Source organism: Carettochelys insculpta, chromosome 4 (genome assembly GCF_033958435.1).
Source record: "Carettochelys insculpta isolate YL-2023 chromosome 4, ASM3395843v1, whole genome shotgun sequence".
Classification (NCBI taxonomy): Eukaryota; Metazoa; Chordata; order Testudines; family Carettochelyidae; genus Carettochelys; species Carettochelys insculpta.
The window spans coordinates 42200396-42311446 of NC_134140.1; the positions used below are offsets into that span (position 1 = coordinate 42200396).

The following is a 111051-nucleotide window of genomic DNA, read 5'->3' on the forward strand; positions in this document are numbered from 1 at the left end:
AACATCGAATATCGAGCACCAAGTAAGCACCCTCCCTTCATATCATATCGGGAAGTAACACCACACCCAAAAGGCAACTGTTCCAAGAAAACCAGTAATTTTTACGGACACCTCTGATGTCACTTCTCAGCTATGGGGCTGCAATCAGAGCAGCAGCGCTCAGGAGGGTGGTGACTACAATTCAGTACTACGTAAAAACACCTCATGTGAGGGGGAACTTTCTGGTCAGTTGAGTATGTGACTTGGGAGAATCTAATACGTAGAATACTCAAAATGCAGCCATAGTCTGTGAGTACATACGCTGCCTTTAAAACAACAAGGTTGGTCAGGTTTCATATCCAGCCTGCAGGTAAAGGGTTACAGATTCTAGGAAGTATTAAATGCAAACTTTAAAGGATTTTATTTTCATCTACAGTCACGTGATACCTCCATACCCAATGACACTAACTACAGTGTCTCATTAAGAGGTCATGCAAACTCTCAAGCTAAACAAGGCATTCTTACATATTTAACATTCAAATGCAGAAACCAAGCTAAGCCATGGGAGATTGTAATCAGAAAAGAGCTGCACTTCCTGACCAACACAAAAGCTGCAGGTAGGAAACCTTCTTGTTCTTTTACAATTTAAATTTCCAGATATTAGCTGTACTTTCAAAAGAAATTATTTACTGGACATTTATTACACTGTGTTTTGTTTTAACTTTTAGAAATATCTTTCTAATACTTTTGTCCTCAAAATATTTGAGCTTGTTGAAGTTCCACCTGTTGCTGGCACGGCATTGTTTTTCAGACACAGACAGCACAGTAGAAAACCAAAGTAGATCAGACAGCTTTTTTAAAAGTTACATACGACCAATAAAAACATACCTAAAAAGACTGAAAAGTTAATTTTGTTATCTAGCCGATCACATTTGTACTTATTTGGGTATATTTTGCTATACTCATTATACTTGAAAAGAGAGGGTTTAGGGAATGTGACTTTATTTATGCCTCCTGTAAATTGTGTATTGTTTGAGTCACTTCAATGAAACTAGTATAGTGGATACGAATGGCCATTAAAATTACGTAATTCCAGTTTTTCCCCTTTTAGAAGCTGGTGCATCTCTCTGAAAACTTGTAAGATAAATAAGAGGCAGGTGTGAGACGGGGGAAAATGCAAAGATCTAAAGACAGAGCAAAATCAAGACATGGGAGAGTGCATGTAGTGATTATAATACTTCCGTTAAAACTTGATGAATCAGATAGCAAAGTTACAGTAAACCATGTTAACTTAACCTGGAATGGCAGGAGAGTGCTTTGACTTTGTCAGCATCGTGGAGGGTCATATTTTCACTTTTGCTGAAGATTTTTCTAGTGTACAACATTAGACAAAAACAGAGCTAGCTCTCTCTCCTTCTTGCTTGAAGATAATCTCTTCCCACCTCTGTTTTCCCTTAAACATTGTAGTTGTTTCAGATAACTCACCATTATGTTCCCTTCCCCGGAAGGCAGTACTGTACCCAATCTTGTTTGACAATGCTGGCTCTGTTTTCCATAATATCGTCTCTTTGGGGACTCCTCTTGCTTCAAAGAAATTAGTAGTGTTTCCTGAGTTACTCAGATTACAGTATCAAAACAAAAAGCTGTCAAGTAGCACTTTAAAGACTAGCAAAATAGTTTATTAGGTGAGCTTTCGTGGGACAGACCCACTTCTTCAGACCATAGCCAGACCAGAACAGACTCAATATTTAAGACACAGAGAACCAAAAACAGTAAGCAAGGAGGACAAAAAAGAAAAAGATAATCAAGGTGAGCAAATCAGAGAGTGCAGGGGTGGTGGGGAAGGTCAAGAATTAGATTGGGCCAAGTATGCAGACGAGCCCCTATAGTGACTCAGAAAGTTCCCATCACGAGTTGAACCATGTGTTAATGTGCCAAATTTGAATATAAAAGCCAGCTCGGCTGCTTCTCTTTCCAGAACGGTGCAATAATTCCTCTTCAGTAACACACTTACCTTTAGGTCATTGACAGATCTGGAGTGTTTTGATATCTGTTTTGTGCCCGTTGACCCTTTGTCTGAGGGAGTTAGAAGTCTGTCCAATATTGGCGCAAAACAGACATCAAAACACTCCAGATCCACAAACCAGTTAGTCAATATTTTAATGGAGTGGAGCATTCAGTCAATGACCTAAAGGTATGTGTGCTACTGAAGAGGAATTATTGCACCGTTCTGGAAAGAGAAGCAGCCGAGCTGGCTTTTATATTCAAATTTGGCACATTAACACATGGTTCAAATCGTGATGGGAACTTTCTGAGTCACTATAGGGGCTCGTCTGCATACTTGGCTTAATCTAATTCTTGATCTTCCCCCCCACCTCTCCACTCTCTGATTTGTCCTCCTTGCTTACTGTTTTTGGTTCTCTGTGTCTTAAATATTGAGTCTGTTCTGGTCTGGCTATGGTCTGAAGAAGTGGGTCTGTCCCACAAAAGCTCACCTAATAAACTATTTTGCTAGTCTTTAAAGTGCTACTTGACTGCTTTTTGTTTTGATAGCGTATAGACTAGCACAGCTTGGTTTCTGTTACTATTCAGATTACAGTAGTTCTGGTAGACAGGTACTGGGAGCAAAGGAGGGAGGGTTTTTTCCCCCTTTATCTTTGTGTATATGGCCCTTAAGTGTTCTCATCCCCTCAACTATCAGCTGACATGAGGAAAGAGAAGTAGAAGAGAATAATGTATGTAGCATCTATTGGTTGTATTCTATGGTCAAGCTTAAAAAGTGCTCTATAAACAAAGCTATTATCACCCACATTTAATAAATAGGGAAACTGAGCCCACAGGGAGGTTACCACTTACATTTGCAAACCGCGATACTGATTTCAGGAATTTCAGTTTATTTTGGAGGTGCCCTATCTGAGACATATGGGACCTGATTTTCAAAAGGGCTCAGGTCAAATCAAGCCCAGCATTTCTCAGCTGGACACCCAGAAACCTATAACCAGCCAAGACGGTGTCTACTTTTGAAATTCTGGCCAGGAATAATCAGTATAGGGCCATATAGTGAGTCAGTGGAAGAGAGAAGACTAGAATTCAGCCAGGTCTATTAAGGCTGTGGTGGGGCACAGTATTCTTAGTTTATGTACCTTCAGAGAAGGACAGTGGGATTTGCAGGATGTGGCCTTTGAAAACCCCCATACATATGATCTTGCTGTCCTCACCCAGGAAAAACATCCACTGACCAGCATGAGACTTCAGGTTCCCATTAAGGAGGCCCGACTACTTTAAAATTGGTTCAATGAAATACATAGTAATTAAATGCAGGTTAGACCTCTCTAGTCTGCATTTCCACCATTCAGCCAGATCTGTGGTCCAGCATACCATGGGTGGGTCCAAGCTGGAGCACTCATGGGGTAAAGCCAGGCCCCTTACTCAGCAACTCTGCCGCCACCCTCACATCACAAAGAGCTCACTTGTGGGTGTCAAGCTCAGGGAGGGAGGGGGACAAAGCATGGGAATGCTCAGGGAAAGAAGCAGGAGTGCAGCCTTGAGGCTGGTGGTCGGGGCTGTGAGTGCGGCCCAATAGCTTTGGGCCCCAGTGCACTCCTGTGGGGCTGCACTCCTAGTCACCCGCTGTGGAGCTCTGCAGCCATCTGCCTCTTTTTTCGAGTGCCATCTCCCACCCGCACTTCCCACTAAGTTAACGATGGCCCCTCTGCTGCTGCTGGAGCAGAGTACGGCAGCTGGCAGCAGCAGAGGAGCTGGTATTCACCTCCTCTAATCTGGCAAATTCCCTGGTTCAGAACTAGTCAGACCACAAAGATGCCAGGCCAGAGAGGTTCCACTTGCAGTGATGAGCAAAGAGAACCATTTTTTAGCTTTTTCAAAGTAGCCATTTTACGTAATAAAATCAATCTCAGTGTGACAACTGAGACCAGGACAAATTCTGTGACAGGATTTGATACTGTCTTAGACTTATTCTAAAAACACCTGTCCTAGCCAACAACCTTTCAGAGATTAGTGACAGAAAGCTTATGTTCCACTGAAAAGGAACTTTAACAACCGTTTACAGAGGGAATGCTCAGACCTACCATTCATATTCAAATTCGACACATTAATATGTGCTTTGAACTGGGACAGCAATTACCTGACCCATTGCAAGGACTCTTTTACATACTGTGATGTTTTATCTAACTCTTAGCTTCCCTCCAATATACCTGCTGCCCGCCGTCCCTCTGGTCTTCTGATTTGCCAACCTTGATAACAATTTTTCTGATTTGTCAACCTGTGCTTTATGTATTGAGTCTGTTCTGGTATGGCTATGATCTGAAGAAGTAGGTCTGTCCCACGAAAGCTCACCACCTAATAAATTATTTTGTTAGTCTTTAAAGTGCTACATGACAGGTTTTTTTCTTTCAGAGATTAATGTTTGTGAAGCAGAAAACTGTGTTTAAACGTCCCCACCAAAGTCTATTTGTTTTGTATTAGTTAGGGGTGGGTCTACAGGAAGTCAGAATTAAATCCTGACTAGCTTTGATAATAACATATGTGTTTTATTCAAACCTGCCTCTGAAAAACTAGGTGTATTAGCCTAACCCTAATGTTACTAAGAGGTGTTTGAAGTCATTGGCTTAGATTGCCAGTGGGTGTAAATAGGCACAGCTCTGTTGACTGCAGCATACCTGCACCTGTTTAAACTAGCTGAATATCTGCTCCACAGGAAGCAGGTCAGATTCAGCTGTGTGCCTCAGGTTGCACCTGAACAGGGCTGCCCTGTGAGACGGCAGGGGGCCAAATGGGACAACAGCCGTAAACCCAGTGATTCAAAAGGCCTGGGGCGCCTGGCCAGCACTACTGTGGCAGCAGTGGCAGCTGAAGTTTTGGGCGGCACCTGAGGGCTGGTGATGGTGGAGAGCTAGCCCCCAAGCCCTGCCCTTCCACCTGAGGTCCCACCCCTTCTGGGAGCATGAGGTCAGCCCCACCCCTGTTTCCCCTGATGCCCAGCAATTCTGTCAGCCCTTTTGCACCTGAAGCCTGGGTTCTGTCACTAACCTTGCTGCCCGGCATGAGATATTAATAAATAATAATAATGACGACAGTGACGACACGTAGAAGCCCTAGTCATCCATCAGCAGCTCACTGTGCTAGGTGTTGTCCACACCCAGCACCAAAAGACAGTAGGCCGTATTCTGCTCATAACCACACGGGTGTAAATGAAATACCACTCATTTTAGAATTTTAAATTTACACAACTATAATTAAGAATAAATCTGGCCCAAATATGTCACAAGAACAATACAGAAAATCCTTCAGGATACTTGGAAATATATTTCCATAGCTGTACTTAGCGCTGGGGGGAAAAATGAACCAAGAGCTACAATCATCCCATTTTTGAGCTTCCAATGGAAAAAGGAGCCCTGCATCCTTTAAGTGACAATGGCCGTGTCTACACTAGCCCCAAACTTCAAAATCGCCATTCAAATGGCCATTTCGAAGTTTATTAATGAAGCACTGAAATGCATATTCAGCGCTTCATTAGCATGCAGGTGGCCGCAGTGCTTCGAAATTGACACGCCTCACCGCCATGCGGCTCGTCCCGACAGGGCTCCTTTTCGAAAGGACTCCGCCTACTTCGAAGTCCCCTTATTCCTATCTGCTCATGGGAATAAGGGAACTTTGAAGTAGGCGGGGTCCTTTTGAAAAGGAGCCCCGTTGGGATGAGCCGCACGGCGGTGAGGCGCATCAATTTCGAAGCGCCGCAGCTGCCCGCATGCTAATGAAGCACTGAATATGCATTTCAGCGCTTCATTAGTAAACTTCGAAATGGCCATTTGGATGGCCATTTCGAAGTTTGGGACTAGTGTAGATGTAGCCAATGTCTATCATGACCTTTATGTCTCTATACATTGGCTGGGTCATAGAACACCTGTATTTAGCAGCTTAGTCATTAAGTCATTTAAATGTTTCATTATATAAAATGTTCTTAAAATGAGCTTTAGGAGTATGGTATTAAATACTTGCATTGGTTGTGAAGCATAGCTGTTCCATGATTTCAGTTTTGTAACGCCTGCAGATCTAGGCCAGGTCTACACTAGGCCTTAAAGTCAATCATAGATGTGCAATTCCTGCTATGGCAATTGCATAGCTGGAATAGACTTATCTAAGATTAATTTACCTCGCTGACCTCCCTTCCTCCTTGTGAGATTGAGGAATACGGGGGTTGACTGTTGACCCCTCATAGTTTGATTTTGTACAACCCTACTAAGCGCACAAAATCAAACCCCGGAAGATCAACCTTGACCAGGTCAATCTTATGGCTAGTAAAACTATATCACTAGAATGAAAGAAGCATGATCTTTCAATGAGAAAAAAACAGCCACAGAAATGTCCTTAGAAACCAGTACAAATTATAGAGCTGCACCTGGTTTCATCTTCAACAGCTCAGCTGTGCTTTGTAAGTAGTACGTAACAACAGTATTCAGAAGTTCCGTTATCGCTGTTTATGACACAGTCCCATTTCACGTCTGTCTTTGTCATTTCAGCCAGGTCTACACAAGGAGGTAAAATTGATTTTAGATATGCAAATCCAGCTACAAGAATAGTATAGTTGGGAGTCGACGTATCTAAAATCAATTTTTGCTGCCGCCCACACAGTAGGCGGTGTTTAATGGGAGAAACTGTCCAATCAACTTCCCTTACTCCTTGTGACAACCAAGAATACCATGGTGGGTTGATGGTGGTACCATGGCACTTTGATTTAGTGCATCCCCAGTATGCAGGGTAAATTGAACCCTGGAAGACCAACTCTGGGTCGATTTTCCCCTAAGCGTACAAATACCCTTCAGGTAAGCACAGAGCCAAAATAGCAGGGACTTCGGGGGCAAGCTTGTTAGATTGATGCAAATCAACTATTCCTTATGTTACATGGGCAGTAATCACCGTGACATTTGTTGGGAGACCAAGACAGCAGGACACAGACAATCCAGGAAGTTTTTGGAGAATGTTGGGATAACTTCCTGCTACAAGTGCTGAAGGAACCAACCAGGGGCCATACGTAGCTTGACCTGCTGCACACAAACAAGGAAGAACTAGTAGGAGAAATAGAAGTGGGTGGCAACCTGACCTGCAGCAATCATGAGATGGTGGATTTCAGGATTCTGACAAAAGGAAGAAAGACGAGCAGTAAAATACAGACCCTTGATTTCAGAAGAGCAGACTCCCACTTCCTCAGAGAATTGATGGGCAGGATCCCCTGGGAAGTTAATAGGAAAGGGAAGGAGTTCAGAAGAACTGGCAGTATTTTAAAGAAACCTTACTGAAGGCAACAAACAATCCTTATGCATAATAAGAAAAGCAAATATGGTAGACAGCCAGCTTGCCTTACACCAGGGAAATCCTTGATGAGCTTAAACTCAAAAAGGAAGCATAAAAGAATTGGAAACTTGGACAAATGACTAAGGAGGAGTATACATATATTGCTGAAGAACGCAGAGAATTAATCAGGAAGGTGAAAGCACAGTTGGAACTGCAGCTAGCGAAGAATGTGAAGGGTAACAAGCAGGGTTTCTACAGGCATGTTAACAATAAGAGGGTGATCAGGTAGGGTGCGGGGACATTACTGGATGAGGGAGTGTGATGTAGTGGGGGATACATGTGTATCTATGTGGCTCACAGAGGGTGTGGGGCTCCTGCTGACGATAACCAAGGCGACCAGGTGACACCTCTGGACTATGGACAAAGGAGGAAGTGGAGCCTGAAGAGTTTGAACTGGAAGTGGGAGTTGGAAAGAAGTTAGACTGGGCTGGGAGAGAGTGAGACAGAGGAGTGGGCAAGGCCCCGGCTCCAGGGGCCCCTTGGGGCCTCCTCTTCCCAACATGGATTGGACTGGCTGTCTCTGCCGGCTGTAGTGACTGTTCTGTAAGATGCTGTGTCCTGTCAGCTAATAAACCCGCTGTTCTCCTGATGAGTGAGAGTCACTCCTGCCTGAGGATGGGGTGCAGAGCTTGGGGTTGGGCTGTACTCCACCCTGAGGATGGAGCATCCAGCAGTAAGTGACGGGGGGCCAGGTGGAAGAAGCGGGGGCCAATGAAACCCAGGTGTGCTGACGGGCAGTGAGGTTCAGTTTCCCGAAGTGGAGGAGCCTGTGGCTGAACCTGAGCAGCTGCAGTTGTGGTCCTCGAGAGGGAGTGTCACACCTGAGGAGGGGTTACTCCTGGGAGTCCGTTGGAATCGGTCCCAGAAGCCAGAGGGGCAGAGGGTGTAAACCCTGGGAACGAGTGACCCACGAGGAGGCTGACACACTGAAGGAGTTCTTCCCAAGAGAGTGTGGTCGTGGTCCTTGAGAACAGGTGTCACACTGAAGAAGGGGTTCCTCTGGGAGTCTCTTGGAGTCAGTCTCAGAGGGTGGAGGGGCCACGGTCTAACCCCTGGGAACCTGTGACCTGCAAGGAGTCTGGCGCATTGAAGGGATTCTTCCAGGAATCGTGGGGTGCAGCAGGCATCGGCCTGTGAGTCTGCAACCATGCTCAGCAAATCTGCTGTGAAGTGACAGCACCTGGAAACTGAATTGAGATTAAAGGAGCTGGACAAGGCAGCATGAACGTACAATGGCAGAGCTGAGGGTAAAAGAAACTCCTGTAGGGGTGAGCCCAGATCGGGGTAGGGAACCTGGACTGCATGAAGCTCTGAACTGAATGGTCTGCCACAGCTCAAGGAGGGAAGAAGTGATTCCAACCCATCATCTACTAGTGGCCAAGACAGATCTGCGAAGAGTTTTCCAGGCCTGTGTGTCTGTGGAGAAAAGCAGCTTGTCCACTGGGAATGGCAAGTTGTCTGTGAGAGAAGCTGCTTCACCCGCTGGGCATGTGTTGAGACCAGCCGGGGGTCTGGGACAAAGGAGAGAGTGCCTCCAATTGTCTGTCTGTGTTGAACAGCAGCAGCATGCCTGGGAAGAGAGCAGAGCCTGCATTTGAAAAAGGTGCCAATAAGGAAACTAGTCCACTGTCTGAGGAGGATTCCCCTAGCTTGGGGTGGCTGGAGAGGGAACCACCAGGAAAGAGCGTTCCACGTGTGACTCTGAATCCAGCCATGGGAGCTGGAACAGAGGGAATGTCTCTGGGACCGGCAGTGGTATCCCTGATAAGGACACTGGTCCTTGGTGCAAGGAAGGATGCTTCTGCTTCCAGGGAAGTGAATCCTTTGTCTGAGCCTGTGGGGGCTCGAGACAGTGCCAAGATCCCAGAGCTAGATCTGAGTGCAGCTGAAGCCCAGATGGGAAGTGGGCCTACCTCTGTGTCTCTCAGGGAGGATGATGCTTTAACTCGGTCTGATCCACTTAGTATCATCAGAGAATCCCAGAGACCAGACGATTTTGGTACTTGTTCTTTGCCTGATGCTGAGGTGTTAATGGGAGGGAGTGAGAGGACTCTGACAGGAAGAGCAGATGGGCAATGGAGTTATGCTGCCTGAAGAAAATAATGAAGCTGGTAGCAGAAGGGAGGAGAGTGATCCTAACCTTTTGTCTAGTGGTACTAGCTGTCTGCCTGGAAGGGGTTTATGTGGGTATCTGCCTGATGGGCCAGAATTGATCCTGGGTGTAGGTGAAACCCAGAAGGAGTTGGTTGTGGCTCAAGGAAGCAGTGCCCCTGTGGAGCCAGAGAAAGGTGAGTTGTTGTGTGAGGAAGCTCTGGAGGAAGAGAATTTCCCTGAAACTTTTCCTGAGCAGTCTGTGGGGACTGGAGAAAATGGGAGTGAAGTGAAGGAGAGTGAACAGGGAAGGTGCTTGTCTGTAAGACCCAGAGCCAGCCCTTTGCCTGTGGAGAAGTTTGTTTCAGCTCCCGATGGCCAGGACCTACCTGAATGTGAAACCATTGGCTGTGCTCTGGAAGGGTCATAATCAGGCAGTGTAAAAGTTTCTCAGGAATCGGAAGTTCATCCAAGTAAAGTGAAAACTATTGGACTGTGAGCAGCTCTGTGATAACCAAATGAAGCAGCTGCACAGTTAATCTCTGTAGGGTGCAGGAAAGGGCCAGCAATTCCGCATCTCCAGATGCTGGAAACACTTATATTCTCATAATGGACTCCACTTCTGATTCCGTGGGGAGACAGAAGTTGGAGATAGGACAAAGGAGCTGTGGGCCAGTAAGGGATAAACAGGGATTCCTTCATGTGGATTCTGCATCTGGGACTCACAAAGCAACTTTCAGAAAGCAGAGAGACTAACACGGTTACCTCTCTGATACTTTTCAGAAAGCAGTGTGGTATGCAAATTCCCAGACTGGCTGGGAGGAGGAGGTCTTCCCAAGGATCACTAATGGCCTAGATACTGCTAGAAGGGAGGGCACACCCAGAGAGATCAGATTTCCACCCCACAGGGCTAGGGGAAGATTAGAACTTGGTTTTGCAAAGGAAAGACCTCAGCCATTTAGCCCCAAAATGCCAGATTGTCAAGGATGTTACACAAAGTTTGTGGTATACGAAAGAGTATTGCAAAGGTACAATTCCAAGGGTTTTGTGCTTGTTACTCATATTGACTGCTGTAACCAATGGCTGCTGTTACCAAAAGCGGTAGAATTGTACCATGTACTGAATATTTGGAAAGAGCCATGTAACATGATGACACTGATGTATAATCATGAATTGTATGTTGAAGGTGTTTACAATTCTGAAATGTCACCGTTGTTCCTGTAACTAGCCTTGCAACCTCTCACATGAGAAGGAACATTCCAAACCTATTGTGGGATATGGAAGGGGAAACTGAGGCACACAGCCATTTTGGTGGTATGACTAAATGCCAAGGGTGGAAAGCATTTGTACCTTCATTTACTGGACTGTAACTGAATTCCAAACATTTGCTGGAGCAGTTGTATGGACAGGTGGGCAGATGGGGCAGGGCCCAGACTAGAGAAGAATCATGTGATCTGCTGGTGCTGCAGCACCTGCATAGGCTCTGCTTGCCCAACTTGAGAACGTGGCTGATGGACCGGAGGCCAAAGCAGGGAGACCAACCAACCCAAGGGAACAAACGGGACTTGCTTGGCTGCATCACATGTAAGGGACCAATACCAAGCTCCTGATGTGGAGCCTCCCCCGGCAGGATTATGACATGGAGGTGGTACACATCAAGGGGAGCACCGAGCACACAGATGATGCTCAATCACACGGGTAAAGCCCCAAACTTCCTCAGGTCACCAGCTGAGTGACCCTGCTCAGTTCGGTCTGGAAGTGGGGAAAGATGTGATGTAGTGGAGGATACGGATGTAAGTGTGTGGCTCACAGAGGGTGTGGGGCTCCTGCTGAGGGTAACCAAGGCAACCAGTGACACCGCTGGACTGCAGACAAAGAAGGAGGTAGAGCCTGAGGGGTTTGAATTGGAACTGGGACTTGGAAAACAGTTAGTCTGGGCTGGGAGAGAGTGAGACAGAGGAGGGAGCAAGACGCTGGCTCCGGGGTCTCCTCGGGGCTCCTCTCCCCGACATGGATTGGACTGGCTGTCTCTGCCTGCTGTACTGACTCTTCTGTAAGATGCTGTGTCCTGTCCTGTGTCCTAAACTAATAATCCCACTGTCCTGCTGAGTAAGAGTCACTCCTGCCTGAGGACAGGGTGAAGAGCTTGGGGACCCCCATCACAGGGAGGTAAGCTAGTGACAGCTGATGTGTGAAAAGCTGAAGTACTCAAGCTTTTTTTGCCTCTGTCTTCATGGACGAGGTCATCCCCCAGACTACTGCAATAGGGAATGCAGTATGAGAAGGTGGTGGGCAGCCCTCACTGGGGAAAGAACAGGTTAAGAGCTATTTAGAAAAGCTAGACAAACACAAATCCATGGATCCAGATTTAATGCATCCCATGTCATTGCAGAGCCTTTGGCCATTATCTTTGAAAACTTGTGGAGATCAGTAACAGAGAGGAAGCCGTGCTAGGCTATACACTATCAAAACAAAAAGCAGTCAAGTAGCACTTTAAAGACTAGCAAAATGGTTTATTAGGTGAGCTTTCGTGGGACAGACCCACTTCTTCAGACCATAGCCAGACCAGAACAGACTCAATATTTAAGGCACAGAGAACCAAAAACAGTAAGCAAGGAGGACAAATCAGAAAACGAGTATCAAGGTGAGCAAATCAGAGAGTGGAGGGGTGGGCGGGAAGGTCAAGAATTAGACTGAGCCAAGTATGCAGACAAGCCCCTATAGTGACTCCGAAAGTTCCCATCACGATTTAAACCATGTGTTAATGTGCCAAATTTGAATATAAAAGCCAGCTCGGCTGTTTCCCTTTCCAGAATGGTGCAATAATTCCTTTTCAGTAACACGCATACCTTTAGGTCATTGACAGAATGCCCCATTCCATTAAAATGTTGACTAACTGGTTTGTGGATCTGGAGCGTTCTGATGTCTGTTTTGTGCCCACTGACCCTTTGTCTAAGGACTAACTCCTAATTCGGCACATTAACACATGGTTTAAATCGTGATGGGAACTTTCTGAGTCACTACAGGGGCTTGTCTGCATACTTGGCTCAATCTAATTCTTGACCTTCCCCCCCACCCCTCCACTCTCTGATTTGCTCACCTTGATTATCTTTTTCTTTTTTGTCCTCCTTGCTTACTGTTTTTGGTTCTCTGTGTCTTAAATATTGAGTCTGTTCTGGTCTGGCTATGGTCTGAAGAAGTGGGTCTATCCCACGAAAGCTCACCTAATAAACCATTTTGCTAGTCTTTAAAGTGCTACTTGACTGCTTTTTGTTTTGATTGTGGAGATCAGGAGAGGTCCCGGATGATTAGAAAAAGGCAAATATAGTGCCCATCTTTAAAAGAGGAAAGGACAATCCAGGGAACTACAGACCACACAGCCTTACCTCAGTCCCTGAAAAATCATGGAGGGGATCCTCAAGGAATCCATTCTGAAGGACTTGGAAGAAGTGAAAGTGATCAAGAGTAGTCAACATGGATTCACCAAGGGCAAGTCATGCCTGACCAATCTGATCAGCTTCTACAGTGAGGTAGCTAGTTCTATAGACATGGGGAAGTCAATGGATTGATATACGTTGACTTCAGCAAAGCTTTTGATACAGTCTACCACAATATTCTTGCCCATATGTTAAGGAAGCATGGATTGGATAATTGGACTGTAAGTTGAACAGAAAGCTGGCTTGACGGATGGGCCCAGAGGGTAGTGGTCAATAGCTCAATGTCTGGTTGGCGGTCAGTTTCAAATGGAGTGCCCCTCAAGGATCAGTCCTAGGGGTGGTACTGTTCAACATCTTTATTAATGGCATGGATGAGGGGATGGATTGCTCCCTCAGCAAATTTGCAGATGACACTAAACTAGAAGGACAGGTAGATATGTTGGAGGGTAGGGATAGGATCCAGAGTAGATCATTGGAGAATTGGGCCAAAAGTAATATGATAAAGTTCAACATGGACAAGTGCAGAGTTCTGCACTTGGAATGGAAGAATCCCAAGCATTGTTACAGGCTGGGGACCAACTGGCTAAGTAGCAGTGCATTAGAACAGGACCTGGGGATGAAAGTGGATGAGAGTCTGCATATGAGTCAACGGTGTGCCCTTGCAGCCAAGAAGGCTAATGGCATATTGGAGTGCATTAGGAGGAGCACTGCCAGCAGATCTAGAGAAGTTATTATTCACCTCTGTTCCGCACTGGAGAGGCCACTCTGAAGTATTGCATCCGGTTCTGGGCCCTCCCCGCCCCAGTATAGAAGGGATGTGGATGCACTGGAATGGGTCCAGCAGAGGGCAAAGAAAATGACTAGGGGGCTGGAGCACATGATGTATAAGAAGCTGAGGGATTTGGACTTATTTAGTTTGCAGAAGAGAACAGAGACAAGTAGTTTGATAGCAGCCTTCAACTTCCTGAAGTGGGGCTCTGAAGAGGATGGAGAGAGGCTGTTCTCAGTAGTGACAGATGGCAGAACAAAGTGCAATGGTCTTAAATTGCAGTGGGGGAGGCATAGGTTGGATATTAAGAAAAACTATTACACCAGGTGGGTGGTGAAGCACTGGAAAGAGTTAGAGAGGGGGTGGAATCTCCATCCCTAGAGGTTTCTAAGTCCCACTTGACAAAGTCCTGGCTGGGATGACTTAGTTAGGGTTGATCCTGCTTTAGGCAGGGGGCTGGACACAGTGACCTCCTGAGGTCCCTTTCAGCCCTAAGATTCTGTGATTTTATGATTCAATGAGGAATTCTGGGAAAGTAAGAATCTGGGGCCAAAATAGCAAGAAGAGTCATTTTTTCCAAATTCTGTTACAAAATCAATACTTCAAGAGCCGCAACCCATGTGAATACGAGACAGTCCTTAATAAAGAACACCAAATGGTACTTTTTGTCACCTGTTTTAAGAACAGCACGCACACAATGATCTGTACCAGTTAGCAAGTTTAAGTTACTTTCACCCCCCAGCCCCAAGCTTAACCCCTCTCTGCCTCAGACCTGCCCCCGCATCTCTAAGGTTAAACCCTCTGACCCCAAACCCAGGACTAACCTGCCTCAGCTGACAAGTTCCTCCAGCTGCGCATTCACGAGCACGCACTGCCAGTACTCCCCACCCATCTCCTTCTCAGCAGGGCTGCGCAGCTCCAGCAGCGGCCGACCTGGCCACCCCTCCCGCCCCCAGCTCTCCTGCTCACTTCTCCCAGCTGCAGCATGGGTGGCTCCCTGCCAAGCTGCTCTGAAATAATGCAGCTCAATTTAGTTGATTTAATAACCAGATATCTCCCGCAGCCCTGTCAGCCACTAAACCAATTAAACTGAGTTCCATTATTCCAGCGCAGCTGTGCCTGGAGCAACAAGTGACTCCTTAAAGAGCTGCCTGTGGCTCTGGAGCTGCAGGCTGCCGACCACAGCCAGGGTGAGGAAGGATCCAAAGGTCATGTTTCAAGGAGGAAGGCTTGCGCTTGGGGGAGCGAGGTGGCTCAAGACGCAGGGTGACATGACTTTATCAGAGGGGGTAGGAACAGAGCGTGTAAGGGGATGATTTCAACTCCTCCTTCATTCAGTGTGTTTGTACTGGATTTGCACTTCACAAGCGTCACTAGGAGCTTGGGGGGGGAGTGTCCATAATCCCACTGACTTCACCTGAACGACTCAGAAGCTTCGAAAGTAAGTGACTTGCCCAAAAGCGAGTGAGTGCTAAGCTGGACTGGGGCTGGAGCGTGCAGTAGCTTGCAGGGTACAGCCCTTATCCCCAGGCATGAAGGCAAAGACGGGCTCAGGGAGAAGGGTGGGATTTGAAGTGTTTGGGGCTGGTCTGGAGAACACAAAACAAACCAATTAAGACAGGAGGGGAAATCTACAGAGCACTTGTCACCTTGATGATGACTGTGGACTCTGAACCAATGTAGCAGCCAATGAGGTCCAAGGATGGGGACGATGAGTGCTACAGGCATGCTCCTAACAACATGAACTGAGAGGCAGTATAGTCCAATGGCTACCGCAGTAGATTAGCAGACAGACCACCAGGGTCTGCCACTCCCATGCTGCTTGACTATGGGCAAGTCATTCAGCCCTTTTCCCTCTCTCACGTCCTGGCCTATTTCAGTAGTAAGGTCTGCAGGGGAGGGACAGTCTCGTGGAAAACAATACCTCTGCCATGGTTCAGGTCTTTGGGTGCTGTGAGGCCACAAATAAAACTACGTACAGTTCAGACAACTGAAGCTACCAAAGGCATGTCAAAACAAACCAGCCATCACGTAGTACTTTAAAGACTAACAAAATAATGTATTAGGTGATGAGCTTTCGTGGGGCAGACCCACTTCTTCACATCTATCTTCAGGTCTGAAGAAGTGGGTCTGCCCCACGAAAGCTCATCACCTAATACGTTATTTTGTTAGTCTTTTAAGTGTTACATGACTGGCTTTTTGTTTTGTTAGGATACAGACTAACATGGCTGCCTCTCTGTTACTATTCGTAAAGGCATGTCAGTAGTCATATTATAAAACTCCCAGCTCACAATTTAGCTACGACACGAGAGATAACACATCAGTGTCTAAACCTCATCCATCCATCCGAGAGCCGTATACTGCCATTCATCACCAGAATATCTGAGAGCAATAGCAAAGTCCTCAGTGAACGAGACAGAGTTTCTGGCTTTTCTTCCTTTAGGAGGATAACATTTTGCAGGACGTGATGTTATTTTTTGTTCATTCTGTCACAGAGCTATAAAAGTGCCACAGGATTTTTAGTTAAAACCAACAGGCAGAATTTCACTCTAACTTTTCATCTCAATAAAGTCTTCTTGCACCAGAGTGCTATATATCCTGCAAATCCACATATATCCTCTTTATATCCTCAAGTGTGGATATCCAGGGACCATTTTCACAGATGCCAATACCAATTTTGTATCCAGGCTGGGCTCTCTATATAACACTAGATAGATGTACTAGTTCCATACCATATGACTCATGGGTGGAGTCTCACCTCCTGCATTAACAGCACGCAATCCAGCAATTCGTGAGTGTTCTCCCATCTAAACCATGGCACGGCCTAATGATGCTTCTCTCAGGGGAGCTTTGAAGAACACGGCCTACAAGTATGGCTTTAGGCAACCAGGCCAGTGCACAAAGAACAGTTGCTAATTATAGTGTTAGAGAAAGCAATACAGAGAAGTCAGAGGAGATAGGACTGACACATAGAGCATATTCCCTTGTTGAAAGACTCATGTCCAAGTGGGCATCAAGAGAGGTTTGGAGGCAGGCTTGAAAAGGGTGATTTGAGGTCATTTAGATGGCCGGGATGTTGCTATAAATATTAACAACACTTCTGGAGATTGAATCCAGCATGTTTTCACTTGGACCCATGAAAGAACTAGTATTTTGTTATGAGTTGATCATAATGTTTGGGCGAGACTGAATTAAATGCTTAACTAGAAAGCAAATAAAGAAAAGCAAAAATTTCTCTGAATGGATGACCTTTGTCTCCTCCGCTTTTTAATCCATCAATTTATGTAATTTTATATCCCTGATATTAGCCACAAGTGCATGCTGTGAAAGTGCCGATACTTTTTGCCCAGGCTACAAAGAAGATTTTATGTACAAAGTTCCATTGTAAATTGACACACAAAATTATTCTGTAAGTCTGCAAGGGAAAAAAAGAGCAAGGGAGCTTTTCATGTCTCACATTAAGTATCACTGTATGGCCACTTGAGAACCCTCCCGAATCATTTAAAAGAAAAGTATATTTTTATAAGGTTAACAGTGGGCCAAATTGTGTATGCTGCATGCACATAGGCCTGATTCATTTCTGTAGCAGACTATTCCTATTGGTCTCTTTGTATGTTACTCAACTTCTGCAGTGGAGAATCCAGCTCATCAAGGAAGAAAAAGCAGAGTTCTTGGCCTTTTCTCAATCACCTCCCTACTCACCAGGAGGAGGAGTTGGCATTTTATCCTACCTCACTGAAGCCAACAGCAGTTTTGCTACTGACTTCAGTGAGAGCAGGGTCAGACTTTTTTACAGCAAACAGACAGACAGAATGCGCTGCGTCCAGCCAGACTCCATATAGCTTGGGGAAGGTCCCAGGGCCATCACAAAAGCCACCCAACAAACAGCTGAAAGGAGAAACAGATTTAGAGCAGAGATCAATGCACTGTAGCAGCATGTGTTTGTCTTTGTGACTCGGTTCCACCCTAGCTCTGGGACACTGCGTGTCTCTACTCGCTATTACTTCTCTCCACACCTCCACCACTGCTATACTGCACTAGAGAAGACAGATATTACTTCCAAGGTGCGGCATCTGGATGCAAAGACACCTTGCTCCCGGTAGATTGTTGCTGATTTTCGCTGCTGGTGGGTTCCCTTGCGGGATCCCCAGTGCTTGCTCTGAAGTGGCTACACCAGCCATGTAAACAAACAGAGAGGGGTGTACTGAGCCTGACTGGCATGTGCAGTGTCACATTCCCACAACCACCAGGCACCTTCAGGCTGTTGGTACCTGGCCCCTCTGATGGCTGGTCTCCCTGACCCCAGACAATCCCATGATATTTGCTGCTCTTCTATGGCTGGCATCCACCCTAGGAGACATTTTGCAGCATTGATTTGTTGGTAGCTCCTTTGGGGATGCCTTGCTTCATGTGCTTGTTAGTGCCTGAGCTCGGCCGATTTCCTGCTCCCAGATTCAGGCTACCCACGCCCTCCCAGCCGCCACACTCAATTGCCCCCCGCACTACAGAAAGGTGGAGCAGACTAACTGTGATGCAGTCTCCTAGCACTGGCCTTGCACTCCGTGCAGCAGATGGCATGGCGACAGGGTCCAATGTCCACAGCTCTGCTGCCTACTGCACCTTTTAATGCTTCTTAGCAACTCAGCATTGCCAGGTACTTAGTGCAGTTTCTTTCAGCATATAAAATGTTATTGGCTCCTAACTCCTGAGCCTGATTGTGACTTTACTTGCACAATTCTAACTCCACCAACTTCAAAGGAGATACTCTCATGATATCCTCTTGTGAGAGCAGCATGCAGCCCTGTGGATTTCAGACTCCTAAAGTAAACTGACTGCACTGCGTCTTTGTAACTCAGTGAAAAATGAGATTCTTGTGTCTTTAAAACTGATGTAGGCTTTTTCATTGTCCTTTAAGCTTCTGTTTTTGGTTTGACTTCTTCAGGTTGGACATGGAAAGAACAATATTTACCTGCTGTGTAGCTCTATTCTTTGCATATTTGTTTTTGTATTATCTCCCCAATGTGAATTCAGCAGATGTGGCAGGGATTGATGTCAGCCCTTAGCTTCAGTTGTCACAATACGTGTTCCTCTCTGTTAACATTAGCCGTAAATAGGTTGTGTCTGTGTGGTTAAGGAACACTGAAATGCCAGCAAGAGATTCACACGCAAAGAGAAAATTATGGTAGGAGTTAAAATTACTAATCTCAAACAGGGTCTCTGTACGCACAACAAGCTACTGTCACGTACAATACAAGTTCCATTCTTAAAATCTTATGTAATTGAAAACATTTGGAAATATTTTCCATTTGGATGAATATAAACAGTTGGCTAGAGCATTGGTCTAGTTCAAAATGTTACATAGCAGGTACAATGCCATCAGTTTAGCAACGTGCTTAAATCAAACCCACATAGATTAGTGCTATACAGATCACAAGCAGCTTACTGATTCTCTGAAGCACAGACTCCTCGACCAAAACACAATTGTTTCACAAAATGTCTTTGAGTTTGATCCAGCTCCCATTGAAGATAATGAAATTGCTCCCATTGACTTCAACAACAACTGCAAAAAGTTCGACACTTTTTGATAATCAGGCCACTAATCTCAGGTTTGCAAGGAGGATTTAGAACCTAGCATTGATTATTAAATAAATTATAATTAACAAATAAGAGTAAAATATATACATTCCCACTTTTTTCCCAGTCTTGGCCTAAATTAATGTTCTCTACTTTTGGAGTCCTATACATACCTAGGTACTGCAAAGGACAGTTGCCCTGGGGCCCAGCTATTCAAAATGGCCCAGGGCTCCTAGCCACTGTAGCACCTGCAATGACTGAACTCCCAGGTCATTTAAATCACCACTGGCATGTCATACCCTCAGCCCTGCCCCATCTGGAAGCATGCAGCTGGTCCCCTCCCACCCTGCCCCAACACACAGCTTGCCCAGGGACCTGACAAGGACTCTGTCAACCCCACTTCCCCAGCTAATTAGATTACTGTTAACTGAGCCTTATTTATTGACATAAATGTTACAAAATATATGAACCTCCATTCAGTGACAAAAAATTCCACCCATTAGTGAATAGTATTTTTTTCTGAATAAGATTAGTTGTAAGCACAGGACAAAGTGTACAGTACAAGAAAGTCTCCAATGACAATGGCTGTCAGAGTCACCCTCTTAAGCTGCACTAAGTTACATACCAGGCTAAGGAGTGGCAATGCAACTTTAGAGTTTGAAAACTTAAACCTCCATGTATATGAAGCCCACCTCCCTAATCAGTTTCAGCAGTTTCTGAGAGGGAGGAAGACAAGTGCAAGAGAGCCGAGATGACCAAAAAGCCAAGTTCCAAACCAAGCAGAGCTTTGTAGATCTCCATTAACACTTCGAATTGTGCCCAGAAACAAAGTGGAGCCCTTCAGGGCTGGTTGAAAATTTTGCATCAAAACCTGGGTTTTCAACTAAACTAGAGGAAACGTGTGCTTTCCTAGGGAATACTTTTTCCATTAGAAACCTGAAATTTTTGACTGAAAAACAAGAACATTTTTTGTGCTTTTGGTTTTTCAACACAATTTGAAATTTTCCTCAGAAATCATTCAACTTCCCTTAGAAGTACATGGAGTAAAGGTGGAAGGGCCTGATCCAAATACCACTGAAGTCAATGGAAGGACAATCTCTGTTTTCAGTGAGCTTTGGATCTGGCTCCCCACACAGGAAATTCTGCTAATTAACGGGGCACCTTCATCCTGCACTCGTTTTATGTAGTCTTCATATGTAGAGCCCACTGTAGTAAATCTACCGTGAGAACACTCATACATAAGTCCCCACCAAACACCTTACCATGAAAATGCATAACATGCCAAGAAATCTGGCCTTGCCCTGTGAAATCTGGTCTTTTGCACTCACCCTAAACCACACAGATTTTGCCAGGGAGACCAGCACGTCTCAAAAGGGAGTTGCAGCAGAGGTTGTGGTATTACTACGCTTATTTCTGTGATACCTTCAGAGCTGGGCAATTGGAGAGCAGCAGCTGTTGACTGGGCACCCAGCAATGAAGCAGAAGTAAGAATGAAAACACCATACCATGACTCCCTTCTGCACTGCTGCAAATGGCAGCTCCGCCTTCAGAACAGGGCTCCTGGCCAACAGCCTCTGCGCTCCAGCTGCACAGCGCTGAAGGCAGTGCCACCACCAGAAGTAAGGGTGGCAGTATCACAACCCCTCACAATAATCTTGCTACCACCACCACCACCACCACCACGCCTTTGTGGGTCAGGACCCTGACAATTACAACACCCCTGAAATTTCATACTGTAGTAGCTGTAATAGGGAAAATTAGGATTTTTTAAATCCTATGACCATGAAACTGATGAAAATGGACCATGAATTTGGTAGGGCCATACTCCTACACTACTATGGTGAAGTCCAGATGAAGCAGGCATATGGAGGGTTGAAGGAGAAGTTTCTTGTCTACTCCTGCTACCAGAAAGAGTGGTAGGATTGTCTCAAGACCTTTAGATTGTGAACCCTTTAATAATGGAAAGACATATTGCCCTCAGTGCAGGGAGTAAGCAAACCTTCCACTGAAGTCAATGGCTAGTGCAAGGACAGCATGACAAAGCCCTTTAATAGGATAATGCTATTCTGGTAATTTATTTAATTAAATTATATCAATGTAAACTTTGTTTTGCATCTTCTTAATGTCAGCGAGACGTCACCTCAGGTTGCACTTGACCAGGATTCATCATGAAAGCAGAATGTCTGCTTTTGGGGGTTTACACTGGCATCACTATGACCCCAAAGGTAGACTGGTGGAAATTTATCTAATGGAAACAGGGCCTAAGAGTTTAATAATAATGCCTAGCACTTACACAGGATTTTTCCTTAGTGGATCTCAAAGTGATTTATATGGGAGTATCATTATTGCCCTTTTACAGATGGGAAAACCAAGGTGCAGTGAGGTAAAGTGACTGGCTTGTGTTCACCCTGCAGAGCACTCGTACAGCCAGGACTAGAACTCAGGGCTTCTGAATCCCAGGCCAGTGCTCTTCCCTCTAGGCCTCCCGGCCTTCACAGAACCACTTTTAAATTCCAGCTGATTTTTCATCATGAAAAAAAATAGACTTTGCCAATCAACAGCCCTTTCTTCTACACAGGTGGGATTTGCTATGCCAAAGAGCTACCTGAGGCCCAATTTTACAGCCAAAATATGTCTTACAAAGGAGAAGTTCTGCTAGAAATGCCCACGTAATACACTTAAAAACTCTGTACTCCGCGAAGGAAGGAAGCAACTTTTCCTCCCTGCCACCTCCCCTAGCTGGGGGAAGGGTAGTGCAGAGCCCTGAGTTTTTTCCCTGCCACTCCCACAGTAGCAGGGAGCAATGCCTGGGAGCAGCAGGGGACATGGAGCTACACATGCCCCCAAGAGCAGGGTGCAGCATCCCACAGCCATCCCCTTCCCACCCAGACCCTGCAGTGCCCTCCATGGCCTACCCCAAACTTTAATCTGGCACACCCTGTTTCCCAGAGGTGATGGGTTGAAGAGATTCAAGTGTAGTTCCCAGTGTGTAGCATCATGAGCTACTTCACTATATAAACAGTCCCGCATGTCAGACTTAACTGTGAAATTCTGGCTGGTAACTTTGGTGAATAGAGCCTATTCTTCTCTGGAAAATAAACGGTTGGCTCAGTTCCAAAGATTGAGTGTCTTAAAGGAACAAATGCTCTACTACAGCTTGTAAGCATTCTTGCAGTGTAAAACTAAAAAGGCTGTAAATATAATTAAGATAAGAAATCAAGCACATTACAGTTCAATGGCACAATGGAAATGTCACTGTGTTTCGCTGCCATCCCATAATTACAATACTGGAGCCACATGGGGATGGCTTTCAGTGCTATGATCAACACTATGAATTTGCCCTGGGCTTGAGAAATAATTGCTGTCACTGCAACAGAAAGACCCTTTATTCTTATTCGTAAGTCATTGTGACCAAGCGTTCTCTCAGCCCTCTCCTCACCAGGAGATGTCTTTCAGGGAGATTACTTTAAAAAAATCAATTGGGAAAATTCAGAGACTCTATAAAGCAATGCCAATTAAAGTACCCTATGCTCTTTGCAGTCATTCAAATGCTATATGAGAAAAAACCCAGATGGGTCAAATACACTAGTGGAGTGGTTGTAAAATGATGGCAAATGAAAGAATCTTCACGTAAGGTGTATACTATAGCACAATAGGATACACATCATCTCAGATTCTACAGAACTTGATCCCTTTCATCTATTAGCGAGTTTGGATTTTTAAAAGGACAAAACATAGGGAAACTGAGTGGGGATTTTTGAATACCTAACACATTCAAAAGCCAAGTCTTTTCTTATGAGACCTTGCTATCTGGCCACATAAAGATACTAACACAAAATTACTAGAAAGGCAAAATAACAGCAAGAAGAGATCTATATGTATCATATCAATTAACAATGATCTACGTTTTCATTTTGATGATTTGATCCTAATGAAATGCCCTCAGAGGTGAACATATGGGCTCAGGCCAATGAGAACATATGCAGTTCCTCACAGAGCTTGCAAAATACCCTCAGTATTGAGGATTTGCTCCAACTTCCACTGAAGTCCTTCTATTGATTAAAATACAAGTAGTATCAAATTCCAACAGCGCAGAACTCCAACGTGATAAAGCGAGGATCGGCCACTCTTGGCACATGAGCCAGTTTGGAGAGACACATGGCAGGGCTCCAGCCCTGCCCCTCCTCCCCCATGCAGCATGCAGGGGGGTGGGAACATGGGGCTGGGGTTAGAACCCTCATTGTGGCATGGAGCCGGCGCCCCTGCCACAGAGCCACTGTCCAAGCACGGGGTCAAGGCTTTCATGGAGTCCCTGCCGCAGGGCCAAAGTCCCAACCACAGGGCCCCCACCAGAGTTGACGAGCACACAATTAGTGGTCAATTTAGCATGTTTTCACTATACCTGCTAAACCAACCGCCAGGGAATTGATCCCCACAGCGCCAATCTACAAGTGTAGACAATGTCAACACTGCCACACTACTCCTTAAACAATAAACTGTACCCTCCTCACCATCCATTCCAAGCCTAATATTTCAGTAAAGGAAGGAATCTTACTGAGGAATCCAAACAGGAAATAATATCCTCTACTCTAACATTGTTCATGACCAAGTCCCAACACAGACTTGAACAAGTTTTGTGCTACTTAATCAGACTTCTTCTTTGTAATCCTAGAAAATGCCAACAAGGATAATAAAATGGAATACATATTTTTGTTAAAATAGGACACCTTCCATTCTGATTTCTAGTCCCCAGAAAGAGGATGGTTAGCTAGGGCTGTGGGGAGAGTCTGAGCTTGGATTTTGCTAAACTATGCTGGATTTGAGTGTTGTGTAAAATCAGAAGGCAGCTCATTTGCACCAAATATCTTCCCATTGTGTAAAGGTCTTTTTTGACTACTTCTCCCAGCCCAGACGGTTATCCATTTCCTTCTCAGGCCCACAGTCCACAGACCAGTGGTTCCCAACCTTTCCCAGACAGCAACCCATTTTGACAATTCAGAAAGACTTTGTGACCCAAGGCAATTCAAACTGGGGGAGGGAGGGGAGAAGGTTCTCCCTTTGGGTAAATTTATCTTGTACATCTTGATTCCCCACCCCCACCCCCAGGCTTAAACCCCTCACAGCCCCAAAACACCCCCCTACCTACACACACACGAGCACCACTGCTGCCCCTGCTGGTTCCTTGCAGGGCCACCACCCTCTCCACATGGCTCCACACAGCCCTCCTACTCCCTTACCCCACCTGCAGTGCAGGCAGTTCCCTGCCCTGCTGTGCTGAATGGGACTCAATTTAATTGGTTTAACAGCCAGATCACTCCTGCCATCCGTTAAACCAATTAAATTGAGTTCCATCTCAGCACAGCCGAGCAGGGCCTGGGAGCCAGAGGAGTGAGCAACAGCAGCTGCAAATGGCTCCTTAAAGAGACACATAAGGCTTGGAGTGGCCCAGATGGTGACCCTTAGAAAATATAATGGTGACCCATAGGTTGAGAATCCCTGCCATAGATGATACCCTGTGCACAGCCTTTTCTCAAACATTCTAGGCACCATTGGGGTGGGAGAAGAGAAGTCACCAAATTATGATGCTTTCTCCTTTAAGCCTGTCAAGCATAGTTCTTTTCTGGCTTGAGCAGGAAGTTAACAATACATGTGTAGGGTGGACAGAGGGAGGAGGGTTAATATTATGTCTCTTTGCAGGAACTATTAAGACCAGCATTAGCAAACTAGAGATGTAACTCTGTCTTCATACAAATTCTAGGCATTTCTAAACATATTCCAGGAACTTTTTCTTCTGTTTACATTCCAGCTACAAGATGTGATTGTTGTTTACAACCCATCCAAAAGATTTTCCAGGTTGTCGTTCATACAAATGTCTTCTTCATTATCTACCTAAGTGTCCTTTGAAATAACAAACTCATTTTTGACCTAGACCCTATTTACTCTTGGAAGAGCTAGGAATTTCTCCCCCCCGCCCCCCCCCCCCCCAAAAAAAAATCCTGTTAAGTCTCTTAAAGGCCACCTCAGGATTTTGGAGTCCATAGATTGTTAATTCTAGAAACCGCATGACACTTAGCTCAACTCACCCTATTGTTGGTGCTAAATTTGCAACAAACAAACTGGGTTTCACAGGACCAGCACCAGATATGAGACCCTCAAACTCACACAAGCTTATCTGAGAGCCTGATTTGCAGCACTTCTGAAGGTGGCAGTAAATAAGTATTTGTTAGCAAACCTTGCTGAACTTCTCTGAAGCAGGTTTACTGCAGATAATCCAGCTGTGGTATGCTCCCCCTGCTACAGGGCTGGTATTGTTATGTGCCATGAAGGAGCCTAGATTTATACGTTCTACCCTCCGCATGAAATAAAGTTAATCATACCGAGAATTCTTTGTTCAGTAAAACAGATCTTTCTGGCAAAGGCAATTCTTTGTTTTATCTCTCTCCGCACATGGTATTACTCCTTTCTTTGAGCGCACATGCAAAAGAGCATTTGGACAATTTAACAACTCACCTCTGCAGTTAAAACAAAACTCAAACCTAACTCACCAAGATTTCATAAGAGACCATTTTTATTTTAATTCACACAATCCATGTGAGCTTGTGAGATACACACACATCTTATAGAACTAGAAGGGACCTTGGGAGGTTATCAAGTCCAGTCCCCTGCCCTCTTGGCAGAACCAAGCACCATCCTTTTCCTTTTTTCTTTTTTTTAAAAAAACAAAACAAAACAAAACGACTATTACCCCAGATCTCTAAACAGCTGCCTCAAGGATTGATCTTGCAACCCTGGGTTTAGCAGGGCCACGATCAAACCACGGAGCTATCCATCCCCCTGGTGCCCTCTAGAACTTGTGCTTTGTTTGGATTGGGTCTTTCCGCATCCACACCTATGGGGAATACTCAAGGGGGAGGTGAAATGCATCTTATGCTGCCAACGGCAGCTTTTGTTGATGCCAAAAACTCCCACATAGTTTAGAAGGAAACAATGACACAAAAATCCTCTCCCAGCTGGCACAGGGAGCAAGAACCCAGAGTGGCTTGAGAAAAAGGTGTAGGGAATGAGCTTGTTGTAGAACTAACATCCCTCCCCTCCCTTGCCAACTTCCTGCAAATGCATATTTTGTTTGCTGCTCTTCACCCACGGAAGGCAAGGACAAAATATACCTGTGAGCATTCTATCATCTAGGTCTGCAGATCACAAATCACACCTGGGACATAGCACCACAATGCTTGAAAAAGCCCATTCAAGAAAGCTCCTTTGAAACCATCAGTTTTCTTCCAGAAAGCAACGCTCAATTGCTATTTCAAGAAAAAGTAACTCCTACAACCCAGGCAAAAACCAAGATTTCCATTCATGGGGCTTTTTCAAAGACCTGTGGACAAAGGTCTGTGCTAGGGTTTTCTTTGACCTGTGTTACGTGTCCCTTTTGTTTAGAATAAGGATTGAATGTCACAGAATGGAAGCGAAGAGTGTAATGGATTGCAATGAAGCCCTTTTGCGGGCATTCCTGAGAAATGCCTGAGACTGATGGCTTTTATGTAATTCACCGATTTATTTATCGGGGTACTTATTGTCTGAGGGCTCAGTGCCTTCCAGCCCCACCTCCCAAAAGGAAAAGAAGAAACTCACTTTTGGGGGCTGGGATTTGGGATTTTTTTCCCTTTGGACAGGGCTGGCTGTTCTCATTCAATTGGGTTTGTCAAGGGCACCACAATTATCTTTAAATTTACAGTTTTTCCTCACGGATTTGTAGTTGTTCTATATTAACATCTATAGGCCCCAACTGAGCTCAGGGACTCACTGGGCGCCATAGACATGACATATAGTAAGAAACATTCTGTTCCCCAGAAAGCTTATGGTCCAAACAGATGAGACAGGCAAAGGTGGGGGATTAGAATGGAGACAGAGTAATGAAGTGACTGGCAAGTGATCACAAAGGAATTCTGGGGCAGAGCAAGGAATTCAGTCCCAATCTCTTGCATCCCAGGCTAGTGCTTTACCCACAAAATCATCCTTCCTCCTCACCATCTTCACTTTGTCCAACCCACATAAGTAACTGCCTCAGTATTGTCTGTCTCCCACTCTGATCAGCTAGCCTTTTCCTATGTTCCTGCCCTTTTTCTGACCTACTCTTCCAAGTTCTACAAAACCTTCTCCTAACATGATTCACTGTGAGCACTGGTGAATCACCTAAGGTGATGGACAAATAAAAAACCCATGACCTTTCAGAATAGTTTGCAATTACTAACAGTACTTTGTGTTGATCTGTAAACAGAGCAGGTGCAGGGTTCTATATAAATGACTTTCATTCTCTTCTGCAGCAGTCTGTAACAAAAGCTGGGGTTTAAGGTAATTGCAAACCAGGCAGGAGTTACAAAGTAAATGATGATTTTGCTTTGCAAAAGTCATCTGCTGTTTGGACTGCACCTAACGGTCAATGAGCTAGTAGTTTGGTGAATCTGGTTCAGAAATATATAGAAGAGGTATAATGCATCTGATGCTTTCTCTGGCCTTTCAGTCAAAACCTCTGAATGTCACCTGGCTCCAGGCACTCATTCAACCCTGTTCAAAGTCTGTACTCCTCAGAGTGGCACAGTAATGGTACAAAACAAAAAAGCAGTCCTGTATCACTTTAAAGACTAACAAAATAATTTCTTAGGTGATGAGCTTTTGTGGAACAGACCCGCTTCTTCGGATCTGGAAATAGTGGGTCTGCCCCACGAAAGCTCATCAAAAGCTCACCTAATAAATTATTTTATTAGTCTTTAAAGTGCTACTTGGCTGCTTTTTTGTTTCAATAGTAAATTTTTGTTCCTCTTTAAAGTGTTACAAGACAGATTTTTTGTTTTGAAAAGCTACAAACTAACACGGCTACCTCTCTGTGAGTTATGAATAGCACATACATCCAGGATGTTGCAGAACCAGATAACAGTTTCAACAGATTCAAATGGTTTCAACATATATACAGAAGGAAGGCACACAAAGCAATGTATCGGGGGGTAGCCATGTTAGTCTGGATCTGTAACAGCAACGAAGGGTCCTGTGGCACCGTATAGACTAACAGAAAAGTTCTGAGCATGAGCTTTCGTGAGCACTTCACTTTCGTGAGACTCACTTCATCAGATGCTGGTTTTGGAAAGCAATGTAGTTAACAGCACTTTTAAGATCTGTCTGATAAAAAGAAGGAATATGTGGAGATCCAATAGTTAAGCCTGCCTCATAAAATGTCATTTATGGTTTTGGGAAGTTTTATTACAGAGGAATTATAGAAATATAAGCATAACACACACCCATTTCTCAACCTCACAGCTGGCTTTGTGTCTCACACGCTGGCAGGGATGCTCATTCACTGTGAGCACAAGGTTCATTCCCCTTTCTAATGCTTTCTGTATCATCAGACCCATTCCTCCCTCCCCACCTTCACGAGAGGACTCAAGGGTGTTGAGTAGAACCTGGCTGGCCATACTGTTAGGGGCACTTAAAAAAAGAGAGCTGGTCAGAAAATTTGTGACGAAACACGGTAAATAGTTGTCAGCTAATCAACACTGATGTTCCACAACACTGGATCTACTTTGATGAACTTCCCTTAGAAACCTGCCTATCTGCCACCCACTTGATGCACTGACAGGGAGCTGAGGCCTTAGAAGCCCAGATTTTTGGTCTTCTAGCTCTCTGGCACCCAGAGACCCTAGAGTCCCTGCTCCCATGCCCCTCAGCAGGCTACCAAGCAGGTTCTCTCTGATTTGGGGTACCCCAGGCTTCTAGGAGGCCCTGTTCTGTGACAGCCCACAATGCAAATTTCCACAGGTTCCCAGTGGAGAACAGTAACTCCACTTGACTGAGAATTTCAAAAACTTCAGCTTTCATTCCATACCAGCGCAAAACCAATTCTGAAATCACAAAATCCTCCACAAAACACAATTGCCATTCTCTGCTCAGCACTATGAGAACACAGCACCCTTTAAACATATATAGCTTATGTGTTTCTCTTTAGTTTGAGTATTATTGGAGAATTTCTACCCCGAGTCACTGGGTGCTGGAGTCAGGAAATCTAGAACTTCCTCAGATGAGGAAATGGGTTGTGCCCATGGAAGCTCACATCCAAATAAATTTGTTAGTCTCTAGGTGCCACAGGATTGCCTGTTATTTAGGATCAGCTAGACAAGACTCCTATGCCTGCAGAGTCTCAAAACCCCACCCCAGGCACCCCTACCACCATCATATCACTGAAGGATGAGGAGCTAATACTGGACTCCTCAACTGCAATCACCTAGGAGAATCCAGTCATTTGGGGTAAAATTCTTCCCATCTCACACAAGGCCCTGTAGATTATTGCAATACTGAACTGAAGCTGACCTGCAAAGAAAAAACAGTTCTTTTTTTAAAGTTTCATGTTCTATAAAGAGATTTCCATTTTCTGCATATTTTTTCTCTTGTTTGAGTTTTACTTGAGAAATTCAGCTTCTCTCTCACCACTGATAACTGAAGAACTAGTAAAAGGATGAAATCACAAGACTGAAGGTTTAGACACTGGAAGGAAGGGGCTTTTTTTTTTAAGCAGAGCATTTAAAACTATTTTATCACCCATTTAACTTCAATGACTAACATACATTTTAAAGAAGGGAAGCCTTTTATATAAATGCTGAACTCACCAGCTCCTTCAATGAAGATGTTAGCACTTATAATATACATCGTGGGAGACATCCTGGAGGCCCTTCAGGAATCCAGAGAAGAATCAAAACTTACATTCCCAGCATTGTCTACATGAGTGCTTCTGAAGCTCTCCCCCACCCACTTTTTTTTTTAAATAAAGTACCCCTTTTTTTAAAAAAAAATTATAAGTACTCCTAGACTTGTCTCATGTATCCCTAAGAGTACACATATGACTGGTTGAGAAACATAGTCCTAAAGTAATCTTACGTCTTGAAACGAGTGCCATTCAGTCTTACCAGATTAGGAGTCAGATTTGTTTTCCATACCACCAGATTACACCTCCCTTAAAAACTGCTTACAAACGCATGCAAAAATACCACAGAAGACTACTACTGAAAACTTGCTGACCTTCTACCATCTTATTATTGAATACATGAATTAGAAGAGAAATATTGTATGTACATTGCAGCGTTAGGCATCTGAAGCAATAGAAACAAGTAATTGTCGGAATGAACTTTTAGATTGTACTGACTTCACTAGTGTTTTTATGTCGCCTGTTGTAAAACTAGACATATCTCTAGATGAGTTGACGTACCCCTGGAAGATCTCGTGCACCCCAAGGGTACACGTACTCCTGGTTGAGAAGCACTGAACTACACGAGCTCATTGCACCCATTTAGCTTAGCTACACTAAACCTGAAAAGGAAAAAACAAATTGCTCCCTTCGCTTCACGGTTTTTGAAAAAAGCCCTAAAACTAAATTAGTCACTCAAAACTGAATTGTACTGATTTAACTTAAGTGACTTAACTGCAGTGGTTAAACTTCTGCATTCAGACCAGTCCACAGGTTCCAGGGTATGCCTGCCCCCATAGAATCATAGAATGCTAGGACTGGAAGGGAACTTGAGAAGTCATTGAGTCCAGCCCCCTGCCCCAATGGCAGGACCAAGTACTGTCTAGACCATCCCTGACAGACATTTATCTAACCTGTTCTTAAATATCTCCAGCGATGGAGATTCCACAACCTCCCCAGGCAATTTAGTCCACTGTTTGACCACCCTGACAGTTAAGAATTTTTTCCTAATGTCCAACCTAAACCTCCCTTGCTGCAGTTTAAGCCCATTTCTTCTTGTTCTGTCCTCAGAGGCCAAGAACAACAAGTTTTCTGCCTCCTCCTTATGACACCCTTTTTAGATACTTGAAAACCGCTATCATGTCCCCTCTTAATCTTCTTTTTTCCAAGCTAAACAACCCCAATTCTTTCAGCCTTTCTTCATAGGTCATGTACTCTAGACGTTTGATTATTCTTGTTGCTCTTTTCTGGACCCTTTCCAATTTCTCCACATCTTTCTTGATATGCGGTGCCCAGATCCGGACACAATAGTCCAACTGAGGCCTAACCAGCGCAGAGTAGAGCGGAAGAATGACTTCCCGTGTCTTGTTCACAACACACCTGTTAATGCATCCTAGAATCACGCTCGCTTTTTTTGCAATAGCATCACACTGTTGACTCATATTTAACTTATAACCCCTAGATCCCTTTCTGCCATACTCCTTCCTAGACAGTCTCTCCCCATTCTGTATGTGTGAAACTGATTGTTCCTTCCTAAGTGGAGCACTTTGCATTTGTCTTTATTAAACTTCATCCTGTTTACTTCACACCATTTCTTCAATCTGTCCAGATCATTTTGAATTTTGACCCTATCCTCCAAAGCAGTTTCACCCCTCCGAGCTTGGTATCATTTGCAAACTTAACAAGTGTACTGTCTATGCCAATATATAAATTGTTGATGAAGATATTGAACCGACCTGGTCCCAGTACAGACCCCTGCAGAACCCCACTTGTTATACCTTTCCAGAAGGATTGAGAACAATTAATAACTACTCTCTGAGTACGGTTATCGAGCCAGTTTTGCACCCACCTCATAGTAGCCCCATCTATGTTGTATTTGCCTAGTTTATTGATAAGAATATCTGTCCCCATTGAACCTAGTTTAGAAATCAATGGAGCTCTGTGATGGTGCAGGAATCTGCTCACAGACAACACTTGCAGCTCTAGAACATTTGTTCTTCTCCTCCCTGTGTTAACAACGGGTATGTCAGTGGCTCTGCTGTTTTTGGGGAGCTTGTCTCCAAAGCTGTGAATGGAAAGATCCACCCTTCCCCTGACTCTGTGGCCTGATCTACACACATTTGCACCAGCTTAACTAAAGATGTCATGTTGCGCTGATTTAGTTAAGCTGGTGCTACTTTGTGCATGAATATTCCTCATTGGTTTATAGGTGGCTTACAACTGATTTATGATGGCTCTGGTTTTTGGACTGAATGACTTTTTGTACGCAGACAAGCCCTCAGACTCAAATGGATACTTAATCACCTTCAGTCTCACAGGATTAAGCAAATACAATCAAAGACAAGGATGCAGGGAAAAGTCATTATCTGCCTGATTTTGAGTATGAGACTGGTTTAAATTTCTCAACAGCTCATCACATGATAATCTTACCTAAATATCTGTCATCAATGTATTTTCAGACAGTTTTTAGACAAATTACATAAGGGAAACAGATGCTGCCAACACAGTGGCCAGTACTGATTTCAATTTCCAGACAAAATCTGTTTTAAAGGCATAACCAGTTGCACTGAGTATGGAATGTGGTGCAGCTGAGTGAGTTTACAGATGCCCAGCTAGGCTTTGGGTTTGTTTAACATGCCACTAAGCAGTCAGCACAAAGGCAATGAAGGAAAGAAAAAGGAATGGATGTGTGGTCTCTGCTTTCTACAATAAGAGCCAACATATACAAAGTACATAAACAGACACAGCAGAATTCACTTCCAGCTGCACCAATGTTTACTCTGTAAAAAGTAAGGCCCTGTCCATGCAAGCCAAAAAAGTGCTTTTTTTGGTGAGTTTAACTTGAAGGAACACACGCACCTCTGCGGACACTGTTTAATCCCTTTAACAGGGTTTTAGTTATTCGGGCGGGAGCCGAGACAGCGCACAAGAGCTGTCCCATCTACAGGATGAACCAAGGCCACTGCCCCAGATCCTGCAATTTTGGGGGCTCTGTGGCAGCTGCCCCAGCTGTGCTACTGTGGCTCCCCCCGCTCCCCCCCCAACTCACACCACACCGTGCCAGCAGCAGCTTTCTTTGCTCTGCTGCACCATGCCCTCCACTTCCTTCCACACACAGACAAGTGGGCCTCAGCTAGCCAGGAGGGCACAGCACGGTGGAGTGGAGCAAGCTTCCATCTGTTGGGCCCACGTGATGAGTGAGGGGTTGGGAGCAGCCCTGCTGCTGCTGCTCCCTGCCCCAGGTAATCCTCAGCCCGATTGGTTGAGGAGAAAGTAAGGAAGTAGGTGGGGAAGGGGCGGGGCCTGCAGTTTGGGGGGAAGGAGTCCCAGGCCCCGCCCTCGAGATGGCCCTGCATCCCACTTTACAATTCAAGTGATCTTAAAGATGTAAAACTGTAACTACATAGCCATGTCTACACGTGCATGCTACTTCGAAGTAGCGGCACTAACTTCGAAATAGCGCCCGTCATGGCTACACGCGCTGGGCGCTATTTCAAAGTTAACTTCGACGTTAGGTGGCGAGACGTCGAAGTCGCTAACCCCATGAGGGGATAGGAATAGCACCCTACTTTGACGTTCAACGTCGAAGTAGGGACCGTGTAGTCGTTGCGAGTCCCGCAACTTCGAAATAGCGGGGTCCGCCATGGCGACCATTAGCTGAGGGGTTGAGAGACGCTCTCTCTCGAGCCCCTGCGGGGCTCTATGGTCACCGTGGGCAGCAGCCCTTAGCCCAGGGCTTCTGGCTGCTGCTGCGGCAGCTGGGGATCCATGCTGCAGGCACAGGGTCTGCAACCAGTTGTCAGCTCTGTGTATTTTGTGTTGTTTAGTGCAACTGTGTCTGGGAGGGGCCCTTTAAGGGAGCGGCTTGCTGTTGAGTCTGCCCTGTGACCCTGTCTGCAGCTGTGCCTGGCACCCTTATTTCGATGTGTGCTACTTTGGCATGTAGACGTTCCCTCGCAGCGCCTATTTCGATGTGGTGCCACGCAACGTCGAAGTTGAACATCGACGTTGCCAGCCCTGGAGGACGTGTAGACGTTACTCATCGAAATAGCCTATTTCGATGTAGGCTTCACGTGTAGACGTAGCCCATGGGTGTTAGGGATGAGGGAACTAGGAAAGAAAGATTCAGTCAAGTTACACCATTTCAATTGAACTAACGTGCTTGGGGGAAAAGCCCCATTCTGCTTGTGCATACAGTAAAACCCCGAGTTATGCAGTTATCCCGTGTATCTCAAATTTTTATGCAAGTCAGGGTGGGGAGCCAGGAACCAGGCTACTATTTGATTCCCAGCTCCCCAGTGCTTGCAGGACCCAGAAACTGACCAGCCCTCTAGGGCTGGTCAGTTTCCTGGATGTTTCTCCCTGCCTTCCCCCAGCTGCATGGCTGTCAGCCGGACAGCAGCCTCGCTGGGGTGAAAGCAGGGAGAAGGGGCTCTTAGCCCGCCTAGCTGCCCAACAGCCGCAGAGCAGCTTCAGGTTGTGCTTAACTCACGTTAAAGTGAGTTATGCGCAACCTGAAGCCACATATTTTGAGGGTTTACTGTACAGGGCCTGTGCTACTATGAGAGAGGTGGTGTTTATTGTCACTGTTCATTTTTAGTTCCCGTTTTATCATCACTCAACAATCTGTAGATGCTGCATCTCCATAAGTTTTGGTCTGACATGAAAATATGTGCATTCTAAGAGCAAATCTAGGATTTTTCAACAGGGCCTAAACCAGGCTCAGTGAGAACTAGATACCAGCATCTTAAAGGTATGTAGGCGCTTAAAGATGCAGCTATACGCCTAGCTGGGTCCTAAACCACAACTATATTAGGAGGAGCTTCTGCAGTACTGCCAAACAGTCCTGATGAAACTGGGAGCCTGCTGTGCTAAGCGCTGCACAAATAGGGAGCTGATTTTTGAGCTTATTGCAATACCTTATACGTTAGTGTACATAATGATAACTTTTCCAAATATGCATCAGATCTGTCACATTCACCTAATTATCTCTCATAATATCACACTATCGTAGGCACTTTATGCTTGCAGGGTGCAGTGTCTGGACCATACCTGTTAAGCCTGTTCCTTTTGTCTCAATCTCTCATCTTCCAAATGAGGGGGTCACCGGATCTAGTACTTTCCCTTTGGAAATTATCTACTCTGGGTTTGTTTGTTTTTTAATAAGGAATCAGTCTGCAGTCTTTACATCTCCCAAGCTATGACCCAGGGTGAAGGGTGGGAGAGGAGCTAAGATACAGGGCATCTCAGCCTAACAGGAGCGAATGAGAGGGAAATACCACTCATCCTCCCTTGACTACATACAAGCCCCTCCATGGAGCTTCATTGGGCAGGAGAAGATGCCAAGCTGTTGGGGAAATGGAGGAGAATGCATGTTTATACTCTGCTGAAGCCCTGGGGACTTCCAAAGATAAATTATGTCTTGCCTTCCCAGCTGTAATGTACTTTAATTTCCTCTCTGCTGTTTGGAAACTTTTCAGGGAAAGCTCAAGGGCACTGAAAAATGAGTCCTTGGAAGCACTTCTGCTGGAGGACTCATGAGCCTAATGGTCTAGGGAAGACAGAGCCAGTAGGCAGACCTACAGGGTCTTGGTGAATTCCATGGGTTCCGAGAGTGGAACCCCATCAGTTCTGTGATGGGAAGGAAGGCAGTCTGGCTCTCCAATGGAAGAAGTCAAGGGAACCACATGAGCCCAAACATAATATTTCTCTGTACATAGCTCATCTGCTGGTCATTATCATCTGCTTTGAGGTAGAATCTAGAAGCCCAAGACAGGGACTAGAGACCCATTGTGCTAAGCTCTGTTCAAACACACATTATTTCTCCCAAACAGCTCACTGCCTTAAATGGTTGACATGATGCGACAGATGGAGGACACAAGCAGGGACAGGGTGGACAGCAATGAATGCTCTGCCCTCAGTCTGTTACAAAATGACAATTAGCACCATCCCCAGCAACAACAATCCCCCCACACGCCATCCCAAGCAGAGCTTATAGCTGTTTTCTTCAAAGTCAAGCCAGAGCAATTGCCCCATGTTGAGATTTCACCCACTGGAATGCGGTTTCACCTGCTAAGTTACGGAGAGGACTGGACAGGAAAATCCATTTCCTCTGCAGAATCACCGCAGGTGCTGGGATGCGTGCATTTGAGAGAGCTACACTAAGGGTTTAAAGGGTAAAATGACTCTCGGTGCTTTAGAATAAAAGCTAGTAGCAGAGTCTTTTGTTTTCAAGCTGTTAAATACAGGAGAGGTATCAAAATGCTTATATTGGGATTTACTGAAAAAAAGTTCTCCCACGACGAGGAGCGATCAAGCTAGCCAGGGCTTTGGTGGCATTTCTTCATGAACTTTCACATGAAGAAACACTGTCAGTATTTAAGTTTACAGTTACAAATGTGTCCAAAGGCTTAAATTTAGCAACGAAGGGGTACCCTGGTCCATAAGGTGTTACCAAAGTTCTTATTTGTACCACATGTGAAAAGATCCAGGTTTCCTTTCGAAAGTGTTGGAAAATGGAGAGGTTTCTTAGACTGAAATGTGTGGTTTGCACAGGTACAGCCCCTAATTATTTATCCATATGTCCCACTGCTGATATCTGAGCCCCTCACACAACCATTACTGAATGTATTAGACTCACAGTTCGAAGTAATAGGGAAGCGTTATTCCCCATTTACAGAAAGGGAGTGAGACAGCACAAAATTTCAACAATGCACACAAGCTATCATTAAACAGAGGAGTAGCCCAGTCATTGTATGCACGTTTAAATAATTTATTTACCGCAAAATTGCACAGGAGGGTTTGTTGCTGAACTAAGTCTTGAACTCAGTTCTCCAAATCAACATCCGGCACCCAAACCACAAACCAACCTTCCTCTCCAAACAAATCAAATTCAGCAGAGATCTGTTTAGTATTATTAGAATGTAATAAAAAAAATTAAAAAAAAAACAAAACAACCCTACCACCATCAAAACTGGCACCCTTGTCAGCAGGGTCAAGTGATGAGCGAAGAACTGAGAAGAGACTGGGATTGTATTTCCCAACATCATTTCTATGTCTTTAAACTGCTGAGTTGTTTTTACATTGGTAGCAGATACCAAAAATATATTTGGATACAGCACCATTGTTATCCATGAGGTCATACTTACAGGTAAAAGACAGTCCCTGCCCCAAGAAGCTTACATTCAAAGACATGTGCACTAGCCAAGACTAGCCCAACGGTGGAAAAGATTTTGTCAGAGCCTCTGAAGGAGGTACAGGTTGCACCTAGTCCAGATTACTCGGGACCTCAGTGGTCTCAAACAAGGGATTTTGCTGGACCAGGGGAGGTTAATGCCCCTAGCCCTGACTCCTCCCACTGAACCCCTGGCCTCAGCTCCTCGGCCATGGCTCGCCATTGCAGCTGGTGCCCCCGACCTCAGCCCCAGTGCTCCAGCCCCATGGGGGGCTGCTAGGTGACACCTGCACTTCAGCCCCAGTCCCCTGCCTGGGGCTTTCGGGGGATGCTGGCTCCAGCCCTGCCTCACTAGCTCCCCATGGGACTGCTCTCCCTTCCCCAGCTCTCTGAACCAGGAGCAGACCAGACCAGAGAGTGTCGGTTTTAGGAGGTGCAACCTGTATTTCTGATCATGAAAATAGTACATTTTTATTTACAAAGTGTCTTTGCTCAAAAATTAAGTGCTCATAAGTAATATGGTGAAAGGATACAAAATAATAAAATCTGCAGAAAGTGTAGTCATCCAATCTCAAAAATTATACAAGAGCAAAGGGACATACAATGAAATGGAAAAAGAACAACTGACAAAAGGAAACTCTTACAACACACAATTAGCTCACAAACCTGGCTGCCACAACGTACAGTTGAAGGCAAGAGCCCACAGATTTAAGGGGAGATTGGATACATGGATGAACAACACGAATTTCCAGAATACTAATAATAAAGATGGCAAAAATAAGTTTCAGAAGGAATATAAACCTTCATGTCTCAGGGTTTATGCCGATCTTTAAAGTACTGATGAAAAGGTAGAAAACTTTCAGGGAAGCGGATCTCATATATGTCAGCTGAAGGATACTTTGGCCTTTCCTCTGAAGCCTTTGTTGCAGGGCACTAACAGAACAGTGGAACAGACTTGGGACTGATATAGTCTGACCCTTTCTGTTTCCTATACTTAAAATACCTAAAAACATAGTAACCACAAGAAATATGCCCAAAGAAATTCCAATGCTTTGGTGGGATATCTTTCTGCTTGTTCTAAAAGAAATTAGGAGACTTTTCCACAATATGACAGATAACCTAACCCAAATATTTTGGGATACATGGATTTAACATGTAATGAAATTCTTCATAAGACCAATTTTTAACTTTAGTTTTCATACATAATATTCCATAACAGCCATCGTTAATTCTATTTTTTTGAGCAAAACTCGGGTGGAACCAAGAACATGACATTAGCTGTCTACCGTGTACTTGCTGCTGCTGTTGATGCCTTGTGGAAACAATTTGTGTGTTCAAAGGACAAGGGATTTATTGCAATCGCTGGCTTGCCATCTGCTTGAGGCATTCAGCTGTATCTTGCACAATGATTCTGCCAAGCTTTCATGAGTAAAGCACAACATTCGTATGTTTATAGGATCTGTGAGAGGTGTGGGGAGGGTAGGATCAAACCCATTAATTAAATTCAGTCTCATATCCAGCTTCAAAAGTGAAAACAGATCTGACTTTTGGGATTTGGCACCGACAGGCTCAGGGTGGTGTTTTGTTATCTCCTGTGAGTTTGGTTTACCCTTTTTTTTTTAAACATAAGGGCCGTGTCTACACTATCCCCAAACTTCGAAATGGTCATGTAAATGGCCATTTCGAAGTTTACATAGTCAGCGCCTCATCAGCATGCAGGCGGCCGCGGCACTTCGAAATTGCTCATAGGAATAAGGGCACTTCAAAGTAGGTGGGGTCCTTTCGAAAAGGAGCCCCGTCAGGGCGAGCCGTGTCAATTTCAAAGTGCCGCGGCCGTCCGCATGCTAATGCGGAGCTGAATATGTATTTCATCCCTTCATTAGTAAACTTCGAAATGGCCATTTACATGGTCTTTTCGAAGTTTGGGGCTAGTGTAGACATGGCCAAGGGCAGATTAATTTTCAGGCTTGGTAATGTGAAGGGTTGAGCACCCTTAACTCCTGCAGAAGTCCATGGGAGCTTCGGGGTGCTCAGTATATCAAAGAAGGTGCTAACTAAGCAACTTGCAGGATGAAGTCCTATCTCATGAGACATTTCTCCCCAGCAGTTGTTTTGCTCATGTTGTCAGTAAACTGTTTAAAATTAGAAATCAGCAGCAGTCGGTTCTGCTCCAAAGCCCTTCACCAGCTTTAATGACGCTAGTGCAATAGGAAGGAAATCTGTTAATGACACTTGCACTCCTACTACACCAATTTAATTTTATTTAATTGCATGACATGTGCCTCTTGCAAACACCAAGAAATCAAACGTGTTCTGAAAGAGCAATATCCATTTAATATAATTAATGCATTAGAATCTCAATGACAGCCTAATAAAAGGTCTATTCTATGGCACTATACTAAAAGGACAAAAATCACCCCCAGTTTGATTACTACTGGCCATTGTGGAGAAAAATAAAACACTTTTTGAGATGTTGATAAAAATTCTTTTTTTTTTTTTTTACACAAGAGAATCAAAATCCCATGTGCTCTCAAGAGCTGACGAATTGTACAATACAAGAAAATAATGTAGATATTCTATAGCTCCACAGATAAATATATATATATATATATATAGAATATATAAATATTCTATAGCTATATGTGGTCAAATAAAGATATGTAGAACTTTTCCATAACTACTTTAAGGACAGCTGGTTAGAGGCTTTGGAATCTTAACTGAGAGATGTAAAACATCCAAATCTTACAGAGATACAGCTGTACAGCCCTAACCCACAGTAATAGGTCTGCCTAGAAGAATTCCTCTATTGACTTAGCTACCACCTCTCAATGAAGTGGATTACCTATACAGAAGGTATAAGTACTGACTGAACTGAAACACTACAGATTAACACCCATGCTATAAGAGTAGGATGTCTTCTCAGATGTTAAATCCCCAGGAACCTGAAGCTTAATTAATCCTGGGTTTGTGAAGACTCATTTCCCATAAAGTACTCTATAACTCAGGGCAAAAAGGAAATGGAAATGGTTCATCCCACTCACCAGTTGGTGCCACAACCCTGGGAAAACTACCAGGCTTTAATGTGTTTTATAAAGTGCTGCACATTTATGCCATTTAATAAATTACAGGCCTGACTGATTCCACTGAGATCTGCCCTCCAGGCAGTCAAAAGCCTGTTAGGAGCAGGGCAGCCACAGCACAAGATACCCACAACCTACTCCACAGGGAGGAGCAGGTGGTGGCCAGCACAGCCATGGTGGAAAAGGTATAGCCAGAAAAATAGCGATTCCCATAGAGCCACAGAATGAAAAGCTCCTTTTCCAAATGGAACGTTAAGGAATGATCATCTATGCACCATCAGGGACATCCCAAGGGGCAGGGGCCAGGGCAAATCCTCCCTAGTGCCCCATGCGCTACAGGCCCCACCCCTTTCCTGCTCCCCCCACTTGCTAGCCCCCGTCCCAACCACCCCGGCTGGGGTTCATGAGGGGCAGGGCACAGACAGCAGCAGCAGCAGGAGGTTGCCTTCTCCATCTCCTGCAACCACCACGTAGTGCGAGCAGCTGCCTGCTCTGCCCCACTGTGCCCTCCTAGCCTTCTGAGCCCCCACTACTGCGGAGAAGTGGAAGTGGCCTCCGCTCCGAGCTGCCCATGGAGAAGTGGGGCTCAGAGGGCCAGGAAAGCACAGCAGGCTGCTGCTCACACTGCATCATGAGTATAGGGGGGTGAGGCCAGGTGACTCCCTGCTGCTGCTGCCACCACCTTGCGCCCCTCCCCCCACCCATGCTCTGCCATAGGTAATCCTCCCATAAGGTAGCTGGACCAGCAACTGCTGGGCCCCCAAATGCACAGGGCCTACCTGGCTAAGAATGAATTACAAGATGGTTGGAGAGGAGAGAGCTAGTTCAAGCTGCCTGACTGGCTAGCAGAAAAGTAGAAATGATTCTCCAAAAATCCCTGGCACACCAGACTGAAAAGGCACCATTCTGTAGAAACCCATTAGTTTGGGGTTTGCTTACATTCTCACTGCCTCGAGTGAGTCTGGGCAGGACTTCCCCTGCATATCCAGATCAGGGAAAACAGATACTTACACCCACACATGTGGCAGATGGAGGCACAAGCCATCTAACTACAGAAAGTAGCCAGAGCACAAGACTTTTCTTGGGGATTAATGACTATCTTGGGTTCGTAAGCCTCCGACCGTGAAACAAGTCATCTTCTCTTGCCAAGCCTGTCATTAATCCCCAGGACATGGCCAGGACCTTTACGGTGATTGCTCAGATGCATCATCAAGCAAAGCTCTCCCGTTTCAACAACTGGACCCATGAGAAATACTAGATAGTGTCTTTTTCTCCCACAGGTTAACAAACTGCATCTTGGTTCCTCAATTATCTACTTTCTATTGTGCCTGAATTTTTATAAAAGGAACATCTCCGGAAAGCAGCAGAATTCAATAATTTATTAATAGGTTTTGTAGAAATACTTGAAAAAAATCAGTCTCACAAAAGGTATCTGTTAATTTGGTCAAAAACTGAAGAAGTATTTGTTTCTCAAAATCTTAAAAAGAAAAACCATATTATCATCTCTCTTCCCCCAAAGTTAAAATTACTTTAGCAATGTAAGTATTTACTAAATCCTACTGCTATGTTATCTTTATAAGAGGTATGCAATGTTAGGACTGAAAACTTATTTCTGGACCCCCCAGAGCTTTCCTGAGAACAGTACGTATGATTTCAAGTTCAGCTGTAGTTCCATGAGAGTTTTCCCTTTCACCATTTTACAAAATAGCTTTAGAGGATTTGATTCTACTCTCCATAAAGTCAACAAGAGTTTTGCCATCAATGTGCAAAAGGTCTTTTAAAAACCATCTTATGCAAAATTCATCTCAAACTGCTTTCTACACAATGTTGCATAATACAGTGGAGCGTGATATGCCATACATATAAAATAAATGATAGCAAAGTGGGTAAACCAGGAAGGTCAAGAGCTCATGGCAATCAGAGATTTTCAGATGAAATTTGAATTGAGATGGAAAGCTGATGAACAAACAGAGAAATGGTTTCAGACAATAAAAATGGCAGAGGAGAAGGCTAGTGCACAAAGAAGTAAGACTACAAATGGGGGCAAAATGAAGGCTGGTGTTAGAGAAGAGGAAAGAGTCACGCGGGAAACTAAAAATCCCTTTCCTGTAAATTCAATTAGAATAAATTTAATAACTGCACATGTTCCTATATCATGAGTTGGGGTATTAAAATTCAATACATTTGTTCAAACAATATAAATCCAATATTGCCTACACCTGTTTATCTGAAATACCAATATACGATACTCTGGCATCAGAGTTCAACGTTGTTTTGTTTCACCAAAAACACTCCTCCTCTCCCAGACTTAGGATGAGAGAACCTATCTTCTTCTGAAGAGTACTGGTTGGCTTCATGCACTTATACAACACAAGAGCCCTGCATGGGACATAAATTCCTAAGGGACTAAATTCCAAACCACGTAAGAGCACAGCAAAGGTGGAGTAACAGTTGCACAGCCTGAACAGAGAAAGCAGAAGAACTTGATCAACGGATGCTTTGCATTTGACCACGCATACAATTTTTAAAAACCTGAACAAACCAACCTAATTAATAAGCAGCAGAAAACAAACCAGGAAGGCAAACATGGAAACAACTGATCACTGATTCGAGGTTCTTTCTTCTGCTGCACAGAACTGCACTCAGTATTTATGCCAAAGCAGGCTTATCGTATTTCATTTAGATTTTAACCAGGTGCCTTTGAGAGAGTGTATTTTCTGGAACTAAATGAAAAAGGAAAACACAATAGAGCTGTGTCTAGACTAGCTTTGCTCTTTCGAAAGAGGCATGCAAATGAGGGAAATTGAAAATGCAGATAAGGTGCAGATTTACATATCTGGTGCCTCATTTGCATATTCTTTCAAAAGAAGAAAAGCAGTGTAGATATAGCTCTTTTGAAAGTAAACCCCATTTTCCAAACACCCTTCATAACAAAAATTGGGAAGAAGGGTGCTTTTGGAAATGGAGTTTACTTTCAAAAGAGCCACATCTAGACTGCTCTTCTTCTTTTGAAAGAAACTGTTCCAAAAGAATATGCAAATTAGGTGCCAGATATGTAAATCTGTACTTCATTTTCAATTACCCTCATTTGCATGCCCCTTTTGAAAGAGCAATGCAAGTGTAGACGCAGCCTACGTGTGTCTACATCCTAAGTGTTTGGAATAGCCATGGATGGGACATAGTATTAGCCTAACTTTATTAAAACTTCTAAGTTAATTTTTAATGTGAAAATTGCTTTCTGCCTGGACCCAGAACTACTCTTTAGTTTCCATTCATTCTTATAAAAGTGTATTCAGTCTGCATAAACATGGTAAGTTTATAGGCCATGTGTCAAATTGCACGTAGTTTTCTCTTATGGCATACAGGTGCACAGCAGCACCTAAATACATTTAGAGGCACTCAGAGGTTATCTGTCCTTCAGAACAATACAAAAAGGGTAGCATGGTTCACAGGAGTAGGATACGGAAATATGCTTTTATTTTGTAAATGCAGTCTTACTGACTGGACATACAGAGAAAGTGTCCCAAAGCCACCAAGGGGCGGACACTGATTATCAACTGAGAGATGGAGAACGCACACTTAGTTTCAGGAGGTAACTGTGATTTGGGAAAACGATTCACCCGCACAGTTGAAATGGTAAGTTATCTGCGTGTGCTCCAGAATTGATGGAAGGAATATTTAAAATCATGTTTGGCAACATATTAAAGTTTAAATAATAGAAAATCAGGTTTGAAAACACCTGGGAAGCTCATTTAGTCCAACCGCCTGCTCAAAGCAGTACCAACCCCAACAAACTCATCCCAGTCAGGGCTTTGTAAAGCCTGGCCATAAGAACCCACTAAGGATGGAGATTCCACCACCTCCCTATACAACCCATTCCAGCACTTTGCCACCCTCCTAGTGGAATAGTTTTTCCTAATCTCCAACCCAGACCTCCCCCACTGCAAGACCACTGGCTCCTTGTTTTGTCATCTGCCACCACTGAGAAGAGCCTGATTCCATCCTCTTTGGAATCCTCCTTAGGTAGCTAAAAGCTGTAGTCAAATTCCCCTGGCGCAGCTGCATGTGCACACACACACACACACACACATGCACACTTCTCCACTGCAGACTAAATAAGCCCACTTCTCTCTGTCAGGGTCCACAATTCCTTATGAAGATTATTTTATCAGTATGCATAACTCAAAGATGCTTTATGCAAAGTACATCATGTGACATCATTTTAAAAATTGCAATCCGCTGAATCTGTAAGATTACACGTGCACTTGAGTTTTATCTTTCTTGTATGTGAAGTTAGAAATATTAAGTGTGAACCTGTTTGATCAGTCCAGGTATTCTAGTAAAAGCCATTAGTTATACTTTAGAGCTCGGTGATCAAGCCTACAACCTGTGAATGGTACTGTTTTTTCCTATAAGCCCAGACTGTGGTCTTTCCTACACAGTCATGTAGTCAGGCCGTCTGAGGCTGGAACCCATTTTAGATCTGGTACTTTTCCACTCAGGGTGAGAAAAGTTTGAACTGAACACAACAAATCCCGGCCTCAGGCAAGAGAGATATAAAGGGGAGATAAACAATAGGTGCAGTGGCCAGACGCCAGCAGATCTGCCCTCCCGCCCCTGCCGCCACCCTGACTTAGCAGTCAAGATGCCTTCTAGAAATATCCATGACTGAACACGGAAAGAACTGGGCCCAAGTCTGGAGGCTGCCGAGCTTATGAAAGAGATGATTAAAACAACTGTCTGGGTAAGAATTTGCATATATCAAATTTCTTAGTGTATTAGGCTTAGCTGGTGTACTTGGTTTATTTCGCTTAATAACTTGCTTTTATCTGTTTTCACTTGCATACATCTAAAAAAATATTTTTGTTTATTATCAAGCCCAACATAAATTATGGTTACTGGGGGAGAAGGGAAAACAACCATTGCATGCATCTCAGTTTCCTTAACAAAGAGGACAAACTGATAAGTTTTCCCTGTGTTTTTATATGGAGTAAAATGGATTTTGGTCTCTTTTGAGAGTTGTGTTGTCAGCAGCCTTACAGCTGAGCTCTCCCAGAGCTGAGCTAACTCAGTGTCTGTGTTGCTCTGCTGGGGAGCTGTTACCCCAACTCTGCGCCTTGGTTGAGGGAGACCACAGCTTCTGGCCCAGCAGGACATGGTAGCGGGCTCCGTGGCATGACCAGCATACTGGGTGGCAAACCCAAGGGGACCACTGTGATCAAATCCATCATACCCTCAGTCTCTCCTCCTAAGTCACATGTCCCAGACTCCTAACTATTTTTATTGTCCTCTCCTGGACACTTTCCAATTTGTTTACATCCTTTGGGGGCAGGGGCAAAACTGAGCACAGTACTTCAGACATGGCCTCACCAGTGCCAGAGAGTAATAATCACTTCCCTCCATCTTCTGGCAATGTTCCTACCAATGCAGCCCAGTATGCCGTTAGCCTTCTCAGCAAAAAGGGCACATTGTTGACTCATATCCAGCTTCTCATCCTCTGTAATCCCCAGGTCCTTTTCTGCAGAACAGCTCCTTAGCCAGTCAGTCCCCATTCTGCAGCAGTGGTACTTGGGATTCTTCTGTCCTAAGTGAAGGACTGTGCACTTGTCCTTGTTGAACCTCATCAGATTTCTTTTGGCCCAATCCTCCAATTTGTCTAGGTCACTCTTTATCCTATCCAAACCCTCCAACCTACCTACCTCTCCCCCAGTGTAATCTCATCCACAAACTTGCTGAGCATCCATCGCATCATCCTGATCATTAAATGAAGATGATGAACAAGATCGGTACCAGGACCAACCCCTGCAGCACTCCCTTTTATACCACCTGCCAACCAGCCAAGCTGTTGATCACTACTCATTGAGCCCGACTCTCCAGCCAGCTGTCTAGTGACCTTGTAGTCCCTTCATACTAGCCACACTACTTTAACTTGCTGACAAGAATACTATGGGAGACCATATCACAGGCTTTGCTAAAGTCAAGTTATCTCACATCCACAGCCCTCCACATATCCACAGAGCCAGTCCTCTCTTCATAGAAGGCAATTAGGTTGGTGCAGGCATGACTTGCCCTTGATTTTTCTAGGAAGTGAGATGAGGCTGACCAGTCTGTGTTCCCTGGATTCTCTTTCTTCCATTTTTTAAACATAACTAAGATTGGTTATCACTTCTGGATGATACCATGAAGAACAAGAGTATCACTGACCTGTGATTTCATTTGAATGTCTATCAGCTTTTGTAGGTTCTCTTCTGTTACACAGAAAGTCTTGAACACCACTATGTTTTCTGAGGTATCAGGCAAATGACCTTATGAATGAATTCTTTAAAAATCCTTTAAAAACCAAACGCAAACTGACTGCATATATCATTATTCAGCCAAAAGGTCACTGTGAAACAACTTAATCACCTGACATCTAGTATTGGATCTGCTTGCATCTTGTGAAAAACTCTGACTCATAACATATCTTCTCTTCGGAGGGTTGTTGTTCTGCACGTCTAGCCGATATTCACTCCTAGTAAGAAAAACTATTGTACCTGCTGCTAATCTTTAACTCCATAATTTGTCAGCAAATGGAAACAACTCACAGTAACTAGAAAGGCACCTTAGGGCTTAATTCGTTAAAACAAAATGTAGCTTTTGCATTTGCTAGCTAAAACTTGCATTCTAACAATGCGGTGTAAGGAGGCTGCCAATCTCACTGTCAGGTGGAATTACAATGCTCCTCAGCATGTGTAAAAGTCTTAGGACACAGCCTGGATTCCTACATCAAACAAGCAAGGACATGAGCATAACGGTACCCATTTCACCCAAGGGCAGATCAGAATGAATGAGAGTTTCACAGAACCTATTTGCTAATTAACAATGAGCAAATTCATCTACAACAAATAATAGAACTAACGATAACTGAGACAACAGAAAACTCTCCTTAACGAACTGACAAACCCAGATGTGAGTTCAAGAGCAACAGCACCTCTGCACAATAAGAAGTCTATTAAACCACTGCACAGCATCACTGTGAAGGGAAAGACTTCATAAAACCCATTTACTCCACAGCACCTGATGTGCTAAACCAGACATCTAGCCACACGTTTCCTTTGACTTTTGAGTGATAACTTACACGTCATAATGTGCTTTAAAAGTTCAAAGCACAGTACAAACATGAAGATCTAGAAGGAAGGATGAAAGTGTAACATGCAAAATAGGTTAAGTGAATTGCCTAAGGCCACAGAGCAAGGTAATTACGGAAGCATTCCTAGGTTTTCCTCAAATCCCATGGGTAGTATCAAATATCCAATCCAGGCAAAAATAACTAGAGTTATTTGCCAGTCTCCACTAAATAATCTGATTCTGGAGAACTCAGGCCCTTCTCGCAGAGAGTGGGGAAGGCAAAGTGACATGTTTGGTTGCATAGGAAACCTTGCAAATACAGAATACAAATATAAACCCACATCAACCCGATGCAGTGTTCATCCTAAATCTGCAGACCGTCTGAAATGGCAACTCAACAAGAGGTGTATGTGGTTGTCAACTGCCCTAATTGATACAATTTGACTGGTAACACTGAAATCCAATTATGTGATCTTGAAAGCTTTATTTTTCAACAATTTAGGTGTGTGGGACTGAGAGCCTGATTTACATAACTGCAAATATACACAAAACAAATCACTGCATGCAAAAATAGACTAAAAATAGGATGGAACAATGGTTGTTATGAAAGAGCTCTCTATTAAGATTTTCCCTACCCTCTGCAACTGGAATCCATAATGACATCAGTAAGAACTCAATCCTGCACAGGGTTCTTACTAACTCATGGCTGACAAGTTAACCAAGGCCACACACAGTCTGCATCAGTCAAGCAAATGGAACCCTGTGCAGGATCAATGCCTATAAATGAAGCCATACATAACAGCCGTACGCTATCCGCAGTCTTTGTACTAACATTCTACTGTCTTTAATACGAAATGAGTACATGTGACAAACCTTATAGGCAAGGCCTACATTTTTGTCCATTTCTTGGAATGATCTTGCCCTACTGAGTATGCAACCCTGCCTCTCTCTCTCTCTCTCTCTCACACACACAACAGAAAAAGGCACCTACAGTTTTTAACTCACATTATATTATTATATGAACATATCCACCCATCTGTAAATTGCTGAAGAGGCATTTTAACACAATTTTCATTCAACATAGAGCACAAATATACCAGAGACAAGACTATCTTTACAAAAAGCAGTCAAGTAGCACTTTAAAGACTAGCAAAATGGTTTATTAGGTGCTCGGGGGTCGCATAACTACGGGAAACCTCACCCGGCCCGGACACGGAAAGGATTGACAGATTGATAGCTCTTTCTCGATTCTGTGGGTGGTGGTGCATGGCCGTTCTTAGTTGGTGGAGCGATTTGTCTGGTTAATTCCGATAACGAACGAGACTCTGGCATGCTAACTAGTTATGCGAGCCCCGAGCACCTAATAAACCATTTTGCTAGTCTTTAAAGTGCTACTTGACTGCTTTTTGTTTTGATAGTGTATAGACTAGCACGGCTCCCTCTTTGTTACTATTAAGACTATCTTTGTTAGCTAGATGCAGCATTATGGAAATGACCATGAATTTTTGATAAGTTTCCAGGTTTATGATGAAGATTCAAAGAGGGTGTTCAGACAAGTGGAAGGTGAAGACAAGATTTTAGTGATATAAATACTCTGGTAGGGCCCTATGTTAGTATGTTTTTGGAAGGACCAAATTCACAGCTATGAAAAACATGTCAAGAATGTAATATCTGGTATTCATCTCTCTCCGCTATGAAATCATAGAATTATAGAAGAGTAGGACTGGAAGGGACCTTGAGAGGCCATCGAGTCCAGCCCCCTGCCCTCATGGTCTTTTGTGCACTTTTACCCTATATTATGCAGATTTCAGGAGGGAACACAACATTTCTCTAATTCGGGGTCCTAACCCAAAAAGGAGTTGCAGGGTGTCACAAGGTTATTTTAGGTAGGGTCACAATATTGCCACCTTCCTTCTGTGCTGCCATCAGAGCTGGGTGGCCAGAGAACAGCAGATGATGGCCATGAATTCTGCCCTGAAAGCAGTGCCCTGCCAGCAGCATCACAGAAGTAAGGATGGCAATCCCATATCACACCATCTTACTTATGCACTGCAGCTGGCAGTGGGAGCTGTGCCTTCAAAGATGGGCTGTTGGCCAGCAGCCACCACTTTCAGGCTCTGAAGGCGGTGCCTTCACCAGCAGCACAGGAATAGCAGTACTGTGACCACAACTACAATAACCTTGGGACACCCTGTCGCCACCCCCAACTCCTTTTTGGGTCAGGACCCCTACAATATCAACACTGTGAATTTTCAGATCTTAATAGTGAAGTAATGAAATGTATGATTTTTTTTTAAATGCTCTGACCAAGAAACTGACCAAAATGGACTGTGAGTTTGGTAGGGACCTAGCTCTACAACTGACTATTTGAGTATTTGCTGGGAGGAAGAGGTGGTAAATTTAAATGGCTAGTAATTCACATTAATCACAATAAAATGAAGCTTTAACTAGGTTAGAATTCCCAATCACTTCATGAGTTAAGCATATGCTTGTGTTGTGCTGGATCAGGACAATCTGATCATGTTTTAAAGTGTATGGAGGAGAACGGAGACCCCCCCATTACATTACTATGGTCAATGAACCTGTTGTAAATGTCTTGCAGTACAAACATGGTAACGAGGCAGCTCCCAAAACATTATTGATTTCCCAAGTCAAAAACGTTTGCTGTATTATTGTAGGATTAGGACACTGCAGAAGTTAAACATTTAGAGCACTCTGAGTGCATACCCTTATTGGTACATCCTGAAGCACACCCTCATCGGAAAGATCTTTGTTCTCCTCTGGTATGTTTTGGATTTACTAATCATTCTTCTCAGACACCATTATGTCTTTAGCATTCATTTTTCAATAAGCAAATCACCGGATCATTTTAATCTCTGTGCTAATCTATCCCCTCGTCTAAGGATAGCGCTATGGGGTCAAACCTACGCAGATTGGCAGGACAGTTTCTGAACTTCGTTTCCTTCCAGCCTGATCTTCACTCTGTTGTGACACCTGAAAGCTTCCCTGTTTTCACTTTGAAGTTCAGAAAAGGGTATGTTATAAAGGGACTAACTAACAAGTGGTCCAGCAGTGATTCACTCAGGTTAAAAGCAATTAGTCCAATCCCAAAAAGAGGAGATATTGAATGTGAAAAGACAGATGATAGGAAATAGAGAAAGAAAAGAGCAGGACAGAATATGAGCTTTGGGAGAAGATGGGCGAGGACTGGAAAAGACAGAGAGAGAGAGCCTATTCCAGGACCAACAGAGACAGTACTGACCTCAGAGATTCCTACTGGAGCTGATTGCAGGCCTCGGTTCACTCTGGCAGAGGGACAAACCCAATATTCCTGTAATGGGGAAACTTCCAGGCCCCTTCCAGTAGCTTTTTTTCAGAACAGAATCCCCTGCAGTCACATTCAGTGCTTCCAGGTCTACTGCAGCCTTCTTTGACTGTGAGTGGTTCACAGTCTGAGTATCTTTGTACCACTGGCAATGTCTCTAGCAGCATTAATCAATCAGAGGCATTTAAAATATCCTGGGCAAGGTGATTTTCAGGATACAAGGACAGTCAGAACATGATGGCAATGAGCACATTCCCTAACTGACCTCAATCCTATCTTTCTGTTCATGTTTTGAAAAAAACAGCTGTAAATTTAGAACAGTATCTATCGTCAGGACTCCTCTTCCTCAAAATACACGATTCTACATAACGCAAAGAGCTGCCTATATGCAGCTACTTATCAAACACCAGTGAATGCCTCACCCCAACCCCCCCAATTACAAAGAAGCATGTGCACCAACAGCAGAGGGTAGTGCCACTGGCTACCAAACCTACACGTATCAGATTCTTGGCAAGTGATAAACTCGTGATACTGAAATTGCATGTGCTGAAAGTGGAAGATGCACACACATAGTGATGCTCCTTTGGAAAACCTGGCCTACATGTTTTATGAAATCTAGGTGTATGGACTCTGCACTGCTGACAGTAATGACAGCATAGAAACTGCCATCCGACCAGTGCCTCTGATGGCGGCCAGCGCCTGATGCATCAGAGGCACCAGTAAGAAGACCATAATAGATAGGGTGACCATCCACCCCATATGAGGTGGAACGGCTCTGTATTTGGGACACCAAAAAGGCATCCCTACTTATTTTTTAAAAGGGACTAACTGTCCTGTATTTTAGTCCTCCCCTGCTGATGTTCTCCACCAGCAGCTGTGCAGGTGCAGCTGCTGGCAGGAGTCACTTCCCCATGCCTCAGGAAAGCAGCCGAGTGTGGGTGGCTGCCGCATCCCTAGGGCTCTGAAGGACCACTAGTGGCTGCCACCTCCTTCTTGGCTTCCAGGGGCTTGGTGGAGTCGGAAGGGGCTGCCCTCCCTCCCCATATCTCCCTGTTCCGTATTTGGGACAGGGAGATGTGGTCGCCCTAGTAATAAACAAACTGCTTGTAACAAAGTGGCATGTTTTTCCGTTGACTGGCCCATTAGTACCACCATCACACCAGAGCTCAGTAATACTATTTTATCAAGATCCATTTTTATTGTCACGCATTCTAGTTCACCTGTTTCTGAATGTAAGCTTCTCACATTCATTTCCAGCCAGTTCTAGTTTTTAAGTTTTGGCTGTGTGCCAATTTTCATTTAACTCTTGAATCTGATACACTGTTATTTTCCTGGAATGTACTTCTCTGATCTCAACCTGTTCTGTCTACAGTTCAGCTGTAATTTCTGTGCTGTCCTTTAAGAGACACAGAGACACCTTTGTTCTACTGCCACCCCTCACAAATGTCTTTGTCTGACCTGAGTGCTTCTCAGCACCCGTTGGCTTTTTCAGCATTTAAATAATCCACTAAAATTGTATCCATGTTTCATGAAACAGTTTAGTTCCATCCCTTCTATACAGGTTCTTCCTAATTCCCAAATCTCCATAGAAGCACATACATTTAAACCCGTCTTCTTCATATTGTCTCAGTCACAGACCTCCACATCTTTCTTGTCTAACTGTTGCTGCATTTGGAACTAGAAGTATTTTGGAGAAAGCTACCAAGAGTCTCTAGCTTTAGACCTTGTCATTAATAAGCTAAACAGGGTTTCTCAGCCCACAGGTCAGGATCCAAAAGCGGGACAGAAGGCTTCAAAGACTTTTGTGGCAGCTCCTGTTCCGTGGGGCCAGCTGAGCTTGCTTTCCTGCTCCATGCACTATAAACTCTGGGGTCCCAGCGCCATTCAGATTTGGCCCAGCTATTGAGACAACAGAAGTCCAAGTAGTACAAATATGAGTGAATGGCATCGAAAACGCTATGAGTCAGGTCACAACTCCACTCTCACAAATTTGATCCAATCAGGTGAGCAGGGCCAGACCTGAGAGATGCTTTAACCCCACACAAGAAATTTACTTCCTGGACACTGCTGTGCAGATAAGCAACGGTCACATAAATACCACCTTATACCGAAAACCCACGGACCGCTATGCTTATCTACACGCCTTCAGCGTCCATCCAGGGCATACCACACAATCCATTGTTTACAGCCAGGCCCTAAGGTACAACCATATTTGCTCTGATCCATCACACAGAGACAAACATCTAGAAGACCTTTACCAAGCTTTCCTCAAACTAAAATACCCACCTAAAGAAGTGAGGAAACAGATTGATAGAGCCAGATGGGTACCCAGAAGCCACCTGCTACAAGACAGGCCTCACAAGCAAAACAAGAGAACACCAATGACCAGCACCCACCTAAGGCCTCTCCAGCGCATCATCAGTGATCTGCAATCCCTCCTGAACAATGATCTTTCACTCTCACAGACCTTGGGAGGCTGGCCTGTCCTCGCCTACAGACAGCCTGCCAACCTCGAACAAATCCTCACCAGCCACTACAAATCACGAACCAGTGAATCTAGGCCTGGAACCAGCCCCTGCAACAATCCTCGCTGCCAACTCTGCTCACATATCTACACCAGTGGCATCATCACAGGACCTAACATCAACTATACCATCAGGGGTTCATTTACCTGCACATCTACTGATATAATATATGCCATCATGTGCCAGCAATGCCCCACTGCAATTTACATTGGCCAGACTGGACAGTCTCTACGTAAAAGAACAAATGGACATAAATCAGACATCAGGAACAGTAATGTACAGAAGCCTGTGGGGGAACACTTCAATCTCCCTGGACACTCAGTAACAGATTTCAGGGTGGCAGTCCTGAAACAAAGAAATTTAAAAAATCAAATGGAGAGAGAAATCTCTGAGCTACAATTTGTTTGCAAATTTGACTCCATTAACCAAGGATTAAACAGAGACTGGGAGTGGCTCACAGCTTACAGAGGCAGCTTCTCTGCCTTGGGTGTTAATATCTCCCCATTAGATTCTGACAAAGGCTCACACCCTGTCTGATCTGACTTGTTTTTCCTCTTTTGATAAGTACTACTGATACTGGGCCATTTCCACCTTGCTGAATAGACCTTGTCAGCTCTGGACCGCCCTTTTACTGGGACCCCACTCTTTAAATACCCCTCTGCAACCACCCCCCCGCCATGCATCTGATTAAGCGGGTCTTTGCCCACAAAAGCTTATGCTCCAAGATATCTGTTAGTCTATAAGGTGCCACAAGACTTCTTGTTGTTCTTGAAGCTACAGACTAACACAGCTACCTCTCTGATGCTATAACCCCAGAACAGACAGCCAACCCAGCCAGTCCCACAACACAGGAGCTGCTAGAACCGCCACAGTGAGGCAAATGCCAAGCAGACCCAATGTGCTGGGGAGGCAGGATCCGATGGAAACCACGCCAGGACCTCCATCCCCACACTATTTACTGGGTCACAACAGGCTGTAAATGTTTACAAATGGGTCCCGAGTCCGAAACACTAAGAATCACTGATGTAAAGTTAGCTCCCATGCTCAGAAAGGCATCAGACAGAGCGAGTACAGGAAACCTGAACTGCATGGGAGTTTGGCATGAAGGAGAGTGGGATGCTCAAACAGCCGCCAGTGGAAGAAAGCACAGAAAAGGGATTAAATAAATAAAAATTTCAGTATACCCAACGGAGGTAAAGAACTAGCCACAGATTAGTCAAGGTAGGGACTATGCAGTTCAGTGCACTGTGGGCCTGAACCACCTTCCACTGAAATCAATGGAAAGTCCTCTGTTTATGTCAAAGGCAGTTGGATGAGTTCTAGTGTTTGCCTTGTGGCCACATGTACGCACGCAGTGCAAAAAACATATATCCCTCAGCATCTTTAGGCCAGAGCTGCTGAACTGGGGGAGGCCTAACTGCATATGGAGACAATGTACAGAGGCACTCTAGCACATGGTTAGCTCAGAAAGGGCTGTATTGATCCTCCAGTTGATGAAGCCAGAGCCATGACTAAAGGACACCTGGAGAAATCGACAGCAGGATAGGTAGTGACTACTGAAGACATGAGACAATTTGACTTCACAGCAAGAAGTTGGTAGATTTCCCATGACATCTACTAAAATGTCTAGTGAGACTACTAGGTCCAGAATGATACCACTAATATAAAGGAAGTACATGAACTAGGTTCTGGAATCCAAATGTAGATTATTAGGACACTGAAAAAGTTTTTAAATGGTCACTAAAGGCCATATACACAAGGAACAGAATTGTCATTTTACATCACAACTTTTTTGCCTGTAACTCCACATTAAGTAGCCACATATTTTAAAATAAAACATTAAAACATAAGTCTCTCTAGTTTGTACTAATTCCCAAAGAATGACTCCCTCCAAGCATATCCACACACCAAGTCAAATGAGTTCACTACATGACATTTTTTCTCACGATTTCCTCTAAAAGCCCCTGGAGCACAAACAGCAATGGCCCTTTGAATGCCTCAGCCAGTGCTGCAGCTAATTGTGTTTCCTAAATTGTGGAGCAGATAATCTGATCCTCTTAATGCAAAAAGTTCTACTGAAGAACAGCTAAACTCAGAACCTCAGGAACCCAGGCTTTAGCTTAACCACAGCCTTGGTTTTGTTTATATTTTCCTGCTTCTCCCCACAACCCAAGGAATTGCCACTTCATTTCTTTACTCCAAGGGGCCTGCCATAAAACTCACAGGCTGCCTCCTCCAGAAAAATGCTGGATTGGTCTGCGAGGGGTGCTGGGTAAATGAGAGCACCATGTGCTGCTTTTTCTTCCACGAGATTCAGTTCATAGTGTATCTGCAATGCACTGATTTTCCACGATCCCGGGGGATGAGTCACCCCTAGCTGCTGACACTCAGATTCTAACATGGCAGACCACTGCACTATTACCAGGCCACAGGGCCTCAGGCTCTCTCTGGCGACAAGTCTAGCTCTCAGACATGGAAGTTATCAATACAGGCAGCTTGTACTGAAACCTGAATCCGGCTGCCACCAATACATCTGAGTCATTCGACGGCCTATTCTATGGCATTCATCTGATCAGGCTACATTAAAGCCTTTTAAATTATGTCTCTTGAAAAAAATAATTTTCAGAGATTGTACTTCCCATTCTAACCCCACCGTCTGGTCAGTAATACCGTTTACTACCACAAGAGCCTCATACCTGCAGAATATTCCAAACAGACTGAGCAGCACATTACACTATAGTTCATATTAAGTTGTAGCAATAGTAAAACAAAATGAATTCAGCCTGCAGCTGGAAGTATTTCCACATCTCTTCCCCAGTCAGGGATGTTGCCTAGTACACCCATGAGCATCTGTAAGTGCTCACTTTTCTTGCAGTCTAAGAACACAAGGCCAGACACCTTTTTCTACAACGCGGTGCAGAAACCTACCCATTGATATACGTTACATGGGAGAATCTGATATACCTACTTATTACTACTGCTGAGATCAGGCTGACCTAAATTAATACCAGGGCAATGGATTAGTCAGTGATGTCAGACACTAGCAATGCTGGCCAAACAGGATATGCTGGCACACCAGACTGAGCTGCCAACTCAGCTCAGAACTGGCTCTGTTTGTGCATTCCAGCGATGTCTTTTATTGGTACAGAATCGCAGCACTGTGATCACTCCTGGCTAAAATGACTAACCGTCCGTATTCGAGCACTCAAGTAAGAACTGACAATGCAGTGATACTACAGGGTGATGCAGTGTTACAAGGGATAACCAGGGGGAACGAATGGTTAAGCAGTGCACACGGTGCTGTGACTGATGCTCAGTGAATCGAAGGGGGGCTGCACACTACCAATTTGTCTTTCCGCTCAGCTGCCTGCTGAAACTAGCTTGTTGTCATATGCTTAAGCTATAAGCTTTTCTGGGGAAAGGACTACATTTGTACACAAGTATATGGTGCTTATCGCAGTGGGGCCGTGAAACCTAGTCACTACCAATGTACAAGCAATTACAGTAAAACTCTTTCATATCGGGCATTCTATCATCCAGAACTCTCAAATAACTGTCATTTTAACCTTAAGTAAATTTTAGTTACTCTTCCATCAGTACAGTAGAGTGAAAGTAAATACAAATAAATACAGCAAATACAGTATGAGTTTACAGTGTACAGTATTGCTGTTGCTGGTAAATAAAGTACTCTGCGTACATTTGTTTGTTTGTTTCTTAATATCTAATGTTGTTTTTCTTTAGTGTTACACATTGCTAGGTATACCTCTCTATTACCCAGAGTATCTGAATATCCAGCAATCACCAGGTCCCGGGGCTGCCGGATATGAAAGAGTTTACTGTAATAAGAGTGGGATTAGTCACTTACAACCTAGGACAAATGAACCTCAGCAAATGACAGGTTAAAGTAAATTCAGGTAAGACTTCTGAAGAGGAAATGAGTGACTTTTTTTTTATGCTACTGATATTTGTTTGTCCTGTGTGCAAACCAGCTAATGAATGCAAGGGATTTACCCTTTGCCCCACTCTTCCTTTTAATTATCTAAAATGAAAAGGATATTTCAACCTGACAAGGTAAATAATGGGGTGAAGAGGTTTTCTTTGACTTACTGTTTTGCATGGTAGAAGAGCAAAATCAGACTGGACACATTCTTCTGTCTCTCAAAACCTGTATTTAAAATCTGGTTTATGGATGTAATAATGTATGGGACAAGATTAGACCTCATCACGTTTGACTGATCACTGTGATTAACAACCAACCATATGCTTCTGGTAGGAAGTGCCTTAGAAGCATGTAGCCGTTCAAACTTCTCCATAGAATTGGAAGAGAAACAAATGACTCAAAGACAGAGATTAATGTGTAAGAGAGAGATGCACACAATGCAGAAGTATGAGTGTTTGATAGAGAAAAACAGAGACACAAAGAGACATGAAGAGGAACAGAGAAGTATTTGGGTATTACCCAGTGTTACACAGCTCTTTTCAAAGCTGAGGTATCTCAAAATGGTAACTTGGATACTATCAGCTGCAGGGACTGTAAGCAAACATGTTAATCATTAAAGGACCTGTCTTGCAATGTGCTGAGCACCTTCCGCCTGGTGCAGAACACCCACAACTCCTATCAACCTCTGTGAGACATACGGAACTCAGTACCTCACAGGAGGCACTCCGCACCAAGTAGGACCAGGCCCTAAGTACTCAGCAGTAACTCACACATACAGCCTTGGACATTAGAGCCTGTTTTATAGACAGAAGGAATGTTGGCCAGGCTGAGACAGAAAGCTGGAAAGCAGGAACAGCACTGCAAGAGCGTGGCACTCTCAGGTATGGAGAACAGTCTGTAAGAGAGCCTCCTTAGAAAGGAAGCAAAATAAAATACCTGGCTGGGAAATACCTCTTCTCCCTTCCTGAGGAAAAATAGTCAGCTTACACCTCTGATGGTGCTCAAAGGTTACAAAATCTCCCATGGGGGACAGAAGATCTAACACTGCACAGAGAGAGAGAGAAAGAAAGAAAGAAAAGTAGGAATTTTATATACACAGTTATGAGGTTATGGAGCCAGGAGACCATTCTAGGGAGGAGCCAGCAGGGCTTAAAATAACCATGAACAATTATTGCTTGTTTTGTGGGACACACAACAGCATTTACAACCTCTAAAGTGACTTTTGCAGAATTCAGCACTCTGTGAGTCAGTGTTAGCTACCTCTTGCTGGTGTCAGGCCACCTGTGAAGCAGCATTAAACAATCTCTCATTGGTGCCAGGAAGTGTCTGTCAGTGCTGAATGGGAACGTTTAAACTCTTCTGCCAATGGAAAAGCTGTAGCTGCTGGTCAGTGGGTCTTCAAAAAGAGAAGGATAGAAAAGGAAGATGGAAGGAGCATAAATATCCTGGTGACCAGAAGAAAACATTAACAGAAAAGGGGAAAAAGGATGAGGTAAAAAGTGGGCTGCCTCTAATGCATCAAGGCCACCAATGACACACTTTTACAAATGGGCAAAGCTACGTTTTCTAAAAAAATTCTTGCTATTGTTAGTGCACGTACTGAAACAAATGTATACGTATTTTGAACTAATACAGTACAGACCAAATCCTGCCCTGTTCAGCATCGTGAGTGGGAGGAGAGATGCTAACAGACACAGTGTCAGCTCCAGGCATTTGGCCAATCAGGGCAGGTTTGCATCATTCCGGACTTGGGCCCCACCTGGTGAGGATTCATTTTCTTACTATTCAGAAATATGGCTGCATGCAGCCTTAACTAAAGCATACACCTGACCAAAATACATGATAAATACATGCCGTGATCAGCAGACCACATGCCTCCATTGTTAGCCTTTGTGAATAAGCCAGAAGTATAACAATTAATTTGTAACATTTAACAGCTGAAATAATTTGCAAGTAAATTGTAATAATTAACGTTTGCATAGTATGTTGAGATCCTGGGATGAAAAGCACAGAAAGCATTTTTATTATTAGAGCAAATTTCTTGAACAAATAAATAATACATACATATGTTCGCAGATGTTACCACTCAGCCAGATGTTAAAATCATGATCAGTCAACTCCCATTGGCTATTTGGTAAGTATGCTGTAATTTGGGAGATAACTGGTATTCTTAAACACTGATGGCTCATTACAAAATTGCAGTGTTTGTTAGGTGTTTATTAATATTAAGTTTGATTACTATGTTCCTGTGAATTATTTAAACAGATTTGCCATTTCCACAAGAAAGATGAATTAAACAATTCAGGAACAATTCTGCTTAAATGTCACTTATTCTATTTTGTGCTCTTTTGTTTTCTAGTTATGTTGAATGTTTGTATGCCAACAGCAACTGTTTTGTTTTTGGGTTCTGCTGCTTTTCCTTTATTCCCCTGCTGAAGTAAAAGTCCTATTTACCACAAAAAACACAACTGCCATGTCCAAATTTTTATGTCATATGGTGCTATCAAATTCAAGGTCCATTTTGGTCAGTTTCATGGTCATAGGCTTTTTCTGCCCTTCAGACGTATAAATAATATATTTTGTGGTGTTGCAACCTGGGGGGGGAGTCCCAGTCCAAAAGGCTGTCATAAAAGGAGGTGCCAGGCTATGGTAAAGGAGTTGAGATATTGTCACTCTCATATCTTGTCTTCTACTGAGCTGGGGTGCCAGACTAAAGCCACAAAGCCTCCTGTAGCCCAGGGAGTTCCCAGAGATGAGCCTTGTAGGAGTGGCCCCTGTAGGGAAGAGAAAGTCCTGTCCCTCCCACACCTGGCTGAGACTGGCATCCTACCCATGACAGGGTTGAGGGTGGAGAGCCCCGAGCATTGCAGGCTGGAGTCAGGCAAACTGGGGCTAGACCTGGTCCATGGGTCCTTACTAGCGGAGAGTGGCTCCAGGCCCCACCACTGCTACTCTGCCCCACCCCTCAGCTGGGGGAATAGCAACACAGCATTTGCTTAAAAAGGCTTTCCTCCTGCCACTCTGATTGGCCATGATTCCAGCCAATCAGAGCAGTAGGGGGCAGTGCCTGGAAGCAGTAGGGGAGCTGCACCAGGTATGGGTCCCCTCCACCGCCCAGATCCCACACCTGCAGCATAAACTGTCCAAGTGTGCTGTGAAACTTCATCAATTTCCTCATGCTGTGGCTCTTTGTATACTCTGCAGAACCTGGTTTGTGCCATGATGCAACTGAAATGCTGCTTCCCAGCCCGAACAAACTGGTAGGGAGCCCACCCCCACTCCCTGCTGTAGCAAGGGCAAGAGCCCATTGGAGCTGGGATGTGGTTTAAATGCCATATATTGGTGCCAGCAGGCTGGCGGGGATGGGACCCTTCTTTCAGTGGTCATTTACGCAACATCCTTAGCATGGGATTGAGCAGATTTTGAAAATGCATCTGTGCTCACTGTCTAAGAGAGTGTATTCCATGGTGGATGTGAAACATTAATCATTTGATCCTCTTTTAAACTTCTTGTATGCACTGCTACATTGCAAACCTCTCTATTAAGACTGTAACCATAGTAAATTTAAGTAAACATTAGGTTTATGAGCAATCAATTCCGCTGAAAAAGCGTGTATGTTGTGGAACTGTTTGTCTCATTGAAGTGTGCCGTGTTACTGAAAAGGCTGGGAACCACTGCTACAGACTGTGCCTGATTCAGTGCAGGGACTTAAACCTGCGTCTTCCCCATCCTTCTGACTGCCCCCAACCACTTGGCTTGTGTGTGGTGGTGGGGGGTTTCAAAAATGTTTTCCAAGATCTAGCTTCTGTTCCACCATGAAACAAAACCAACAGCTGAAGCATCAAAATTTTTAAGGAAACGGAATTCATGTTTTTTCCGACAGCCTTAGTTCTAAGGCTTGGCAAATGTATTTTGGAAGAGCTCTGGAACACAGCTGAGAGGATTGGGAAAACCAAAAAGAACAAGTTGCAAAGGAAGGCAGATGGGCATAGTGTGCTATTAACAATACATATACACACAACCCCAAAAATCTGTTAGAGAGTTAATGTTGCCCAAATGCGCTGCCTACTAATAAGTCTTTTTAAAACAAGGAATCAAAACTTAAAACCACATTTCCATACAACACAAATCTCAGCTATGCTTTTACCACTAAAACACCATCATCATCCAAGCTAGTTGAATAATTAAATCCTACTCTCACACATGCGTGCGCGCACACACACACACAAACTCCAAAATGGTTTTCATTTTGAAAATTCAAATGGGATTTTTTTGTCTGTTTAAAATTGGAAGGTAATTTAAAATTTTAAATTTTTAATGGAAAACTTTATAGAAAAGGTCTGGCAGCAGCAAGCCCTGGGAGAGGATTGGCTCCAAAATCAATAAAAGCTGCTGGCTAGCTTTGAGCTTGGCTTCTCCGCTTGCCTGCTGAGCATTCTCCGCCTCTTCTACAATTTCCTCCTCCTTGTTGCCAAAGGCTGCTGGAACACTCACTTGGGAGTTATCCACAGACAACTTTGGGATAGTGCTTGTTTTCCCCCTAGAATCTCATGCAGCTGCTCATAGAAGCAGCATATCTGAGGCTCTGACCTGGACCAACTATTTGCCTCCATCTTCTGATAGGCCTGCCTGAACTCCTTTGTTTTCACACAGCACTACTAGCGGTCCCTGATGTACCCCTTTTCCACCACACCGTTTGACTGAGGCACAGAGATCAGTGTTTCTGCAGCTGCTTCAGAGGTCTGTCTCAACTGATTCCTCTCCTCACGCAGCGATCAGATCCAGAATCTCCCGGATGCTCCACGGTGGAGCTTGTTTTAGAACCTGGGCATTCATGATTAGGTGTGCTGCTGGCCAAACAGGAAGTGAAATTCAAACCTTCCCAGGGCTTTTCCTGTGTGCCTGGGACTGCAGCAGAGTTAAGAATGTTGGCCACACGTATCACATCGGGGCACTATGGGACACCTCCCAATCCCAAAACGTCAACCTTCACAGTGCTGCATCTGCATGATCCCAAAATGAACCATTTAAGATCAAATTTAGCGCTACTCCTCTCGTCATGGAGAAGTACAGAAACTAACTTTAAGTTGCTGGAGTGGACTTGATGGTATGGACTGTTCCTTAATAAAATTAATCTAATGTGGCTAACATCCACCTAAACGTGTAGCATAGACCAGGTCTTAGCAGTGGAACTGTGAAGGAAGAGGGGATATGGATTAGAAACCAGGGCTCCCTGCTATGAAGCTTGTCTTCCTGCCTTCCCAAAGTCAGAAATAGGACAGATACATGTGAGGAAGATGACCACTGGTGAGTCAGGGAGCCAGGCCAGGCAAGAGTGGGGAACACAAGCAGCTGGTGGATCCAGGCAGCTCTATCAGTGTTTCCATCCAAAGCAAGATTTAATGACAAATTAGGGAAATGGCTCTTTTGGGACTGGGTTGTGACCCCATCAATGATCCCATGCAGGGCAGCATAAGCATTCCGAGGGCAGCAGCATGGCAGAGAAAAGATATTCCCACTGAGAGACACTTTTTATGTGGCAAGTAGACTTTTGGTAGAGCAGAAAAAAGGCTGCTGCAGCACTCACTTTGCTTATGGAGAAATGAGGGAAGCAGGGACTGAACTGTGACCTTCAGAGTCACAACATGGTCCTTCTTAGGCAGTTGGTACGGCGCAACTAAATGTTTCCTCCAACTGGGGATCAGAGGCAACATGTGGGACCACACAAGGGGCCACACGCATTCCCCATTTTCTTCTCCCCTCTTTCCCCCCACGTTCACCATCAGTGCCACGCCACTTCCAGGGAACGCAGGGGCAGTCTTGCCTCTCGCCTGGAGCGGTGCAGCCCAAGAACAGCAGGAACGTCCTATCTCACGCTGTTCTTGAGCCTCGCCGCTCCAAGGGAGTGGAGGGCTGCTCCCATGCTCACCGGCAGCAGCACAGCATTTCCGCAGGAGGGGGCAGAGCTGGAGCAGGTGCATGGGCGAGGCAGAAGCACGTGGCCAGTGCTCCTCATGGAATCCCTGCACCATTCCTCTCTGCTGGGGATGGATTGCAAGGTCTAAGCCCAGACCTTTATGTTTAAATATAAAGTACGAAAACGACTTCACCCTGTAGTGCGAGACAGGATGTAGGTGTGCAGAAAGGGGAGGGTGGAATTTATGATGATCGTGTTCGCGTGGCTACAGGGAGCCAAAGAAACTTGGGACATTAAGAACAAAATTCAGTAAGGGATCATTTAAAAGTCTCCCTTCTGCCCACGTCGCCTAGTAATTGCTTTTCCTAAAAAATATAATTATATGTAAAATTAATTTTCCTCTGATGAGTGCTTGGGGTAAATTTCAAGACAAAAATTCAGTTATTAAAAAAGGAAGTAGAGCGATTTCAGGCCCATTTTAGTACAAATCTTAATGCGAATGTAACCATGGAGTTCCTACTGACGTCTCCATGCCAAAGTAGGCATCATTGGGATGGAAACCAAAAAAGGTAAACAAATTTTGAATCATTTTAAACAAACATTCTACACAGTTTTAATTTTGATATTTTGACTTTAAGATGAACACTAAACAAGACCAATTCAGCAAAGCACATCTCTCTCTCAGCACATCCGTTGTCCAAATGACAGGGCCTGCTTAAGTCTTTGCTAGATTGGGATTCTAAACAACCTGTGTGTCTATTTTTATTCTATTTCTCTTCTCCTTATTTCTTGACATTCTCTCTCTCCTTTTATTATCTACAGGTATTTCTTTGCTTTATGTTTAATAATCTCAAACCTTTCTATTCCTGTGTTTCTTATCTCCTCTTCCCAGCTCTGCCTGCTGTTCCATAATCTTTCCATTCTTCTCTCACCTATTCGTCACTGATTTTTCCCATCTTCCTTGCTGCCCATTTGTCCCCACCTATCGCTATTCCTTTGCATTAGCCCAGTCCCCTCGACACACAGCCCTGCAGCTCTCTCAGACTCATACATATGTGCCCCCATGCAATATCCCCAAGTAACCTTTGATATCCTTGGATTGGATTCTGACACCTACGCAGCACATAATGCAAACAAGTTCAGACAATGAAAAGCCCATTGGGACTTTAGCACCTGATGAGGATATTACCATCCAAAATCTATTGTTAACTCTCTTCTTAGCCCTTCCCCTCCACCTCACCACATAATCTCTGTCTAACCTAATCCCACACTTGCCTCTAAAGAGGTGAGGTGGTTTTAGGATGTCAGCATGAGGCCCAAGACAGTGATAGAAACTAAATGAACCATGGCTGGGCTTATTTTGGCAGGGAGGTTTAGGCTGCTGGACTTCTTTTCATGTAATCCTAAATGAGGAGGGTTTGTGTGTTTTGTAGGTGGAGCAGGAACATGCAGGGAATGCAAATTTGTGCTTCTAATCAGTGGCTGGCAGGAGTTTTGGGGTAGTGGAGACATAGCAGGCTAAGGCAGCAGGAAGCAGAAGCCTGTAGGCTTTTTGCATTGGCTACCTCTATATGCATTAGCCTACCCAGAGAGACACAGTGGTGCATTGGAGAGAGGGAAAACTGGCCTAGTTTCCCTCTGAAGTGACCAATATATAGGTCAATACCTGGTTACATGGTAGCCTACTAGATTAGTTTGGAGGCAACATGCAAAAGGTAGCTGGATTAGCTTGCAAAAATGTTCTCAGTCACATTTTCAGTTCTTACTAGTAACAGAGAGGAAGCCGTGCTAGTCTATACACTATCAAAACAAAAAGCAGTCAAGTAGCACTTTAAAGACTAGCAAAATAGTTTATTAGGTGAGCTTTCGTGGGACAGACCCACTTCTTCAGACTGTAGCCAGACCAGAACAGACTCTGGTCTGACTACGGTCTGAAGTAGTGGGTCTGTCCCACGAAAGCTCACCTAATAAACTATGTTGCTAGTCTTTAAAGTGCTACTTGACTACTTTCAGTTCTTACTAGTTTGGGCTGAGTCAGAAATACCATTTCAATTTATTCTCTTCTGGCATTTTTGTTTATTCTCCTGGCCCAAACCAGGAAATGGACAGCAACAGTGCATTAAAACAACTAAAAATGGATCAGCCTCACAAAATCACAATCATCTTTTAATTCTCTGCCTTCGTTGTTTTGGGATCGGTCTTGTTTCATTGGAATGATTTGCCTTTTTCTGTGCATGACGTCTTCTCGCTTGTACTTTTGTTTACCCACACTACGTATCACAGTTTAAATACACAAAACAATCTATGTTGTTACACAATACAGAGTCAGACGTGCTATGTTTCTCCCTTCTAGGTGGGGGCGCAAGGGTATCATGCACGCTCTGCCCTGCATTGCACGTTTCAGCTACAGACGTTACAATTAGAGCGTTTCCTAGTAGCCTTCTGCAATCTGGCCATACAAGGTGAAGGAAACAGTACATTTCTCTCCCCTTCTTAAACAGAGTTTTCAAGAAAGGTCTCATTCCTTTCTCTTCACCTTGCAGGACCAGATTGCAGAAGGCTACTGGGAAACACTTAAAAAGGGAAAAGCTCCATTTTATAGTGCCTTATATCAAAGAGAGTATCATTCCTTCTGTTTCTCCTGGATTCAAGCACTGTCAGTATTCCTTTCTATCACCACAATTACACAATGGCACTTTTCCACTGCATATAATGGCAACATGCCTAATAACTTATTTTAAAAAAAAAACAAAACAAAAGAAAAAAAAAACAGTTTTCCTAAATCTCTTCCTCGGTGTTCGATTCTTCCTCTCTGTCATCAAGCAACTCATCCATTTTAATATCTTGTCAAAATGTAATACAGCAGAACCTCATGGCTACAAAGAACTTCCATTCCTGAGGTGTTTGTATCTCTGAAATGTTTACATCTCTGACAAAGTGTTTTGGTTATTCTTTCAAAAGTTTATATATAAACATTGACTAAATACAGCTTTTGAAAATGCTGCTTTAAAGCATCTTAATTTAAATGAAACAAGCACAGAAAGGTTCCTTGTCAAGTTTTTGAAAATTTCCCTTTAAATTTTTAGTAGTTGGCATTTATTTGCACTTGTATGTGTACATGTCTGTGGCTGCCCGCTGCTGCTTGAGTAAAAGCTTCTGGTTCCAAATGAGGTGTGGGGCTGATCAGTCAGTTCGTAAGGCTGGTATTCATAACCGAGTTTGTACTATGTAAAAGGTATTACAATAGTGGAGGTGTTTTACTTTCTCTTAGCAATTCTTTCCTTTGACAGGAAATAAGTTTCGCTCCTTTTAGCTCCAAAAACTAGAAGTGTCCTAAACTGTAGTGGGATGAGCAGCAGATAACATCTGAAAAAAAGAGGGATCAACTCTTACTGAACTTCCTCTGGTGACAATAACTCTGTTGTAGTTGATGGAACTACTTTCAGATTTCCAAACTGAAAATCTGGTGCTTTTTCTGTCAGATGAGTGAGAGCCAAATTAGTAACACCACAGATTGAAACAGTCAAATCTGGATCTTTTCAATATAAATGCAGAAACGGCTTTCTAGTTTATCCCCTAACATCCACTCTCCCACACAAATGAACAGAATGCACTAATACTGAGCACCTACACAGTGCCTGCTAGGGTTTTATTAAGCACCGTAAAAAACATGAATGAATGCTTATAACACCACTGCAGGAGGCATTATTTCCGGTTCTCAGATTAGGACATGGAAGATAAAGGTCAACATTTCCAAGTGAGTGAGTGATTTAACATTTAGCCCCTAATTTTATGTACAGCAAGTAAGAAATGGCTTGATTTTCAGAAGAAATGAGAAAGAACAATGCCCTTAAAGCAGGGGGTGGGGAATCCCCCAGCCTGCCATATGGATCCAGACCCCGAGGCTGTGGGCTCACCTCCCCAAAATCCGGCCCTTGGCAGGGTGGGGAAGCAGGGAGCCTCAGGGGCTGGATCTGACAAGCCTGGGTCAGACCTGGCCCACAAGCTCTGCCAGGAGCAGCTCTAGGCTCAAAGTGACACCATGGCTCCTCCCCCTGCTGTGGGAATGGCAACTTAGCACTGTCTGCAGAGAGTCCTCCCCTGCTGCTCTGATTGGCCAGAATGCCAGCCAATCAGATCAATGCGAGGCAACGCCTGACATTGGCAGGAGAAAAAACTCCCTGGAGAGGCTCTTCTCCTACTGCTGCTGTTTTCCAAGCCAGGAATGGGGGCAACAGTGGTGGCAAGTGCCTTCCCCGCTCCCAGACCACCTCCCACCCAGCTCCTGCACCACTTTCCTCCCATTCCCCTCTTTAGCCTGTTCCTGAACCCTCTCTCCTGCTCACTTCTGAACTCTCCTCACTGCTCTTCCCCAACCCACTGATGTACCTTACCTCTTGCCCAGATCCCCCCAGTCCACTCCTGCATGCTCCTTCTCACCCAGACCACCCACTCTTAGCCTGGTCCTGGACCGTCCTTCCCACACAGACCCCAAACACCCATCCTAGCACCCTCCCTCTCATCCACATTGCAAACACCCACCCCAAGCCCACTCCTGCAGCCTCCCTCCCACCCAGACCCCACACCAGCTCCCCAGCTGCCCCCTCCCACACACTGAACCTCCTCATTTTTGGTCCCATCTCCAGCCCCCCAGAAGAGTTAATTTGTCCTAGGGGAAGGCCTGAACCTCAGTCCCCCTTTCACCACCCTTCTGCCCATGGTATGGAGCATGAGGGAAGTGAGGTGTCTCAGTCAAGGGCCAAATCAGCGAGTGGTTTTTTGGTTTTTTTTTCCTTCTCACTCTTCTGTGGCCACTGACTGATTTTTCTGTGGGCCACTGGCCCCCCAACCCAAATAGGCTCCCCACCCCTGCATTAAGGCCATCTACTATCCCTTCCATTTACATATGGAATGTAACCACCAACGAGCAGGCAGCTGGTGTCAATCGCTGGTTGGCTAGCTAAGGGAACGGCTAGAGCAGAGACAGACACAAGACAGAGCACAGGCAAACTATCCAAACTACTCTCCTCCCAGTCAGATACTGAACTGAGGAGACTAGAAAGACGGCTTCCCTTAGGAGTCCATGCACCCGCCCGAGGATCACTGAGCTGGGTTCTTGCCCATGGACTGGCTGAGCCCTCGGTGAGTAGCAGTCAGTCTAAAAGATGATCTCTGATAAACTCACCACATACTGTAGCTCAGGATAACTCAGGAATAACTCATGACACGCAGGTTTCCGGCCATACTTTACATTCACTATGCTACTGTGTTTCTCTAGGCAAATTAATATGTTCCCGTAAATCCTTGGCTTTGCTAGCAACTGGGGGAAATTACTGGTTAATGTTAAATAGAGTCAGAGGACAAATATTTTCACCAAATATTTAACATTTTCCTTCTAAAATGTTTTGCATCTTTGACACAAAGAATGAACAAAAACGGATTTTAGGTTTTCCCTCTTCTCTCCCCTTTTTTCCTCACTGATGAATGGGTAAAAGAATAGAGGAGACAGATGCCAGCAACATAAAAACTGAAGGGGCTGGGTTATTTGATCTTTAAGTTTATCAAAAACCTGAACATTCTGATCAAAACTAAAAAAAAAAAAATCCATGCTAATTTTCATTTCAATTAAAAAGATAATTTTCATTCAACCAAGAGTTTTGACAGGAAAAAGACGGATGTGAAGAATAAGATTAAACCGCCACTGCTGCGCAAATGCAAAATCCTGTTGGCAGTTTTGCTTTTAGCCAGGGTGACACTGGAATTCAAAATCATGAAAGACTGGGGAATCAAAGGAAAATATTCTGAACATTCTGGAATTAAATGTGTAGAGCCAGATGGAGCTGTGCCTATTCACGCTAACTGGAGATCTGGCCTATCCTGATGATATGAGTATCTAACTACATGTGGGGGTACGAACTACAAGTACTGTGTTACCCATGTGTGGCCCCTTTATCTCAAGTTTGCAGCAATACCTGGAGCAATAAAAAGAAATTTGTACTGCTGCTGACTGAGCTGTAACTGTTCTATGAATAAGATACTACAAGCTCTAGGGATAATTGCATACCCTTCTCAAGTACTGAATGCACTAAAATAACCAACACTAAGGAATAAACATACACAATGTATTAGTCTAAAGATCAAGCACTAAAGTGAACTCTTTAAAAAATGATAATTTTGCAAATAACTCATTATCTAAATTACAAATAAAATTATTTAAATAGAAGTCACTGTCCAACTAGTTGACATTCAGGACATTGTTAAACATTTATAACTGGATACCAAGCATTTCCACAATATTAATTACCTTGATGATGAATGGGGCCGCAGAATGATAAGGATTTTAAATGAAAAAATTAATGATCTCATCTTGATGATAAAGGTCACAGAAAATCACTGAAGTACACAGTTATAGTATGGAAACCAGATGCCATGGTTGTAACTAAATTTCCTATAGATGGTATTTCTTTTGATGATTTACAGGGTTTTTACTCTTCACTAGAATATTCTACTGTCAAAGACCAGCACATGAGGAGTCATGCCTAGTGGTCAGGGCTAGAGTCGATAGCCTTTCTAGGAGGTAGTGCCACCCTCGTAACTGTCTTTAGCCATTGGCTATAAATATCACATTTTTTCCTAGGGATATTTTCCAAAAATAAAAAGACATAGGGGTGGAGCTGGTTGCAGGAATCTTCATGTTAAGATAGCACTGCCTATATGGCAAAACTGGAGGCATCAGCCTTGACTGCAAATGGGGTATGTGGGTTAAACAGGATGTGTGCTAGGTAAATGATGATCAAAGGACAACTGAGACAAACCAGGCTCTCTTTTCAAGAAGTGCCAGAGAATCCTTTAATAAGTCACCCACAAAAACTGGTGAACACCTAAAAGTCGCTGCACCCTACATTCACCCTTGAGTGCAATCCAGCTGAATATTATGGCTGCGCTGCACTGGTGCATTTTAAATCCCTTGGGAGGTGCAATATAGACCAAGAATTCCCCGATTTTTAAATAAACTCGCATTTGTCAAGCTTCACACAGGGGTTGTTTGGGCAGTCTCTCCGAGACGTCATGCATGTAATGATGGCAGAGGCCCCATGTTTCAGAGGAAACAGGGACCCAGGTAAATGATCCCAAATTGGACTAGCACGTCCCAAAAGAGATCACTTATTAGATTCTGGAAGGTTACAGGGGCTTTGTACAACCCAAACAACATGACTTAGTACTCAAAATGGCTGTGTGATATGGAAGGTGTCTTCCATTCATGTCCTTCCTGAACTCTTAACAGCTTCAAGGAGATACAACTTTTTGAAAAACATGGCAGGGCAGAGTTTTTTTGAGGAGCTCATTAATAAACCATAAGGAGTACTAGTTTCAGATGGTAATCTTATTCAGGGCTTTGCCCATTGGTAAGCAAAGGGAATCTCATGCCACCCAGCAGAACCTTTCAAAACAGGAGACTCATTTTCAACACAACCACCATCTAGTCATTCAATATTTGCATGAAATAATTCACTCCTAATTGTTATTCTCCTTTGCCTTCTCTCTCTTTTCAGATGTTAGCAACAAGGAATCCAGATGGGGTGCAGGTGCTGTAAAATGATAAAAAGGTACAGCAAAACAAATGGTGCTTGGAATCAGAATAAAATAAAAGCTTGTTAAAAATAAAACCATTCTCACCTGCATTCGTCCCTTAGGTTAAGGATATTTACCACATTGCAAATAATCCAGGAATTGACAAACTAGATCAATTAATGCATTTTGTAGGCCCAAAATTCTGACTCCCTGTAAACTTCATGTTCCTTTATTTTAGCTGAGTTTCACCCACAGAAGTGGTGTGGCAATGGAGGCAAATTATCACTGTACTAGCATTTTCCCACCTGTGTGGCAAGAGGCCAGACCATTTCATGGGATGGGGAAAAACTATAGGATCCATCATCTCCTAAACACTGAAAATATGCTGTGTAAACATATAGTGGAGAGATGGCTCCATTAAATCCCTCAACTTCCATCATTGCTCCTTTACTATATAGGCTTTGCTATAACTGGCTTTGGGAGCAGGTCACATTGTAAAGAGCTTTCAAATTAAACAGCCCGCCATCCAAGCTTCTCAATGCTCCACTCAACCCTATGCAGAGGCTATCCCCATCACCATGGGGAGTGAGTGAAAGGGGAAGGAAATTGGAACTACCAGATAAAGGAGGAAGGGGCAGCATGGAGAAAAATCAACAAATAAAAAGAAAAATCAGAAATGAACAAAAGACAGGAGGGATACAAAAGGAAGAAAATATAGAACGAGGGAAGGTAGATGTGGGAGAAAAGAGAGATGATGGCAGCTGGTTCAGGACATGAGCTCAGACATGGGCAGCAGGTAACAGAGGCACAGGAAGGCATTACCTTCCCAAAAAGACTGGGGTGGCCCTGCCCACAACACTCCAGCCATCTGGAAAGGTTGCGACTCCAGCTGTGGTGTGGCTGCCCCAGGACTGGGGCCAGGGCCACCCCAGCCCCACCCCCGTGGGGCAAGCATTGGGGATGGGGACAGCTAGGGCTGCCTGGTGCTGGAGGGAGGAGAGGGTTGCGATAGCCTTGTGCCGGGCAGGACCAGGGCCAGTGGACACAGTGGTGGCTGGGCTCTGGTGCGTATGGAAAGGGAAGAGCTGGGACTTGCTTCCCCAAGCCTGGCCTTCACTTACTGCCCATGATCATAGGGGACATGCACAGGGTGGTCACTAGCCCGTCAAACACCCACTTTCTCTCCACTCCCCTGAGATAAAGGTTGGGAACAACTGCTTTGTTATACAGTGGAAAAACTTCTTGTCTTGTGACTGCGATGACCTACACTACCTCTCCATTTTTTTGTGGAGCCACTGACCTGGAGCCTAATTATCCTGTACCATTCACTCTTGAGAACCCGACCACAATTAAATACCTATGCTGTAGGTCAGGCATAGCTACATTAGTTGTTTAGCTCAATATGCCACAGTTGCGTATAATCAGTTTTCATTTGTTAACACAGAAAACATTAATGGTTAAAATTCTCCTTTCCCCAGCTACATCTTTGAGCCAGAAGAAATACAATCCCCGAGACACACCAATGAAACAAACAGTTATAAATCAGACAAGCAAGAAAGCAGTAAATCGAAAGGCAATCAAAATAGTGAAACTCCCGTGCATGAAAATGAACTACAAAGTGAGGAGTTAAAGAGAACAGAGAATAAAAACAGGTATAACAGCACAAGAGAGGCCTACTCAAACCACAAGCCTGCTCTTCACAAGGAAGGGCTAGGAAACTGTGTAGAGAAGTCCAACAGTGCTCACGATGATGTCAGTTCCTGCAGTGGTACGCATCCCCTTAATCCCAACACAAACCAAATCAAAGAAACCACCCCCTGTGGAAATTTCAGCCAGTCAGCAAGTTCATCTTTCACCTACAGGACGGGAGACCTCTGTGCCAATGGACTCTCTCAAACATATGAATATGCCAAAGAATGTGACCCAGAAACAGACGATCACAAGAAGCTAGGTTCAGAAGAGCCAGAAAGTTCTCGAGATGAGAGTTCGCAGTCAGCAGAAAACAGCTCTCTCACAGAAAGTGCAATACTAGACACACACAATGATGCCATCCAATTACCAGACACTGATCACCACCCACATAGCAACCAAATTATAAACTGTAATGCTCTTGAAAAGGACAGCTTTTCAGACAATTACACACATTCAGACCAAACTTCAGCGACTATAGCGATAAATCAGGGTGAAGACCCTAGCCTAGGACTGCCTTTGCACAAGAAAGAAACTTTTGGTTCACTGGACAAAGCTCTTAAAACAGAATCTGTAAATGTATATGTCAAAGAGGCTATTCCTGACTGGACTGCACCTACAGCCCTCATAGCAGAAGACGTAAAGCACATTAACCATAAAGACACTAACGGAAATACAGAGGAGGAAGAGGAGGAGGAAGACGCAGAGGTAGCAGAAGCTCTTGCAGCTCTGGAAGCTGCGACTGCAGGGGAAGATTATGAAGAGGATGATGAGTATTAGATGGAGATTTATTTCTAACTCTTTGATAGTCAACTTAGTTCTGCAGCTGTGCGAAATACTAATGAATGAATGTGCTGTACAGAACAGACAATTATTGCATAAAGCACAAAAAACAAGAGCTGGGACTAGAACTTTGATCATTTAGCTGCTAAAATGCAGTCGTCATTTGGCACCTGAATTAAAGAACTACTTTGGCTTCTGGTAGTAATAAGGTCCATATCTTTTCCGCAGGCCAGAAAAAAGGACATAGGATCACTCACACAAAGCCAGCATATTACAATATAGCCATTCCAACTCTCATGGGTACATGTGAATGTTTTCTTCAGTTTGACTTTGGAGGGCTTGCACACCCCTCAGATTTCAGGTACAAATGAGTCTCAAGGCAACCACTACAAAAAATAGTTTCCCCATTTCTGGGGCAAGAAACCATAAAATTATTTCAGTGTAAAAATATCAACCTGACCTGAGGTTCAAAAACCTTTTGGCACACTTGACTTGTTATTCTAGTTCCTTCCAAAGCATGAAACCAGGCAAGTTTCATCTGGTTCGGGTTTCATTGTGACTGAATCTCCCAACTCTGCTAATTTTTTATTCACAATTTCTTGACTCACCAATTGTTTACAGATGGATTTTGCCTCCCAAAAGCAGCAAAACCCATTGGTAAACAAACAGAAAAAGCCAGGGTTAAGTCCATGCTACAACTGGATTGCAGTCCCTATATTTACAGCAAGTCCCTGAATCAAGTACTCACGCTTTACAACTTTTGAATTTCTCCTTTCATGAATGTTTACTCTTCTAGATAATTTCATTTTTTAAAAAAATGTTCAATTTATTTTGTTAAACTTCCTCTTGTAAGAGTTCTGGTTGGAAGCCTAGGAGATATGACAAACAAATACTTCACGTTTAAAGTCACCAAATGTTGGACACTGATAAACAGCTGAAATAGAAATGTTTTATATTGAAAAGTTTTATATTGAAATTGGCAGCTCCTGAATTGATTATAAATGGTCAATAAAATAACTTTTAAAATTGAAAGAACTATCTTCTCTAGACTTTTATACTTTTGTTACGTTTCTACCTAATTGTTAGCCGATGGTCAGGCGAGATACCACCTATGCCCTTGTTTTCATCCAAGTCTTTAACTGCTAGGATGGAGTCCCTTCGCAGCGGGCAGCCCGGGCAGGCTGACGGATGCCCCAGTGTCCTAACACCCAAGTTTTTAACTGCTAGGACGAGGTCCCTTTGCAGCGGGCAGCCAGGAAGGCTGACGGGTGCCCCAAGAGTCTGCTCCATGGAAGCAGCACAACTCAGCGCTTAGCTCTCAATACGCCCCACCAGTGACCAGGCTGTTACAGCTGAAAAGCAGCTGGGCTCACTGTTTTGTGTTCGGTTTGCACAGTAACAGGAAGAGTCGGGTTATCACTTAACCAATTACTTGTTTATTTAAACTAAACAGTTAAGTTCTTATGGTTACAAGGTTTATACTTTCATTACAAATAGCTAGCATACACCTTAATTACACTTTAATTCATAGATCTATATTTGTTAAATGCACGCAAAAGCAAAAATGGTAAAATACCTAGCAGATCTTATTCTCACTCCTGCGTTACCAACGTGGCGTGGCCAGCGTCTTCTCTCAATCCCTTGGGAAGAAGTTTTTTATGGGGAAATGGACGTCCCCTGGGACCTCGGAAGGCAAAGACCCTCCTGTCCGGCAGGCAGAGGTACTTGGAGCTCAAAAAGGGGTCTGCCAGACCATCCTCTTATACCTCTTGGGTCACGTACACTTCTTCCTTATCTAAAAGGGTGCCAATTGAATTAAATCGTCCCGTGATGCTGGTCTCACAGGGAGTTCAAGGGCTTAGTTAGCACCTGTGAGGTGGAGACAATTTGTGGAGACAATTTAGGGCAGTTTTTCTTAATGGGCCGGAGATTCCTCCATTTGGGACCAAGTGTGGGCGTATCAATCACCGGTACCAACCAAGGGCAGCCCGAGGCCCTGGCGGTCTATTAGTCCGTTGTCCAGTTTCGGCCAATTCAGGGTCAGTCTGGCTCTGGCTCCGGCTCCAGAGCATCAAAAGACTTGTGCTAGGAGATAAGCACATCTGCGCTCTCGGGCATTCCAAGACTGGGCTGTTCCTTTTAACCCTTTTGTGCCTGAAGCACCTAAGGAAAGCAAGATGGAGTATAGCAAAGGTGGGAGGGAGGGGGGTCTGTCTGGCTACACTAATGCAACAGTTTCCAAAATATAAAACATTCAAAGACATAATATAAAACCCATCCTTAATTAATGTGTGTGAAAATCACCATTATGTCCCCTTTGCCTGGGCAATATATGCTATTTGACATCAGTCTATTCAAGTGAGGAAATTATAGTGGTACTGTGCCATTGTATTTCTGCTAATCTGAGTCAAAATATAAGCATTCTTGAGGTGCAGTTCACATATGATCTATAAAAGAACTTTAACTTGTAGTCTCTCTTTAGACCTTAAAAGTTAGATCGACACAGCTACTTTGGTCACGGGTGTGAAAAAAATATATCTCCACCCACCTATTTATGCTTACCTAACTTGCAGGAAAGATGCAGCTAAGTCAATATATCTCATTTTTCCCAAATAAGTGTTATAATATTTAAAAAAAAAAAAAGTGATCCTAACACAAAACATTAGTCTCAAAAGACTGTCCCTTTTCTCTGGCTTCTTGGCAGTAGCTGCATTTCAGTGACCAGTGAACTTATTCTTGCATGTGTTTTGGTCTAAAGTTCCCAGATGAAAAGCACTACATAAGCGAGATACTTTTTGTAAAATTGAGAAATACTAAATGATAATGTTTAGTAAGGCAAAGTTATACTTACTAAATCTTTTCATGTGTGGCTATATATGTTTTTAGTATATTACTAAATTCTATTTGTAGACAATTTGTACATTATAGATTAAACCAGTCATTCCAGGAAATTGCATATATGCCTTTATATTGTGAAACTAGATTATCATTACATAAATGTAAAATCTGTATATTTTTCAGTTGCTATTTTTCATACTGTAACTGGTTAGTAGAAAAGAACTCAGCTGTCCAACAAGGCTTATTGGAAAACTCACCAAAGGAGCAAGATATTCTGCATAAAATGTACAATCAGACTACGATAAGGTATTTTTTTTTCTTATTGCTGATACTGTATGTAGGCAGCATTGCTAGGAAACAGTTTCTCACACAGAAAAATAAAAGGAAGTATTCTTTGTACACTTGGACTGCACATAACATCTGCACATCATTTCAAGGCAATTTGAAACACTGCATTTCCATTTATTGAATTTCATCAGTTAATCGATAATTCTGAGGTGATTTTTGGGTAGAGGTGTTTATTCCTGTCTTTCAAACTAACCTTCCTCCCTATTTAAATAGCCTCGTTTGCCCAGTAATTTGGTAATCAATGAACCATCACACTTCACCGAAAAAAACTAACATTCCATTTAAATGGGCCCTAAAGTTGTTTCACACTTGTCATTTTTTTCCCCCTGATACAAACCCAGACAAAGGTAAGTCTTAGATTAAATCAGATTCTTTATGAATACTCACTTTTTGTTTCTATGTTAGCTGTTAACATGGCATGTAGATGAAAACTGGAAAGAAATATAAACAGTTTATTGTCATGCCAAAACAAAACAACCCCACCTCCTTCACCTCCAAACAAACAGGAAAGGAGGACATTGTTAGGTATTTCAACTAGAAGAACATACACAAACCAAAGTAGCTTGTGTAAATATGCCACATTCAGAGGCTGTATACTAGGGCTCTTAGCCACGCAACTTTTCCCCCTCATTTAGGCTATGTCTACGCTGCATTCTACTTTCAGAAGTGGAATGCAAATGAGCAAGATCAGAAATGCAGATCAAGAGTGGATTTACATGGATTGTGCCTCATTTGTACACTCATGTGATCTTGCTTTCGGAAGAGCCTTTCCCAGAAACAAAAAACAGCCGTGTGAACGGGGTTCCTTCAAAAATAAACCTTACTTTTGAAAGAACCCTTCTTCCTATTTTGTTTCAGGAAGAAGAGTTCTTTCAAAAATGGGGTTTGTTTTTGAAGGAACCCCGTCTACACGGCTGTTTTCACTTCCAGAAAAGGCACTTCTGAAAGTGAGATCGTGTGAGAATATGCAAATGAGGCACAAGACATGTAAATCCATGCCTCACCTGCATTTCCAATCGCCCTCATTTGCATTCTGCTTCTGAAAGTGGCAGGCAGTGTAGCTGCAGCCATACTATGATACGTTCCTGTGATGTAGTGGGGGACACGTGTGGGTATGTGTGTGTGTCTCACAGAGGGTGTGGAGCTCCTGCTGAGGGTAAATACGGTGACACCTCTGGATTGCAGACAAAGGGGGAGGTGGAACCTGAGGGGTTTGATTTGGACCTGGGAGTTGGAAAGCAGTTAGTCTGGGTTGGGAGAGAGAGAGACAAAGGAGGGGGCAAGGCCCCGGGTCAAGGGGCCCCTCAGGGACTCCTCTCCCCAACATGGATTGGACTGGCTGTCTCTGTCAGCTGTACTGACCCCTCTGTACTGAGATGTGCCCTGTTGGCTAATAAACCCACTTTTCTCCTGATGAGTGAGAGTCACTCCTGCCTGAAGATGGGGTGCAGACCTCGGGGACCCCTGAACCCCACCACACTGGTGTCAGATGTGGAATGTACTGCACCCTGAGGATGGAGCATCCAGCAGTAAGAGACAGGGTCCCAGGTGGAAGAAAGGGGGCCAGCAAGATCCAGGTGTGCTGACAGGAAGTGAGGTGCAGTTCCCCCAGGCGGAGGGGCCTGTGGCTGAACCCAAGCAACTGCGGTTGTGGTCCTCGAGAGGGGGTGTCACTCCCAAGGAGGGGTTACTCCTAGGAGCCTGTTGAAGTCGACCTCAGAAGGTGGAGGGGCCGAGGGCCCAACCCCCAGGAACAAGTGACCCGCAAGTAGGCTGACACACTGAATGAGTTCTTCCCAATAGAGTGTGGTCGTGGTCCTTGAGAACAGGTGTCACACTGAAGAAGGGGTTCCTCTGGGAGTCTCTTGGAGTCAGTCTCAGAGGGCAGAGGGACCGTGGCCTAACCCCAAAGAGCTTGTGACCTGCAAGGAGTCTGGCACACCAAAGGGATTCTTCCAGAAATTGTTGGGGGCATAGGGCATCAGCCTATGAGCCTGCAACCATGCTCAGCAAATCTGCTGTGAAGCAGTGGCAGCACCTGGAAACTGAATTGAGATTAAAGGAGCTGGACAAGGCAGCATGAATGTACATTGGCAGAGCTGAAGGTTAAGGAAACTCCTGCAGGGGTGAGCCCAGATCGGGGAAGGGAACCTTGGACTGCACGGAGCTCTGAACCGAGTGGCCTGCCACAGTTCAAGAAGGGAAGGAGCAATTCCAACCCATTGTCTACTAGTGTCCAAGACAGATCTACGAAGTTTTCCAGGCCCAGGCCGAGGAAGGGTGCCTGTGTGTCTGTACAGAAAAGCAGCTAGTCCATGGTGAATAGCAAGTTGGCTGTGAGAGAAGCTGCTTCACCTGCTGGGCATGTGTTGAGACCAGCCGAGGGTCTGGGACAAATGAGAGAGTGTCTCCAATTGTCTGTCTGTGTGTTGAACAGCAGCAGCATGCCTGGAAAAGAGAGCAAAGCCTGCATTTGAAAAAAGGTGCCAATGAGGAAACTAGTCCATTGTCTGAGGAAGATTCCCCGCAGCCTGGGGTGGCTGGAGAGGGAACCACCCGGAAAGAGCATTCCAGGTGTGACTCTGAATCCAGCCATGGGGGCTGGAACAGAGGAAATGTCTCTGGGACCGGCAGTGGTATCCCTGATAAGGACGCTGGTCCTTGGTGCAAGGAAGGGTGCTTCTGCTTCTAGGGAAGTGAATCCTTTGTCTGAGCCTGTGGGGGCTTGAGACAGTGCCAAGATCCCAGAGCTAGATCTGAGTGCAGCTGAAGCCCAGATGGGAGGTGGGCCTACCTCTGTGTCTCTCAGGGAGGATGATGCTTTAACTTGGTCTGATCCACTTAGTATCATCAGAGAATCCCAGAGACCAGACAATTTTGGTACTTGTTCTTTGCTTGACGCCAAGGTGTTACTGCGAGGGGGTGAGAGGACTCTGTCTGACCAGAGTCATCCTCTAGCCAAGACACAGAAAGAGCAGACTGGCAATGGAGTTATGCAGCCTGAAGAAAATAAAGAAGCTGGTAGCAGAAGGGAGGAGAGTGATCCTAACCTTTTGTCTAGTGGTCTACCTGGAGGGGAATTATGTGGGAATCCGCCTGATGGGCCAGAAGTGATCCTTGGTGTATGTGAAACCCAGGAGCTGGTTGTAGCTCAAGGGAGCAGTGCCCCTGTGGAGCCAGGCAATGGTGAGTTGTTGTTTGAGGGAGCTCCTGAGGAAGAGAATTTCCCTGAAACTTTTCCTGAGGAGTCTGTGGCAAATGGAAGTGAGGTGAAGGAGAGCAAACAAGAAAGGTGCTTGTCTGTAAGAGACAGAGCCAGCCCTTTGCCTGTGGAGAAGATTGTTTCTGTTCCTGATGGCCAGGACCCACCTGAGTGTGAAACCACTGGCTGTGCTCTGCAAGTGTCCAAAGCAGGCAGTGTAAAAGTTTCTCAGGAATTGGAAGCTGGCCCACATAAAGTGAAAACTATCAGGGAATGTGAGCAGCCCTGTGATAACCAAGTGAAACAGCTGCATGGTCAATGTCTGTAGGATGCAGGAGAGGGCCAGCAATCCTCCATCTCCAGATGCTGGAAACACATTCTCATAATGGACTCCACTTCTGATTCCATGGTGAGGCAGAAGTTGGAGGTGGAAGGACAAAGGAGCTTTGGGCCTGATGGACCAGTAAGGGATAAATAGGGATTCCTTCATGTGGTTTCTGCATCTGGGACTCACAAAGCAACTTTCAGAAAGCAACAGAGCAGCAGTTTGGTATGCACATTTCCAGACTGGATGGGAGGGGACAGTCTCCCTGAGGATCATCAATGGCTTAGCTCTTGTTAGAAGGGAGGTCACACTCACAGAGATCAGATTTCCACCTCATGGGGCGAGGGGAAGATTAGAACTTGGTTTTGCAAAGGAAAGGCGTCGACCATTTACCCCCAAATGCCAGATTCTCAAGGATGTTACACAAAGGTTGTGTTATACCAAAGAACAATGAAAATGTACAATTGCAATTGGTTTGTTCTTGTTACTCACACTGACTGCCGTAACCAATGGGGTCTGCTACCAAAAGCTGTAGAATTGTACCCTGTACTGAATGTTTGGAAAGAGCCGTGTAACAGGATGATATTGATGTATAAGCATGAATTGTATGTTGAAGGAGTCTGTAATTCTGAAATGTCACCATTGTTTCCATAACTAGTCTTGCAACCTCTCACAGGAGAAGGAACATTCCAAACCTATTGTGTGACATGGAAGGGGAAACTGAGGCACACAGCCATTTTGGTGGTATGGCTAAATGCAAAGGGTGGAAAGCATTTGTACCTTCATTTACTGGACTGTAACTGAATTCCAAACATTTGCTGGAGCAGCTGTATGGGCTGGTGGGCAGACAGGGCAGGGGCCCAGACCAGAGAAGAATCATGTGATCTGCTGGTGCTGCAGTAGCTGTATGGGCTCTGCCTGCCCAACTTGAGAACGTGGCTGATGGACCGGAGACTGAAGCAGGGAGACCAACCAATCCGAGGGAACCAATGGGACTTATCTAGCTGCATTACATGAAAAGAGCCGATACCAAACTCCTTACGTGGAGCCTCCCCTGCAGGATTACGACATGGAGGTGGTACACATTAAGGGGAGCACCGAGGGTACAGCCAATGCCCTATCACAGGAGGGAGGGCACCGAACTTCCCCAGGTCCCCAGCTGAGTGACCCTGCTCGGTTCAGTCTGGAAGCGGGGAGAGATGTTATGTAGTGGGGGATACATGTGGGTATGTGTGTGTCTCACAGTGGGTGTGGAGCTCCTGCTGAGGGTAACTGAGGTGACCAGGTGACACCTCTGGACTGCAGACAAAGGGGGAGGTGGAACCTGAGGGGCTTGAATTAGACCTGGGAGTTGGAAAGCAGTTAGTCTGGGTTGGGAGAGAGAGAGACAAAGGAGGGGGCAAGGCCCCAGCTCCAGGGGCCCTTCAGGGCCACATTGGACTGACCGTCTCTGCTGGCTGTACTGACCCCCTCTGTACTGAGCTGTGCCCTATTGGCTAATAAACGCGCTTTTCTCCTGCTGAGTGAGAGTCACTCCTGCCTGCAGAGAGGGTGCCGAGCTTGGGGAACTCTGAACCCCATCACAGTTCCCCATTTAAAAATCGGGGTGGGAAGCCTTTTTTGCTTTGGCAGCTATTGACCCACAGAAAAAACAGTTGGGAGCCATATACAAGCGTGCAGGGGGGAAACAAACCAAAAAAAAAAAAACCACCCACAGCCCCCTCACTGATTTCATTCCTGACTGAAACACCTCACTCTCCTCATGCTGTAGCACCATGGGCAGGGGGTGAAGTATGGACTGAGGTCCAGGGCTTCCCCTAGGGAAGATTAACTCTTCTGGGGGGCTCTGCATAGGACCCAAAATAGGGATTCAGTATGTGGGAGGGAGCTGCTGGGGACCAGGGGTGGGGTCTGGGTGAGAGGGAGGACATAGCAGCCAGCTATGGGTGGGTGGTCTGGGTGCAAGGGAGGGTACAGGAATAGCCTAAGGTTGGACAGTATGGAAGGGAGGTAAGGTGCGTAAGTGTTTTGGGGGCAGTGGTGGGGGTTCAGGAACAGGCTGGAGGTGAGAACCTGGGTAGGAGTGTGAATGAAGGAACAGGCTGAGGTTGGGGGCCTGGGAGCAGGGTGCAGGAGGGGGGGGATCTGGGTGATGGGGTCCACTTATCTCCATGAAGAGGCTTTTCTCCTGCTGCTCACAGGCACCATCCCGCACTGCTTTGAGTGGCCAAAATTCCAGCCAATCACAGCAGGGGAGAGGTGCCGGAGAGAGATGGGAGGAAAAGCCTCTCCAGGGAGCCAGGTGATGCTGTCCCCACAGCTGGGGGAGAAGTGGCAGCGATTGTGCTGCTGCCGCTTCCTGCCCTCACCAGGCAGAGCCCCTGGGACAAATCTGGCCCCAGTTTGCCTGACTCTGGGCCATGAGGCTCAGGGCTCCACACCCCTTACCCATCATTGGCCAGACAATGGTGTGGGGAGCCCCAGACTGAGACTGTGATCCAGGGGTTCCCCACTAGGGATGCTAGCCAGCTATGGTTAACTAGTACAGGCTGGAGCAGCCCCCACCCACTACAGCGATGGGGGGTTGCTCCATCCCTGTGGAGCCGCTGCATGTGGGGGTGGTCCATCCTGCCCAGGGCAGCCCTGATCCTTGGTGCGCTATGGGCTGGAGCTAGCTGCTGGAGATAACCAATTAAACAGGATTTTACATCCCTATTTCCCACCATAGACAAACATTTCCTGTCTCTACAAATTATTTAATATGTTTAAGAAGTATAAGTGTAGGCAGCAGCTACCACAGCTGTCATAGGTGAGCACCATTGGGAATTTTCTGTGACCCCTATTTGCATTTATTTTAACTATAGGTTCTTCTGTAGTGTTCGCCTTGACTAGCTAAAAGGTGTAAAAATACAACTTGCCCTCATTACACTAGGATTTTTAAAACACATTAGTTCAAATTGGTTAGCCAATGTATTTTAAAATAAATCTTCTACCTTTTATACCCAGGCACCTCCACTCCATCTCCAAGTTACATCTTTGAAAGCGAATCTATTAGGTTCAAGACCAGTGGCTTTGGTTCCCAACTTCTTGGGAACTCAAAGCTCCCACTGAATGCTTGGGCATGTCGGGAAATGCAAGGCTCAAAATGCGCATGCACAGTTCTTAGAAAAGCAAAGCACATACAAACTCACTTTCTTCTGTACAAAGCATATGGCAGCTCATAAATGAACAGAAAACCTGGAGACCTGGTGTCTGCATATTGCAATTTGCAAGGTACAGAGTTGGAAGGGAATTGGTGGAAAAAAGAAGTTGAGGGCTGAAGATGTATGAGAATCCACAATCCAACCCTGCGAAAAAGAATAAGTTGCATGGAAAGGCACCCCAGCAAGCTACACAATGGTTACCAGCATCCCACACATCCACTGCCAGCCACAGTGGCACAGAAGGCCCAGTGTTTGCTCCACCTTTGGTTCATTGCCCCCACTGGGCTCTTCTGCCTTCAGTCAGAGCACTGAATGAGATCAGTCACAATTCCTCAGAGGATCACGCCATGCAGCACTGCTTCTCCCCGCAACCTCTGGCATCAAAATAGGGGGGAACTGAGGGAAGTCTCTGCCATTTCTGCTTTCAAACTTGGCAGGGTCATACTGTGGTTTCATGGGTACATCTGTTCTGTCAGCATATGGGCGAATGTTACAACCACTCTGACTACAAAAAAAGTTATTAATAACCGCCCATGTGGAAAAGGGAGAGATGGAACTTACCTGTGAAATGACCCTGAACTTCTCTTTGTTCGACAGAAGCACAAATTCTGAATGTTTCCCCCAAGAGTTTTCAATACCTGTAAGCACAAAGCCTTTTTCAGCCCTTTAAAATTCAGTCAGGTATAAATGCAAATGCTATCAACTTTTACAGTTTTTTTATTTTTGCATAAACCTCTTATTCCAGCCATTAGTGGGAATAAAATTTACTGCATTGGGAAAGAGGAAAATTCTTCAAAACTTAAGGACAAACTGTATGCCCAAAACCACTCATCTGTCTAAGAGCCCTTCTTCTCCCTATGTAGTGGTTTTTAAAAAAAAAAATCTCCATACACATCAGAATCAGCAACATAATTAAGAACTACAAATAATGTAAATCCCATTTCTGCTCCCTCTCTTCAGAGAGGTCAGTTGCGAAGCAAAGCTTGAAAAGTTGTAGTCTTCCATTGTCTGCTTTCACACAAATGTGAGAAAGCCTCTTGTCCACTTATGTACTAATGGGAATAGACATTTTTTGTGTTTCTGTGTGGCCCAATGTAAAATTAAACATCTATGCACAAAGAATGCAGATAGTTATAGGTGAACAGATGCTATTCTGGGAAGCAGTGATGCTGGATGTAAAAAAAACTTGGACAGAGGTGGAGGGTCAGCTCCCACTGTAAATCAGGGCTAATGCAATCCTTGGATGTATACAAAGAGAAATGTGGAATAGGAGTGGTAAAGTTAAACTACCTCTGAATTTGGCACTGGTAAAACTGCTCCTGGAATACTGCATCCAGTCTGGCATCAACAATAAAGGGGGATAATATAACAATGTAATTGGAGATACACATCTCCTAGAACTGGAAGAGACCTTGGGAGATCATGTAATCCAGTCCCCTGCCTTCTTGGCAGGACCAAGCACCATCCCTGACATCTATTTGCCCCAGTCCCCAAATGGCCTCCTCAAGGGTTAAATTCACAACCCTGAGTTTGGCAAGCCAATACTCAAACCACTGAGCTATCCCTCCTCATCTCTCTCAGATGCATGAGATGCTGGGTGAAAAAAGGAAGAAAGTTCAGAGAAGAGTCTTGAGAATGACTAAAGAATTGGAAAACACATCTAGTGGTAAAAGACATGCCAGTCAAAGGGAAAGTTAAGGGATCACCTGGTCACAGGATATAAACAGGAACAGAAATTTGGTAATAAAGGGTTCTTCAATCTAGCAGACAAAGGTAAAACAAGATCCAAGGCTTTGAAGCTGACAAGTTATTGAGGTTTATGGTGGATTCTCCATCACTACAAATTTTAAAGCCAAAAGTACATGTCTTTCTATAAAATGTTCTACCTGGTGGATTAATTTAAATCAAAGAGTTTAAATCTTAGATTTAAACAAGAATTTAAATCAGGAAGCAAGAAACCTGGATTCAAACCATTGCCGCCTTAGTTATTTTCCTAAAGACAGGAGTGATTTTCATTGCTTGATATTTCTGTTGCTAGCCAAGACATATGCTATACTTACGCATGCTGATTTAGGCAATTAGCTTAACACACATTTATTCAGATTCTTAATTTTATATTTGCATTTTTATAAAATGGTGACTGATGGGTTTCTTATCTGCTAAAGGATGATTTTCCCCCCCCTTTTTTGTGATTTGTGTCAAACTGCACTTGGATAGAAACTGGAATTTAACCTGCTCCTTTGTGCACTTAAATTGTTTTTATTGGTAATTGTGCAGATAGCTCAGAAAATCGTTTAACAAAGCACGTTCTGCATTTAAAGCAAACCGATTTATGAAACAAAAGGAATACTCTCTGTAGTTCGGGAATTGAAATGGTGTTTTCAGGTACCGGGTGCTTCAAGATTCTAGAAAACAGATCATCCTCCCACACCTCATGATTCTAAGAGCTGGTCAGAAATTTTCCATCAGAACGATTGTCCAATAGAAAATGTCCTTTTCATAAAGTTGAAGTATTCATGAGAAAATTTTTATTCTTCCATCAGGAAAATGAGAACAGCAGCTCCCTGCCTGCTTGCAAAATCCTGACTATTTCTTTCTGCCTCAGGTGAAAATGTGAAATTGATTAAATTTTTCCAGGCAAGCAGCTGGGTAGCGATCACATTTATGTTGGTTCTCCTGAAAGAGAATTTCCTGGAAATCCTTTCCTGGGGAAAAATGTCACATTTTTGACCTTTCATCCCAATTTGGCATTATTATTTCCCGCCCCCCCCCCCCCAAAAAAAAAGACACCACACAATTTTTCTCAGTAAGTTTTCCATTTTCTGGACAGCTCCAGCTTTTATTCAGAGATTGGATGAGAAACAACAACTTCTCCTGCTATGTCAAATCCCATTTGGTTTCTCAACTTTGAATAAGCTGCTCCAGGGATCAGCAACCCCCCTACACAGGTGCCAGGAGTGGTATGTGAGCCAATTTTCAGCTCAGCCCTGCCACTCATCCCCATGCCTTGCCACCTGTGGATTAACAAAAGACAGGCTAATGCTACCAACCACCACCTAAACGGTAAAGCTCTGCATCTTTATTTATTAACAAAGCTTTTTGTAAGTAAGACTCCTAGTGACTTTAAAAAGTATCACCTGCACTCTGACTGTATATAGAGGTCATAAGGTCAAATTTCAGCACTCTGCCTCGGAAATGTGGCTGACCCCTCTGGTAGTCATTGAGTGGAACTAGCTGAACAACACATTTTATTTAAATTTTTAAATTTATTTAAATAAATAACCCATTTTTAAATTCTTCTTTTTCAAAAGTTATCAGATTTTTACACACCCTGATAGGCTCCAACTGAAACACTAATTCAGTGAAGTGCAATGGCCTGCATTATGCAAGAGATTAGATCACAATGGTCCCCTTTCCGGGAATGTGCAGTTCCTACTTAAATCACATAGAGATAGAGGCAAAGCACTTACATATCTGGGGCTCACCATTTTCGAAAAAAAAATCAATATTGTACAGCAGACCAAATGAGAGAACTCGGACTGAGCAAACAAATTACACCATCGTCCGCATGTGACTCATTTTTATTACTGTTACATTCAAATTTTTTGTAGTTTTCTCTACTTCCTGATGGGAAATCAGCTTGTAATTCTTAAAAGCTTCCTTTCCTCCCACTGCCAGGGGAATAAAGGGTCATGTCAACTGACAACATGAAGATTAGAAGTACTGTGAAGTATGGCAAGAATCTATGCTAGATTGGAGGGCAGAATTTTTCAGTGAAACAGACCAACACTGAGAATTGTGTGCCATGAACTGAGATCTGAGGGAACATGCCCTCTGCAGAGGAGATGCGGAGAGAGCGTGGTAGCTACCCACAGATGTTGGAAAGGTGTAACTGTCAGGGATTTTTCATCCCTCGGGCATTATCGCCCCCATGGGTCAGGGGAAACAAGCCTTTGGCCATTAAACATCATTACAGGTATGGGTAGAATCTAAAAACACATAGGCTGCCATTTAGCAGTCCCTGTAACAGTCACTCTGAGTCAGTTGGTTTCCCTGGTAACCCTGAACTCAAACACTTCATGCCCAGGTTCAAAATCCAGGCCTCTGATTGGGCATATGTGAGGAGTTTCTAGAACCTTCCACAGGCTGGAGGACCTGGTTGAAAATCATGGACAGAATCATGAATATTAAAATCGAATCATGAATCATGCATGAGGACACCAAATAAAAGGCGGCACAGCACAGAACCCAGAGTCAGTCTGGGGGGTCTGGCTGCAGTACAAGAGCTCTTGCCTTTTTTGAAGAAGCTCCTGAATCATTACCAGCACTGCCCAGCAGGGTCCACCTGCTGCAGTGACAGTGTGCTGGTTTTTTACCTCAGCAGCCCTGAGGTAGATTAGGCGAGCGGCGAACTGGCCTCATCTCTAGGATGAGGTACTGCGCGCTCGCCTGCTAAAACCCAGGGTCTGCCATCTAAAGCGGCAAGCAGGCTCTGAGGTGGATCCGCTGGGTGGCGAACTGGCCTCACCATTAGGGTGAGGTACTACGTGCCCAGCTGTTGAAGCCCAGAGCCTGCCATCGAAGCGGCACCCTCGCTCCCGCCACCAACCATTCTGCGGAGACGACAACGGGCACAACCTACCAGCCTAACAGAACTGCAGCCATCCGGACACGTAAATTTACCACAGGCCTGAGGCTCAGCCCAGGCTGCACACACTTTCACAGCCCTGAGGCCTAACTTGGGCTACACAGACTCTTACAGGCCTGAGGCCCAGCCCAGGCGACTAGGACTACCATAGGCCTGAGGCCCAGCCCAGGCCATACGGACTTTTCGTAAGCCCGAAGCCCAGCCCGGGCCATACAAGTTATACTATCACAACACTGTGGGCGTTGGGTCCCCACATCAGGGGGGTTTGGGGTTGCAACCCGGACCGTGTCCTTCCAGGGCCAGGGAAAGGCCACACCCAGGGGCTCGACCCTAAGGCCGGGCCTTACTGCCCAGGCTTAAATTATTACTGCACACTGTATTAATAGTGGTTAATCTGTTAATCGGTTACTAGTGTTTATTTAGTACAATTATAGTTAATCTGTTAATTTTAATAGTGTTTACTTAGTGTTGATGTTTAGTAAGTGTATTATTGGCTTAAGAAACAGGCAGGGCATCTCGGTAGAGGCCTAACCTCCCAGTACCCTACAAACCCTGTATCTTACTTTAACCGCTCACCTGTCTTTATCCTCCAAGCCCCAGCTGGGGAGGTAACACTCCCCCTCACTCAGCTGGGAGGAGGCCCTAGCAGGCAGAGCTCTAGGGTCTCCAATAGGGTGGCCTAGCAAACCACCCGGAGCACAAAGGGGGAAGGCAAATTAACCTTCCCCTGCTCGGAGCCAAAACCATTTAAAACTCCTAAGCCTCTTTCCTTAAATTTTCCTTTTAACCATCCTTTTTGCCTCCCAACTCAACAAAACTGCCATACCAGGTCTGCCCTATGGATTTCCTGTGTGTTACTGTTGTAAGTGTTTAAGTAAATTATTAGTGTTGCAACTTAGTATATTAGCACGAGTAATCACTAGTTTATATATTTACGTTGTAAGAAATTATATACTGTGTTACGTTTGTTGTTCCCTTTTTTTCCTGTTTATCTATCAATAAACTTTGTAACTGTTTGCACCTGCACAAGCCTTCCTCTTCTCCTCTCGCCCTTCTCCCTTAGAGCCAGCCAGCCACCTGCCTGCCAGGGAAAAAACCCACCAGCCTCTCTAACAGCGGTACAGGGCCAGTGCGCAATCCCCGGGGCCTCCTGCCAGAGGTGGGTGGGGGCAGCCTGCAGAGGGGCGGGGTGACCTCCACTCGTCACCGGGTCTCCGCCGTCCCCTCCTTATCCTCGTCCCTGGCCTCTTGAGGATCCGAGCAGCATACTGGTGTGGGGTCACTGTGGCCTTGGCCCGCAGCTTTGCCCGCACCGACAGTAACTACTGAAAAGGAAGAGGAATTTAGGGTGACAAAGGTGATATAGCCATGAGTCCATGGCATGAAATTAGGAAAGGTAAAAATTAAGGTAAGCTTCTGGGAAAAAACCTATACATTTAAATGCATTCATGGCGCTCAACAATTTATCATAAGGAGGGAGCATTGTTTAACTAGCATTTGGCCGGGGGATAGATAGTTGTTAGTAACCTATACATTATTAGAACCAGAGGGGTAGCCATGGTAGTCTCAATCTGGAAAAAAAAAAAAAAAAAAAGTCCTGTGGCACCTTATAGATGAACAGATGCATCTGATGAGCCAGTGATTTGCCCATAAAAGCTTATGCTCCAATATATCTATTAGTCTCTAAGGTACCTATAAAGATACCACAGGACTTCTTGTTATTTATACATTTTTAGGTCTTTTGCAGTGCTAGTTTCTAAGAACTACAACTAAAGACTGGATAACAGTTCTTATTTAGGGAATTACTTCCTCTTAAGCCATGAGGTGATGACACAACTATCTGAAGGTGGCGATAACCTGAGTAATGCGTGGGTGTGGAGGAGAAAATCTAAGGCTGGTACTGGATTGACAGTATTAGGATACTGAAATTCTCTACTCTTCAAACAAAACTACTGTGGTCTAACCCACTTTATAAACTTCCTCATTCTGCCTGTCCCTGACCTAGAAGCACCATCTCCAAGGGAGAGCTTACTTTGCACTTGTGTCTTTAACCTGAGACATTTCAATATGGCTGAAGCAGTGACATTTGAAGGTTAATCTCATAATACGTGTCACGTTTTATGAAAACAATACCACTGCCTGGTTCAGGTTCTAGTTAATTTCTACTTGCCAGATATGCTTATATAACAAATAAAAAGATTAAAATTATTGCCCAACTAGGTTGGCAGGTTTTGCATTTTGGATAAGACCCAAGGCTGCATGATGCAAAAAGCATTGTACAAAAAAAACAAAACAAAAAACCCAAAACTAACAAAAGCTGTTGCAGGAAAATATTATGCCCATGACTTTTAAAGAATCACTAGAGTTACTCTATATTATCCACTAGCCCTCCTTTACCCCATGACTACAGAGGTATTAACTGCCCACTGCACCATGAATGGTCTCTTACAACATGTGTTAACACCTTATGCTAAACATTCTTCTTCAGCTTGCATTTAGTTGTGATGCTTTGAATATGTTTCCTAAACCTAACACAGAGCTCTGTGAGAGCGGGAACACCCAACTCTCTCATCCACTTTGTTCCAAACACACAATACCATAGTCTACAAAGGTAGATAACTAATACCTCCCAATCAATAGACAAGGCAACAAAACTACTTAACAAGTCAAAGCTTTTTGTTTGTCCCTGTGAGGTTTGTTAAAAGCAGTGTTTCCCAAATGGTATTCCACAGAACCAGGGATTTCACGAAGTGAAAATAATGGGTTCTGCAAGAAAATTCCATTACAGTAACACTTATATTTAAATATTTAAGCACTTATGAACTGTATTAAAACCAATTTTCATTTATGTTTGCCACAAAAAAGGGTTCCTGTGTAAAGCAAGCTTAGTCAAAAAGTGGGAATGATGATGTGCACCACGCACAGTGTCAGATTGCTTGTCATGTACCACCATAAATCCCCTTACTCACTCTCAGGGAGCGAGGATCATTTTTGGGCAGCTCATGTCAAGAATATTCAGCTTTATCAAGATGTGCAATTTGTCAGTTGTTACTCTTTGCCAGCAATACTTGTACAAAACTGAGTTCTTGAGTTACGCAGCAACAAAAACGAAATACAGAAATCGACTGAGTGCCACCCCAGATGTGCAAATCCAGCTTTCCAGTATAAAAAATACCAAAGGAAAAAAAACAAACAGTCTTCCTCTTGCAACCTTCTGTATTTTTGTACACATTAAATGTGATTTGTTTTTAAATGTGCAATTAAAATAAATGTTGATCCCATTACCTTGTTTAGCATTTGTTATTACATAATAAACTGTACTTGCTAACAGCCTTACCAGGTATCCCCTGGTAGTCCATTCACAGGTTGCAAATTCTATTAACCAGGATCCAGCACTTCTCCCAGTTTAGTCCTTGTTCCTCAGATGTTTCAGGAGTCTTGTGGGGTGGGGAATCAGCAAAGAACCAAGATGATCAAAGAGTCCTGTGGTGCCTTAAAGATTAACATATTTATTATGTTGGTCATTAGGGGTTCTCAAAAATTATTTTGAGTCTAAAAGGGTTCTGTGGCCAAATAAAACTGGGAAACACTGGTTTGAAGAGAAGAGAGAAGGAGGGTTGGGGAAACGATTTTATTTGTTTTAATATCTAACAGCTTAGATAAATTAAATTATGTTGTTTGCAATACAAAAAAAGTTGCAGCAGCTCCCTCTGCTGTCTGCATGTATAAATTTCAGACTCATTTTTGCCTGGCCAGCTCATTTAACACAAGCAAAAATATCATTTCAAGTTTTCTAAACACATCTGTACATTAATTTCCAAGAGAGAGAGGCTGGAGAAAACTTATTTTTTTTAAAGTTTAATTTTTTAAAAAATTATTTTGTTTTCTATAGTCATGTTTTGTGGCTGTTAATAGTTTTAAACTTTTATTGCAAATCAAAATGCTGAAGTCAAGTACTTTGTGTAGTTCTCTCTGTGCATTTCTGACTTTTGCTATTTACATCACAACCAGATTTAATAAATTGTTAGAACATTTGCTGACAAAAAAACTAGCATGGCTTAATTCTCTACTCAGATATTTCTATTATGCTCATCCCCATGTTGTTTATGTAGGTACGTAGCTGGAAGCTATAATAATGAAGAGTTGGACTGGAAGACAATAAATACATCAGTTTATGTTAAAGTCCTGCCCACCGGTGGAGCTCCACCCACTGATGAAAAAACAGACCATTTGATTCTGTCACCCAACACCTATTGCTTGAAGGACCCACTATACACATAACCGCCACACTTGAAGCACAATAACGCAGATCCTCATACACTGCAGAACATAACCAGAACTGACCTACATAAACACAAGTGATGCAGGTGCCCCACACCTGACACACACTGTGCAACGAAGTGCTTCCCACAGTTATGTGCCCCCTTCACCTGCACACATACTAGCACACTTGCCAGCACCCACACAATATGCCCACACTGCAATTCACAAGGACTGGTCTCCTGTCTCTTGACACACACAAACCCACCCAGAGACAGATCCCTGTCCCACCACAGCCCTAGACCCATCACAATTGGATTATCTTCCCCACACCCTCAGACCTAAGGGAACAGCAGCCTTGGGAGGCTTTCACTCTCCACACTGGCTGTTCTGAGCTTGTGTTTCCCAGTGCTGGGCTTGCAGAAGGGAGCAGTCAGGACTCCAGGTACTGAGGAAAAGCAGCACATGGAGCAGCTCTGATCAGCCAGTGGAGCGGAGTGCAAGAGACACAGAAGTGCCAGTAGGGGAGCGTGAAAGTGTTTCCGAGTCCTAAACAGAGTTACTAATGAACAAGACCTTATTTTACTCTTTCCAGAACCATAACAAATTACACTCAATGTAGCTATAATAAGATTGCATATTTCATATGTAACAAAATTAAATTCTAAATAGATATGACAATGAATCAAATGACTGCTGAACAATCATAAACCTACCCAAATTTAGCCAATGTACATTTATAGCTGAGTGATGTCTGTCTTCCTTCCCCGCATACTTGCCATCTGTTGGTATTCCATCTCCCCTCAATGTCCGTACATGGTGGCAAGGTAGTTATGAATATTTTTAAGTCATCAGTCACTGTTTCATACAAGGAATTTAATCAGGTACTCTTCCTCTCTTACATCTGCAATGGTGGAAACTGCTACAGGCCTAGATTACACAGTGGTACTATGACTTCACCTCCACACCCACCCCTACAACTACTAGCGGAGTTACATAAGTCATAGTGTAAAATGGGAGAGATGTTCCTATAATTGTTCTTGGAGGCAAGGTTTATCTAAGCCAGTTAATTCCTGAAAGATGTTAGGTATTTTATTTGAAAAAGTACCACGGTTAAAGCCGTTTTACCTCTACGCAGGCCTACCCAAATAAATGAGGTTTATTCTTCTAATTTAAAGAACTGCTACACATTGAACACAGACAGCACTCTCTCTGCCACTGTGGGCAGCACTGCTGGATAGTAAGCTGCTTCAAGTAGGTTCACCAACACAGAAGAAGCTGAGTAGGAAGAAAAAGAAATACAGAGATTTGGCACAGGAGGAAATTAAAAGGAGGAGGAGGAGGAGGAGTAGAAGGGGAAACTTCTAAGGAAGAAAGCAAGAAAGAAAACTAACTGATGACTTGTGTGCATACAAAATTGTACTGCTTGAACTAGTTAGTAAAGACTTAGAGTTACCATATTCCACCTTTCAGAAAACAGGACACCCCAGGAGGGAATGTGCATGTATCAGTATCTCCCAACTCACCTTCTATTAGTGTACTATATACTATAACACATCAATACAATGTGGCTTGGTAGATACTGATACACTCCCCGTCAAGGGTGTCCTCTTTTTTCCTATGGTAACCCTAAATAAAGTACAGTTGAAGCCTGAAGACTGAAAATCTACAAACAAAATATGCAGAACCTCAGGGAGCACTGCCAAAGAAACAAACTAATAAGGGAAGATCTCATCCACTGTGGGTCTTTCTGCTGCTATCCTTAATCAAGCACAATTCACTCTGGAGTAAATGCTAACCATACAGAAAGAAATGCATATACAGCAGCAACAACTCCAATTCCATCCGCCAGTCCCACAGGGTGAGCGGAACATTGTGATAGGTAATGAATCTGCGTTTTGTCATGAGGCACCGCCCTGCAGGGAGTAAGTAGCTGTAAAGTCTAAGGGGGAGAGATTCAAGCTGTAAGCGTCAAAAGGATGAACGGCTGAACCTTCCCCACTGCTCTCCAACCCCCTGGCTTCCTTCCACTGCTTCCCACCCTGCTTTCCCTCCCAGGGAGCCCCACAGCCGAACCCACCCCCCAGACAGGCTCCTGTAACCCCAGCCCTTCTTGCTCCCTGCCCCGAGATTCAGCAGCAGCCCCAGCTGCACCCTTCAAGGGACGAGCTCCCAGTTTCTACCTCCATTAACTGCCCCTTCCTCAGGCTGGGGCGGCGCCGGCAGCTGCTGCTGCTACCCTGGGCGGGTCCCTCACGCGCAGCACCTGCTGCAGTGATTCTGCCCCACACCCAGAGCGTACAGCGGCCCCGTGCAGCTACCGGGAGCAGCCCAAGCTGCCGCGTCTGAGCGCGGCGACCTCCACTGGCGGAAGGGGGAACTGCAGACGGCTCTGAGCTGTATGCGGGGGGAAGTGACCCTGGCCGGCCGGGAGAGGAAGGAGAACCGGGGCGTGGCGCGGCGCAGCTGCTGCTAGGTGCAGTTTGATTTATGAGCACACCGACGTTGAGGGGGGTCCACAGAGGGCAGCTCCAAAGGGAGAGGACGTTGTTATGCAAGTCTCACTAGCTGTAGGCTCAGCTCTGGCTTTTCGGTAGTGCTCTGACTCCTGCCACAATGGATAGCGTGTGCAGGGGGGCATGGGAACCCCTCACTTGAAGTGGTCCTGGTTCACTTTGCCTAATTATTAGGGCGCTGATCTATTACAGAACAGAGTAAGAAGCCCTGTAGCACCTTGCAGACTAACAGTTGCATTTAGCAGGTAACGAGCTTTCCTGGGTAAGACCCACTCCTTCAGCCATTTAAAGTCACATCAGGTTTTGTTATAAAGGTTTGACCAGCCTCCCCCCACCTGGCTGCCCAGGAGCCAAACCCAGGGACTTGCCTCATTCTGCTTGCCTGGCATTCCCTCCAGGAAGTAGGCAAGCCTCCAGCACAGGAGCACCAGGCAGGGGGAGCTGGGCAGCTGAACACTGGATGCCACTAGGCCCTTGCTTCAATCAAGTGTCACAATCATCACTGGTGAGTACAGTATTAATTATTTACAGCTTGTACACATAGAATAAAAACAAAAAAGCAGTCCAGTAGCACTTTAAAGACTAACAAAATAATTTATTAGGTGATGAGCTTTTGTGGGACACACCCACTTCTTCAGAGGGGCAGAAGGGGGAGAGTCAACAATTAGATAAAGCAAAGTATGTAAAAGAGTCCTTATAATGACACAGAGAATTGCCATCCCAGTTCAAACCATGTGTTAATGTGTCAAATTTGAGTATAAAAGAGTTTAACAGCCTCTCTTTCCAAATAGTGTTTTACTGAAAAGGTACTTTAACAGCTGTTTGGAAAGAGAGGCTGCTAAACTCTTTTAAATTCACCCTCTTTCTCCTCCTCCTGATTTCTGATTTGTCAACCTTGATTACTGTTCTTGGTACTCTGTGCCTTAAATATTGAGCCTGTTCTGGTATGGCTATGATCTGAAGAAGTGGGTCTGTCCCATGAAAGCTCATCACCTAATTAATTATTTTGTTAGTCTTTAAAGTGCTACTGGACTGGTTTTTTCTCTTTTGATAATATACAGACTAGCATGGCTACCTCTCTGTCACTATGTATAGAATACCCAGGTTTTTCCCCCTAGGAAAAAAAAAAATAAACAGTGCTGGAATTCAAGTCTGATTATTCCTTCCCCACAGGCTTAAACCCCTCTCAGCCCCAACCCACCCCTCAACCTCCAGGCTTAGACTTCTCTCTGCCCATTCCCTTCCCCCCCAGGCTTAAACACGTCTCAGCCTCAATGCCCCCCTGCCCCTAGGTTTAACCCTTGCAGACCCAAACTGCCCCTCCTCCCATTCCCAGGCCATGCTTAGCCCCTCACAACAACCTCTAAACACAGGATTAACTTACCTTATCCAGGAGTGCTGCAGGGTGCCCCCTCTCTGCTCTTTCACTGGGCCACCATCTCCTCTTCACCATGGCCACACACTGCACAGCAAGAGGACAAGGGGCAGCTCCCAGCACCCTGCCACACTGAAATAAGAGGACTCAATTTAATTGGTTTAATGGCCAGGCCCCTCCTGTTGGCTGTTAAACCAATTAAATCAAGTCCTACTCTTTCAGCATGGCAGCACAGGGAGCCAGGGAAGGCAGCAGCAGCAGCAGCAGTGGTGGGAGCTGCAAATGGCTCCTCAAAGAGACACATGCAGCTTGGAGCCACCCAGCCGGCTCCTAAAGCGGTGGCGCTGGCAACTCCATGGGCTGCATAAAAAGGCCAGATTTACAGGAAAAAAAGGTGCTGGAATGCTTTTCTGGTGCATTCCACCAGAAAAAAAGCCCTGAGAATAGCTTGTGTCGGATGCTTTTAAGAAAAATGCCCTGCAACCTAACCCCACTCTTACACATTAATTCATATGGAGAAATTGGATTATGATTCACTTAACTTCATTTCCCTTAAAGTAGCATTTTTCAGGCATATAGCTACCTTAAGCCAGGAGTTACTGCGGTGATTAACAACCCATAGATCTTTGTACTTCATGGTTTTCAGTTAGATTCTGGAGGTAAGAACATTCATATTCTATTTACCAAGTTCTACTTTGCATTATTAAAGCAGACTGACAGGTGTGCTTTATTTAAGGTTAAGATAATTTTCTGTGCAAAGCTCATCTCTTCCAAGTGCTCTAAAACCCAAGTATTGCCTTGAAACAGGGTTTCACATTTCACTTCCCCCCTGCCCTTCAATCTGGGAATCAAATTATGGAGCTGATTCTGGCACAGGGATCTCATTTGCTAGAAACTCCATGTCCCGCCCCCACCTCTCTATCTCACCCAGTACCCCTTTGCTGGAGCCACATTTAGACTGATATAGGCCAGCATTCAGCTCTCATTTTACACACACCCCTACACTCAGGACCTAGACACAATACACTGAGCAAGCACAAAGGAGTCAGAACAGCTGGGAAAAAAGGGATCTAATACTTGCATAGTTCAAAGGGGTATGCTTAGTCTTTGATTGAGGCCAACCCCTGCCCCCACCCAAGGCAGAACTCTAGAAGAGGTGTGGAAGCATGTTGTTAAATTCTGTCTCAATCAGAGGTGCTTTTATTATTATTGAGAGGTAATGTGATCAGTGTTTTTTAAAAAACAAATGGACATGCACAACTTTGTGGGAGGGGGCTTAGGAGACAGGAGAGGGAATGATGGAAATGGGTAGGATAAGACGCTAGGAAAGGAACTTAAGGGTAAGTGGCTCGAAAAACATGGGTTCGGGGCACTTGTCAGCCCTACATCTTCCGCTCACATGGCCCCAGTTCTGAAGGTGGAAGGTGATCTGAGCCCCTCTTTACCTTTGCATATGTGACAGAATCTGGGGCCTCTCTCCTTCTACAGGTGACTATATCTCTCTACCTAACCACCTTGTGTGTGCTAGGCAATAAAAGGCCTTGATCCTCTGAGAGCATCTGAGTCCCTCTCCCTTACTGTATGCATGCACGCACCAGCATCTGCAGCTTCCTCATCCCCTCAGAGCTGAGATTTGAGGAGGGGGTCTAAGTCATTTTCCCACAGAAGCTGGTATCAGGGGACCTTGTCCCTCTTGTAGAGCCCAACACCCTTGCCTGACATGTATATGAACCAGGATCTGGGGAAGCCCTGCCCTGTTGGTAGAAGAGCTGAGAAATATAGGTAGGCTGAGTGAATACACCTTGAATACACTCCTGAGGCTGGACTGAGGAGTTGAGAAAGAAAGGTTACTCACCGTAATAACGGTGGTCCTTCGAGATGTGTCCCCGTGGGTGCTCCACAATAGGTGTCGGGCTCGCCTGGCGCCGCAGATCGGATCTTCCAAGCAGTTTCTCCTGGACCGCGCATGCGCCGGTGCGCACCGCTCCCTTGCACGCTCCTGGCCACGTGCGCGATCCGGTCCCCGCCAGTTCCTTGACCAACCGCCTCGGATGCTCCTGCAAAACACTAAACAGAGATCCGAAGCTGGGAGGATGGGCGGGTAGTGGAGCACCCACGGGGACACATCTCGAAGAACCACCGTTACTATGGTGAGTAACCTTTCTTTCTTCTTTGAGTGTCCCCGTGGGTGCTCCACAATAGGTGACTACCCAGCAGTAACCCAAGATAGGAGGTGGGTAATCGGATTACGTGCAGCTTGTCCCCAAGAGGACCGCTGTCGAGAGACGGGTATCCTCTTGGAATACCCTGTGAACGGCGTAATGTTTGGCGAAGGTGTCATAGGATGACCAGGTCGCCGCTCTGCAAATGTCTTTTAGCGCAACGCCCTTGAAAAAGGCTGTTGATGCTGCCACCGCCCTAGTGGAATGAGCCCTGGGAGTGGCCAGTAAAGGAGTCTTTTTGAGTTCGTAGCACATTTTTATGCAGGATACGATGTGCTTCGAGATTCTCTGCGAAGAGAGACCTTCTCCTTTCGATTTGGGAGCGAGAGAGACTAGGAGTCTATCCGTTTTCCGGAAGGACTTGGTCCTGTCTATATAGAAGGCTAGCGCCCTCCTCACGTCCAGGAGGTGTAGGCGCGCCTCTTTGTTAGAGTTATGAGGCTTTGGATAGAACGAGGGTAAAACAATAGGTTCGTTAATGTGAAACTCAGAAGAAACTTTGGGAACAAAGGCTGGATGCAGCCGTATGGTTACCACCTCCTTGGAAAAAACAGTGCAGGGTGGCGTTGCCATAACTGCTGCAAGTTCGCTCACCCTGCGAACTGACGTGATTGCGAGAAGAAAGGTCGTCTTTATCGTAAGGAGGCGGAGGGAAACCGTGGCCAAGGGCTCGAACGGTGGTCCCGTTAGCACATTAAGCACCAGGTCCAAGTTCCACGAAGGTGGAAGCGGTTTCCGAGGGGGGTATAGGTTTACCAACCCTTTCAGGAACCTGGTAACCATGGGATGGGTGAACACTGTGTGCCCTTCCTCTTCGTGTCTGAACGCCGAAATGGCGGCAAGGTGGACCTTTAACGAGGATAGTGAGAGTCCTCCTCTCTTGAGGTCCAGTAAATACTCTAATATCACAGGTATAGGCACCGAAAGGGGGGCTAGCTGTTTGGTAGAACACCATGCCGTGAAGCGAGTCCATTTCTGCTTGTAGGTCTTCCTGGTGGAAGTCCTCCTGCTACTTTCTAGGACTTGCTGCACTTCCTCTGTACATGTGCTCTCTAGGGAGCTGAGCCATCGATTAACCACGCTTGTAGTCGCAGGCCTTGGGGGTGCGGATGCACTACGGACCCCTGGCCTTGCGTGAGCAGATCCGGCACCACCGGAAGGGGCATCGGTGGACGGTCCGACATGCGCAGGAGTAGGGGGAACCATTGCTGTCGATCCCACGTTGGGACTATCAGGATCGTTCGGGCTCCTTCCCTCCTAGCTTTCTGCAAGACTTTGTGGATCAGCACTGTGGGAGGAAAAGCATAAAGCAGGGGGCCCCTCCACGAGATCGTGAACGCATCCCCCAGGGACCCCCGTCCCAGTCCTGCCCTGGAGCAGAATCGTGGGCACTTCTTGTCGTGTTGAGTGGCAAACAGGTCTATCTGGGGAAAACCCCATGCGTGAAAAATCAGTCGTAGCAGATCGGGATGGATCTGCCACTCATGCGTAAGTGCAAAACGCTTGCTCAGCTGGTCTGCCTTCACATTGTGAGCGCCTGGTAAGTACGAGGCTTTCAAGATTATGTTGTTGGCGATGCACCAGTTCCATAACCAGACTGCTTCCGCACATAAGGCACAGGACCGAGCTCCTCCTTGCCGATTTATATAAAACATGGTGGAGGTATTGTCTGTACTGATCCCAACAACTTTGCCTTGTATATGGTCTCGAAAGTGTCTGCAGGCGTTGAACACTGCTCTGAGCTCCAGTATATTTATGTGCAGTGACTGCTCCGTGGAGGACCACAGCCCTTGAGTCACCTCTTCACTCGTGTGTGCTCCCCACCCTATGAAGGAGGCATCTGTAGTAAGAAAAACCGATATTTGTGGTTGGTGGAAGGGTACCCGTTAGCAAGTTCTTGGGGTTTACCCACCATTGCAGGGATTTGCGCACCTCTGCTGTGGGCGACACCACCCTGTGAACGGTGTGTGCTGCCGGTTTGTATACGCTCATCAGCCAGTGCTGCATGCTGTGCATGTGTAACCTGGCGTTCTGTACTACGAACGTCACCGCTGCCATGTGGCCCAGCAGCTGTCAGCACGTCAGGACCAGCACCGTAGGGCTGAAGGTGATGACCTGCACGAGGGAGCCGATGGCCCGAAAGCGAGTCTCTGGTAGATACACTCTCGCTGTAATAGAACTTATGCGTGCCCCTATGAACTCTATGTCCTGTGTGGGGTCTATCTTTGATTTTGCTAGATTGATAACCAGACCGAGCGAAGAGAATGTGCCTGCTGTGACGTGTATCATGCGTAGTACCTCCTCCTTCGAGGCCCCTTTGAGTAGGCAGTCGTCCAGATACGGGAATATAAATACCCCCTGTCTGTGCAGGTAGGCTGACACCACTGCCAAGGTCTTGGTGAAGACTCTGGGGGCCGAGGAGAGGCCAAATGGTAGGACCTTGTATTGAAAATGTTCTTTGCCTACCATGAACCGGAGGAATCGCGGGTGAGCCGGATGGATAGTTATGTGAAAATACGCGTCTTGTAAGTCGAGGGCTGCGAACCAATCTCCATCGTCCAGTGCCGTAAGGATGGAGGCGATTGTGATCATCCGAAAGCGTTGCTTGCGCAGGTACCGGTTGAGGCCTCGAAGATCTAAGATGGGCCTCCAGCCTCCTGTCTTTTTCTCCGTGAGGAAGTACCTCGAGTAGAACCCTTTTCCTTGCAGTTGCTCCGGCACTCTTTCCACTGCCCCTATGAGCATGAGATGGTCTACCTCCTGCTTGAGCCTCGCTACGTGGGAGGCCTCCTGGAGGTGGGGCCTGGGTGGAGGTCGTGGCGGTGGGAGCGACTGGAAGGGGATGGCGTACCCCGTGGCTATGATCTCCAGCACCCATTTGTCTGTGGTGATCCTTTGCCACTGGTTGTAGAATGGTCGGAGGCGATGGTGGAATAGCTGCTTCGGATGACCTTGTGCGATGGTAGTGATGGCGCAGCCCTGGATCTGTGTGTCAAACTTGTGGCCTCTGGCCCTGCCCCGAGGACGCACGGCTCTGTTGGGAACGTCGCCTGGGAGTTCTGTACTGCTGGTGCTGTTGATGTCGCCCTTGCTCGTAACCCCTGTGGTACTGGGGACGCTGTTGCTGGTACTGGTACCGTCTTTGTTGAGGGTAGTACTTTTTCTTTCTGAATGGAGGGGTGTAAATCCCCAGGGTCCTAAGTGTGGCTCTTGAATCTTTACTGGAATGAAGGACCGAGTCAGTTGATTCAGCAAACAGCTTCTGCGAGTCGAAGGGAAGATCGACTATCTTTGCCTGCAGATCCCTCGGTATACCTGAAGTCTGGAGCCAGGACTCCCTTCGCATCACCACTGCTGTAGCTGTGGAGCGTGCTGCTGTGTCCGCAACATCCAGGGCGATCTGAACTCCCGTCCTCGAGGCCGCGTAGCCTTCTTGCACGATGGCCTTGAGCACCGGTTTCTTGTTCTCTGGAAGCGAGTCCATGAGGGACGTTAACCTAGTGTAGTTGTCGAAATTATGGTTCGCTAAATGCGCTGCGTAATTTGCCATTCGCAACAGTAGAGTGGAGAAGGAGTAGACCTTTCTGCCGAACAGCTCTAGCTTCTTGGCATCTTTGTCTGTTCCCCGTCTTGAATTGAGATGTCTTTGATCTTTGTTGCGACACCACCACCACCAAGGAATTTGGTTGTGGGTGGCTGAACAGGAACTCCATGCCCTTCGCCGGCACGAAGTATTTCTTATCCGCTCTCTTGTGGACGGGCGGAATAGTCGCAGGGGTCTGCCATATCATAGTGGCGGACTCCAAGATTGCTTCATCAAGCGGTATTGCTATTTTGAAGGAGGCCGGAGGTCTCAGATTTTTGAGGAGCTTATGGTGTTTCTCTTGCACCTCTGCTGTCTGGATGCCTTGCGTGAAGGCCACCCTCTTAAACAGCTCTTGAAACTGTTTGAGATCGTCCGGAGGATGGACGTCCCCTGGGGCCGTAGCCTCGTCCGGGGAGGAGAGCGAGGAACCACTAGGGTACGCCTCTCTGGACCCTTCCGGTTCCTGTTGGTGATGGTACATCCTCTCGCTGGAAGCTTGCAAGGGAAAATCTCGGGGTTCCATAACCAGTTCCCCCTGAGATACTTGAGTCTCTGTCCCCGTTCGCGATTGCCCTCGGGGATACGGGACCGTCTGTGGGGATCTTTCCCTGGTAGATTGCTGGTGGTGTCTATGCCCCGCGTGATAGGGGCGACCATGGCAGCATGGGCACTGTTCTTGGGAAGGTGACCTAGACCACTCCCTTGGTGCATACCCTCTACGTCTGGGGGAGCGAGATCGTCAAGAGACCTGGGACACTGGCGAGAGTGATTTGTGATAGTATTCCAGCGGCTCAAACCCCAGGAAGGGTGAAGGTGGTCCCAGCCAGGGCGAGGCTGGTTGTAAAAATAGAGATGGGGGCTCCGGGTAGGCTAGGGGGGATCCCTGCCTTCTGGTTGGAGTCTGCAGCATAAGCGGAGGGCTGAGAGAAAGCAACTCTGCAGACCTGTCTGGAGAGGGGCTGCGGTGCCTTGTTTTGTGTGCAGCCTTCCCCCTCCCTTGAGGAGGTAGCTCTGCCCCCTGACGTGTAGGGGATCTCGGCCCCGTCCGCGCTGTGCTTGGCACGCTCATGGGCGGTGCCACACGGGCAGTGTCCTCCGGTGCCTGCAGGCTGCGTGCCTGCGCGCTCTGCACTGCCGGTTCCCCGGGGGTCGGTACCGCTGCTTGGGTGCCGCCGGTACCGGCGCTTGTTTAGCCGCCGCCCTGCCTGCGGTGCGGGGCGGCTGTTTGATTATCGGCGGCTGAGCCGCCTCCACTTGGCTCTCCGTGCCACCGCCAATCAGCTGTTGCTGCGGCTGGGGGCTGTGCGCTCCTCCCATCCCGCTCGCTGTTGCTGCCGGCAGGGATCGGGCTGGGGAGGCTTTCCTCTGTTTTTGCGCTGATGGGGTGAGGGAGGCGGCTTTCCTTTTATGGGCCCCGGAGGGTCCCTCCTGCTGCGGCCGCTCCGGCACGTCTGGCTGGAGGGCCTTGTCGAAGAGCAGCATTTTAAGCCGCATCTCCCTGTCCTTCCTTGCTCTGGCTGTTAATTTTGCACAGAAGGAGCATTTCTGCGTGACATGGGACTCCCCCAGGCACCTTATGCAGAGACTGTGCCCATCAGACGCTGGCATTGCCTCTCGGCAGGACTCACATTTCTTGAATCCTGAAGAGGACATTGCTGGTGAGTCTTTCAGTTGTTAATGGGTACTTAGCACCTTCTCTGTGCTGTTTTTCCCCCTCTCCGATAGCCTGCCACGGCAGGAGGGCTAATGGCCCTAGGCCCCTGGCCTCCGGTGCTCCGCTTGTTACTAGGACTGGACTGAATGCTGTCCCGCTTGTTGTTTTTTTTTTTTTTTTGAAAATAACAACTGGCTAACTTAACAATAGCCTAAGAACTTGAAAACTTTAAAGAAAAAACAGTTAAAACCATTGAATACGCTAACTTGGCCGTAGCCTAGTCAGATTCCGTCTGCAGCCGACAGCGGTTAAGAGGAACTGGTGGGGACCGGATCGTGCACGTGGCCAGGAGCGCGCAAGGGAGCGGCGCGCACCGGCGCATGCGCGGTCCGGCAGAAACTGCTTGGAAGATCCGATCTGCGGCACCGGGCGAGCCCGACACCTATTGTGGAGCACCCACGGGGACACTCGAAGAAGAATGGTCATGATTGATGCACATCATGGTTCTCCAGCATCCCGGAGGAAGAATGGGCACATTCTGAGCCTTCGATACTGCACATGGACATATAGAGCCTCTTCAAAAGTCCCCCTTCCAGCATTATCTTGTGCCGGGGATTTGGATCAGCAAAGCAGTTGCCAATATTTGACTTCATCCAATATTACAGCAGAGCTAGCTTTGCTTCAGTTAAGGTTGAGAAGCCAGTCCTGTTTAAAGAGCAACTCTTGAAGGTATTCCCAGGGGTTGTCTTCAAATTTGCCACTGTGCAAGGAAAGTTAGGGTAGGATAAATCTGTCATGTTGGGGCTTATCTGCAAACCCTTTGGGAGGCTGTGGGGAGGGGACTGCCCCTCTGAAGTTTGAAATCCATTCTGCACATAAGTTTGCGAATGCAGCTTCAAGGAAGAGGGGAGCCTTCCAATAAGGTACTGTGACAATACAATAGGCACTACACTGACAATAGACAAAATGATAGCCTCTACAATGCTTCTAAGGGCTTAATGGGTTGAGAAGAGAGAAATGCTGGTGCATGTGTATGGGGAGTGGTGGTACAAAAGACGACATACAGCAGTCTTCTCTCATGCATTTAAAAATTACAGTAGCCGCCATGCAATAAAACTTAGCCTAGCTGCAGCCTAAAAATCTATGTCTGAGAGTTCTCACAGTGGCTCCTCTAGTAACTAGACATTCTATGCACAACAATTATCCCCAGTCCATTATAAACCAAAGGTAGAATAGGGTGGAGGAGCGCATCATCACATAGCAACAATGTGACCCGGTAGCGAGACTCCACTAGATTGGCCCTATTCTTGGCTGTCCACTGGCCTGCTGAGTGACTTGACCAATCCCCCTCACCTTCTTGTGCCTTCATTTCCCATCTGTAAATGGGGATCAGTGATATAAAAGTACTTTGAGATCTGATGAAAAATATTCTAGACAATCTCAATACCTAGCCCCACTAATGTATCAGCTGCACCCTGAGGCTGGGAACAGCCTAAATTACCATGATGTCCTATCAAATAATTTACTGACAAAACATTTAGTTACATAGCATTAAAATACGTGGAGGTATCTCTGGCCTTTCCAAAACGCTAAGACCTCAAGCCTCTGAAAACCAGTAAAGGAAAATACTTTGGATGACTACGTATGTCATGGTGCCTGGAGTGTGGCTCACAACTCAGTGTTCCAAACTCAGGTCAGACTGTCAAAACCGTGTGCACACATCCAAACTGTTGGTATACACTATAAATCAGATTTTACCAAACCAGTAACAAGCATGCACTCCTGAATTACTGTATTTGCCCTACCATGGAGCCACAGATGATCCCCAATAGGCTCTCCAGGGCCTCTTGCCCCTCTGACAACTGGGCTTTTGTAAAGAAAGGTTATTAAAACCCCAAGTCACCACACATTAGGTTACTCCAGCCCCAAATGGCCAATCTTTTACTCCAGGTGAATGGATGCCCTGCATATCCCTGAAAACAAAACTATAGCCAATTAAAGATTAGCTAAGAAAAATGTTAGCATGGTTAAGGCACTTAGAATACATAACAGGTGAGTCAGACTTTGTAAGTCCAAATAATGGCAGCAATGTGGACTCCGCTAGTCCCGTAAGTATCTGAGGGTTGCCCAAAAGGGCTCTGGGGGCCCTGTCTTGAATCTGGAACACTCCTGACAATATACCAATAGATCAAAGATGCAGAATCATTCCCACAATACCTTCTTGTAGTTGAAAACAGTCTGGGAAGAGTTTCCTCCCTAACATGTTGACCTCAGCGCACAGTGGGTTGTTGTGCTCAACAATCTGAGGTCAGCATGTTGCTTCATTTACATACCCAAGGCTCCAAGCTCAAAGGCTGCATCTACAATAGCAAGTTCTTTCGAAGAAAAAAAAAAAAAAGGACCTTTTCCGAAAGAACCCATGGAGTGTCTACACACAAACTGCACTCTTTCAATCTGAAAGAATTGCAGCACTTTTTCCAGAGGTTCTCTTCCTTTCCCATATGAGGAGGAGCTTTTTTGTGTGTGGACATGCTCTTTTGAAAAAAGCTTTTTGAAAGAGATCTTCCACAAGAGTTTCTATTGAAAGATCGCTATAATGTAGACATAGCTGAAAAGGTTAGCATAATGGAAGCAAAAGTGATAGCCAAATACAATTTTTATTAAGTTTGTATGCAGCGTTGCACATCAAGTAAATTCACATATTTAAACACTACTACGGGCCACAAACAGATGAAAACAATATAATCAACATCTTTCTATTTCTACCAAAGCAAGTGAATAGGCCTGAATGTTGACACTCAACTCTATTTTGATATTTATACACAAGTGAATTACCCTGTAGCTCTATTCTGTGCTGGTCTGTCTGCACAACACGTCTAGAAACCCGTTTAGATAGCATCAGAACTTACACCCACTTGGGTGGTGAGTGGTCCAGGGTCCCCCCCACTCCAATGATTATTTATCCACAGTGAAACATCTTCAACAAGAGAGATGGGGACAGACCCACATCAAAATATCCCACAGCCCAACAGGTAGGGACTTACTAAAAAGGAGACAATCATGTTTAAATCCTCCCATCAGAGGACAGAATTTAACCTCTGTTCCCTACACGCTCAGAGAAGGCTCTAAACATTAGGCTAAAATTTGTAAGGGAGGCAGTTGCAGCTTGAATTTAGGTGCCTCAATTTTCAGGAAGAGTTGGGGCTTGGTAGCACAGTGCTGCATCCAATCAGCTCACTAAAGCAGGCAGCTGCCTAGGAAGCTGGCTTTTGTGGCACCTAACTTTATAGATTTCAGTGATTTTCTTGGCACCTAAAAGTTGGGCATTGCAACCCCAAGTCCAGTTGTGCATGTAGGGCTAAGCTATTTGAGTTGCTCCAACTTTTAGGAGATTGACACAGAAGAAAACCAGCTCATCTTGTATCATGGACTGTACTTCTTCATTTAAAAAACAACTTCTCAATAGCTTGGAAAAGGCCTTGTTTTCATGCTGCACATAGAAATATCTAATAGAAAGGGTTGCAGAATACACCTTTCCAGGTGGCATACTGATAACCTAATACGAGTTAAAACCAACAATGACTTGCTTTGGGCCTCCTGACTCCTGCAAGTATACACTCGTTGCAACACTTATTACAAACAGAGCACTGTAGCTTCACTACAGGCCAGGTTGAGAAACAGCAAACACTAATAGCTTAGGCCAGGTCAACACGGCAGAACTATTTTGAGATACCTTGGTGTCTCAAAATAGCTCGTCCATGTCTTTGAAATTCATCCATTATTTCAAAATATTTTTCTAAAATAACAGGTGTGCTATTCCGGCATCCCTGTACACCTTGTTGCAGGAGGAGTATGGGATGCCTCAAAATGGCGCAGTATTTGAACATTTGTCACTGTTTAGACAGAGCCAAATGCCAAGATCACCTTTTTCAAACTATACTTGAAATAAGCTATGCAATTTGCACTAAGCAAATTAAACAGCTTATTTGGAGTTTAGGCTGTCATGTAGATACAGCCTTACTGACATTTGTAAACGTAAGAAAAACAACATCTGAAAAGTTAATTGAGAATTGTACACACACAATACATTTGACACTGATTCCTCAAAGCTTAGGTTTGAAGCACTATGCCATCTTCTAAGATTAAATATAGATCAACATTACTGGCAATAGGGTCTTTCACTGGACGTTAAGCAGCTCTTGCAAAAGTGAAAGTTAGGCATAACTTCTTGCTACCTGACAGCTTGATAATTTCACTATGGTGCAAACACAAAAGCTACAAATACACAGCATACATACATTTTAAAGGATTCAAACTAGAGACTGTGAAATTAAGGGTTTTTGTATTTTTTTAAACCCTCAACAGTACACAAGGAAGGTTAAGAACACTTTATTTGTTTTTACTAGTAAGATAATACAAAAGTCTAATACAAACCATATTGTTAAAAATACAGTTGATGTGCAAAACGAAGGAAAATTGACTTCACACAGTTTAGGTTCATTTGTGTTTTTGATGTTGCCAATGTTTATATCACTCAAAATGCTGTCAGTAGTGTTTATTATATACAGTAAAATCACACAAATTCACCAAATTCTTTTACTAAAGTGGCAATACATATTTTAGTTCCCAAAAATGTGATTATTATGTACACAATTAGAAAATCATAATAAATAATTACTAGAGAATATCAACTAAGAAGATTTTACGTTACATCTACTGGTATAAAATTTTGCATATTTGTAATGGAATCAAAATAGCAACTACCTTAAATTAAGTACAAAATAGCATTTATACTAAACATTCTCACTCTTATGAGGATATTTACTTGCTTGTTGTGCCACATATTACTAAAATGTGATCCCAGCAGAATGACATCTCCAATTTTTAAAGTTTTTGGGATGCTCTACAATCATGCATCTTCATATACAAAAAAAGTAACTATTTACCTTGGCTCTGTAAGTTCAAAACAACTTTCATTCTGGTGTCCACATTTTTGTCCAGTAATCTTAGTTTTAAAAATACAGTCACATATGTATATTTAAGCTACCTGTTCTTATAATTCTGGAACTCCATGATATTAATGTCCTGGCTCTATTTAAATTCCTTCTGCATACATTCTAGTATGCTGTAGAGCTGTTCATGAAAATACAGTGAAATCTTCAAACCTACAAAGAAAAAAATTAGGCCAGCAATTTAAGTACCTCTTTTAATAGTTTTAATATTTTGCTGGTCTGAATTAGCTTGTGAGGCAAGAAACCTGATTCACATTAATAATGAAAAAATGGATTTATCATCATCATCATGTTTGGATTTATTGTCAAGTAGTAGTCAGGCGCCAATAAAAGTTAATTTTTAAACTTAGTTCTTAAACTATACACACAAAACGTTTGTTATAAACAAATTTTATTTAAAATTTGACAAAATAATTGATTTTTTTGTAGCTCTGAAATGTCTATGGATTAAGTAAAACACAGTCAGCAGTGTAAACTTAACTGCTGCCAACTCTCACAAGTCTCATGATAATTGTATTCATTACAGCCCCGCTTCCTGGAGTCAAGTGATGTGTGATTATTTTATCCTTCATTCTTAAAGAAAAATTATACTTCTTGCCCACCATAGCTATGGGCAACTCTTCAAAATGTGGCCCTGAAGCCTCAAAAAAAGTACAAGGCAAATTTAAAAAAAACAATCTATTATTTTTACATAATGATGTTCAAGACACTCTCCTAACTTTTGCTGAGCCTGATTCATAATTATTGAACATTTGCGTTTGGGAATCTGCTACAGTAACCCACCACTGGGCCTGAATCCTGAACTTTAGTGGCAACCTATGGAGTATGTGAAAGGCTAGGCAGGGGAAAGTTCTTTTGCCATTACACATGCTGATAATCAGCACTGGATGTGCTAATAGAAAAACCTGATTTTTCAGAGGCAAAGAAAAAAATTAAGGAATTTCTCAGACTAAAGTGTATTAACAGCATTCATTTAAAAAAACAAAGTGGGTCTTTTCTTGGACTAATTTCTGTATCCCTCACTAAGAAAACTGGTCCAATAAGAGATTATAACCATACCTACCATGTGTTTCTAATATTCTGGGACCAAAAAAGCTATGAAATCACAGCATTCATGTAAAACACAAATCAGCTATAAAGATAATTATTTACAAAGAGTTTGTGAAGCAGATTAAACTTTTTATAGTTTTCACATGATTTAGTACAAACCCTAATGACCTATATTAAAGCTACAGTGTATGTGTATTCTTGTTAGGCACTCAGAGCAAAAGTGTCACTTTTCAGTTTTGTTTATATACAAAAGTCTGCCAAAATATCACAAATGTTCCCATTAAATCTCATTTGTAAGGCAAAGTGGTAATCATAGCAAGTAGATATAAACAGCTAGCATTGCTTAACAGTCACTGGTTTTCTAGCAGACACACTGAAATATGAACATAGAAAGGGCACTGAGATTATGGCTGAAGAGTGGGCACCAATGATCAGAAACATGATCTGAAGGACCTGGGACAGCTGTATAAGAAAAACAATGTTGTATGAATGTTGGTTTAGTTTAATAGGAGGCTCTTGAAAAAAACAAACAGGAAAGCAAAATTATGACTGAAGATCATACATTCCTCAACATGACACGGGTAAGGCATTGGCTCAGAAGACCTGGGCTTGACCACCCAAGAGTGCAGCAAATTGGTTTTGAGCAGCAGTGTCCAAGCCCAGGAATGTGAGGCAAAGGCTTCTGACTGGTTAAAAAAATTCTCTCTGGCCAACAGTCAGGCTATTACCATGAAGCTGTTCAGGACTGACACCCAGACAACTGCCATGGTGATGAAGTTAGGCCTTTCCAAGGGTGGAAGGGCTTACACCTAGGACAGACAACATACAGGCCTTTTGTTGCTTAAAAATCCTCTCTCATATTTTACTTTGTTACCTGAAAAGATTAAACTATTATTGTATTCAGAAAGTTGCCTGGTAATCATTACTAGTGACACATAAAAACACCCGCATGAACACCAGCAGGTGCTGAATGTAGTTGGACCTGCTGGTGTAAGCATCCTTTATCTCACAATCCATTTTAAATATGACAATCATGGGATTCCAGTCCACCCCAATGGAAGTAAATACACAAGGCTCAGGACCTGAAGTGACACATTCAGACCAGACAGTGGTCAAACGTGTAGCTACCCTAACCAAAAGTACAGTAACCAGGACAGCCACCATACCATAAGTTTCTGATTAGGTAGTGAAGGATAAAGCTGTACCCATTTAATACAATTAGCCTATGTTTTCCATTGTTTGTACTGCTGAAGTATTATTTGAATTTGGACACAACAGTGAGGAAGTTGTGGTAAAAGGATTTTTGCTTTCCCCACGCTAGTATTTTTTTTTTTCACAAGATGAAACAAACAAATAGTGTTGGATCTTGTGGTCAGCAACCTATGTCAGTGACTGGAAATGCTTTATTGGCTACAAGTGTTAAATTTTTGGACCCACTCCTGCATAGATTCTTTCACAGAAACTATAAAGAGCTATCGTGACATAAATACATTTCCTGTAATAGTACATCTCCTCAGTTTTCAATTTCTGCAACATATTAGCAAACACATTTCTAAAAACAGCACCTGCAACAGAAACTTTGTCCTCACAATAAGACTGACGGACTTTTGGTCTTCCTTTACAAAAGCTACCTGAAGTGCATTGTTGACAATGCGATGGAATATTCACTCGTTACATGTAGCTCGATTCACTGATATACTGGAGCTGCTCTCTGTACCACACTGAGTACACAAAACAATCCTGAATTTGA

At 44.7% G+C, this 111051-nt stretch overlaps 1 protein-coding gene across 5 annotated transcripts; it reads left to right on the forward strand.

The window, feature by feature from the left end:
* The first annotated feature begins 551 nt into the window (after nt 1-551).
* PGCKA1 (PDCD10 and GCKIII kinases associated 1) lies at nt 552-74305 on the forward strand. 5 transcript variants are annotated; one of them, XM_074991784.1, is made up of 4 exons: nt 552-596; nt 59178-59235; nt 70572-70625; nt 72069-74305. In XM_074991784.1, exons 3-4 carry the CDS (start codon nt 70594-70596, stop codon nt 73057-73059), a joined length of 1023 nt encoding a protein of 340 aa, XP_074847885.1. In that variant the 5' UTR covers nt 552-596; nt 59178-59235; nt 70572-70593; the 3' UTR covers nt 73060-74305. The 5 variants fall into 5 exon arrangements, with proteins under 5 accessions (XP_074847885.1, XP_074847888.1, XP_074847884.1 ...); XM_074991783.1 differs by lacking the exon at nt 552-596 and adding an exon at nt 44896-44948; XM_074991785.1 differs by lacking the exon at nt 552-596 and adding an exon at nt 56783-57075.
* The last annotated feature ends 36746 nt before the right edge of the window (nt 74306-111051 follow it).

Coding starts and splice junctions, on each gene's coding strand:
- PGCKA1 (XM_074991784.1), top strand. CDS start 70,594: ATGGGGTGCAGGTGCTGTAAAATGATAAAAAG. Junction 70,626..72,068: donor TGCTGTAAAATGATAAAAAG/GTACAGCAAAAC, acceptor TCCTTTCCCCAG/CTACATCTTTGAGCCAGAAG.